The sequence below is a fragment of the Liolophura sinensis genome, chromosome 6, assembly GCF_032854445.1.
Source record: "Liolophura sinensis isolate JHLJ2023 chromosome 6, CUHK_Ljap_v2, whole genome shotgun sequence".
Classification (NCBI taxonomy): domain Eukaryota; kingdom Metazoa; phylum Mollusca; class Polyplacophora; order Chitonida; family Chitonidae; genus Liolophura; species Liolophura sinensis.
Genome location: NC_088300.1, coordinates 33,163,479 through 33,307,657, shown reverse-complemented (window position 1 = coordinate 33,307,657; position 144,179 = coordinate 33,163,479). Strand labels below are relative to the sequence as shown.

General features: G+C 38.1%; 4 protein-coding genes across 9 annotated transcripts; 2 read left to right on the top strand and 2 right to left on the bottom strand.

The window, feature by feature from the left end:
- Window positions 1–8,295: 8,295 nt before the first annotated feature.
- On the bottom strand, window positions 8,296–55,517 carry LOC135467828 (rhotekin-like). 6 transcript variants are annotated; one of them, XM_064745708.1, is made up of 12 exons: window positions 54,610–55,517; window positions 18,411–18,607; window positions 17,628–17,680; window positions 16,902–17,076; window positions 16,468–16,627; window positions 15,834–15,868; window positions 14,434–14,531; window positions 13,836–13,939; window positions 12,370–12,519; window positions 11,602–11,767; window positions 10,861–10,971; window positions 8,296–10,408 (listed from the first exon to the last, which is right to left on the bottom strand). In XM_064745708.1, the coding sequence occupies exons 1-12, from the start codon at window positions 54,688–54,690 to the stop codon at window positions 10,260–10,262; spliced, it is 1,479 nt and encodes a 492-aa protein (XP_064601778.1). In that variant the 5' UTR covers window positions 54,691–55,517; the 3' UTR covers window positions 8,296–10,259. The 6 variants fall into 6 exon arrangements, with proteins under 6 accessions (XP_064601778.1, XP_064601782.1, XP_064601777.1 ...); XM_064745712.1 differs by lacking the exon at window positions 54,610–55,517 and adding an exon at window positions 37,993–38,216 and having other exon boundaries at window positions 12,370–12,495; XM_064745707.1 differs by lacking the exon at window positions 54,610–55,517 and adding an exon at window positions 37,993–38,215.
- A 13,568-nt stretch (window positions 55,518–69,085) lies between these two features.
- LOC135469255 (protein ZNF365-like) lies at window positions 69,086–76,355 on the top strand. The gene is made up of 5 exons (XM_064747853.1): window positions 69,086–69,134; window positions 72,134–72,237; window positions 74,051–74,841; window positions 75,703–75,855; window positions 76,282–76,355. The coding sequence occupies exons 3-4, from the start codon at window positions 74,165–74,167 to the stop codon at window positions 75,794–75,796; spliced, it is 771 nt and encodes a 256-aa protein (XP_064603923.1). The 5' UTR covers window positions 69,086–69,134; window positions 72,134–72,237; window positions 74,051–74,164; the 3' UTR covers window positions 75,797–75,855; window positions 76,282–76,355.
- A 2,873-nt stretch (window positions 76,356–79,228) lies between these two features.
- LOC135466844 (dentin sialophosphoprotein-like) lies at window positions 79,229–100,361 on the top strand. Its single transcript, XM_064744581.1, has 10 exons — window positions 79,229–80,937; window positions 83,677–83,879; window positions 85,104–85,158; window positions 91,590–91,650; window positions 92,935–93,033; window positions 93,608–93,757; window positions 94,645–94,763; window positions 95,191–95,349; window positions 95,863–95,978; window positions 96,736–100,361. Exons 1-10 carry the CDS (start codon window positions 79,362–79,364, stop codon window positions 96,817–96,819), a joined length of 2,622 nt encoding a protein of 873 aa, XP_064600651.1. The 5' UTR covers window positions 79,229–79,361; the 3' UTR covers window positions 96,820–100,361.
- Window positions 100,362–109,702: 9,341 nt separating this feature from the next.
- Window positions 109,703–143,563, bottom strand: LOC135467112 (uncharacterized). Its single transcript, XM_064744873.1, has 8 exons — window positions 143,407–143,563; window positions 142,255–142,812; window positions 118,651–118,813; window positions 118,028–118,230; window positions 117,276–117,524; window positions 111,583–111,681; window positions 111,216–111,267; window positions 109,703–110,940 (listed from the first exon to the last, which is right to left on the bottom strand). Exons 1-8 carry the CDS (start codon window positions 143,561–143,563, stop codon window positions 110,172–110,174), a joined length of 2,250 nt encoding a protein of 749 aa, XP_064600943.1. The 3' UTR covers window positions 109,703–110,171.
- Window positions 143,564–144,179: the final 616 nt, after the last annotated feature.

Genomic DNA, 144,179 nt, shown 5'->3' with positions numbered 1-144,179 from the left:
ACCTAAAGAAAAACAGGACTAGTTGGCCTGGTTTCAATATAGTGTGCCTGGGTGCGGTGAAATGTCTGGTGTCTTCGGCAGGGTACTTCTGCGGTGGCAAGCACGTTGCCTATATGCAAGCACGAAGACACTGCCAACGACTCTTCGTCGTAGTATGACTCAAAAATTGCTAAGTAAAACGTAAAACCACAAGCATACACACATACGAAATTATTCATAATAATGTAACTGTTCTGTATTGCAGGCGCCAATATGAAACGGCACCGTCATGTTAACAAAGACACCCCAGTCAGGTTATTAACAGGTGAACTTCATAAGGCATTTAAAAGGTTGGATCTGGATACATTGGAGAACTGGAAAATTTTTGCAGAGAAAGCTGGTAAGTATATGTCCCCCACACACTACAAACAACCCCAAAATATGATTGCACATTTCACCTGACAGTTTAAATGCACTGAATTTAAAACTAAGCGATTCTATAGAGAATATATAGAAAATCAATTTACATAAAATATGAATTATATGTTGTGTAACAACTCTCCAGGTGTATATTGTATTATCATCCACAGAAACCAATAACGTGTATATTTGTTTGTTTTTAGTATAGTCAGTATTACACTTTGAGCCCATTAAACTAATGGTGAAATTGATCGTGTAAAAGGCTATCACCTTACTGGGCGACAAATACATTTCAGGCAAATAGATCTTTTTAGATGTTTAAGGTTTGATAGAAATCCATGTCTTGTAATTGGAGGAAAATTTAGTTAATTAATTACACGGATAGTAAAAGACATATGTTGATGTATATGTGTCTATAGGTTTGGAAGGGTTTGCCTCAGATCGGACATATACAAGTACAAAAAAGCTTCTCGGTTTTCTCCTTGGGGCATAAAAATAATTAAGTTGCCTGCTGTGGTGACGTCCCCTATGTGTCGTTCACAGAATATATATATATATATATATATATATATATATATATTATGTCTTGAATTCATGACTTTTTAACAGGTTATTCTATGGACGAAATAAACCAATTTGAAAACGAGCAGTCCCCTTCTCTCGCGTTACTCCGAGATTGGGTGACAAAAGACGACGCGACGCTGGGCATATTGGTACAAAGACTTTCCGATATGGAGAGGGATGACATCTTGACAGACCTGGAAGAAGGCACGGCGGCAAAGAAATTTGTGCGCCGATATAGAGCGCGTCCTCAATCAGGCGGAGTGAAATCCACCGCAATTGCCCGGACTCACGGATGTAAGCGACCACCCGAAAGTGTGAGAGACAGGGTTGACTCCAGGCATCCAAGGAAGTTGTCCGAAGGCCGAAGACCGTCTGGTGTGTCTTCGAGACGACATCCAGCCACCAGCAATGACAAATCGAGAAAAGTTACTCAACCAATCACCAGAACTCACTCATCAAACACTGGTGGACAACCGCAAAATACCAACACACAGGAAAGATTCAGCACCTTGGACAAGGAGAATGAACGACTAGGCTTTACGGACAGTGAAAGGGAACTGTCATCGCTATTAACACAAGCGTCGGCATATAAAAACGTGTCGAGTTTTGGATCAGATACAGAAGTATCTATATCAGAGCATGTAGATGACAGATTTGAAAGTCAGTCTGTCGCGGTCATTAGTACACAGGATGATGCTTTGTCGTCTGTTCGATACCGTGAGGCCAACGTTGGGCTAAAACATTCCAAACGCAGCTCTACCGGGTTTGATTCAAATAACATTCGAATACAGAAACTTCTTACACAACATAGAGCGGAAAAGAATCCAGCACAGACATACCAGGATGTTGGGGTCAAAGAAATGCGCAAGTCATCGGGTGATGTGGAGGAAATCAGGCATGAGACAGATAAGGCCATCGGTGCACCTGTGGTGTCGCAACCATGTGTAGACTCGGCTTTCTTCAAAAACAAAAGACAATTTATTGATGAGATTGAACAGAAATTCAGCGACTCGGCGATAAAAAGTTTCCATTCTCAGTACATACGACCACAAGGCGCTTTGGGAACTAAGACTAGGGTCAGCGAAAATTTCGAAGGTGTCCCGGGCATACCTTTGCCGAAAATAGGCAATGCTGGGAGCTCCAGCTTCGTCGACATACAATACATTCGTTCACCTTCAACTGACTTGAACAAGGGCCCGATTACGTATGAAAGCACGAATTCGACTGATGTTAAGGAAATATCCACACTGCGGGTGGTGAATAACATAGACACTGCACCTAAAGAAGCATTTTGCCCACGAATTTTAGACTCTAGTAAACAACTGATGAAAGAGTTCGGACGAAATACTTCCCAAGCTTCAGTGTTCTTCGACAGTGAGGCATCTACGGTCGTTACCAATATGGAAACAAGCCAGACGAATGAGATAACCGGTGCCTGTGATCAGTCTCTTTCTTCCCCCAGCATCTCTTCTGCCAACACTGACGGAAGGTCATCTGTTATAAGACCACGGGCTTATTGTGCAGATACTGACGCAGAACGTAATAAAGTAATACAGGGGAATTCTTGCTCCTTGCCATCTTCTACTTTTGGCACAAAATATTTTGGCGACGATTTTTATAGAGATAGTAGTACGGATGTGGAACCATCTGTGGTTCCTAATAACTCGCATGAGACAATAAGACCTTGTGATCGTGACCTGCTGGATGAGAAACTTCTATCCCATGACTTTCCTGCAACATACCAGCGCTGTGAAGTCCCTGGTGAAGAAATTGTCTGTGGCTCAAATAATATACGAAATGGCCTGCTGACGATCGGAGCAGCCGTGGTTGGTGTCCTTGCAATTAAGGTTCTACAACATGTGTGAAAAAAATGTGTCCTGTATCTCACAATGCTAAGACACGAGCTCAACTTTAGCTCAGTACATTGCATATGCACAAAAACCACGAAAATCGACATGGAGCACAACTTTTGTTGTTTTCGCACAACACAGAAATGTGTTACCCAACTCAAACATGTGTTAAAAATGTGAAGTGCACATGCTTGTGTATCAAAATGATAAAGCACAAACTTGTGTTGAACCAAAATGATGCAATTTATGCATATCATTCGCAGTTGTGTCGGTACAACAAAACCTTGATTACAATATCCAACATGTCTTTTAACACAAGACCTGGCGTTACTTCAACACAAGACAGAGTTGTTCAAATATGACAGACTTTCTGTTAAATTTAACAGATTATTTTGTTGAGAATACATCGGTATTTAGCTCTCTTCCCACAGGTGCCTGTCCTTGCGACGTGATGTCTTCCCTATCGTAGCAGTGCAAAGTTCCTTTCCAGCAACGACACGTGTAACAAGATGGCCTACTCCCTTATCGGACTAAACAAAGACAGGCACTTGTAAAAGTGAAAGAGCAGAACGAAGTTCCATTATATAGTTCATAACGGACGAACTCAAGCCATCGGCCAAAAATGTATTACTTTATATAAGGCATTATCGTTTCTTGTTGAATCTGAAGTGATAAGCACAGCCACGTGCTTCAGTAGGGACGCGATTCTTATATATCTCGCTTGTCTGACGGCAGGATGACGTAGGATGTGATTTGATGCTGGGGCATTGTTGGTGGGGCATTGTTATATATTCATCTACTATCTGCATAATATGTAAATTGCCTTCGCAGAAGAAGAAGGGATTTACGCGCAAAGAAGGTTTATACATGTATCTGAGCACTGAGATGTATAAACCTGGACAGGCACTGTTATACTGTGATAACTCTATATTTAATATGAATTTTAACCCATTCAAAAACATGGTTCACTATATAGTTTGTTCTGCTGAGAGGACAGATGTCAATGAATGGTTTTAGTAACATTGCTCAATAAAATTGTGATATTGTTGCGAAGTTATGTGTATGTATAATTCTTCTTGTAGGAAGAGGAAAGCAGCTTTTATTTTGTTTAGTTGGTGTTTTACGCCGCACTTAAGAATATTTCGCTTACCGGTATACAACGGTATAAAGCGGGCAGGGCGCGTGGGTGAAATCCACGACCATCCGCAGGTCGCTGGAAGACCTTCCCACGTGCATGTACCACCCGAGAGGAAACCATAACGAACTGGGCTTCAACTCACGGCGAATGCATTGGTGTGAGGCTTCTGTGTCATTTTGCTGCGCTGGCACGCTAACCATGCACTTGGCCATGGAGGCCACAAAGAAAGCAACATGCATACACCTACGTGAACATTTGTGATATCGGTACTCGTTACTTTAATTCTTGTGATCGGATTAGACATAATTTATATGTATCATCCATTTATATTGATTTGACTCAGGTCAAAGGGCTTCGAGTACAAACGCTTTAACTGGGATGATCCGGAAATGGTCTCTGTCTATGTCGAAGTTAAGTCTGGCTGCAAAAATACCCAACAGACTCGATCTTCCAGAAATCGTGTATGAAAATTGCGATATTTTCTATATCTGATCGAACATGTGCTGCCAGTTCTGCCTTTTTGTCCCTCGTTGACTTTCTGGAGGCAAGTAAGCCACCCCGCCCGAGCCATTATACTGATATGGGTCAATCAGTTATTGTACATTCCCCTTCATGCTGAACGCCAAGCGAGGAAGTTACAACTTCCTCTTTTAAAGTCTTAGCTGTGACTCGACCCAGGACTGACCATGGATCTACTCCTCCCGAAGCGAACGCTCTACCAACTGTGCTATCGGGGCCCTTCGTTCAGTTTTGATGCTCCGTGTTTCATTGTTCGTGAATAGAATCTACACTTGTAAGACGATGTGTAAGACAATTTAATTAAGTTCCATTCAGAGCTTGATTTAATTGTTTTTCGATTTATTTCATTGATGTTTACGCCGTACTGAAGAGTATTTCACTCATACAATTAACCGTGTTCGTATGCCGCCTTCATAAGAATTGTCTAAGATTATAGACATGTAAAGGGTTGACAACAGTTCTAGTGTCGATCGTTATTTGCCTTTCACCTCAATGACATCCACAATGAGCCCAAATCGGTCTGTGTAGTTTGGTGATTTACTCGGTTTTCCTCCGCCCATGTATGGTCAACGTAAAATATTTCTGAGACTACCTGCATATTCATATATTCGTATTACAGATGTAAGAATCCTTCTTGCCATAGGAGAAAACACCTGTGGGTTAGCCTCATGTATCGTTAAGATGTGACACCATTACCCTTCGAGTCCTCATGGTATTCAACACGAACTGCATTCAATATCGTCATCTTTTTAGTCATGGGGAACTTCTTGGTTTGTTTTGTTTACTCGAGGTCTAGTTAATTGCCCCCAACTGATCGATCCCAATGTATATATAACGTTGCCTCCATGGAACATCAAACGTTGCCTCCATGGAACATCAAGCCCAAAACATCAGACATGGCATCTCACCCAGTCACAATATACTGGCCCACCAATCCATTGGAGTTAAATACTATTCCAAGGCTTTAGGAAGTACCTGGATTCTCAGTTTTAAAGAATTCTGTATATGAACCAACCTAAGCTTGAACCCCAGTGCCATGCCTACAAGAAAAGCATGTGTCATACAAATTATTTCAAAATGAACAAAGACAAATATATATATATTGGGAGTTCTAATTTTTATTTTGGTAAAATCTCCTCAGTTGACTGACATAACTGGGAGAATGGGGCTTGACTAGGCTGGCCTTACCAGAAAACAATGGCCCAATATATTCTATAGTATTACATGTATATACATAATTCTACATATACTTAAATACTGTCTGAAACCAAAGTTTGGAGACAATATACATGTACATGTGTAGAATTTCCCAAAGCGGAACCAAGCTTCATTAGCGAACTGTGGATGAAAACATAGGCTGACACACAATCTGATACATCCTCAACCCATCTTCCTGGTGTGTAACTGGACAATTTAAAACCTACACAGTGTAGATTTTTCTAAGTATATGTTTGCTTGTTTTCATATCCAAATGAAAGGCAATAACAAGGTGTCTGTATGACTGTATCCATTACAAAAACACTTGAATATGAGACTGAGCAAAGGTAACTGACATACAAGTGATTGTCAAAATCTTTGTTCCCCATGACCCATAAATAGCATTTCAAAAACACTAACCAATAATTTACATACAGAATTTCATAATCTGTTGAGCAATAACTGTGCGCCGATAAAAGTGGACCCATTTTTTTGTATGGTCCTTGAAATTGTTTACTGTACATATACATGTATCAGATTAGTACAGGAAAACTGGGTCAGATGCCTGACAAGGGTCAAACAGATTGGTGATGATGTCACGGTAACTAAGTTGTTCCATGTACATTTAACTTAAAACTGTTTTGTAGTTCTTGGCAATATTCCAAGACATGTGTACTTTGTTTGTAGAAGAAAAAAAAAAACAAAACATGAATATTTCTAGAGTGAAAGTAGGGACAAAATTCCAAGCAGACAAGGGTGACTTGCAAAATACAGCACTAGGCCCAGTTGTGCCAAAGTGTACAAAGACTTAAGTGTGATGTTAACTTAAAGTGTACTTGTACATATGCACTATAATTCACCTTGAAACTTCAACTCTCATATTTTTACTTTAACAGCCTTGAAAGTCGTCAATTCACATGAAAGAGACAACAATGTTGTCGGGTTGGGTCAACTTCAGTACATTAAAAAAAAAAAAAAAAACTTGATCAGCAAATGAAAAACTGATCAGAAAAATGGAATTTCTGGTTGTTCCACAGATGATGGAAGTTTAAACGTTGGTTTGAACAAGCATAAGAGAATTTCTACTGGCAATATTTCTACATGCTATTTGCTGGCTAACGAACACAGAAAAGTAGACAGTCCATGTACAATGTACATGTACATACCTTGAGAGTACAATTCTTTTCACATAGGTTTAATCTTTATTCTACTCTACTCACACCCACATAGAGGGTGCTCATTACAGTGCAACCTGTATAAATCTCTGCTTAAAAAATCACTTGAAAAGAACTGTGTTTATACTGGTACAACCTGATCTCATTTCATGCAGAAGTCTTTTGATGTAGATCTGGCTTGCTTAAAATAAGTACGTATAATGCAACTTATTTTATCACCATTTACTGTGACTACTAGTTGACATATTTTAAATGCTTGAAGGAGCGAATAAACTATGCCCTCTATTATTAAACCGGCTGGACATTGGCCATTCCTTTGGCTGGGGTACTGGACATGCGAGCTATACACTGTATGAACCTTGTACATCTACGTGTAACTTCCACAGGTTACAACATTGCCCACTGGCAATGTACTATAAGATTCTGAATGCTGGTTCATTTTCAAACTTATCCACATAAATAACAGCATTTTGATTTAGTTGGAAAGGATTTTTTTTAAAAAAATAAGAGGGATTAAGCATATGAATGTTTGATGATACATGTACATGGACTTTAAGTACAAGTTTGAGTCAGAGAAAAACTGTACTTCTGTGTACTGGCAGCCACATACATGTAGACTTCATTCTGTTTCTGTTTGAGGTGGATAAGACTCTTCACTGGTGCTGGCCTAGCTTAACGGTATTTTTGGTAGCAATCTGAAAACCTTCCATACAAACAAATATATTTAAAAAAAAATGTGAATTATAAACTTTCATCTTAACCACATTAATTCATATTGTACAGTAACATTATGCATGTAAGGCACATCCTATAACATAATACAAGTTTATGGGCACTTTGAATGAAAGACTACAAGTAAGCAGTTCAGCTTATAAAGCTGACCATGATGTTAGTTAATTCATAATTAAGAGGTTGAAAAACCCTGTCCCTAAGAAATTCCCACTAGTTTTATTTGTACCAAAATAAAATTCAGTGTTGGATAGAAGAACATGCATTGTATTCACTTTTCAATGCACAAATTTGTCCAAACATTGCTGGTACATGTAATTCAAAAAATTTCTGCAGTTTGAAAAACGAGCCAACCACTGTATCCTACTGATATATTTGGAAATTTTAAGGCTTTCAATAGAGCAACTGTTCACTGCATACTGGCAATGCACAGGAACAGGAGATGTCTTCTCAACAATTCAGGACATGCAGAGCTTTGATAACATGCAATGTAACCTCATTCTAAACAAATGATAGGTAGACTAAAAAGAGCTAAATTTATGTTGGGTGCAGTTCATAAAAATTCCCCCAAGATTTTGAACAAACATGAGATATGTCTTATAAATTCAGAAAGTAGGCCAAGATATCATAAAATGTATTACAGACCACTACGAAAAATGTGCCATTCATTAGACTCTCTGTGTGTCATAAATAGGCCAAAATTTATGAATATTTCTACATCTTGATGTAAAAATTGTGTTATCAGTTATAAGTATACAGCAACATGTAGACACTGGTAAACAAGAAATAGCTATATATATAGGGTATGTTCTTCATTTAAAAGAGACATTCTAAAAATACTATAATCGTCACCCAAAAGTTGGGGAAACCTGGGAAATCCCCTATGAGACAAATCCTTTCAGCAGCATCCTACAAATAGAGACTATGAGAGTTACTTCCCCTTTTTCTCTCCTGATGAAAATCTATTCTGAAAATGAGTCTAAAATGTTTGTGATGTCTGTGTATCTGTCAGCTGGATGTAGAAATCTGCCGTACATCTGAGGTGCTCAATGGGCTGTTCCCTTCAATCAATCAATCATCTTTCATAATTCACCGTACGAAGATGAATTTCTTAGTCAGGTGGTGTGTCTAGCCAAGAAAAGTCCTCAATGCATCTTAAGAGTACGAAGGTTTAGAAGACTAGATTTACATATACATGTATCAAAGATCAAGACTTACTGTCCTGAATTTCCCAGAGCTGTACAATAAAGAGCCCTGGTACCTTAATTTCCCAATCTTTTCACATATATGAATGATAAACTTTTAATGCAATTTTGCACATGTTGAATTAGATTTTGGAGGCAAAACTACATTGGTTGGATTGGCCAGTTTCAAATCTTCACAAAACGTATGATTTTATCAGTCAAAACAGAATAATGCTATCAGAATATGCTTGAATAAACACCCTGCAAACACGCAAAAAGGTTGAAAAATTCAAGTATCTGCATATAATTCACAACACCATGTATTTATAAGGATAAAACAAATTAGATGTAAACACATTTATTCATCCCATTAATATATATTTCAGAAAGACTTCATGGGAAAAAAGCAAACGTCCCGTTGCTTAGGAAATGTCTTCTACCTGTACATACTAATGAAGCCTTTGCCTGTATGAAGCCTTTGGAAACCCTAAAACGATGCTTTAAGCAGGTAAAAATCACAAATGGCTTCTTAATTTGGGTGTTGAAGAATTCTAAACAATAAGTATTATACCCTAATTCTTCACTAGTTGTAGTGCTAAAAGCAGAATATTATATTTCTTCCCAGCTTTTTCGAAAAGTAAAGATATGAGTATGTTTTTCATTAGATGGTCTAACCATGTGGGAAAAAAGAAATCAAATATTCCTGCTACAACAACATGAAAATTGGCCAAAAAAGTTTCCAGGTAAAGGACCAGGTTTCCCAAAAATTAAAAGAAACAGAGTCTTAAAATCAGAAATGGTTTCTTAGATTGGGTGGTTCTAAACAACAATGTAACTGTTGACAACATTACATGTCTGGATCAGCTTAGAGAAAAACACAACATTTATAACGCAGTGCAAATGAAGCTCATGCACAATAGGAATTTGAAAGCCAATCATTGCAGGAAGTTTGGGACACTTACAAAGTTTCATTCGGAGGGTTACCAGCTTAACTAAGAATGAATGACCAGTTTTTGTTTTCCCTGAATCTCCTCTATCCAATTAAATGACGTCTCATTGGTAAATGCCCTTACCAGCACATGTTCTGGTTATCATGTTTGAGATACATATCTCTTGGTACACAAAAAAAGTTTTACCCTGACACCAATGGGCATATTGTTGTTGTAGTTATTCTTAAAAATGCTTGAATGCACATATGTGAAAGGTCACCATGGTAACATACAGGTACAAAGTTGATACAATATTTATGAGGCGTGATATATAATAACCAAAACTGATTGTAACTGTACAAACCAGCACTTTCCCAAGCATGTAAATGACATACTCTGAAACATCCTTGATAACAGCTGATTAAGCACACAAGCAAGCCTGCAATATCATCACTGATGGGTTCCCTGGCCTTTACATATTCAGCACATGCTTGAATCTGGGTGTCCATCACTACAGAGTATGGGGGGTGATCTGCCTTTGCACACTCTCTAGATAACACAGTTCTCTCCCTTGTTCAGGTGCCTGTTGATGAACTGCTGGCTGTACTAGATGTATCGCCCCGTATTTCCTTTGCCTCTCCCATCAGCGTGTTTAACATCTGACTCAGTTGCTTCTCATCCATTTGAAGGTTGTCTATAACTTCTTCATTGTATGATGACCGGTCTGCGAAGGTAAATTTACATGTCAGTCGTGATGTACTCAATGAATATATCACACTGTTTAACAACTATTTCACACTCCAGGAAGCTTCTGTATCTCCATCCTGTTCTTTTCTTATTAAGTAAAATATACTAATAATTAAAACCCTTAATATACACTTCTGATTCACAAAGCTGTCAGTTTGGCCATTTATATATATGTAAATAACACAAAAACATGAAAAATGTTATCATCTGGGATCCCAAACTTCTCACACCCCAAGCCTTTGTGGCATGTTCAAAAAAGGCCAGGATCAGGCTCTGTAATACCAATCAGACTGTCTTGGGAAGCATTATACTGTTCCCGGATTGATTTCAGCACAGTCATACTGTACATGTACTGCCAGAACAACGACAGGCCAGCATTCAGATACAGACATGATTCTATCATTCTCAAAAGGTTACAGTTCTACTCACCATTTATAGGCGTATCTTCATAAAGAGAGCTCTTTCTCAAAAACAGAGGTAGTTTCCGTGGTGATGCTGATCGCATGTCTACTGGTTGTTCGCAGGCATGCTTCCAAAATACTGCCAAGGAACAACAAATAAAGAGCAACTTGAACAACATCAAATGGAAAAATTTAATAATATGACATCAATTACTTTATTATTCATATAGGTACACCTTATTTAAAATTTTAGTCTCTCGTATGTTTACATTATATATGTCAAATTACGTCATGCTCTACTCCATGTCCTCATGGCAACATCTAGAAACAAACTGAACGTTCTGATCCCAAAATTAAACCTGACCATGCAGTAAGAAATGTTATAAAATGCAACTCAAAATGCTGCTTTCTAAGAGCTTTCAATTCATGAATGGAAGAAATTTGCAAAAAGAAACTTTTTCACTGCTAAACCATCATATTTTTGTTACCATATCAGTGGAAAACAAATGATCATCACTGAAAACTAAACAGTGCCAAGAGGCCACATGAGTGCTGTTGACCTCTTATTGCCACCAAGTCCTCACCTGCACTGTATCTACAAATGTCATCTCCAAGGCCGGGACTGATCCCAAACCTTATGTGTCCTAGTGACTGATAGGCAAGCGCCCTTAAGCACCAGACCAATAGTTATACTGAACACATGTGCAGCTGTACAGCATAACCTGCATGAACTGCACAGTATTTGTGAATGTATGCTATCAAAACTCACCTTGGTCTAGTAAATGTTGTTGGAAGGCCTCCCACCATTTGTTGAGCTCCTCTTTGTTTTCGGCGGCCAGCGTGTGTTCTGATACAAACTCTCCCTGGACTGTCTTCAGATGGAATGTATGGGAGCGCTTACACGTACGAGGGTCAGCATCACTGATTTGTGTGTTCTGTAGACAACAAAAGAACAAGGGGCTATTATCTAGACTGTAGTAAACACTAACTGACAAAATACATAGCTATTTTGACATGACTTACATGCACATATAGCATTTTGTGTCCATCACTTCTAAGACTGTTTTAGGGTTTAGTGATATAGGGAAACCAGCAAAGTAAGAGTTTAAATAATCAGATTTGATCTATATACCACCCTTCTACTCACCTATGAGTAAAGCATATGAGCAAAGTAGGCGTTACATGCATATTTTCTTAAATATGAAAGTAAAAAGAAAATTAAAAAACACGTTATCAAACAGATGTTGTTAATGCCAGCCAACCATGTGCACCAGCCCAGATTTGGAATTTGACTGGGAGTATTGCAGAAATTATACTAGTTCTATCAATTAATCACTGAGGTTTTTCAAAGATGAAAACTCATGAGAATTTTTATGTCATTTTTACTACAGTAATCACACATAACTTCATATGATTTTTCACCACCTAAATAGCGTTCTGTATAACAGAGCCTACAGCAGGGTGATTCGCTGGAGAAAAATTCCATGCAATTATAGGCCACACGTTACCATATAGAAAAACAGAGAAATGCGGTTACCTTGGTGACTGGGATGGTGAAGAGCGGCTGTGTGACATCCACGTCTGTGGGCGATGACCAACACGCCATTTCTAAGTTCTTCAGCACACACCAATATTTCTTCCACTTTGAGAGATCATCATCTTCCTGTAAGGAAGCCTGGCTGTTAGCCTGACAAGAGAGTGGCATGCTTAGGTTAGGTCACATGCACCAACAGTTCAGGCAGGTTAGTTTTTAACAAAATCAATAATGCAAGGTTTCTAGTACACATACACCCTTGAAATCATGATTTAATAATGTAATATGCATAAGGCCTTTGGCAGCCCTATTTACTTCACCCTGATATGACAAAGAAGTAAAATGTTTTGTTTTTTTTTCATATTATTTAATACAGAATGTATCCAAGAGTTATACTGACTAAATTTTAAATATGTCAGCCACCGAATTGAATCTGAAGGCAAACAGATCCTTTAGACAAAAGTCTAAATATGTGGTTTAATCAAATTTGGTATGAAACAACAATTTTGTGCAGGTGTAGGTACTTGTTATTAATCTGTCAGGTAAAGTGCTTATTGGCTTTGAAATTCTTTGCAGATACGTGAGCACTTCAGTGCTAATAAAATAAACTTGTGCTACATTTTTGATTTCCTAATGACTGTACATCACAGATCTCAGCATCATGCATTTAGCATCCTAAGGACTCATTACAGACTGTTTGTCTTATGATACTGAGCTAGTTTTACATGCACACAGATACACATGCAAATCGCAACACACACGTTCACTATATTACACGGCAATAAGTATTTTAATTGGTGGTCATTTTGGAAAATGATCAAGCCTATCTGTTCAGTAATCCCTCCTGGTATGCAAGCACAACAAAATGTCTAGAATATTGGTTTTTGGGTTCTGGATTTCTCAATGAAGTACGTCTAATAACATGCTTAACATTACTATGCATTCTGATAAGGTTTGGTGACCATTTCACAACTCATGCAGATTTCTAAATGACATGACCATTAACTGAAAAAGAGACCTGTATCTAATTTAAAAATGCAGAGTATTACATGTAAGCATTCTGAACACATCAACACTAGCCTTATACAATTTGGTTATCCTGTATGCCATCAGAAGATGTATTTCCCAGAACTAACATTGAGAAAAATTCCCACATGGACTTTTGAGGAATTCCTCCTTTATTTAAAACTACTTAAAAACAATTACAGCCGTTTTTCACAAAACTGCGTACGTTTATTTTTTGTAACTTCTCTCATTAATTACATCACCTTTATATAGTCCAATTACCCAGATAAGATAAACTGCCAAAACGTTAACAGACATTTCATTCACATAGTTTTGTGAAAGTGGGCCTATGTCTTCATAAAGAGAGATATGATATATTATACTTGTAAACATTGCCAGAGGTCAATCTTAATCTACATGTAACTTCCACATAATACGAAGAATAACAATGAATCTTTATTCACCTGTAAATTAAGGAAGCCTGTCCCAGCTGGTTCCCTTAAACACTCTGGATGAGCAGAAAACTTGCAGCAGTAGTGACCAAACAAGGGGAGTTCACTCCCAGCCTCTGCAAAAGAAAAGGGGAGATTACTCATAAAAACAAATTGGGTGACTTCATTTTATACTAAGAGAAGATAAAGCAGTTATTTCTACTTAAATAATAAAGTACACTTTTCAAAATTAGCAATATTGAGTGTTACATTATTTTTTTTACTCCATACAAAAGAAATTGAGCAAAATTATCTTTTTTATAGCAGTATGTTTTTCTGAAATAAAAAAGTTTACTGGCAATGTTTTAATTCTGGTCTAAAGCATTAACAGATCTAACAACAATGATGTTGTGTTAGACTATAGGTGACATACAGTGACGGGAATAAGTTATGAATAAATCAGATATTCCAACCAATAATCTAATACTCAAGTGATCCTACCAGCAATACAGCACTTTTCGCATTTCAACATTAAATCTGACAGTTTTCAACTTCCTAAATTCCAAGACAAAGCCAACTGAAATCAGTACAGGTATTTAGATTGGGTAAGTGTTTTTAAGAAAAGCCATACCTGACACTGGTTCTAACTGGAGATCATACGTTCTAATACAATTGTCAACATCGGCTAACGTTAGGCTGCCTGTGGCCATCAACTCAAACCGTGGACCCCTGAAAAAACATTAAACACACATGTACGACTGTGAATATATTCACTACAAACAAAGACAATTGGCAAAATAATTAGTAAAGGGCTGAATGCTCATGGCTATTTGACTTTTCACTCATGTTTGGGTAGAGAAAACGTGTTGAGTTTGACTTTTAAGGTGCGTTCACACTAGCATGGAATTCGGTCCGGACAGCAAAGCAAATTTCATTACGATTTTGTGAGCAAATGGTTATTATAGTTAAAACATACATCCGTTCACATAACACCGGCACCAAATTCGTTCAGCACACCGAATTCAGATGAATGGCTAGCAGACCCATTTTTTTCATTCCTTGACCCATTTTTTCTTCTGTCCAATCAAAATCTACCGTTAAATTCACATTACAACAGACATGGTGACAGAAACGGAAAGAGTGGAGTTGTTGATTTTGGAGGTTGAAAAGAACCCCCTACTGTACGATCTAAAGAAGAAAAACTATAAAGATTTTCAAATGAAAGGGGATGTTTGGAGGGAAACTGCTGAGCGCATTCCACAGCAGTAATTTCACGTTTATATTTTGTGGTCTACCCTACTAAAACAGGCCATTCTATAATAACTACAGTAACAATTATTTTCAATGTCTCATTCAATTCTCTTTTTTTCTGTTTGATGTTGTGAACGTCTCTTACCTAGCCTAAACAGTGAATTCTACATTGTATGGACTTTCTTCAGACAATTTCAATTAAAACAATGCTGTCTTCGCTGCTATCATCCATTTCTTTGTAAGCGTTGATTGTTTCCGTGTTAAGAAGCAGCTGCAGTCGGCAACCATGTATTCTTCGCATGCGCAATTCTTGCACGGTTTTGATTGGTTACATTCGCCAAATAAAACGTGAAAATCTGAATTCGTGCACGAATTCATGCAGACGTGAATGCCATGCACTGAAAACGTTATCATCCCCGAATTCACTTTGCTGCCCGAACCGAATTCCGTGCTAGTGTGAATGTACCTTCAAACTGCCAATAGCATTAAACTATACGAACCTTTCTGCTACCAAAATAGCACATATAAATTCCAATACTGTGACTGTATGAAATACATAGTAGCTCTTGTATTGTTTAACACTGGTTGCAATATTTTGTTCTATACACAGAAACATTTTTATTCCAGGACATTCCATCATAAAACTTTTCTTTCCTACCAATTTATTACACAAACAATGACTTTGAAGTCAAAATATTCTGTTGTCGTCATATGACGAAGTATAACGTTAATCCCCAATAGTCTGTGGAACATTTTGGTGACAAAATATCAGATACTTACAAAACCATATTTCCAATAATGTCAGCATCATCTTTCTGGAAATCAAGGATCAAATAATGTATCCATGGTATCATTACATCACTACAAATATTCACTATTAAATTATATTTAAAGACTACATCATTTCATAGTTTCTGTCAAACCAAATACAAAGGCAGTGCATCACATGATGATGATCTGCTTCAAGAGAAATTGAGGAAAAGTAACCAGAGTAACCAGAGTAACCAGAATCACATGAAACCATAGAAATTTGAGACAATATGTAGGGGAAAAAATGGCAGATTTAATTGACTGATGTTTAAAGTGCTCATCACATACATGATGGCATTAAGGTTTCCAGGTGGAGGAAACAAGTGCTCTGAGTAAACCACTGATCCTCGCCAGGTACATGAGAACAACCTAACTTAACGACGCTGGCAAAGAAGAGAGAACCAGATACTGAGAGTCATCTCAGAGGGAGATATCACCTTAACCATCTAAGTCAGTGGGGTTGGCCATCACTATTCTTCTGTGAAAATGGTCTGTATTAAATAAACACAAAATTGGGGGCAAGGTTCAGGGTAGAAGCAATTGCACCTTGCGAAGTATGAAACAAGGCCCTTTATAAAAGTACATGAAATGTCACATGACTCACCAGCCCTGATAAGCGTTTCCCCACACTCCGTCCTACAGACCCCGACAAGTCATTCATCTTCTTCCGAAGTTTCTTTGAGGTGCTGGCAATCGTCAAATCCTCATGTAATTTGTGGCAGTAGATTTCTAATTTACACTCAAAGTCATGGGAAATATTATTGCTGGAAAATAAAAATAAAAAGAACACTGATGAAAAAATAAAAATATGAAGTCCTACAACTGCATCATTATAACTCTATGTAACATCAGAAAGTACATGATAATCTAAAGAACCGAAAATGATTATGTTTGTATCTCAAGTTATTAGCATAGTTTGAAGAATTCATAAAATCTAACTGTGAAAGGATGGCAGTAACGGTTTAGTATTTAAAGCTAATAACAGAGAAAAACATAACTCAATTACACTGTACAGGTACATGTACTACTGGTACTTACAAAGCTATAACATCATCAAAGGTAATATCTGTCATACTTCTGTCTACATTGTTAACCATGGATGTGTCGTAGATTTCTGTGCCAATTTTCAAAAGACAAAATACGACATAACGTCGGTGGTCTCCCTTGTTTTTAAAATGGTCTGTGTCCTTCCACATCAATGGAATTCTAATATCTGAAAAAGCAAACCAAACAATATGGGTTACACACAAATCATAGATGGTTAGAGACTAAATTATATCATTTACACTTTTCTAATGTTTGATCATCACCAGGAAAAAGACATTATAAAAGGATGCATGTAAACATGCTCCAATTCGCATAAGCTGTGACATTCTACAAAAAGTTGATGTCATCTTGCACTAAGGCCCAACATTGTGTGAATGGCCCTTGTTGCAAGATAGGATGACAAAAATCTGACCAACAAAAATAAAAAAAAATACTGATTATCACAGCTGGAGAGCTGGAAATGAGGAAACAAACATTATACTGCACAAATTGGGCAAATGTAAAAGCACCATCTGAATTTGAAACGTAAAAAGGTCACCAATCTATGGACAGGACAAAGTCTGAAAGAAAGTTTCGCAGGTAACTGACTACGAACCAGGCTTTTGTTGTGCCACAAGATTAAGTACATGCTGAGCTTAACATTAGCACATACTGTAAACTAATATTACTTTCTTGGGTAAATAACTCACAAGTATAACTGTAAATAAAAGTACGTACCTGAGACACAAACTTTGGCTTTACATGGAACCTGGTTCCCAGCCACAGAAGATCTGAAACAATGATAACAATACAATAATGACGATAACAGGATAATTTAACATCCTAATTTACACAATACTTAACATGTACAATTTGTTTGAGGTTGGGAAATATGGATGGATCTCACACGCTCAACGTCTCGTCACCCCTTTGTGTTAAGGTCATGTTACGTTTCATTCTGAGTAAAGGGAGTTGTGATGTAATGACGTCACAGTAAGACTGAATACACACAACCAATGTGTGGGACATGCAGTTGACCTACTTGAGCTAATACGGACTGTGATTGGTCAAATGCTTCTCCTTGATTGACAGTAATGAAAGGAGTATACATCAGAAGGAATGCATTCATTAAATATAGCCGATTAAATTTATACTACAGAACAACAGAATTAAGCATTATCAACTCAAGTTTATCTTCAAAATCAGTTTCTTTCTAGGTACAAATAACATCAAACCCTGTGCAGTATGAAAAAAATATATAAATAAAAAAAAAGGTTTGGTACTTTATTGGTTTCTTCAACCTTTTCTCATGTTGGCAAGGTGTTGGAAAGGTTTAGCATATTCCTTCAGCATTGTTCTATGTGTAGACTGATAAAATTACCCTCGTCATGAGGCCCTGAAATTGGCCAAATCAAACCCATGTAGTCCTGTCTCCAAAATCAACTTGACATGTGTATAAATTGCACTGGAAGTTGCTCTGTCATAAGTGAACAAGTTGAAGGTACATGTAGACAGACTTACGTTGAGTTCTTGCCCATGACCTCGGCTGTTTTGCGGCGCTGCAGCTCTGTCATGTAGGAGATGATGCGCGTGTTGGATGTGAGCAGATTCTTGGCTGCCTCCAGCATCTGAGCCGGGTGTTTGGAGGCTGCCAGCAGCTTGGCTGTTCCGTCGCGCATCTTAATCTCATGGTCAATCTTCTGCTGCAAATCATGGTCCTGAGGAAGACACAAGGGGAGACAACTCTGTTGATACATGTATATTTCTAAATTTATACAATGTAACCTTGTACATCTAAGTACGTAGCCAAACTTCTGCTACACGTACATGCATCTGTCCAGGATTTTACACCTTGGCTGGCTGCAGATAGCAACAGCTGCCTATTAATGTGCCATCTGCTTTTGTTTCTTGCACCTTTTGTGGGCCTCTATTTTATTTAAATAAAAGTACATGAATATTTATTTATTTATTGATTGGTGTTTTACGCCCTACTCAGTTATACGACAACAGCCAGCATTATTTATTTATCTGCTTGGTGGTCAAGAATATTTCAGTTATAAGATGCTGGCCTGCATTATGGTGGGAGGAAGTACATGTATATGCAATGCACAAAATAGAACACATGTATTGTATTTGATCTTAATTTCAATAATAATTTGTATTTTTAAGAGGTGGAAAGTTTTCTTCAACTAAAGACATTTGGAAAAATCTGCCATATATGGTCATGAAAAATCACATGCATGTACACATGTTGAGGTGTAAATCATGAACACACAATTGCACCTCATTATTCATGACCATAGGCACCTTGGCTTTATATTCTTACACCTGTTCATGAAGGCATGTTTACATAAGCAAAGGTTGATTAACATGATAATGTGCCATCTGAAGCCACCCAAGATGAGCATCTGGGTGCACACAATGTTGAAAACGCGAATAGCCAACACAGGGAAGTATTCATCTACGTGTACACCTGTATATAACAGAAGCCTTCCCCACGCTTATGTTCATGTACATGTATTTGAATGAATCATGCGCCTATCCATAACATGAGAAGTTTCACTTTAGTTTTCTCATAGCAACATAAATACATTTCCCTGACATCTACTGCATCAATGATATGGCATCTGTATATATAAATGGCAAAGTAAAGCTCCTAGTCTATTCTTCAGCATTGCAAGTTAGCCCTTTGGGAAAAATATACTGTACTGTGCCTTTACAGGAATAAATTCCCTTTAAGAAGGGAGGCTGTGAGTGGGATACATGTATAACTGTACAACTGAACAAAACAGGTCCATCCCACAATCCCAAGAATAACTTTTCTTATACATCAGAAGATTAATTAAATGGGCTATAATATATGTAGCTGTATGTATAGCATATGCACATGTACCTAATGAACTGTGCACTGTAACAAAATTTGGTCTTTAAAGTCTTGTGAACAATATCATTATATAATTACATAACCATGCAGACATTTACGTGTAAGTCTAATTAATAGAGAGCTAATTTACAGACATGTATAATCTTGTAAACAGGGGTAGAGATCACAAACAGTTTACTCCAACAAACACCCAATTGTAAAATGTGTTCTTAATATTTTTGATTGTTTTTAGGGGTCTTTCTTTTTCTTCTGCTTCAGCTGATAGTCTCTACAAAACTCTTGTGTTGTATAATGATAAAATATCCAATTATCCTGTCAGCATTTATTACACAACAACAGTTTAAACAGAACTACACAACATGTATAAGTAATGACTGCAATGACGTCACAGAAACTAGTTAATCTTCACATCATGTACACATGACGGCAGATTACCAATCAAGGTACATGAACATCTCCATTTAAAAGACTAAACATGCAACTCCAACCATTACAATCATCACCTTTTCTAACTGTCATTGACATTGTCAGAAACTTCTGACTGTGACTATACAGGCCATCTAGGTGGCTGATGATTGAATACATGTACATGTGTATGCCTTACTTGAGATGATTCCACTTACACAAGTCAGCAGCCAGGCTTACAGCTGATAAGATTTTACCATTTGCTACCAATTCAACTTTTAAAAAAGCTTTGGAATTAAAACTGCTTATCAACACAGTTACATATTTGTTTAAAGAGCTACGGACATATCTTACCTCATTGCCTCCTAAAATGGCAAACAGATTCCTAATGGTGTTTGTAGCGAGGGACAGCATGTTCTCAATGTATGACAGAATCTTGTCAGAATCCCACCTGAAGTTTGTCTGTCCTCACAGACACAAACCACAAAGCTGTTTACAGACAGCCTCTAATTCAATATCAACCCTTCACCCGCACAGCTTATTAAAATCGGGGAAAACTTGATAAACCACTCCTGAGTAATGACACAATTCTCCAGGACACCTGTCTATCCTGTCATTAATAAGCCACTGATTACTAAAACCACGGGTTGATCTGGGTGATATCCAATATGGTAGAGTGGAGTCTCTCCCGGGATGATGATGATAAACAACACTATTACACAGATGCTGCTTTCTCCGCTCCTGTTTACTTCACTTCTTTCAAACACTAAGACCTTTTAACCAACCAGTTTAAATTTCACAGCCTTGCTCATTTCTGTCCTTTGGAACAGTTAGCACATTTAACCGCCCAGATTGAAATGAAGGCGGATGCGATATATACCACTATACTGTGGAACTCCCTATTGGTAAGGTATGAGTAATGCTTCCTTAAGCGTCTTCCATGTGTGCAGGTCTATTCAGCACATGGATAATACATATACCATATCCTAGTTATCTTCACACATGCGAGTATTTTGTATCAACTCTTTCCAGATTTCACCCAGACTCCTTTTAAATACTCCCCACCAGAATATATATTTTTAGCTGTATTTACATCATAAAGCTTGAAGCGTCAGAGCGTTCCAGATCTTCTGTCAACAGTCACATCCCTGACAAAATACGCCTCCTTATAGGCCCATTCAAACACGAACACTTGCACACAACAGCCCCGGAACCCACCAGTATACTGTTTGAACACCGGCTGGCGTGTGACTTCACCCAGCTTTTCAAAAGGTGACGCTCGTCATAGCAAATTGTTTCTTTTCAACTGAACTCCTTATTTGTCACATTGCGAATTCCTGCACCAAATAATGTGGTATAAAATCCTATTGGTGTGGGTAAATGGAGGTAAGAAAGTGCAAGTACACTTTACAATGCTAAACTGAATTAAACCCTACCCTTAGTCAAAAATTGTATAAGCATGTGTAAGCCACAGTATACAAAAGCATGATTCACACAAATATCACGTTGCCATAATCATAGTCATACCTGAATGTTTGTTTACAGATCACAATTTTGACTAACAAAAGCCATTACATATGCTGCGGAATTTAGAAAATTTGGAATTTACTTAATTCACACGTATTAAATGGATTCATTAGAAACTTCTCTTTTTCATGTTCCCATTCACATTTCACACCCTCATGACCCACAAAATACACATACAATATGTCCATGTGCATGTACTCACACATATACCCTAAATGACTACATACATGTATTTCATCCATGACTAACTTGCCCATTTCTCCTAAGAGTTCTATTGATTTTAAAAAGGTGTTTTGAGGTTTGCTTGGAACATGGGATGATATTCCACTGAAAAAGTTGCAGCACCAAAACTAATATTGTGTGACAATTATTTACCCCTACAACAGGTCCTTTAGGGTACAAGAAAGCAAACATATTGTTACTCAGATTAATTGGTAATCTGTATGGGACAAGGTTTTACATACTGTTTAGGTTAATCAAGGTATTAACGTATCATACATATAAAAAAAATCGGAATTGTTCGTCATGGCTTTAACACCAAGAAAATGTGACTATTTTAGAGTGATAACGATGTTTTGTATGGTTACTACCTAACAGCCATACATACAATTATACCACCTTGAGGATATCTATATATACACGTACATTTCTGCCTGTTTCTCCTTTAACTTCCTTGTGTGTAGTTTTCAACCTAACAGGAAATGAGATGTGTCCTGATTACAGTGAGATGTAGACTGTAAACATTACCGCACAGCCCCAGTTTGTTTATCCCTGGGTACACTTACTTCAGGAACACCACAATAATGACGTGTCCTGCTACCATTATATTAGAGCTCAATACAGAAAACACAGCCAAGTTTCTTTCAGTTTCTCCGTTTTGTGAGCCCACAAGTGTGTTCCCACAAACAAACCTAAATTACATGTCCATACATGTATGTCATACACATACTGACTTTTGACAAATTTGAATCTAGGTGAAAATTTCATAGTTATTAAACTTAACCAAAACTTATAGACATTTATTTTCATATATTTTTTAATGTTCCATACAAAACTAGTTTTCATTACTGAGTTTGCTCAAATATTAACTCCTTGTAGTTCAGTTAGGTTAAAGTGAACATAAAGTCAGCCAATAAAGCTCAATTAATTAATAAAACAGTATTCCAGAAATGTTCTAAAAATTCTATACAGCTTATCAACAAAATAAATAACAAACAATCGTCAGTACCTAGCCACTTATTTGGTGACGCCATTTTGCCATGTTAACCCATCTAGAGTGACGTTGCAAAACCTAGGAGCTCTCCTGTACCATCTGTATTAAACAATGTGACAATGTGAAAATAGAAACAAACACGCCTTCTACCCAACCAAAGAGTAACACCTCTGTTCTGTGTTCAAAGGGCCGATGTTTCTTTTAGTTTGGCGATCGATCAGGGTGATGTTCGTGGACACAAATGTCATGTTTTGGCAGTTATGCTCATCCTTGTCATGTATGGGTGTAAGCATTTACCCTAGCTTTACCCTGGCAGTAACGACTTCAGGGAATGTAAACACAGCAGGACCTTCTTTTTAACAGAGTCTTTCATTCAGATTTTGGGAAGACTCTTTCGTAATAAATGTGACTTTGCTATGGAAAATAAGGCAAAGTCACAATATTTCAAGCAATGACTCTCCCGAGGTGGTTTTCTGGCCAGCTCACCCTGACAAGGTTCTGTAGTATCCTGACCAACATGTACACATTGTGACATGGGCAGCCATTCTCGGTTCCCTGCTCATAAATGTATGGTCCAAAATGCATTAGCTTAATACTTAAATTAACACCAAAATCCAATTTATTGCATCAATATCTGTCTATCCACTATAAGAAACGACACTGACAATCGAGCGCTAATAGGTTTTTTGACGTCACAGCCAATTATCACTTGCCACTTTCAGCACTAGTGATTGGTCAAGTCATGAGGGCTTCTACAACATGGCTACCCAGAGTAGATTGTCCGTCATTGCCATATTCCCAATGCTGAACTTCATCTTCTTGGCTTTCAAAACTTAACAGAAGTTTTTACATATTTTTCTGTAATAACTGTGTCCTATATCATTTTTTCTATGTATATATAGTTGCAGACTTTTATGTTCACTTTAAAGTAACTGAATTCAATACTTTCATGTTTCTGATACCAGGACAAAATCATGAATAGGTAAACTGCATATGTCTTTTCTACCTGATTATACCTGGATGCCCTAAATGTACAACAAAATGTTATTTTAATTAACAGCACTTACAAATCAGTATCTTAAATATTCCACTGCAGAAACGGATAAAATGTTAATGGGGAAACTATAACTGAGCAGTACGTAAAGTGCATTGAAGTTTTCCTTTAGATGTACATTCAGTAATAAGAGACAGTCAGTGTAAGAGCTGAATAACGTACCCGTCATCCACACAGAACACAGGTATGTCTACAGATAACCTGTCTGTCACTGACAGTGGGCGTCGGCAACAATTACACCACAATGATAATTAATGTGGGATGACACAATGGCAACAGTCACTACTATAACATACATGTATTATTATAGGACTTCATGAACATTACATGTATGTGAGCTTCAAATCATTGTTATAATGTACACTCATAATGCAGAATGCACATACATGTACATGAACTGATAACAAAAGTATCAAGCTGGAGTTGGAATATAGTCTGATGTGCTCTCACAAACATATTGTATATAGTGTACACTCCATAGGTGTCCATTATACATTGTAAATACATCACTACATACCCGAATTCCTCAATTTTCTGACACATTAAACACCAACTTTTAGTGCAAATCCTGCACATTTTTGGGTTTATTTGGGAGACAAAACTACATTGGTTTAATTAGCTAATTACACAACTTCACAAACAGTATAATTTTATCAGTTTACACCGAATAATGCATTGAATAAACACCTTGCAAACATGTGAAAAGGCTGAAGAATTTCAGTGTATGTGATATACATGTAAAGCCATTTCCTTGTTATATTTGTGTTTTATTTTTTCTTGGGGTGGGTGACGTGATCAAATTTCTGTAAGGCAAAATAGAATTACACGTATTTAAGGTTTGGCAAACCCAGGCAATTCACTGTGTACAAAAGAAACAGGTACTACTCTTTGTATATAAAATGAGGAAGAAAAGGAAAACATACTTTATTACATAACTTTCTCGTTATCAGTGTTGTCCTTGATCCACATTATAATTTATATTACATGTGGTGTACACATAAATGCATGAATCATTCACACTTTATATGAATTCACTACCGAGTGTCAACAAGGAATGAAAACCCAAACAGTGACGAAATACATCACAATGAATAGCGATCAAATGTCAATGACTGAGACTCAAAGCCTTTTTTCTGGAATATTCAGTTTATAATTTGTACATGTACATGTATGTGCCAGTACTAGAATGGACACATTCCGATGCAGAACATACGCTGTAAACACAAGTACATGTACATCAACAAGGTCTTTCACCTGAGTCAGCCCATGTACATTTACACTACCTTAAGCAATTAGGTGTGAATGTCACTGACCTTGTATACAGGATGTACAGCATATGCTAGTAAGTATACTATATATGGTGCATTCATCTAAAAAGATACATTGACTGAGCATTATAAAAGATATGTCATTTCATAGTTATTTGAAAATCCATTCACAATATTGATAAACAACTTAAAAATACATGTATGTACATGAATACCTGCAGGTGAAATATTTATTTACACGCATGTTACTAGATAAGCAACTAACTTGTTATCTGGACCTGTATTTAACGGGTAGTGTTTAAGAGCAGGTCACACCACAAGGGCACAGCACACAATCACAATACACAGCCTGCTATACACGGGTACATGTGAGGTCCAGGTCTAAAATTAAACACACTGCTCTGAGCTTAGAAACCTGGTGAACTTTTTTGGGGGTGAATTGTACTGGATGCCTGATGCAGCCAAAATCCTCCTGATCTGACAGGCGAGTGATGTACTGATCAAGATTGATAATCCTGATACCAGTGACGTCTGTCATTCAAGTACAATGTGCACAGTAAGGCACATATATGTACATCTCCATATTAAACACCATTTACAGTTACATTATCAAATCAACAGGTGCTCTAGCAGAGTCTTCACTTCCCATTGGAATACATGTACATGATTCAACTATACTCTGAAAATTTCACCACATGGAAAGTCAACACACATAAAGGAATGATACATGTTCCCTGTCGCTCTCCCCTTCCCCTATTTAATGAAAATATCACCAGGTTTTGCATAGTCACATGGATTATAAAAGAACTTCTGATTTATTAGCTTGTAGCTGTACTGTTTGATGTAGCTTATATTTCAATCAACATGTAGAATAAAACTGTTAACAACAAACATGAAAGTTAAAACAAGAGCTCATATATATATATACATATATATATACTTACAAGTAAGTTCCTAAACTCCTCTACAGTCCATTTATGATCTGGATTCATTTCTGTCAGATTTTCACAAATACAAGCCCAAGTCTAGTAAGATAGAATACATTCAAGCCCACACACCACAACCATCTGGCCTGTTCTAAGCAAGACAATTCACATAAACAGAACAGGACACACATTTAAAAATACACACCGGACATGTTTTCATGCATGACAACGTCAGTGGTCTCAGTCGTAACACTGACACATGTAGCACATATATATATGCACTCAGGGTGCATTTCCAATGTCTGAATAACATATACCTGGACACACATATATTTGATTACATATTCAGCCAGTCTATTCCACCCAAAACCATAGTGTGTATAAAGCAAACAGCTTACCGACAATAGCACTTCCATGCTGTGACACTTCAGTACACTTAGATGTGACCACTCCTGTCAGATATATCCACATCTACATGTATATACCTGGGGTATCTGTGCTCGTCTAGCAGATGTACACATATACCTGTATGAAGAGGCTCTTAATTCCCGTAGTTCTGTATCCCTGATACAGAAGACATTGCCTCAGGTGATATTACAAAACAGTCCCCCTGAGCCTAGAGATACATTCACACTACCTTCCTACATTAATTATACACAGCAAAGGCCTTATTACATGGCCGATCAATTAAATGTGCAGCACATGATCATTTGCATAACAAAATCTATTTATCCCTTCATGCTCTTACAGCAAACTGGCACTAATCCAAGTGATGATACAGGCTAATTTTCATCATCACCTAACATCATTTATTTTTGTGAAGATCATCTTTTTTTCCCCAATAAATAGTATGTACATATATCCTGTAAAGTGTACAGTGAGAACCAGCTTTGCTAACTGATATTGTATTCATAACCACAAACTCCATATGTCTGTAGATATGTAGGTTCGCTCTAGGGGCGTGATTTATTCAACATCTAGCTGCTAGATGTATGTGAGCATGGTTTGTTATTGCCATGATACTTTCAGTTTACAGGGAAGATCTGGTGAGCCAACAAATTTATAGTCTCATCTAGCTGCTACATGTATGTGAGCATGGTTTGTTATTGTCATAATACTTTCAGTTTGCAGGGAAGACCTGGTGAGCCAACAAATTTATAGTCTCATCTAGCTGCTACATGTATGTGAGCATGGTTTGTTATTGTCATAATACTTTCAGTTTGCAGGGAAGACCTGGTGAGCCAACAAATTTATAGTCTCATCTAGCTGCTACATGTATGTGAGCATGGTTTGTTATTGCCATAATACTTTCAGTTTACAGGGAAGACCTGGTGAGACAACAAATTTATAGTCTCATCTAGCTGCTACATGAATGTGAGCATGGTTTGTTATTGCCATAATACTTTCAGTTTACAGGGAAGACCTGGTGAGACAACAAATTTATAGTCTCATCTAGCTGCTACATGAATGTGAGCATGGTTTGTTATTGTCATAATACTTTCAGTTTACAGGGAAGACCTGGTGAGACAACAAATTTATAGTCTCATCTAGCTGCTACATGAATGTGAGCATGGTTTGTTATTGTCATAATACTTTCAGTTTGCAGGGAAGACCTGGTGAGCCAACAAATTTATAGTCTCATCTAGCTGCTACATGTATGTGAGCATGGTTTGTTATTGCCATAATACTTTCAGTTTGCAGGGAAGATCTGGTGAGCCAACAAATTTATAGTCTCATCTAGCTGCTACATGAATGTGAGCATGGTTTGTTATTGCCATAATACTTTCAGTTTGCAGGGAAGACCTGGTGAGCCAACAAATTTATAGTCTCATCTAACTGTTACATGTATGTGAGCATGGTTTGTTATTGTCATAATACTTTCAGTTTACAGGGAAGACCTGGTGAGACAACAAATTTATAGTCTCATCTAGCTGCTACATGAATGTGAGCATGGTTTGTTATTGCCATAATAGTTTCAGTTTGCAGGGAAGACCTGGTGAGCCAACAAATTTATAGTCTCATCTAACTGCTACATGTATGTGAGCATGGTTTGTTATTGCCATGATACTTTCAGTTTGCAGGGAAGACCTGGTGAGCCAACAAATTTATAGTCTCATCTAGCTGCTACATGTATGTGAGCATGGTTTGTTATTGTCATAATACTTTCAGTTTACAGGGAAGACCTGGTGAGCCAACAAATTTATAGTCTCATCTAGCTGCTACATGTATGTGAGCATGGTTTGTTATTGCCATAATACTTTCAGTTTGCAGGGAAGACCTGGTGAGCCAACAAATTTATAGTCTCATCTAGCTGCTACATGTATGTGAGCATGGTTTGTTATTGTCATAATACTTTCAGTTTGCAGGGTAGACCTGGTGAGACAACAAATTTATAGTCTCATCTAGCTGCTACATGTATGTGAGCATGGTTTGTTATTGTCATAATACTTTCAGTTTGCAGGGAAGACCTGGTGAGCCAACAAATTTATAGTCTCATTTACTGGCCCATCATATAATATACATATATGCTAAACTACACATCCATGGCCAAAAGACTGAGATTCTTACAACCAAGTTATAAACTGGTTTAAAGGAGAAATGTCACCACCAATTACAATCATTCCTTCAAATAGTAATCCATGAAGAGTGAGTGAGTGAGTGCTTGGGGTTTAACGTCATACTTAACAATTTTTCAGTCATATGACGACGAAGAAGTCCTTAGAGTGCATGTACATGTAATGTGCCTTGTTGCATGATGGATTTCCACTGCTCTTTTATCTAGTGCCGCTTGATCAAGACATTTTACCGGAGGCTAGTAAGCTGCATTTAGGTACACAAGTTGTGAGTACTTTTTACACAAACTATATACATGTACAAACTGTACAAAGTCCCTTTTTACCAGCACACCTAAAGCTGGCCCTATGCCAGCCACGCGTTAGGTATAAACAGTAAAACCCCACCAGTGGGAGCTAGCCTTTTCCTTAATCCCACCACAAACAGCCAGCAAATGTCAGCTAATGCTAATATTAGTTAATCATTGACTAGGCGCCTGCACAAAGCACCTGTGACCTTGGTATAGTCATTGACTAATGCTCTTCAGAGAGGCCAAGTGTGTAGTACTGTGTGCACCAACATACAAACACGAGCAGCAATCACTTATTGTGGCGCTTGTCACATAGGTGCATAGTGGGTAATATACACATACTGTATTTCTTCCACCTTTTCACATGTTTGCCAGGTGCTTATTCAAGCAAATTCTAACGGCATTATTCTGTGTAGATTGATAAAATTAATCCTTCTGTGAAGCCCTGAAACTGGCCAATTCAACCAATGTAGTTATGTTTCCAAATTCAAATTAAAAACATGCATAAATTGCACTGAAATTTGCTCTTTTATGCGCTAAAAGGTTGAGGAATTTGGGTAAATGTAGCCCTCCACAGAGCCATTTAAAAGCTTGGAAATTAAACAGCAGGACAAGGACAATGTCCTCTATACTATAGCATTTTGACCATGGCCACCAATTCAGCGGAACAGGACAATGTAATCTATTTAATACTATGAGGACACTATCATCTATTTAATACTGTGGAAATCAAGCTGGGAAATTTGCCATTCATGCCACACATGTACCAAATTAAAAACCATTTCCTGCTTTCCATTATACTGCACATTCAGCCTTACAACCAAAGACTTTTTTTCACAGGCCTTTTTGACAGCTGTTAAGCTAAATATACACATGTACCAGTTCATGTATTCATGTTTGACCTTTTTTAACGGAAATCTAAAAATTAACCCGTGTATTTCTAAACATTCAAGAAAGCAATTTTACGTTTATTTTATTTATTTATTTAATTAGTGCTTAATGCCTTACATACACTGAAGAGTGTTTCACTGATACAATAGCTGTTAGGCGCTTTGGTGAAAGAACCCAGGTTACCCAGCCTATATACGATTCTGTAAAATGGACAAAGAAACTTCATAAAATGGCCTACATACATGTACTTGTGTAAATGTGCATTATCATGACAATCAATTTGCTGGAGGCAAAAACCCTTTTGGCAATATTTGGTTAGTCCTGTCCAATATAATTAACATACCTACAATTCCTGCCAAATTTTCTGTGTCAAACAAAACTTAATTATCTTGGAGTGTAACAGTGTGGCGATCTACCACAAACAACAATGTCATGGAAGTAACCAGTTTATGTACTTGTAGCTGACAAATTGGGAGAATTCAGTCTGTATTGTATCAATTATTTTAAGTGTACTTTGCATGTACACGTATAGTACAATCAAAAGCATATGACTGCAAAATTCCAAAAAAGGAATTCTATACTATGGAGCACTCAGACACTTTGATTGCTAACAGATTACCTACATGTATGGTAAACATACTATGAGTATGAAACTAGATGTAGTGTGTTACATCACCTGAGCTGTTTGAATACACTTGTATATACATGTATACACAGTGCAAGCAGAGGTACACATTTCGGCAATCGGTGTCTAAAACTGAACTTTCGCCGCATTCATAATATCAAAGTCAGGTTAAAACTGCTGCGATAAAGTTGGGAAAGCCCTCAGGAATACCACACCTTGATAAATACATAAACAGGTATCCATCAAACTTTCTGATGATGAGCCCACGCCATGCCTCTATGCCTTGACCAAGATGATCACAGCTCAAAGGACCCTGAGTTCTGCGTGTCTGACTAAAGCTTTAGATCAGGAGATTTGTCAGGTGCATGAACTCCAGGTGAGGTGCAGTCGACTCTTTAGGCTCTGCCTAGTTTTCTCCAGAGAGCCATTATGAGTAACTTATGGAGATTCGCCAAACTGGACCAACACTCCCAGCAAACAATTTCATAGATGTATCTCATAATAAAATGATGACCAGAAGAGAATGAGTGAGTGAATGAGTGAGTGCTCAAGATTTAATGTAGAAACTAACCATGACGAAGAAGGAGTCCTCAGAGTGCATGCAATGTGCCTTCTTGTTGCAGGACGGATTTCCACTGATCTTTTACCTAGTACTGCCTCACTGAGACGACTTACCAAAGCCATTATAATGATACGAGTCAACCAGTGGTTGCACCAGAAGTTAAAACTTCGTCTTTTAAGGTCTTAAGGTGTGACCCGACTCAGGATTGACCCTGAATCTACTGCTTCTCAAAGCGAACGTTTTACCAACTGTGATATCGGGGTAAGTCTAGCAGAGGAGAAGACACATTTGCATAAATATGTACAAATTACTACTGTAATTCACAGCAACCAGAAGGCAAATATGTACAGGTCTATAAGTAAGTAGACCATAAATACCAAAATGTAAACATGATCACATGCAATATTACACCAGTAATTGTCATTGTTGCAAATATCCATTATGCCATCATATGACCTTTACCTTTTTGTCCAATGTCCTCAAGAACTTAGATGATCTGGAGTATTCTCGTGATTGTAAATCATCAGCCTCTAGTGTGTCAGAATCTGTGATCAGATAGACTGCATTAGCATTGCCCATTATGTAAGGTCTCGGTGAAGTCCTACATCCGAGTGGAGAGAAGTGACCATAGCCAACACTAAAGAACAGTTCCTATACTGTATATGTATCACTGACCACTGATGGCCACATAGCTATCTGATATATAACACACAATGTTCACCTGCTGATGTTACAGTGAATACGATAAGTATGTAAATTTGTCTCACAGCCTCCCAAGACAACATCCTCATTTACAATGGTAGAGATTGTTCCCTGGAAACTGGACAGTCCAAAAATATCAGGAAACGACTAATTTTAGCTGAATATTAGCATACAGACTATCTGGGCAGGTACATGTATGTCGTGAGGTGATTACAGGTGTCTTATTAACATCAATAAGTGGTAAATACTCTAATTCTGCAAACATGGGCAAATAAAAATGATGCATTTAGATCGTAATAAAAGCATAATTCCTCGATCTACATTTGAACTAAAATATTCAAATTTACCGATGTGAAACAGTTTACAGATTAACCTTTAACCAAGTAGACTACAACTGTACCTCTGTCCAAAACCGTAAAAGACTACAATCACAATTGTATACAAATTAAGGCAAAACAGTTGAAGAATTACAACACATTATCTTTTTCATTCATGTCAACATGCCCATGCTGAAATGCATGCATTGATCCCATATTATACAGACAAGGTTCAAGCTGATCCATTGACAGTAATTAATATTCTAATGATGCCTTTAAACAGAGGTTCTCATTCAAGACACCAATTACTAACAGGACTATATTAATGAGCCTGGATGAACTTGTAACAACCAGAGAAGGCTGGACATTCTGCACTACACTGACCCAATTATTTAGCAAACTGGACAGTTCAACCTTGCATGCTCGTAAAAGCATGATTAGAACTCATGCATGGCAAGTTCAGTCTATAAATCAGAACTCAAACACTGCAAGTTCAGTCTATAAATCAGGACTCACACATCGCAAGTTCAGTCTATAAATCAGAACTCACACATTGCAAGTTCAGTCTATAAATCAGAACTCAAACATTGTAAGTTCAGTCTATAAATCAGGACTCACACATCACAAGATCAGTCTATAAATCAGGACTCACACATAGCAAGTTCAGTCTATAAACCAGGACTCAAACATTGCAAGTTCAGTCTATAAATCAGGACTCACACAATGTAAGTTCAGTCTATAAATCAGAACTCACACATAGCAAGTTCAGTCTATAAATCAGAACTCAAACATCGCAAGTTTATATCGCACATGAGTCATCTGTCCATTGAACAAACGATGTTGGACAAATACAGGCTGGTTCTGAAGAAAAGTGAAGCCGCTTGATTAAATGCACTGAGCCTGATTATTAAACCTACATGTATCTTGGTTCTGCATACATTACACAAAGTGACAAACAAAAATGTTCACACTCAATAAGCCTATTATATTCACGACCCAGATTCATCTACTGGCCTCATTAGTTTATGTAACAAATTAATTGACTTGTAAATAGATATATCAGAAATACAAACATTTATCTTCATCTGGGTGAAGAGATTAATGACTGAAAATAGGGCTCTGTGGCCCATTACAAAGGGAAGCAAATCTTACAACTTACATAAAAACAGCCATGTACTCTAGCATGTGTGTATATGAATAACAACGAGAGTAAATTCAATGACATAACCAGTGATCATGAAAAATGATAGCTGGCACTGCTATTTGTGAAGATAAAGAACACAGGCGTTTTAAATACACGTAAGTTGAATGACTTGCTTCTCTTTTCAGAAGGCTGCAGAACTTCACTGGAGTTGCTTTACTTTACAATTACATGTACGGTAGCTCAGTTTTGTATCTGTATGTGAGCATAAATAGACAATTTCCTCATACAATCACACCAACGCCATATGTTCTAGACAAAAAATGGCACATCAAGCCTTGTTATATCAAGCATGACGTATAGACACAAATACATATCTATGTACAGCCACATGTCATCTACATCCATGATCAGCTTCCTAATCTATATTGGAATGAATGAATGAGGTTTACCATCGCTACCATTATTGGAGTATTTCAGCCAAGTCTTGGTGAAATCTTGATCTTACAAAGAGGGAATACGTCAATGCACATGTACATGTCATGTTCCCATGCTTGATGGTGCGAAATATTGTTCTAAACCAAGCTGATTTCACTGGATCTGGAGCACATGTGACTCTGTCCCAATTTACAATGAGATTAGGTTATAACATATTGATCTACATACTTATATATAGGTCGTAATCGTACACGTTAATTGCCTGAACCAATGTATATGGACTCCTACCTCATAACTACATGCGAAAGTCTGCATCATAATTAAGTCACAACTTTAAGCCATACAAATTCTTTTGTGATCTGCATATAACTATTAAAGCAGTCTTTACAATTTGAAGTCCTGAGTACACGTGAATAATCATGATCAAACTGATATATACATGTGCATGTATTCTAAGATTACAAAGGCCAGCACTCATAAGTAAGTTATATGGTAGAATGAATTAAAATGAGATCAACTGGATTTGAACTCTCACCTACAGGTCAGAGGTTTGGAGAGATCTGATGAAAAGGCTGTAAATTACTGTGTGGGTAGAGACACTATCAGCATACACATCTGACACTAACAAATGTTTAGTAACTTATGTGGAAGTGTGTCAAAGTCAGCTCTGACACAAACTCGCTAAACAAGCTATGCCTGTAAACAGTATGTACATACATATAAGGCAATGCCTGATTCAAATTCTAGAATTCAGTAACCATCAACCTTCTTGGAATAAACAATTATATCCAAGACTTCACCCTATAACTTTAACAGCTGCATTGCCAGGCAAAGCTGGAGATTAACAAATTCTAGCTTACGAACTGTACCCATTTGTCACTGCTACACAATCTTTTAACACTGAAAAGAAATCTGTATGTAGCTAGTGTGTACATATACATGAAACATCACCTCTTCACTGCTGCATATATATGAGATAAATACATGTATAGTACACACAAAGGCCAGCTGAATGATGCTTACTCAGCAGAAGTGGACACTACTTGTATTCATAAACGACAATACACACATGTACATGCCAATGAAATGCACGAACACACGCGGGTGAAAATAATTACCGAGAAATCACAAGTTTTTAATAATCATACAGGAGTCCAAAAAATTCCAGTTTATCCAAATTTACATTCTTTTCAATTTTCAATTCAGTTTATTTTCAGATTAATACATACAACTGAATCATGACCAATTTTCAAACTGCACTACTGGTGATAATGTTCTAGAGGTGCCCAGGCTGCAGGTTTCATTCAAACTTTACACGTCATGCATCTGTGTGCATGTACATATCTTTACAGACTGACATTACATGTAAGGTACATGTACTTTGGTATTTTGAAAACTACTGCACTGTACATGTACAAGCACCTGTACATGTATTCTAAAATGTGAATAACTGGGCTATGTACACTAGCTATAAAACCCCTCACATCTCTGATGAAGTACAGACTAGAGTAGAGCCATGCCTGGGGTCAGTGGCTACACAGCTGACCCTCCTACACCACATGGGGATTGTGGTCAGCCAAACATACATAAACAAACAGATCAGAGGGCACAGGCTACTGTTGCTACCAGGGCTGGGATTGAAACCTGCTGGGGGTGAAACTAATAGCCTCAACAAACCACCAGTGCCCTGTATGTCCAACACAAAAACCATGTACACTGAACTTTGTGGTGGGAGTTTATCAGCACTGTGTAAACCATTAACCCAGTATAGCATGGTCAACAGGGAGTTCAAAATTTCATGAAACTGAATGTATCAAAAATATTACTTATTTTTTTAAAAATGCAAACAGATGATGCATTAAAGATGTGCATGACAAACATACTATGTGCTATTGCATACCCAGTACCTGCATGTACATGTGTTTGACACACAAGTTGAAGGCCTAAATGTGTAGAAGTAAATCTGAGTGACCTTTGATGTTAATATTGTTTCTAACCATCTTTACAACACACATGCAAATGTATACTGATCAGTTAAAATTACAACGCTACTCCTGTACACTGAAGAATTAGTGTTTTTGTTACCTGTGTGCCTTTATACATGGACATGTACATATATGTGGACACACAGAACTAGATTTTCCCACGATAGAATAATAATGACATCTGTTGCACTGTAATATGACATGACGAAAACATCAGCACATGTACAGGATTTGTCCCTTTTTTTTTTGGGGTTACAATGAAATTCTGGTGAAGTCAGAAAAACATGTATTCCCCATACATAATAAATGACTGTTAATATACATCCATTATTCTCTCTAATTAAGACAGAGAAAAATGAAGTTAACAAAACACTTTACCTGCCGACATATAACAGCCCTTTGCTAATGCCCTGAACAAATGTGTTCATGTGTAGAATGTCTATTCAATCTTATGGCAATATAAATTTTCTTTAGCAAATGTATTACCTGTATACAAAAGAGCATATAAAGTAAAATTAAGTTCACATACCACACTAATATAGTGTGTGTGATTTACAGATCAGAAACCAAAATATATAATTTGCATACAGTTTTACAAACTTCTCACTTAAATATAACTCACTATTAACATAGTAGTATACATGTATAGATAAATTCATCTCTTTAAGGCTTTTTCTTTCACCTCACACACAGGTAGGAGTTATTTTGTTTTGAGAGGAAGCTGATGAATTATTCAGTGTCAGGCCACAGGTTAACAAAAATGTATATTTCAACACCTAACCCATAAAACCACATACATGTACATCAATGATTGACAAACATGTCAGATAAGGGGAAATCACTCAGACCTTAAATTCACTTGTTATCACTGTGTGTGTGCGTGTGTGTTTCTGAACACCTTCAGATCTCTTTTATAACATGTACACCTGTAGTGCTTCTGTCAAGGTTTTGCAAATCTATTAACCAACTGCATGTACAAGTTAAAAGTTTATGTTTGTAATCTGCAGCCAAAAATCAGTTAAAATACTGGACATTTATATTTTTCTCATCCAAGTTTATAACGATGAACTGTTTCCAATTACAATACATTTTGCAATTTTTTGCTTAGAGATCCAACAATTTGTGTACAGTGAGGGTAAATGTAAAATCTAACATACTTACCTCCAATTATTTCCTAATCAAAACAATGATATGTCTAACAATGTAAGTGTGATATGGTCAACTATAAAATAGAAACACCTTGCCTGTCCACGCATATATGAATTTGCATGACAATACTGGACTGGTCCAGCACTTCTACAAATGTGTGTACAAGTGTGTGTAGGATACAATGTACGATCTGATGCAGAAGTACCAGCATGCATACACGTAACTGTACCTGAAAACAACCATGTACATGTACAAGTTTCAATCCAGATGAACTCTGATCCTCAAACCTATTAATTATTTCTACTGGATAATTTTAGCTGCCTAGACGTCAGAAACACCTTCGTCTTTTTCCACATCATATCTATGCCGTTTAGCAGGTACCTGTATATGACTTATGTACCTGTATATATATATATATATATATATATATATATATATATATATATATATATATAGCACAAATCCAGGGTACATATACATGTATGTTTTCACAGGCCATGTAGTCAATGTTAGGACTGAAATTACCACACGTATAATACATACATTATTATATCTACGAGTAGAGAATGTTTTCTAGCTGAAAATTGTTCCATCCACCATAAGGTTTTCAAATTAATATGTAAACAATAATATTCTTACATTTTCCCCTCTTGAACAGGCATAACCCACAGAAAAAATTTAATCTGTTGCACAAGTTTATAAAGGATTCATTCCTCTCCAGACTGGGAAATGTTTATGCATCATCACCTATATATCTGTAATAACCAGATTCGACCACTAAATCATAGTGTTAATATCCTGAATACAGTGCACGAACCAGAAGAAACTGATATGCAAATACATGTGGTACCAATGGTTCTATGATTACACCAAATCCATGTATAGTACTAGACATGCAGAGTGTAAATTACATGGAAGAGGGCAGTATCTATACAACATCTGTTCTGTTAGGAGGAAGAAGCGACACACAAATCAAATGACACAAAATTTTCTTAAGTCACTAAACATCAAGATAAACCTTGCAAACCCTACCCCATTCTTATCCTCACCAAACAGTACATGAATCATACCATTAGTATTACTTGGCATGAGCCTCCACATTACAATACAGTAAGTGATTGTTAACTACACATGTACACTGTGGTGAACCTACCTGTAGACTAGTAGCCAGCTGACGGTAGTAAAACACACTCATGTCCTCCAGAATGATTGGGGTAGATTTGGTCTCTAAATCCACCGCCATGTTTACATGTGGTCACCAGACACAAGGGCTAAGGTCTGACAGTGTAAGGGAAATATAGGTGAATGGGCTAAGAACCCTTGTACTGTAACCCTTTCCAGAATCCCGCACACAGGCAGCCTGGCATGGGAAAAAGCGCAAAGTTACGCCTGCTTCACTTGTTGTTACATGCACATGTAGCCGAGCTATCCTAGATGCACCATACAACATATCAAATTAACTTCCCTGAGAAAGAGAGAGAGAGAGAGAGAGAAAAACAGCCCACTTCCACCAAATTATTTCTGCAGCTTGATTTCTCTTGGGGAAGACCTCCTGGACTGTTTCTCTGTGGAAAAAGCTGGTCCAGTTCCTACATGTAGTTTACATGTATGAAGTCCTGTCCAACCTGTGCTGTATAAGGTCTGACTGTTATCACTGGCCTGTACTCTTTAACACAATCAGGATGTTTAAAGAAGAAGAATTCTCGGAACAAATGCAGAGCCCCTGAATTTCTGGACCCAGCAGAATACAAGAGCGCCCAGTAAGAAATGGGTAAAGCTGTATCCTCCAGTAGTACATATACATGTAGTAGTAGACTCCCTTCTCATTTAGGCCAATCCACAAGGGGTATAAGCAAAGGAGTCCAAGGTGATTAAAAAGCTGCCAAGTCTGTCTACTGGCTGTGATGCTCAGCTTACCAGCTGTTGAGGCCAGGCTATTGGCCTATACAGTAAAGCAAGGGCAGTTTTCCCCCCATCTGATCTATGGGACACAGGTGTAGTAGCCAATGCTCTCAATGGGGAGGCATCCTCAGTATTTCCTATCCCCTAGATCCCCTTTCTAGATAGCTTCCTACATGTAGCCCAGCTCACAAAAACAGACCAGGTAAGAGGGCAAAAATGTGCCTGATTTACTTCCTACCGGCCCATGGCAGGCCTGAGACAAAGAGAGGTTTTACATGTACAAGCAGGAATTGATTTTGTCCTGTGCCTGGCTTTGTACCTTAGCTTGCTTTCAGGATAGGCTGTGTGTCCCAAGCTGTGTGTGCCTATCTCTCATTATCTACATGTACACATGGGACTATCACCAGAGATACGTCTGCACAATAGGTACTATCACATAATATCTGATTGACATTCACTTTTTAGCCCATAGCTTAATTCACAAAAAAAAGAAAAAAGAAAGTCTTGATATAACCTCAAACTGCTGTAACATTAGAGGCTACTATGTGGCTCTAATAATACCCACACACAGGTGTATGAATCATTTAACTGCAATCACCAGTGTGGGGCAAGCAATGAGCAATTAAGTTGCCTGTGGCTTACTGATAGAAACAATCTGCACAGCCAGCTAATATCAAACTAGGCCAGGAGTGGTCCAGAAAAACAGCTAGTCCTTTATCTTATCCACTCAGGCTTTCCAAAATACTGAAATGGCATAAATCTCTCTTCAAAAAATATATGTAAGTAACTGTATTCTCCAAAAACCTTATTCCTGTCTTGAAATTATTTGGAAGGTTTATCATCATAACAAGCCTTTAGAAAATGGACTACAGCTGAAGCCAGATATAACAAAATATACTAGTAAGCAATTATATCCTCCAAAACCTCCATTCCTGTCTCGATAATATTTGCAAAGTTTATCATCATCAGAAGCCTTGAGAAAACGAACTATAACAAGTGAGTTAACAAAGGCTTGAGATTAAAGCAAACGCCCCTCTTTCTTTACTATATAACATTACAGCCTCTCTCTTTGAGTATATAACATTACAGCCTGTGTCAACACTCCCTCTGACCTCCTTACTGATTCTCAATGGATCTCCTATAACGTATGGTCTCATATCTTAATCTATTCCCTCCATATTGAACTCGTTCTGTAACACCTTGGAGGCCCAGTTTACACTGGACAGTAAACTCAAATGACAGAAGACTAAATAGGGATTTTGCACCAGCTGTGTTTGTGTTGGAAAGAAATAACAGTATATCACAGAAAGGATGGTTAACCAATATATCCCTACTGCCATGTGGGGCTTTCACAGGTTTGCCATATGGGTGCAAAATCTGGTGTCTCACTTAAAATTCTTTGCATAGTGCCTGGCCCCTCAAGATGATGAATACAGCTAAAGTGCATACACTATAACTCCAGCTAAATATTCTCAGCAAAAAGCTAAAGAAAAGGAATTATAGCTTAAGTATTATCCCCAGATGCTAACAAACTTTATTAACAGGCAAAATGACTAGAATGCAATTCACACCCAGGGGTGTCAGTTTCTGATAACCTTTCACACAGTTGAGACGAAGCTATGTGAGATATCAGTATTTGATCTTTTTCTCACTGAAATGACTGTGACAAATCATCACACAGCCACAATGCAACGCAAGAAGCCTTCTTGTTGCATCTGGGTGAGGTTTTCGTGTACATAATGTACCACAACACAATTGCATGTGGCTTTAACCAGTTCACAGACATACCAAGAACCATTAATACTATCCATCCTTTCTTTTCACATGGTAGTCACACGTATGTTTTGATATTTTCCTTTAGGTATCTAACCACAGTACCAGTATGGCATTTTGCAACAAAATGCTAACTAAAGATAAAATACTATGATAACATACATGTACACTGTTTTATGTGGCCTTGTTAATTCATTTTTACAAGTATGAATCACACTTTCTGTGTAATGGCAAAACACAACTTTATACCTGTACTTTTGATAGGGAATTATGTGTTCCTGAAACTTCACATTAAAAAAGGGCCTTTCCAATTTGGTAAATATGTAAACTTATATCAGCCACTTTGCCATGAAAAGCAAACCAACAGAAATACCAAAAAAAAAGACATGCGAAAGAATGTACTAGTCCAGATGGATATATATCACAAGCCCAAGTACATGTACTTGTGCAGGTGCCTATAGTGTCTACCTTTGATTAATGAAATCTGAAAATGACAGTACATACGATCAACGAAATCTGAAAACGACAGTACATACGATCAACGAAATCTGAAAACTATAGTACATGTAGAAGTCAGGTATTACTAGATGTAAGTCAGCACATGTTATATAATAATAAGAGATGTAAGCTCTGCTTGTACATGTACCCCAAGGCTGCCTGTATTAAACAATTGCCTTAGGGGATGTAACACCCCAGCTCAAGAGTTACATGTATGTTACTGGGGTGGGGGTGGGGGGACCATTATACAATGCAAACTTTATAACAGTTTCCTTGGCCCTGTACAACAAGGACTATTGGCTCTAAATCAGTGTCACACTGCCTTTTGGTCAACTGAATGGGGCAGAAATCAATTAAGGCAAGCCAATAATCTCTGCAACCAGAAGACTTCACCGCTGGTCATTCAGTGCATGTACATAACCACCCACAAAGGCCTTCAGCTTAGAGAGTCAAAGACTTCCTTACACACTGATGTTATCCCAAAGCTAACCTTTATCTGAGGCTGCTCTGTTAGTGTATCACAAGGAACACATAGTATGTCTATTAACCTCTCTACCCCTAAACCTCCAGCTCTCTCTCTCTGTAAGTTAGCCTAGCTACTGACTCCCTCTTGCCCAGACACCTAGCGAACACATGGCTACCTCACCTGTTTATATATAGAACTAAGGGCCCTGTCAGGTAAACTAATTAAAATGAGCCACACAGGTGAGCTAAGATAGACTATCTCTTCGAGCATATGGTTCAACGTTCCAATTATTATGATGTCATCAGTAATAAGTCTGGTTTAACAGGTTACATGTACATGTAGGTGAACAATATATACATAGATGTAGGTAAAGTAGTATTTTGTTGTAAAATTTTGTGACCTGTCCAGTACATACCACTGAGCATTTCCTACAGTGCTAGAAATAAATGTATTTTTTTTACAATGTTCACACTGTTTTGACAGGAAAAAATTCATATTTGCATACACTACACCTGAACCAAAGGTATTTTAAAAAAAATGTTTCTGATTACAACATGATTCAGAATTAAATTAATTTGTTAAATCAGCAATCTGTGAATTTATTTCTGAACATAAATCAGGAATGGATGTACATGTATTTATCAAGGTCATGCTTTCATGTACAGGTATACCAGGTCTTTGCTAACCATATATACAATGTAGTCTCTGTAGATGTATGTACATGTACAGAGTAGACAGGAAAGTCTCAAGGTTTACTTGCAATGTTTATATCCAACAGTGACATTTGACTTGCTAGATGTACCCTACTTCTTCTAAAATTAGGGACATCTGTTTTTCTCACATGGTTAGACCATCTAATGAACAACACACTCATATCTTTACTTTTCCAAAAGGTAAAGAAATGTAGTATTCTACTTTCAACACTACTAATATCTGTCCCAAATTAAGGTACTATTTGCTGAGTTACAGAGTGTGTGTATGTGTCTCTAGAAATATTGGTGTCTTTAGCCATCTTGTCCTTCAAATACCACCACGTCTGAAGTCCATGATAGCCTGAAGCTCATGTACATAGGTACATTCTTATCAATAATCAACATTATTATTCAGACTGGACAAAGTTTTCACACGGTTGAATCTGACAGAGTCAAGTAAGAACTAAATTTGACCAAATACAAAGATAGGACATAAAAGCCACACAAATCCAACACAATATTCCAAGGTATATAGGTTTATATCTGGTTGTTGATGGACATTATGAACCCTAATAAGTATCTTATTACCTGGAACTACGTGTACTTAGCTGTCCTTGGAGAGCGCATGCACATGTACATGTATGTACAAAGGTATATACTTGTTTGATTTGTTAGGTTGTTGTTTTTTACGCCATACTGAAGAATATTTCATTTATTCATTATGGTGGTAGGAAACTGGGCAGAGCCGGGGAAAACCCCACAACCATCTGCAGGTTGCTGCCAGACCTTCCCGCATAGGAGATGAAATCAGCATAAGCAAAAAAATCTACTACAGTATGAAGACATATTTACAAAATCTGAAAGCTTTCTTCTGATAGGGTTGGATTACTGGCAACAAAGAATTTTTCAGCCTAAGCCAGACACCCTGTACAGAACATCTCCTTGCGCTCTTGCGGAAAGGCCCTAGGGAAATCTTTTGTTTGACATGAGTGACGAATATCCTTTAAGGATAACCCCCACCTGTTTACAATGACATCACTACACAAACACAGCACCTGTCCCAGTTGCCCCGAATACCCTACCTCAGATATCAGCCTTTATAAATGAATCAGCTTCCGCTAACTGTACAGGTACACAATGCTCTGTCGCTTGTCTCCTTTGACAATTGCTGTTCCCCCATACACACACACACACACACACACACACACACACACACACAAATGGACATTACATTCATTCTCTCTTACTTTCAAATCAAAATTTATACATGAATCAGCTTCTGCTAATTGTACAGGTACACCATGCTCTGTCGCTCGTCTCCTTTGACAATTGCTGTTCCCCCATACACACACACACACATGTGGACATTACATTCATTCTCTCTTACTTTCAAATCAAAATAAATGAATCAGCTTCTGCTAATTGTACAGGTACACCATGCTCTGTCGCTTGTCTCCTTTGACAATTGCTGTTCCCCCATACACACACACACACACACACACACATGTGGACATTACATTCATTCTCTCTTACTTTCAAATCAAAATAAATGAATCAGCTTCTGCTAATTGTACAGGTACACCATGCTCTGTCGCTTGTCTCCTTTGACAATTGCTGTTCCCCCATACACACACACACACACACACACACATGTGGACATTACATTCATTCTCTCTTACTTTCAAATCAAAATAAATGAATCAGCTTCTGCTAATTGTACAGGTACACAATGCTCTGTCGCTTGTCTCCTTTGACAATTGCTGTTCCCCCATACACACACACACACACACACACACACACACACACATGTGGACATTACATTCATTCTCTCTTACTTTCAAATCAAAATAAATGAATCAGCTTCTGCTAATTGTACAGGTACACCATGCTCTGTCGCTTGTCTCCTTTGACAATTGCTGTTCCCCCATACACACACACACACACACACACACACACACACACATGTGGACATTACATTCATTCTCTCTTACTTTCAAATCAAAATAAATGAATCAGCTTCTGCTAATTGTACAGGTACACCATGCTCTGTCGCTTGTCTCCTTTGACAATTGCTGTTCCCCCATACACACACACACACACACACACACAGGTGGACATTACATTCATTCTCTCTTACTTTCAAATCAAAATAAATGAATCAGCTTCTGCTAATTGTACAGGTACACCATGCTCTGTCGCTTGTCTCCTTTGACAATTGCTGTTCCCCCATACACACACACACACATGTGGACATTACATTCATTCTCTCTTACTTTCAAATCAAAATAAATGAATCAGCTTCTGCTAATTGTACAGGTACACAATGCTCTGTCGCTTGTCTCCTTTGACAATTGCTGTTCCCCCATACACACACACACACACACACACACACACACACACACACACACAGGTGGACATTACATTCATTCTCTCTTACTTTCAAACCAAAATAAATGAATCAGCTTCTGCTAATTGTACAGGTACACCATGCTCTGTCGCTTGTCTCCTTTGACAATTGCTGTTCGCCCATACACACACACACACATGTGGACATTACATTCATTCTCTCTTACTTTCAAATCAAAATAAATGAATCAGCTTCTGCTAATTGTACAGGTACACCATGCTCTGTCGCTTGTCTCCTTTGACAATTGCTGTTCGCCCATACACACACACACACAGGTGGACATAACATTCATTCTCTCTTACTTTCAAATCAAAATAAATGAATTAGCTTCTGCTAATTGTACAGGTACACCATGCTCTGTCGCTTGTCTCCTTTGACAATTGCTGTTCCCCCATACACACACACACACAGGTGGACATAACATTCATTCTCTCTTACTTTCAAATCAAAATAAATGAATTAGCTTCTGCTAATTGTACCGGTACACCATGCTCTGTCGCTTGTCTCCTTTGACAATTGCTGTTCCCCCATACACACACACACACACACACACACACACACACAGGTGGACATTACATTCATTCTCTCTTACTTTCAAATCAAAATTTATACATGAATCAGCTTCTGCTAATTGTACAGGTACACCATGCTCTGTCGCTTGTCTCCTTTGACAATTGCTGTTCGCCCATATATACACACACACACACACAGGCGGACATTACATTAATTCTCTCTCACCACGATATGGCTGAAATATTGCTGATGTGGCATCAAACCATAATCATTCATTCATTCATTCATTCTCTCTTACTTTCAAATCAAAATTCACAAAAACATACAATGTGGACACAATATTTTGTAATTTGGTAAAAGCATACAAGCTCCAAGTTTTGAAAATTCTTGTAGTCAATGTACAATGATAATTGTCACATGTTAAAGTGTGTCTCCTGGCTTCCTAGTGTGTTTTCCCCAGTACAAAATGCTATTTATACCCAAGGTTTATAATGTCAACTTCCAGATATAAATTTCTATAAAGAAATTTTAACATTTATTAAGCTTTCAGAGCCAGTGCTTGACATGTATGCATTTTCAGTTATCTGTAGATGTAAAATAAAAATGAAAGTGATCTCATTGTAAAATTGAGAATCTAGAAAGAAAGTCTTCAATACAAAGTGCACTGGCCTAGATATTTCACCACTCAAACATATCCTTGAAGCAGTAATGGGAAGAACACGTTACAATCTACCAGCTGTTGCCAGTTCCACAAAAAATGGATTAATCACTGATATATTCAACTATGACTCATTCTGTATTTCCGCACTCACCCACACACTGTTATGGAGCCCTGCTCTAACGTCAATGTGTACACGTGCACTTAGGTCACAGAATCGCCCATCTGTTTAAGCTTTAGCTTCCTTGACGTCATAGGCAACAATCTGTTTAGATTTTTAACTTCTTCAAAGAGTTTCATTCTTGCGAGATACAGAAAATCCTGTCCAGTATTATCAGATTGATGAAGACTTAAGTACTCCTGTACTTTATTATTGAAAGACACATATTTTTACATCTGCAAAGAGGGGATAGTTTACATGAAACATACTGCATGCTTGCATGTCATATACCAAATGCAGGACTATACTGAAATCAACTATTTGTTGAAAAGACTTCATAAACACAGGTATATATGTTGACTTTCATTATTCATGTACTGAATGGTTTTTTTTTGTCATGTTTTTGTCTCCTTATATCAAAAGGTTATTTCCCTTCAAACTTATGGTGTGAAGAATTACCTCCCCTGAATGTATTTCTAAGAAAGCTTCTCCCATTTATCTACTTATATTAATTATCTATCAATAATAAAAAGCATACATATATCTTATTTACCACAGAGTTCAGTTTTATTGATGGTATAAAAAAACAGCCATGCAACTGCACTGTCTATATGGAAAACATATACTTTATTTTTTTAGATTTTTGTGATAAGAGTTAAAGGCGTTCAAACATTTGAATTCTAAGGTAGGTTTTATGGACCATATTACTAGAGTTCAATGACTGTTGTCACAGGAAGTTTTTCGAAGTCTAATCACACTGAATGTTAGAAAAACTCTTTCTACCCAGAAGTAAAAGATTACTGAAATAAAGTCCCCAAAAATTCAATCCTTCTGGTGGACATGAGGGGAAAGAAGGTGATGTTTCTAGATACTGTCAGTATGGCTCATAAAGCCCACCATAGTATTCAAATATTTGAATGCCTTTCAACACTTATAAAAAGTCTGAAAACTTTTAAGCATAGTTTTCAGTTGTCTGTATGATGACCCTTACTTCACATTTAAGGTTTCTTTTACATTAACACTCCTGTTATAAGTGCATGTAGCCCAAAAGCCTGAAGGTAGATAGTGAGCTGAAAAATAGCTCGTCTTTACTCATCAGTCTATTTAAGGTTATCATGACGTATATGTATGATGTACATGAGAGTGAACATCAAATTTATTTCATAAAAGAGAGCTCGTTTTCAAAATCATCATCAACATACACATGCGCTTGTTTACATATCTTAAAAAAGTCAACATTAGTTGACTTACTGTGATGGCCTAACAGCTAGGGATTTGAACCAACGACCTCTGGGTTTGGAGCCCACGCTTTGACTACTAGACTAAAGGGAATTTCCCTCCAGCCAAGAAATAGACGGCACTTATATATCACTCTGTTACATTACATATACATGTACACTGTGGGTTTCAAGATATACCCAGTGCCCAAATGAGCTTAAATCTATATAAATGTCACCAGCTAGTTCAGTGGATATCAAATATGAAGGTAAACACAATAATAATGGAATTTTTCATAAGTTTTATTTATACATGTACCATGTATACATGTACATTTGTGGCATTTAATGATGTTTGCCATATGCCAGTGAGGTTTATGGCTTTCCATTTGTAAAAACAGTTCCTAAAATAATGTACTATACTATCATTGATATGACCACTTTAGCTCTAATCCATGCATACTTTTGGCAATTATCAAATGCCATGCGAGAGGGTACGCATGGTATTAACATGAACCTTATCTACTCTTGCATACATGTTCTTATTAGGCCGATCATCCATACGGTCAACTGTAGGGTTGATGATATTTTGAAAATATTTCACTTGTAGGTCTGTATTCTATTACGGAAACAGCTGGATTGCATTCTTCATACATACATTTGTTTCCTTATACAATCTTTCAAAAACACATTCATTCACAGCTATTTTTCACATCAAAACAAGGCTCAACTGCAGCTTTTTTTAAAAATAGTTCATTAATCAGTATTTCATGAATCAGCATTTATTTGGCTCTAAAGAGCTTCAGTTGTGTGCAGGTTCATATAATATTCATGTACACATATGAATACATACACAGACTTGCACATGTCACACACAGAACATGTGATTATGCTCTTTGACCTTTATAATCCCCTTGGGTGCTAGACTAATAAGAGGCAATCTGAGAGGGCGGACCAGACCCAGTGTTACACCAATTACAACAGGCCCTCATAATGAACTGGCAGGATATGCTGGCTAGGGGGACAAGAACAGGGTGAAGGGCCACATCAGTGGTTTCCTGTCTGCTCGTACATCATAGCCTGTTTCCATATATATGTTTGTGATATAACAGTCAGCTTCAGAAACAGCTGTTGTTACACTCTTTACACAAGTATTTATAATGTGCCCGTAAGCTTGCGTACACAAACAGAAGCAGAAATAAGGTCATGACATCATTGATTCCTGATGATCAAACATGTAATGGCTTCATCTGATATTGCTTAAAGCAGCAAAGTACATCTCTGAAAGTTATAATTTTATCCTGCATTAAAAATGCAATGCAGTGATACGTCCTTCGGGTGCAACATATAAATACAGCTCACCTACACAAAAACACATGTTCTTCAAATACACCGAGATCAGCAAAATCAGCGCAATGGTTAACAGACCACATAAAGGGCAAAACTGAAAATAAATACATGTATATGATTTAACTCCTGCAATTTTTTTTTATTATTATTACTAATAATTCTGAACTTCCAATACATGTGAGACTGAGTAAAAGGCCCCTTACTGTCACTTACATGTTAATGCAGGGGCCATGAACAATAGGAGCAGATGAGGCTTGGAATTCCCTAACCAACACTGGAACAGAACCCTCACCTTGAGCACCAGCAGTTTATAGTTGCATATCTTACCACTGAGCCATAGGCTCCCTCCATACTAAGCTTTCACTAATAAACTTGAGTATGTATCATAGAATACCGTCACCTAGTAACTGTATGCATGTAGTAAAAGCAAAAGATGATTCCATTTTTGCTTTCAGACACCATGAACCTCTGATGTGAGGATCGAACCATCAAAATCACAGAAAGAGATCACAACAATACCAGCCTGTACAAAATATCATTTGTGCAAAATCAGAACATGAGACCGAGCGTGATGCCATTAGGCCAGAGGGGAAAGCTGAACTGGGACAAATTGAGTGATGTTTTCCTGAACAAAAGATGTCCCAGATATGCCAGGCTAAGTCCCCACCCCCCACCCCACCCCATGCTCTGTGTGTGTGTGTGTACAGTATAGCAGACCATAGTGATCAATACATCCTGAAATACCCGAAGGCGTTCTGGCTGACTAACAAACCTGGGCATGTTTCCCCATTTCTGTTGATACAATGGGAAGAGAGAATTGATCTTGGATTGTATTGATGAGAACACTAAACAACAGCACAAATGTGGTTTGTAAGATAAAATATAGTCATCACTACAAACAGACACATACAAATTCACTGAACATCTATATCGTACATGGACAGGAGGATTGCATAAAAAATAATTTAAAAAAAAGATGCATTTATTTTTTTTTTTTGGTGGGTGTGTGTGTGTTGGGGGTGGGGTGGGGTGGGGGGGAGAGACAGTCGACAGACAAAAAGTGGGTTCTATCAGAATGATTCCAGTGTGAAGTTTATATCACTGGATTCTTAAGAAACGGAAACATCACGACAGCAGTAAATTTCTGCCACATCCTTTTGATTTTGCCACCTTAATTTTTTTGGAAGAATTTGTTTGAAGGACATGAGGAGAGCCTGGTTAGAACACTGGCATGAATAGAATGGGTGTGAGCTCAAATCCAGTTCTTGTACAGTCTGGTTTGGCTCTGTGTTGTGAGATATCTCAAGTGCTTGGCAATGCAGAGTTGTTTCCTTTCTAAAATAAATTCTACATAGCTATCCTAATGTGATATGATACACATATAATCAGATTTTAAATATCAAAAACATCTATGCACCAACATGATACTGTGCAGTTTATAGCCGTCATACGTCAGGCGCCACAGAAGCAATTTGAAAGTGGTACAGCCATCGATTGACTATCCCAGCAAAAAAGGTGAAGGTCCACAGGACATCTAGGCCCTGGAAGCTTTGGGATGCTAGATGGCTGGAAATGCCCTGAAATTGTTTTATGGGATTTTTGTATTTCACATAGATCCATTGTAGTGTTCTGTGCTTAACAGTCCACAGTGCACATGTGTGTGCATCAAGTGCCTTCATTTTGTTGGTGGCCATTAAATTTGTTTAACTTTACTTTTGATTTATTTATTTCTCCCTTTTTGGGGGGGGGGGGGGTGAAAAGTGATACAATCATGGTCGTACTGCTTCTGATGCCACTAAATCTATAGTATGACAGACACACAGCATGAGCACCCAAGAGAGTCAGAGAAATTAATGAATTCATGAAACTAAATCTTTAATGTGTTTTTTGTTTGTTTTTTTTTTTTAATTTTTTATGCTGCAGAGCAGTCCAATAATCTAACTAATGTGGAAAGTAAACATTCCAGATTTATGCAAGTGATGATCTTACATTTTTTGGTTTAGAGTTTCCCGGTTCACATTCTCTAATAAACACTGACATGGCAATCAAAATGTTCCTATCCACAGACCAATGTGATGATACTAGTTGAGGAAACAAACAGAGGCTTGTGATTTTAACCCATATGCTACTAAGCACACCAAAAAGCGATATGTACAGTAAATGGTGGGATTGTTCTTACAATAATGTTATTTTGGCTAGGATCAGTGTAAAATTACCTCTGTATCAACTTTAATTGTTTTCAGTTCACCAGCATTGTTTTTTATACGTTATCAAAAAAAACAAAAAAAAACCACATGGAATTTTAAATGCTAACAGTGAAAGTTTGGGTAGAGCAAATACATGTGGACTGATCTTTATATTAGTTACTATTGTGCGTGTACATGCATCTGGCACAAATAATTTATTATTCTTTATAAAGGACATGCTCATATGTAACTCTATGTATACTTAATTACAAATGTACATTATGTACTACACTTGCATGTTTTTTTTCTGCTCTAAACTAAGATGGCTTTATCATCATTAAAACAACATTTACATGTCTATCCTTAGAAATTTAGCTGATTCAAATAGATAGTGAAATACAAACAGAAAGAAACACACAGCCAAAGGAGAAATGTGCATGCATATATAAATATATATACATACATGTACACATGAATACCTAACCAACAGGTATAGACTGCTGCAGCCCACACAAATAGCTATTCAAGAGACTGAGTTCAAATCCTGTCCTTGTTGGCTTTGGATCCAGCTGTGGAATGGCATATTGAGATTTCTCTGTTACTTGGAAATGTGGGTAGCCTTCCTTTCACTAATAAACTTGAGTATGTTAGTGAAGTGCTCTTGAGTAAGGCACAAAAAGAAAATCCTATCACCACCAGCTTTTTATTCCCAGGAAGAAGTGCCTTGGTAGAATAACAGGAGAATAACATACATGTAGGTGAGGTTTTGATCTTTGTTTGGAAGGCTGCCATCAGGTGGTTGCCTGATGATTGTTTTAAGTAGTTGCCCTGTAGACACTAAGACTATGAATAGCTCATCACTGAGATGCAATTATGTTTTAAAAGAGGCTTGCTTGGCAGGAAAAAATCTGCAGGGGATTTACATGTATCATAACCTAAATATGAGCAAAAAGCATGAAAGTGTAAAGTAAACCTTAGAAGACAGATGTTTTCTTGACTTGAAGAAAATGTTAATAATCATATGTGTAAAGGTATACTTACGTGTATTGAAATAATATTTATTTATTAATTTGATTGGTGCTTTACGCCATACTCAAGAATATTTCATGTATACATCGGCGACCAGCATTATGGTGGGAGGAAACCATGCAGAGGGCGGGGGAAACCCATGATCATACACAGGTAGCTGGCAAACCTTCCAACATACGGCCTGAGAGGAAGTCAGCATGAACTGGACTTGAACTCATAGGACCGCATTGGTGAGAGGCTCTCGGATCATTATCTTCAAAATCTTCACTGTTTGTACCACTGCCTTATGTGGCAACAGATCAAGACAACATATAGCAAAGGACATGTTTTGGTCCTTACATTGTATAGTTGTATCTCAACAGTACAAAGATGGCAAAGACACATAAACCACATGTACAACCTGTCAACCTTTTTTTCAATCTTTTCAGAATTATATCCAAATGTTCATCACATAGAGCAAACGACTACTAACAGCTCATTCCACAATTAATTTAGCAAATAACTTCTTCAACGGACCACGAAAAACTTTGCATAATAAGTTTGTTTGCATTCACGCAATTAGGAAGATCAAACAACCCAAGGGGTCAAGCAGTGCTTCAGATAATTTTCAACGATAGTGCAGCACTCCCTACTTTTCCAAGAGAGGGACTGCAAGTATATATATGTACATGTCGATTTCCCAGAATTACGACTTGCCACATTCTTTATTTTACCATTTTGGTGACTAAAAAGGCACTCAATTGTTGTAAGGTAGGCCTAAATATTATTAGGAGCTGTTAAATACATGAATGCAGGCCACCTTACATAAAACTTTTCGCTACATACTCTACCAAGGGCAAACAAGGTACTAACTAGTATGTGACAATTACTCGTACCTAAAAAAAGAGCAAGCGCATTTGATAACCTTTTATGATATGAAACTAAACGAATAGAAAATGAAAGCACAACTCCAAACATCATTAAAATTTTTGCTCAATGCATAACATACATGTATAAATCCCAACAATACAATGAAGTAAACATCACGAAACAAAGCTAATATTTGACCACAGCACAGTCTATTTTGTAAGGCACCCCGGCACATCGTACTTCAGTGGAACTACTTCAGGCAATTTCTTCACATTTTTTTCTCACCAATAGACAAATAAAAATCACATCCAATCACTTACTGTGGTTTACCAGAACTATATGTGCTGTATTTCACCTAAAATTTAGCATTTTCGAAGTGAAACAGTTTGTTTCATTCTCATGGATTCATTCAGCGCGTAGCGTCATTTAAGAGTTTTCCATGAAGTTTTATTAAATTCTTATCATAATAACATACGTACTGACATCAAAAGTATCTATTTAATGCCTTTACGTGCTTTTGAAAGTGCACTATTTACACATATCAAAACTTACATGTAGGTAAAAACTCAGTTTTTCTCTTTGTTGCAACATAAACATTCAATAGCCATTTTTCCTTTCACTACAGGCAGGGTGTCATACATGACTAGGATATTTTGTAAAATACACCACTTTATCCATAAAATTGCTAGTATACATGTCCATGTAACAAACCATACAATGTTTCAGTCTGTGTGCCAAAAACCCTGAGATTTGGTCAAATGATAAAAGGCAATATCTGAGCTTTGCATCTCCACAGCCAGATGTCAACAACATCAATATGTAATGCAGCAAAGTGGATGTGAGCACACAGCCACACACCATTGAGTAGCCAATGGCTCCTACAGGATGTCCCACCTGGCTCACATGGCCATCCGCCTAACATTAAAAACATGTACTTCCACAGTAAAGGCTGTCCACATTAGCTGGTCTCATCCCAAAACCAAAACCACACTGACTCCATCTAGAGCTATATATATTTATTTAGTGTTTGACATCGTACTCAAGAATATCTAGAGCTATATAATCCCAACTGGAGTTATACACATGTATATGTATACAGATCTATACATACACCAGTATACTATATGTACAGTACGTGACCTATACTAACTTCATGAGGGACTGTAAGGAACTAGGGTAATGCCTGTCGCAGATGCAGATGTAGATATACCCCAAATGACCATCAATTTCGTCCATGATTAACTCGCTCATTTTTTCTGATTGTAAAAGTTTGACTTATAATAGACATATGCTTTAAGGTTTGTTTGTTTGGTAAGATTATGCCCTACTGGAAAAATGTAGATTTCAACACCAAAAATAATATTCTGTGACATTTATTTGCCCACAAAAATGCACTTTTGTGTTGGGAAAGACCAAGGAAGTCTGATTAATAATGAAATAAAAAGAAAACACATAACACTTTCATATAAGAGTATACATGAGTATATATTAACAGGGTAATGTGGATGATTTTCACCGCTGAGTCTCAAATATGATATTTGTATTTAAGGTCAGTGTTTCTGTACAAATTAAAGGCCCAGTTTCAAAATAACTGATAATTTATTTTGGTGCTTGAATGAATGCATAATAGCATGCCACACGTCAAGTTTTAACATATCTTGCTTGTTCACGATATGAGCATGAACAACCAGAACAAACCAGATCACAGCTGTTGGCTTTAAAAAGCTTTGTGCAATATTTACCCCAACTGTCAATATCCACATCTGTGTTTAAACTGATTGTGGACATTAAGATGTATACACATGACAACAGTTTATGAAGAATCAAAGTAAATTCAAAGGTCTGTATCAGAGTAACCATAATTTATCACACATCAAACATAATGGAAGTCACCATAGTAGGGCAGGCTTGCTGCTGCATTAATATCAAGCATGGAGGCGAGCCCAGGTTCGTCAGCAGCATTGACGCAGGCAGAACAGGCTTTACAAGGACACTGGTTGACAACGGAGGCTGTTAGAGCCAACAAGAGGACAATGGTGCTGAACAGCCATAGTATTAGTCATACATTACCTTTGTGCCAGCCAGGCTCTTTAATATCATGTTGTCATCACTGATGCCAGTCATTGTTCTCGTCTCCCCTTTGCCTTTCATATGTAGAGAGCTGAGAAACGTAATACTGTCAAAGGGGACTCCAGAGCTGTTTGAACCAGAAATTTCATCTGGGCAAAGCTATACTGTGCATGTCAGGGTTGCCAGAGAATATCGGAACCAGGGTTAAGAACTAATTCAAGCAAAGCTTGGTCCACCGCTCCCTGAAGAATGCCCAGGCACTGAATAGTGGCTGGTCAGTTGTGGTCAATTCTTGCATGAACACACACACATGATCTGAAGGCTGATGATATTCCTTGATTAACAGACGTGGTCACCATCAGCACAACAATCGCCTCAGATTATGTATTACAACTGAATCCACCAGCGAAACACACACACAAAACACAGAAAATTAAGCATACACCAGGATAAGCTTTCCCCACCTTTGGATTGGGTGACAAGGAATGAATTATCCACAGACGTAAATATCGGAAGATCCGGTTGGCATAAATCTATGTGCATGTACCTAGATCCAAAAACCAAGACATACATGAAACACTGCAGAATGACAAGCTTTCTGGGTTGAACAGGATAATGACTGCCTGAGAGGATAAAGCTGTAGCTAAATCTCTGCCCACCAGCCTCTGTTTAAAAACAGAAGCTAGAAAATATCAGCTCAAATTATTGGCCCCATACAAGAGTCAGGAGGGGGGACAGGACCCTCTTGGGAAATGATCAGCTGGGGTTCTTTGAGGGGGTTTGGCACAAAATCACCCTCAGCAGTGGTGAAGTCCTCTATGCACAGCCTGGCCTAAGTTCCGCCACTCCTTACATATGCCTCAGCCAGCAGTCATTAATGAGCTCTGGAATCAGTGAGTACCAGGCAGTGCAGTACTAAGGATAAAGGGTGGCTGGCTCCTGACCATGCTCTCTCTAACCATAAGGAAGTATCCACTTTCTAGTCAGAGGGCTGCTGAAATCTACTCCTCTCCACAGCCACTACTGTGATAATAGGCCTATGTGACAAGAGCTGCCAAGCTCCACTGAAGCTGTCCACTGTGTCAATGGGAGGTGACTGGGGCAAACCTTCAGCCATGTAGTAATACATTTACCCAGTGCAGTAGGAGGCTAAGGGAACAGCCAGGCTACTCTGTCTAATCCCCTCCCTAGAGACTTCAACAGCCAGACAGATTGGACTTCTGTTAAATACAGCTGAGCAAAGCACTGGGACTTCCCCAAAATCAATATCCAGACTCCTGCTCACAGGCCAAGTCTCACACTCTCCTTACATTTCTCCCACTATTAAAAAAAAAGTCAATCTTAACAGAAATCCTTCTTAAGGGCAAATTTCCTTGACATATAATCCTAGTGATTTTTGGCTTTAGATAGTTTTAACCGAGTGCTTGGCAAAGCTTTTTCTGATGAATCAACGTTTTGTGAACACTGACATCCAATGTAGAGTACAAACTCACTGATGTTTACCTGTGAAAGTAATATCTGTTAATTTACTCTACAAGCAAGGCAGAGTGAGTCACTGCCAATAACACTGGAGGATAGCTATGCACATTACAACTGTAATATTTACTCCTTAGAATGCCTCGCACTGTAAATATGCCCACTGTAAATATTTTGTTTTGAAATAAGCTCATATACAACTTTACCACATTTCCTTGTCAATTTACTTGACAATCCATAATGCTAAATTCTAAACCTACACAGCTTACAATACCAGTGAAATATGTATAAATACATGCTTGCAAGACCTTTAGTACGAAAATTGTTAATGACACTAATAAGCGTACCCAACAAACCGTCCAAAGCAAACTTTCACGTTATCCTTATGACATAGTCAGCAATACATGTAGCATTTTTAAATTCATAGAACTTATCACCATAAAATATCATTTTTCAAGGCTTCTTAAATTTTCATATTTAGGTGGATGGCCAGACATCATAATCAAACACATATATTTTTCAGCATTTACTGGAAATTTCCCCACTTCAAACCTTGTTTTTGAAAAGCCCAAACACTCAAAAGAGAATTTGACAGGGTACTACAAGTAGGCAACATACCCTGAACAAGTCCAAACATAAAATTTTCCTTACAATTTAAAATTAAATACCTTAACAAGAACCAGATATATATATATATATATATCCATTCATGTATCATACCAGTGTTTAGCAAATTTATCTCAACTGATACCCTTTACATGCATGTATCTCACCCAAAGAACTTAAGACTCACTGAAGAGTGCCTGAAACCAATTTCCAACTTTTTCACTAACCAATTTCTAACCTCTGTAACACTAACCACAACTAATAGGCATTATACTGACCTCCAACCACTTTTTAACTTCCATAGTGATTACCACTGGTACTTTATATTTGGTGATCAAAGCTTTCACAGCACAGGTACACATACCATGGTATGACAATGCAAATGAACACATGTTCACGTACATCATGTACACATATAGATCCTCACACTTCCTTACAAGTGTACAGGGAATTAACCTACTAAATATTGATACATGTCACCTTGATCAAAAACACAAACTTCTCTGTTTTTCTCACCGAAAATCTATATGCTCTTAACACTGTCGCAGGTGCGTGATAATTTATACTGGTCATACCAGCTTATAACAAAAGAAGGGTGAATGTTTCAGTATAAAGATTAGCAGATATAACCACTATCAATTTCCTAGCTGGCCTTTACTCCCCTACGAACTATACACTGATGAACGAATGAAACCTTTATTTAAGTAGGCAATGAGGGCATGTACTCCTTGATCAGTCCCACCACACATAACTGAAACTGAACAAAGAAGTTAGAATTAACACCAAATAACTTAAGCCTTTCCACTGTCAAAAAAAAAAAATGGCAATCATGAATATATATTTAGTACTGATTAGTTTCCTAATCAAATTCATATACATTTGTAATCTGCTCCAAATATCACTCTATATGTACATGTAGCTCACTGCCACACCCACTGATCTTGGATGTACATTGTACCACTAGGGTGCAAAGTTTCATTTTCTTGAGTACAAGTATTTTTGTGAGTAGGATGCCCTTAAATGAATACAATATTGCCCACATAGAGGTTTTTATTTCATTCTGCTGTTTCTTACTTCTGAAGTACATGGGCATCTACTGGTTACATCAATGTTGTGAAAATTTCAATTTCAGTTCTGATGTATGTGTGCATTTTGGCAATGTTGTAAATCTACAATAGTGTACACACATGATGTATACATGTACATGTGAGCACTGAGCCAATGTACAAGTACAATAACCACTTTCAAATTCAAACAGTGGTTCTGCTAAATGTCATTGGTCCTCAGCCTACCCCTTGATCAAGTAAGACCTGTAAACACTACCACATGGCACATTTTCTTATCTACAGCTATCTCTTCCTAATCTAGAGCTTAGGGGACCCTCAGGCAGGCTGTTGAAAGATTGGGGGCCAAGGGTACAGGAAGGGCATTTCCAATGAGGAGACATACATGCAGATTCAGTAAACAGTGGTAATTTGACACATCCTAGTAATTTCCTCAACAGGTTGCCATGGCGACCAGACATCTTGTTTCCCAATTTCAAGACTGTTTTGCAGACTGGTGCCAAAGAAAGAATGTGTGGTGACAGATGGGATTGAATATCAACAGCAGTTTAAGACATACTCCTGATGTCCCACTGGCAGTGGTATGGTGGATAGCTCTTGTTACATGTACACATAGTCCATGCACATGTACACCTACAGGCTTAAGTAGTATGCATGGTGTACAGCCTATCTAAGAGCATGGTGAATCAGCTGAGTGCTGAAGGTGCCTGAGGTAGTTTCAGCTGTCCTTCATCAGCTTAAGATATGAGGCTGTCACAGATGTCACATAGGGCATGCATCTTAATCTGACAAGAGCCAGACAACCACTTGACCCCAAGAGAACTTATACTCAATTCTAGTTTTACATGTACACATTTCATATTCCCAGAAATGCTGTAACTACAAGTATCATTTTTTTTTTCTGCATCGGTATCCATTACAGTATTTTATTTCCTCACATTAAAACAAAATCACAGGATTACATGGACTGTAGTCCACAAGCTTCTGTACATGAATGCACTTATGGAGATCCCATCATTTATCATTATCATTTATACATGGCATCTTCACAGATTATCATTTACACATGGCATCTTCACAGATTATCATTTACACATCACAGATGATCATTTACGGATTATCATTTACACATGGCATCTTCACAGATTATCATTTACACATGGCATCTTCACAGATTATCATTTACACATGGCATCTTCACAGATTATCACTTACACATGGCATCTTCACAGATTATCATTTACACATGGCATCTTCACAGACTATCATTTACACATGGCATCTTCACAGGCTATCATTTACATGGCATCTTCACAGATTATCATTTACACATGGCATCTTCACAGATTATCACTTACACATGGCATCTTCACAGATTATCACTTACACATGGCATCTTCACAGATTATCACTTACACATGGCATCTTCACAGATTATCATTTACACATGGCATCTTCACAGATTATCATTTACACATGGCATCTTCACAGATTATCACTTACATAGGGCATCTTCACAGATTATCATTTACACATGGCATCTTCACAGATTATCATTTGCACATGGCACCTTCACAGGACTGAACTATGAGAAGTTTTACCTACATTTTATAGGATGATGCAACAGAAAGTTTACTTATTTATTTGACTGGTGTATAATGCCACACTCAGGAACATTGCACCTGGATGATGGCGTTCAGAATACAGGCAGAGTTAACTTGAGTGCCCCCAGTGATCCACGGCCCTCACCAGAAAACAGGACAAAACTGCTAAACATACAACCTCATTGGCCAGCCAGGACTTTAATTGTCCTCAGCCATGAAGGTCCCTGAGGCTGCAGTAATCATGTTACAAGTACATGCATTAGCTTTTTTGGGGAACAATAGACTTTTTTTTTATTTACTTTTATTTCAATAGTTCTGTCATCAACCAAGAAAGTGATGTTTTGTGTCACAGAATGACATAGAAGATCCCTTCTGCCTGGTCTATCACTGTAAGAGGTACATGTAATGTTCATGTAAATAGCAGAATAAATTTCCTATGGGATGCAATAGGGTTGACTGCTAATCTGATAAATAAACAAACATTCACAGGGTGAAAAACAGCCGTGTAACTTCATCATAAGTGTACACATGTATTATCAGATCAGGAAGAATTAGAAACTAAAGATTTTCCACATATATCTACATTACCAGAAGAAGATTTAAGAAACGATCAAACTTGTTTTGGTTATAGGAAGTCTGAGCAGGCTAGACCTGTACAGATACATCTTAAACTTCTGAAGCACTGTATCCTGAGAAGCTGATCTACCAGCTTTTCACTATTCCAAGCAGGTGTTCATAACAATGATATACAAACATGTACTTCCTTTCCTGAATTAAAAACTAGGGATCCTTGGCCATTCATGTAAAATACCAGACAGTGCAGCAATGGGAGTGGAGGAGGAAAGGGGTGTGGCTACATTGACATTTGATTTTAGGACCCTATAATCAGATCTGCCTATGTGTTACAGTACATGTATACCTTTCCACCCTAGAAAGTGTTTCACTAGCCTCCTTAATAATGTTACACCACCAAGCCTTTGTAAATTATACAAAATTATAGTTTTGGGGCCATGCACTGCATGATTCACGTCAATGCCCTGCTGGGATTATAGGGTTAGGGTGTGTTTGATGCTTCTAAAAGGAAGAGCTCTGATGAATAATGGTACAACCAAACTTTCCATCTTATTAATGACATTTTTTAAAAACATATACAGGGAATTCAACTATGGTTTATTGCCTAACCATGATAATTTAATTCCACTATACATACAGCCTTATCAAAAGCAATTTCCACAATACATAAATGTCCTACTCTTCGTGAGCACAATTTCCTTCCTGCTCGCAGTACACTGTAATTGATGTCTTGATAAAGTGACCCCAGAAGAACATGTCATGAAGTACTGATGACATGTACATGTACCTGTAATTGTGAGCGACAAGTGTCATACAGTTCCACTCAATATCCACATACAGCGCTCTGAACACATGTATCAACTAATGAGGTTTTGACATGCAACATTTTGCCACAAAGCTGAAAATCTGACACATTTAAATTTATTTATTTGATTGCTGCATCAAAATTTTGTCACTTATACACATATGTTATATGTTGGCAGTAAGTTTTATGGGTGGAAAAAGGACAGATGCCTGACGGGTGAAAAACCACCAACCTCTGGATTGTTACTGACAAACTTTTTTCATGGGTAACATTTAGATACACGTACAGCATGCATATCTGTGAAACCACTGTACTAGCGAACAGTAGGACTGTCCATCTGAGGGTCTTTGACCGCTTACTGACACCAAAGTTTCAAACAGCGAGAATGGGGGTAAGCCTCAAAATCCCTGTCCAAGGCCAAACTTGGATCTGCACCTTGTGTTCTTTTATCATGTAAAAGCAAGCACCATAATCACTATTTCTGCCATGTCATGACGTGAGAGATTCATACATGTGTGTGATTTGTGCTCTGATTCTGATAAGACATCGTATCATTAAAGAGTTATAACTAATTAGCTTATGCCACTGATTTCTTCTACATGTACATTTGTTTTCGTTAATCATCTAAAAATACCCTCAACATATTAACAAGTTTAGGCAATATTATTATCCAGAACTTTTTTAGTTCTGGAAAATGACTGAATGCGGCAAAAACAATGAAAGTAAATGGACAATAGTTTAACAATGATAGTTTAACAATTTAAAGCTTGATGTTGACATTAATTTCTTCCATTCAGGGCATCATTTCAGTTCGCAATGTAGAAAATTCAGGTTGAGTTTACAATCAAAACATTCAATTTTTTCAATACAGGACACCTGTAACCAAGCGAATCAAGGGAGGTTACTGCTCACTTAAACTGTCCCTCTCACATACTTACAAATTTGAGTTTGTTACCTCCCTTGATCATTATTTTATATTTTGGTAACGGTACATAGAGTATAACTTGTATAAAGCGATAAGAGAAAACTGTCAGTCTGGATAGGTGTATGCAGTATCATCAGAATTCTCTTTATGCTAAATGACAAACAAACTAATGATGATTGCTATTTGCAATCAAGACAAATGTAGAAGAAATTAATGTACATGTAGAGTTTTGACGAAGAATACTGGTCTAAAAGTTTACAGGTCACAAGTTTATTCAGGGATCCAGTATACTCAGCTGTATCTTAAGCATACTATGCGTCCAATTTTGCCAAAAAAATATCAGAGACATCCATTATCATAATGAATTATGCTGCTTTTTTTTTTGCATTATCATTCTGATTAGGTGAGACGATTTTATCTCGTGTTTTATGGGCATGCAGACATCAAAAAATCCTAAAATGGATTAAAACTAAAACTGAAAATCTACCTTTCCATTTTGTTCAATCTTGACGATTTTAGGATATGCATGTTTTTCAAGGCTTTCAGATCAAGTAAATACGTCTCAAACTGGAAAAAATGCTGCAATAGTCTACATTACCTTCGACTTAAATGATTATTCAATGTTTATTCTATTACCTAAAAAATAAGATTTATTCTTCCCTTAAAACAACAATTTAAATTGGTGTGGCCTTAATGACAAGGCGATTTAAAGAAATTAACATTGGAAGAAAAGATGCTTGTTTCAAAGATCAATATTAAATCTTAAGAGTAGGACCCTTCTCAGGAATGTCAGATATAAAACAAAAAAAAACCCCTCATATTTTTATTGATGGTCCTGAATAGTTAATGTGGCTGCAGGTGAACAGGAAAGGGGAATAGCTCTTACCTTCAGATCAGGGACGCTCCTCTGTGGAGACCCCATGCTGTCTTTTCCACCCTCACTTAGATTCTTAAGACTGTTCTCACTCAAGGCTCGCAGGACGTTACCCGAAGGATTCACGGGAAGTGAGTAGTCAGTCAGATTCTTCAGTTTCTGACGACGGATGCTGTGTGAGACCTTCTTTCTGATAGTCTGTTTCCACCTCTTTGAAGGGGTTGTAAAAAATGAAGTAGAATTCTAAAACAAACAAAAAAAAAACAAAGAAACAAATAAATGAGCATGCACGACATTATATGCATGGTTGTGAAGGAGGACTAGCATTTTTGGGGGGGGGGGGGGTGTCTCATTTCTCTTTTTCTTTCATTTATTTAGTTCCTTATTTCATTGGCGTCTGATGAAAAACCCAATAATTTTTCACTGGTTGAGGTTCATCAGCGGGAGAAACAGAAGTGTCCATGGACTAAGTCAGAAAAATAACATGACTTTTATTAATTGTAAATTTAAAAACTGCATTCAACTTCTAGACCTGTTTATTTTTCTTTCCATTTGAAAATGAAAAGCTGATAAATACAACAGGACAGTGACCATACATTACAAAAGAGCATATTATCCATTATTCGAGATCAAGGACAACAATTTGCCATTTTATTTGCCTTAAATACTGATGCATGCACAAACATGAAAGTGTTTTCTGAACAACATGGAATTTATTACCAAACTTCATTTCACAACAAAATAAAACCAAAACTATATTTCTTGAAGGCCACACTTCAAATAATCTGTGCACACTATTTTGGTATCATATAAGATACTATAATTTCAGGATATTGTAATGCACAGTTCACAAAATATTATCCACTGTCGTTCATTTCAAAATACCCTTCCCATGTTACTTTTCACTTCGTCTTCCGCTAGCCAGGCTAGTAAAGTATGTGGATGTGGGCAATCTCGAATACATAAAGTACGCTAATGATGCCGCATTTATCTACATTATCACCTGTTGGGATGGTGGTAATGTGACCTACATGTACATTATGTCACAATTGCTTCCAATTGCACACCATTAGGTTTGAACACCTTCTCGATTACTACATGAACTATAGCTCAATTGAATAAAACGCCGAGGTCAAATTTTTAACTGAACTAAATGCACTACCAGTACCAGTATAGCATAGGAGAACAAAATATAGTGCATTTAAGTAATGAAGCATATAGTCCCGAGATTACTCTGACGTTTGGTTCTGATCAGCCATGGATGGGTCCCAAATCATGCAGCTGCCATGACAGTTTATCATGATGGCTGAAAACAAAATGGCCACCCCCTGCTGAAGCATAGGGAGAAAACAATATCAACATCAGCCCAAGCATTAGAAAGTGTAGAGACGAGCACTAGGGAACAAAAGCAAAAGAATACTGCAGCGGTGCAACGGTAATGACATGACAATCAACCTTGTTAAAACAAGATGCATGACAGCTGGTTTGTGGCAGTGCATAGCTAAGTTGGAGAGAAAACTCCACTTAGAAATTGATGGAAAAGAAACTGAAATGTTAAGTATACAAAGCTTCTAGGTGTAACAACCGCTGATGCGTTGACCTGAGAGAAATAAACTGAGAATCAGTATGAACTTATATCACCAAAGCTTACATTGTTACAGGAGATCAACAAATATTTACACCAATTTTGTTTTAAAATGCTTACAGAATTTACAACCATAGCTGAATTAATGTTGCACAACATGGGGCAATGGTTCTAAAGAGTCACTGAATGTTTGTCATGCCTCCAGAAACATGCAGCACGGATTACTTTAAATGCACAATATATGACACCAAGTCAAGAACTGTTTAAAACCAAAATGGATGACAATATTTGAAAGAATCACAAAGCTGTACTAATGCTTAAATGCCTTAAAGGTTTGACTCCAGCTACCTTTTCAGCCGGTTTACCTACGCTGCAACTGTCCTATCAAACTAACCTTCCATCTACAACCTGTCCTCCATGAACCTCATCCCCCCAAAACCTAGAATCAATGCCATTAAAATTTGTTTTAGATTTTCTGGGGTGACATTGTGGAAACTGACTACCTATACATGTTACTTACACCTAAAAATCAGAGAATGTCAGTGCTTTCAAAGAGAAATGGAAATGTTTATCATGTCAAAATAGGCCTCTGCTGATTAAGTGTGAAACTGTCTATGATTCACTACACTGTATATAGTATGATCATCTCAAATCAGATTCACCTATAATTTATATATACTGTATAGATCTTGTAAATAACCTTTTGTGTGAATGTGTGTATGCATGAGGAACTCAAGGAAAATTGGTTTTGTAAACTAATTGATCTCCCTCAAAAAATAAAGTATTATTATTATTATTATAAAGGTCTATGATTTCCACTGCATGAGTAAGCCTATCTGTACAAGAAGACATCACGTAAGCTCTACAGAAATACTCGGGATTATGACTGGAAATCTAAAAATTATACAAATCCAATGAATACACTATGGCTGACAGTGACTGAAAAATAGCCATTTTCCTATGATATAACATTACGAGGACAATATTTCACCCATGCCGTCTGTTACTATGGAGATTTTGTGGTCTCTAGTTTCTTACAGAATACAACAAGCATACATCACTGCCAAAGTTAGCGAAAGGTAGGGAGCGACGCATGCGCTGTTGAGGAGTATGTACAAAAAGATCCAAACACCAGCTGGTCTCAGTCACAGCTTCGAGCTGCCATTTGGTGTGGCAGAAAAGTCGCACTCACTGTTCAGCTATTTCCCTTGTTGTTAATGTAAACATCGAACCTGATATTAGGGTTATTAAAAAACATCACGGAGTAACAATATTAAAGTGAAGATTCCTATATATATATATATATATATATATATATATATATATATATATATATATATATATGTACATGTATAATTGTTCCATTACAGTGGTCAATGCTCTATTCTGAGCACTCCTTTTCCTCCATCTCTGGCCCTGGCCAACATCATATCAGTGAAAAATTCTTAAACACAGTGTTAACCACCACTGGAATAAACAAATAATCTAAAAAGCATATTAAGTTGTCTCGTTTCATTGACTTTCAATGTATTGACCCAAATATCCTGAATATAAAAATGCACATCAACACATTACTACAGTATAAACCATGGAAAAGTTTTGCATACCTGTTGCATAAACACTGAAACAGACATTTAGGCAAATGACTCCACATTTTGGTTGAGTGTAGCAAATGTACTAAATGTATCACAAGTTGAAATAATACATGGGACATATACCATGTCTCTAATATATCGAACATGTATATTGAATATCAAAGATCAATGTTATGTAGGCGTTATCTGTTCACTGGAACAGTCATCATCTCACTTTATTTTCATATCATGCAACTTGAAACATGCTGAATATACCATCCTCCTTGGTGTTTAATAACGTTGTCCCAGATGTTATCCCTGTTGTTACGTTGAAAGGAAAGCTTCCAATCCGAAATTCATTTTTTTCTGACAAGGACATTGCTGAATACATTTGCAACAACAGCGATACATTTTACAGTACCGGTAACAAACATTTGGTAAATTCAGGTTCAGTTGACAAACTAGAAGTGTCTCACAAAATGAGAAATTAACCCTTCCTATTATCACAAGCACGCCACACACCATCAATTAGTCCAAGGTGAGATACATATGTCTCATGAAATGGTTACAGGCCATTTGCTGTTTGTGTGAATTACAGAAAACACCATTTGAAATTTGGTAAATGAGCCCTCTTTTTCAGAGATTGCTAGTTCAAAAATTACTGAATACAGTCTAGGTATTTTTTAGCTGTAAAATAATAGTACAAAAAGTTCAGTATGTCATCTGGAATGCAATCCTTCGTCAGTGTTCGGAAATAGTCTGACCAGTCTATTTAAATACATGTATGTTGAGTCTATTCTAATATACATATATGTATGTACATGAAAGTGTCCTTACAGATGTAAAACATATATATATATATATATATATATATATATATATATATATATATGTATATACATAACACATATGGAATGTTACTTTTCGTACCAGTCTGTTTATGAAACTGTTATTGTACATGTCATTTCACAACTTTAAAACACACGATAGAAGATCCGAGTAAACTCTTTTTCGTTTTTCAGTTATGCTCAAGCTATTTAGATTTGGGTTATGGTTTTTGAATGGTTCAAGTTTAAATGGAGCAATACTATGGTGCCTTGAAGGTGACAGCCGATGATCAAATAATTTCATTTATATAGTAAAATGAATACGGTATGTTTCACACTGAAGCCAGGCAATGTTCTTTTGGCAACAGGGATGGATATTGATTTAGGTATGTTCAATTTATTAGTCCTTTGAAAGTGCCACGTGGCCCATGTGGTTAAGTGGTCAAACATTGCAATGGCAAAAAGCAGTGTATCATTTGACTTGTTGAACTATAGTTGGTCTGATCCCGTTCTACGATGAATCATGCAAAAGTTATGGTTTTTACGGGAAATTTGTGCAAGTACAAAGTCAGGTTAACACTATCTTAGTGTGAGTCGTTCATATTGATTCAATTTTTTCCTATGTAAACATCCAAGCATCAGCAAATTTGTTCACATTTTAATTTCCACATCCATGGGAAGGTCTGTCAGCAACCTGTGGATTGTCGTAGGTTTCCTCCAGCCCGGCCTCCTCGCACCATAATGCTGGCCGCCGTCGTACAAGTGAAATATTCCCGAGTACAGTGTGAAACACCAAGCAAATAAACAAATAAATAATTTCCGCATCCATATAAAAATTAGAGAAGAGGGGTCCATACAGCAAATAAAAAGGGTATATACTTTCCATCATTTTTGTAATATAAACACACAATCACTAGCTTGACATAACAAAGCACGCATGACTTCCATTGCAAGACAACATCAACACCTGTTTGCTCTTATGATTTGTGGGTTTCAAATTTCAAACACCACTTCCTGTGCCAAAACCTGCAGACCGTCTTGATCCAATCACAAAATACTTACTTTCACGGGCATGCGAGCATTGTTTGCTTCAGTCAGAGCACATCGCGTTCTTTTCGCTGAGACACCACATCCAACAACGGTTGGACTGTTCAGGAAACAATCGTCATCGCCTTGAATTTCCCGCTTTCGTTTACGTGTCGCTGTTGGCCCCTCCATTTTGCCACTACACTGTGACCTTGCCCTTTGTGACCCGTTCGGCTCTTTCCGGTGATTTCCGATCAAACTCCTTTCAGCGTGTAATACTGCTCGCAAAACTCTGCTTCTACCCTGGGTAAAACTTGGGATCACCAAAATATTTATTTGTCTAATGAGCATATAAAACGCCTTTATACAAGCAAAATTTTACCTGACACTTCTTAAGGTATATGCACTACTATATTTACACTAGATATTAGACATGTATAGAATTTAATTTACTACCACCAATTTAATTAATTTGCTAAATTTCAAAAAATCATCACTGGAATAAAAAAAAATTATATCAAATAAAGTGTGGGTACCGGTTTCATTAAACCACTTTTTTGTCAAACGTGAGTACAAAATGCCTTACAGTGTAAATTGGAATTGATGAAGCCTGCTGTGCAGACAGAAAATTTTCTGATAAATTAAGCTAAAGATTTTTCGAATTTCCACAAATACATGTGACAATATACCACTGCTTAATGCAAGGCAAATAAATCCTTACATCTGCACAAAATTAGTTGTTAATTCTGAAGAATTGATTTATTTGGGTTTTGGAAGTACATAGTAATTTTCAGCTTGTCAAAACGCTTTACTCTAGTCTATCAGTGCTGAAAGGTGTTGAACTGTATGGCATTCCCTGCTTATTTGTTACATTAGCTATTTTTTGTTTTTGATTTTAGAAGTCGATATAACTTATAAGAGGGAATAAAAGGCTACTACTTACAAGTCTTAAGAAAATAAACAAACATATCTATAACTTTGTGTTAAGATTTTCTTTAAATATAAACATGTCTTGCTGTGACATCAGTCAGCATGTTGAAAGGTACAACTGCATGGCAGCAGAGCTTGTTGACAGTTTTCCACGGTTTGCTCGTGTAAGCAGACTGCAGACCATTGATAACGATGCATCAGCCGGGGACGTATGAAGTTTGTGTTGTGGCGGCTTGACTTGAGTAATGCATGATTTTTGCCTCACTTTTTTAAGGTGAACACGGAAATTCATTGTAGTGATGCAATTCCCGCACGGATTATAATCCCTGATTTCAGTTGTCAAGTTTGAAATAATTTCACTGAAACTGCCATGTTGAATTTGTAACGATCATAGTAACGAAAATTGGTCAACTGCTAATGTGCATGAGTCACTAACATCAGTCCCATGAGAGATTTTATACTGTTTTATTTGATTGGTGTTTTATGTTGTACTAAACAACATTTCACCTACACTACAGCGGCCAGACTTATGGTAGGAGGAAACCTGGCCGAGCCCAGGGGAAACCCACGACCCTCAGCAGGTTGATGCCAGACCTTCCCATGTACTGCCATGAAAGCCAGATTGAGCTGGACTTGAACTCACAGCAACTGCATAGGTGAGAGGCTCCTTGGTCATTGTGATATGCTGCCACACTAACCACCTCGGCCATGAAGGTCCCGAGATTTTATACTTGTATAATTCAAACTTTGCACAGTATGGCTACCGCTTAGTGGTTCGTGGAAAATTCTCCCTCTAATGATATCAGGTGACAGTGACATTTAAAAGGCTCTTTTTGTTTTCATTGATGCAAGTTCCGCCTTCTTTTGTCTTTCTACTGTGAGTCATCATACTGTCACAGACGATTAATCATCAAACTCTTTATTTGCGCATATACAGGGAAGTCTACCTCCCTGGTAATACTCAAAAACAACTGCATGAACCATGTTTTTGCCCCCAACATTTACTATATCCCAAACAAAACTTTGATCTCATAATCTTGGGAAAAGACAAAGAACTGACTGTTTCAAAATGTACAACCTGACACGACGGTTGGCTATTAGGGATTGATGCCATAGTTATTTGGTTGTGCTCTTACATCAGATTTCTGTGTATAGTGTTTCAGAGGGTGATTGTTGTTGCTTAGAAACTGTTAGTCTTTGAAGCTTATGCAAGCGGCCGGAATAAGACTTGCTGTGTCGTACCAGAACTGTACGACCTATGAAAGCGGTATTCAGTTGTAAAGGACAAGTATTACAGTCGTTCTTTTTTTGTTGTTGTTTTTTGTATTTTTTTTTAATTTCTTTCAATTAGAAAATTCAATGACAGGAGTGAAAAAGCATTTCTGCTGACATTGGAAGAAATTGGTCTTTTCTTATTAGATTTGCTACCACATGTATGCACAATGTATTTGTACATGTGTGTAACATGATTTATCATGGTGTTCTGGGCTCAGTCTCACATGACTTCTGAGGACTGTGCTTTTATTCAGGCTGAAAATGTATTGGGGGACCTCCGTGGTTAGAATACCAGCACCTCACAATGACCCAGGAGCCTACCACCAGTGCGGTCGCTGTGAGTTCAAGTCCAGCTCATGCTGTCTTCCTCTCTGGCTGAGCGTGGGAAGCTCTGCCAGGAACCTGCGGATGGTAGTGTTTTTTTCCCCCCGGGCAGAGCCCAGCTTCCTCCCACCATAATGCTGGGCCCGATCAGGCATCATACAAGTGATATATTCTTGAGTACGATAAAAAAACCCAATCAAATAAATAAGCAAAGAAAATGTATCATCTGTGTGTGAAAATGTTCTTTGTACCAGTAAACTTTCATAATTCTAGTGAAATATCTTCAAGCACAGTGCGCTACCAGTATGTAATATCTGGGACTAGTTTATTTATTTATTTATTTGATTTGATTGGTGTTTCACACTGTACTCAAGAATATCTCACTAATACGACAACGGCCAGCATTATGCTGGGAGGAAACCCATGACCATCCGCAGGTTTCTGGCAGGCCTTCCCACGTACGGCCGGAGAGGAAGCCAGCATGAACTGGACTTGAACTCACAGCGAGGGACTAGTATATAATAGTCCGAGGAAATATACACAAATCACCCAAAATGAAAGACCAAAGACTTTAAAAATGGTAATTGTTGCTGCCTTGCTTGGCGCTCAACACTGGGAGGCTCGAGAAAGAAAACAGGACTGGTTGGCCTGGTGTCGGTATAGTGTGACTGGGTGGGGTGTCTTTTGTTTTCGGCATGACAAGAGGACCCAGTGACCTAATAACTCTTCATTGTAATTTGACTGAAAAATATGAAGTACGGCATAAAACCCAAAACAAGCACACACAGAAATAAACCAAACAAAGGAATTCATTGGTAAAAGAGAATCGGTTTTCTTTAAACACAGCACAGTCTGCACTACTGCTGAATACAGGGTAATAATGTGCAAGTATTTGATACTTATATGTAACTGAGGGACCCTACTGTCATGAGCTGAAAGGTTTTGATTTAGCACAGGTTCGTGTTGTGTTTTTACATACTAACTTTGCATGTCTAGGAAAGTAAATTTACACATATACATGGATTTGAGATACCCATACCTCCAAAGGTATGGGGCCTTGGTGGCAAAAAATGGTCAACAGCACCTGTCAGCCATTTGTATAAAAAATAAAAATGTACAGTTTACGTGTAGGTGGCCTTAATTGGGCATTCCAGTCCAAAGCTTTCTGGCAGGGCTGTGGCGTTAAGACAGGAGGATGAGCCCTGTGTCTTGCACTGAATATAAACCTGATCGCCATTGTACAAGTGCAGCCGTTCATTAAGCCAGAGTAATTTAACAATGTTAATCTCCAGACTCTTCCTGGCTTCCATCAGTATGGCGTAGAACACCAATTAGATAAATAAATAAATGAACAATATTAAAACTTCTTTAACTGCACCAGATTCCTGGCAGTGTTTAGGAGCCTCCTCCGTTTGCCCCACCTGCAAAGCTGACTTCGCTCTCTAAAGTGTACAAAGTGAGGTATTTTTAAGGTGAATAAATGCATATATTGTTCGTATTTGTGAATAAAACATGTAACAAACTGATATCTTTACCTCTGGGTCAAAGAGATAAAAATAAACCATTCAATGTAGAGGAATTTTCAGACTATATATATTTGTCCTTAAAACAGGATCAAATTCCTCCTGTTGCCTGCACCTCATGAATAAACATGACATGCTAATTTGCTATCATCCTGATCCTAATCAAGTTTATTGAAACTGGAGTGAATTGTCAGTGGTGATAGATCAATATTCCCCCTGGTAGTAAACTCTGCCTGAATGCATGCACGTACATGTATATCAGCAGAGTTGAGAGGGTAGGGGGGGCAGAATGCATATGCCGTCATCCCATGTGGGTAGATGCTGCTTACATGTACATCTAGTTGGCTAGGTGTTTTAACAAGAGTGTGTCATCACCATATGGTGTCAGCATTGTCACCCACTTCACTTGTAGTAACTCAGACGATAGGCGCCATGGGCAGACCAGTAGCTCAAGAGTGTATGTATATAGATGTACATGTGGTAAAGCTCCACACCTGTTACTCTGTACCGCTATTCGCTATGTGTTTTCATAGGGCCCTGCCGTAGCCTGAACCAGTTGGTTATGCGTTCATACATACCACCGGTACATGTACAGCAGCCAGCGTTAGCCATGGATTTACCTGTACTGCATTTTCAGGTAAGCCGTTTACATGATGTGAGATTGACCGATCAAAATTTTGAAGACATCATTGTGAAGGTCATCAAACAGGTACATTCAACTGTACGTCTATTTGTTGTAATAATTACCAGGTATCACAAGTTTGCAGTACCTATGGGAAAAGTTAAACTAGATTTTTTTTATTGAAATTTTGTAAGTGTTTAACACTAATTGTTAACTCCTTCAGGTAGTTTGTATGTGTATCCAGGTATAGAAAAGTGACAGTGCATTTTTAGAATTTTCCAAAAGTATTTTTCCTTTAAAGAAAATCAATGACCCTTGCTAGCTTAAAAGTTGAATCAGCAGTTCACAAACCTCACCAGTCTGTCTTTTAACTGCCTTCGTTTGCAAGTGAACCCAACTTATCTTCCCTATTAACCTGCATGAACTTGTGAGATCTCAGAAATACTGTTTTGGCCTATAAGGTTCCAGCGTTGTTAGTTTGGCTACGATTTTAAGCTTGAAATTTTGACAGGTACCTGGCTAGGTGACCCCAAACCCCTTTTTACTTCTTCTTCTTTTTATCAGTTCTTGCAGTGCATTATTCATTTATTTGATTGGTGTTGTACTCAAAAGTGTTTCACTTAAATGGTGGGGGTTGGGGGGGCTGGGGAATCCCACGACCATCCACAGGTTACTGGCAGACTTTCCCATTTATAGCCGGAGAGGAAACCAGCAAGAGCTGGGCTTGAACTCATAGTGGCTGCATTTGTGAGAGGCCCCTGGGTCATTGCGCCACGCTGGCAAGCTAACCACTGTCGCATTATTGTTTTAAGCTATAGCATTGATGCTTATAATACAGTTGTATTAAGTCCATTGATTAATAAATTTCTGGTCTGTCTGCAACCTGCGGACGGCCTTGGGTCCCCCCCGGGCTCTGCCATATTTTCTCCCACCATAATCCTGGCCCCTGTCATATAAGTGAAATATTCTTCAGTATGGCGTTAAACACCAAGGAAATAAATAAATAAATAGTATTCTGCAGATATGTTTGGTGTTTTTTTTGACACCTTGAGTAACTGTTCTGGCCATGTACAAATACACTAGGAAAAATGGATTAATTGCAGATCATAGTTGTAAAAGTTCTTGTTGACAGGTTGACAATGTGTATTGGACAACATGTACATATATGAGGCAGATATTATTGATCACACTTCTGCACACCCCTCCCACCTCCCCCGCCCCCCTCCCGCCTCCCCCACCCCAACCTAATAGTGAGAAGTGACCCAAAAGTATCAGGTGAACAGTATGCATGGACATTGTTCTTGTAGTTTACATTATTACCAATGTGATCAATAATGGATCGATACACTGAACTGTCACTGGATTCAGCTGTGTAATCAGTTGATGCATGGTGCTCTTGTTTAAGTGTACTAGATATGACATGTTATTAAACACTGACTAATGCTCTCTGTAGCAGATCAATATAAACTGAGCGAGATCAATATAAACTGAGCACTTGCTCTTGAACATGTCAGTTTGAACTTGTAATCAGTACAGGTAAAATTTCATTTGATCAGTCTGTTGTGTTGGAGTTTTTTGTTGGTTTGAAAAGGTAGGGCATTGGTAGGTTGCAACAACAGTGTGACCTACACATATACAGATCTACCTACGTGTATATTAAGCCAACAACAGATCATTTGTATTCACTGTAGCATGGATCCCAGTTTTTCTTCTTTGACACCTCCATGAATAGAAGAGTTACTCTATTTACATGTACATGAAGCAAAATTTGGCTAATTTCTAATCAGTGATTATTTTCTGTTTTTTTTTTTTTTTTTTTTGTCTTCAGTCAGATGTCGCAAAATGAAATAACTAAAACGCAATGGAGAAGAGTTGATCGTGTGTAGTTTGAGACTAGTTTGAGATGGTTGCATGGTGAGGATTTAATTGTAAACCAAGCACTATGTCGTACATAAGCAAAGTACCGTATCGCTGCCCAAAGTGCGGAGACTTGAAAAGTTTTCCATCTTTGCGGGAGCTGAAGATGCACCTGGATGAGGAACACTCTTTCAGGAGCATGCAGGAGCGTCAGAGGAGTAGAGTGTTCACACCACTCTCTAAGCAGAAGTACGCGTCGCGTCGCAATCACTCGGGAAGACTGTCACCACTTTCTCTCAGCCTCAGCGAAGACGCACGGGCATTGGAGGAGCGCTTGAAGAGGGCCAAAGAGGCAGAGAGCGCACACAGATTAGGCCACAGCGTGAAGCCAAATGGGCACAATCATCTGAACGACACTATCACAATGCTAAGTCGGGACGTCATGCAGGCGCGGCAGAACCAGTGGAACACGGCAGACGCCCTGTATCACAGCCAAGACGTTCTGGAAGGGTTACAGTTGTCTGCAGACCAACAGAGCAAGCAGCAGACGGAAAATGTGGCGAAGCTCAAAAATGACCTGGAACAGAAAGAGCGGAACCTGTCCAAAGTGAACAAGGACCTGGAGAACGTGACGCGAGAGAGGATAAAACTGGAGGCAGAGAAACTGGCGCTGGCGCAGCGTATGGAAGAGAGTTCAGGCAAAGTGACTAACCTTGAGTCACAGATGAGGGAGAAGACAGAGATGCTTAAACAGAAAGACAGGTGTGTGTTTGAGCAAAATTGCGCATTTTTGTTGTTGTTGAGTTCTCACAGATGGTTCCGTTCAATTTTCAGTGGGGTGTACCCACTATAGGCATGTCAGGGAAATGGGTTCTCTTCAGAGGAAACTTACTATTGGTCGGTGAAATTCTTTGCTCAATTCTATTCCTGGGGCCAATTCAACAAAGCCATTTCTGACAAAGCCAAATTTTCTACTTCTAGTATTAAAATATATACATTATGACAAGATTTTAAGTTCTGACGTTAGTCACAAATGTGGAATTGGCCCAGGGCTGACTTGGTTACAGATTTATTTTGTAAGGTATAGTGGTTTCCTTAGTGCTCAGCTCTGATTCCTTCACCAATAAACCTCAATCACAGTGATCTAGGCCTGAGTAATACTGTATTTCACCTAGTATGATGTGTAAATATGTAAAAACGTACTTTCAGAAGCACAGTAAGGCCTTAAAATGATACTTTTGGTGCCAGGACTATACGTAAGAATGAATCAAACATGAGAAAAAATATTAAGTGGCTCTATATTGGGGGTGAATAAATCTGAATCAAGCAAAATGTGTGAATTCAGAAACAGCTAAACTTTACGTGAAATACTTGTACAGCCGTGTTGGGTGCAGCATAAAACAATGATGTATAATTAAATGAATAAATAAATGAAAACAAGCGAGGAATTCACTGAAGGAGAAATGCAGTAACATGTTATAAAACTGGGAAAAATTACATTTTTACAACTGAATTTGTTTTGGTTTTTTTTTTGGGGGGGGGGGGGTTGATTTTTTAAAATGTACTAAAATTCAACAATATCTATTCATGTACTCTGATGTATTTTATTTAATATTTTTCTAGAGAGCACAAGGAGCTGATGAAATTTCTAGAAGGGGCTGCTAGAAAGGAGTCTGTGGCCAGAGAAAAACTGAAGATTTCATTAATGGCATTTTAGATAGAGCGGAGAAAGCAGAACAAGAGCTACATCAAATTAAGAACCAAATGAATGCCCCGGTATAGTAAAGTGTTTTTATATTTTGAGAAACTTAAAAAACAAAAAAAAAAAATACATGTAGTTACACTTCTTCAAGTTTTGCAGTGTACATTGATTGTTAAGAATCATTATTGGTGCTATTAAGCCAACTGCATGTGCAGCATTGATTTCCTGTAATGAGTAACAGGCACTGTATGTATACTATATAAAAACTTTAGTTTAGATCAAATTTGCTTCACTTTAAGTGCGAAAAGTTTCGAAAAGTCAGTGATCTATTTGGGAATGAATATCCTTCAGAATAATCAATTTTTCATGCAAGTTGTGAAAAAGGCTTTAAGAGTACAAAAAAAATTAATATATCATGTTTAGTTATTTTTCGATGTGTACAGTGTAATTGAAAATAAGTCGTAACTAATACATGCTATATTATTGTAAATGTTTTGCAGCCAGTCCCCAAGGATGTCTTGAACTACCTTGCTCACACACGACCTAGCAAACAAGCACAGCCTCTACCTCAAAGGTAAGTACATCTATGTTCAGCACTTCCAAGTGGCTGAATGAGCCATGTGTGCTGAGAGAAGTTTCCATATATGCAGCAGCAGGTCTACATATAATTCTATTGGATGCAAAACCACTGCTACTTTTCTCTGATTGGCTGTAATTACTCTAACCTGATTAACTCTTTCTTTTTTTTTTTTACTGCTGCCTGCATCTCTGATTGGTTACATTTCTGCTGCCCTGATTGGCTGTACACGCATGTCTGATCTCTGAATCTCAGCTAAATCCCTGCTAATCCATTCCTGCATTGGTTTATACAATGTAACTGCATTTAATGTCATTATATAACAGTAGGGGCCTTCGAGGTTAGTTTTCCAGAGCAGTGCACTGACCAAGGGAACCACTCACCAATGCAGTCGTTGTGAGTTCAAGTCCGAGTTCAAGTGAACTCATGCTGGCTTCCTGTCCTAGCCGTACGTGGGAAGGTTTGCTAGTAACCTGCGGATGGTCTTAGGTTTCCCCTGGGGCTCTGCCCGTTTTCCTCTTATCATAATGCTGGCCGGCATGGTATAAGTGAAATACAATGTATTCTTGAGTACCGCGTAAAACACAACTCAAATAAAGAAGTTATATACCAGCACTTGTTTTCATCAATTAATTTCAGTCCTGTCCCCCCAAAGAGCCCATCCAGTGCCTGCAGAGCCTACCTATGCCGTTTATAAATGCTAAGTATGACTCACCCACAGTTCCCCCACAAGGATTACCAGTAGAGTACAACAAGGTACCAGTGCATAGGTAAACCTAGACAACCAAACAAGGTAAATGCATGTGCCATGATATCAGCAGTACAGAGTGTGTGCTGTGATCATAACACTTTTTTTCACACACATTGGAACAGACATGATATCAGCAGTACAGTGTCTGCTGTGATCATAACACATTCTTGACACACATTGAACAGACATGATATCAGCAGTACAGTGTCTGCTATGATCATAACACATTCTTGACACACTTTGAACACCAGCTTGAGTGCGTGACTTAGAGCAGTATAAGGTGTGCATGTCACATCTACCCTAATTCTTTGAACTTTTCACCACCACTGCCACAATATTTTGAAACATTTTGAGAGAACTATGGGGTGAAGAGAAATAATTCGCACAGTTTTATGAAGCATTCACCTTTAATTACACAAACAAATCATTTTTTTTTTTCGCATCTTTTTCTTAATAATTGTAATGCATTAATTCCACTGAAGAAAGTATTTTAAAGGTAAAAAAGGTTGAAGATTGGACATGCAATTTACAAAAATTTCATGTATTTTGAATCTTCGTGACACCTGAAGCTTTATAGGGACTCAAGCATAGTTTCTAGTCAAATACTGAGAAAAATACAGAGGAAAAAAAAACAGAAATTCTATAAAACAGCTTTTGACTTCCAGATATGTTCCGCCACATGTTAAAAATACGAACAAATCAGTGAACAGCCATACAGTAAAGAAGATTATATTAAGTCTGTGAAAAACAATGCTAGAGTTAACGCTAGCCCTTCCAGTTATTGTACTGTATGACCCATTCTGTACATGCGATCTGATGCACAATTCTCACTTTGACAAGGCTTGATATTGTCAAACCTTTTGCTTTTATTGGTCTAGTGCTTTCCTCATGTATGGACAGTATGCCTACTGGTAGATTACACTAGTACCATTTGTTAGAGTAAGCATTTATCACAGGCGTTTATGCCTTCTTCCTTCTTAGAACTTTGTGGCTTAAACGCTGCATACCAGTAGCTTAAGACACGATTCAGCTTAACTGGAGTTGGCCTCAATCTCTGATAACCACGTGACTTTCTGATTGAACATCTGATGAGTCCATTTGTATTACGTATACATAGTTAATTTCAAAATAACAAAACTATGTTCTTGCTACTTTACACAATTATTTCTATGTACATGTTACAAGCCACATGTACATGTACAAATGAAGTTTGAAATTTTATGTAAGAGTCTTATTTTTCTTTGTTTTTCACAGAGAGATGAAGCTATGGTTAGTCAGCTTAGTCTGCTGATATAAAATTGTTATGTTTTTGTCAGGTAAATGCTCAGCACTTGGTCTGGATCGCATACATTTACATGTACACTTTGGAATTTCTTTGGAGAATTCAGATATTTTTAAGTACTCCACTTTAGGAAAACACTGAGCACTTTTTTATAGTACAGTTTATGGTTTCTCTGGTTATGCAAAGGTTTGGGTGTTATGTTGTTTTTTTTTTCTTTCAGTTTTTTTTTTTTTTCAGTTTTTTTTTTTTTTTTTTTCCTCAGGCTCTGCCGTTCTGGCAGAAAAAAATGTCCTGGAAAAGTATGAAATAATTATTAAATACTGGACTCTGCCTCATAGTTTTCTCTGGCACCAAATGGTGTATATGACCCAAAATTATGATGTCAGTAAGAATGTCTGTTATTTACTCATTCATTAATAATAAATAATATTATTTATTATTAATGATTAATGGTTATCATTATAACATAATTGAGAACCACAGCACCACTTTGTGTGGGGTAATTTCACATGCACAAGCACAGCTATTATCATAATGCTGTTTAAATATAGCGTACAAAGCACATGAGTGTCTGTTGACAAAAATCATTTGTCATAACTAATGTAGCATTCGGTAAATTATGCCATGACTTCGTATCTCTCTGTGAAATAAATCTTTATGTAGTGATAAATCCATGCTAGAATTTACATGACACTTGGTGCCCATGATAAAGATTGCGGGTGCTAATCCAAATCTTACTAGTTTTAGTCAGGTAACTGGCGAAAGGCGGTGGTTTACTAGGGACAATTCCTCTTTCCTTCACCCATAAAACTGACTTCCACTTTACAACTGAACACTGATAAAGTAAATAGGTAAATGTAAGACAAATTGTCTTAGTACATTTCTTTGAACAGAATATATTTCTTAACATATTTCAGAATCAAGTTTTAGAGTTAAACTGTGCTAGGGTGGATTTTTAAAATTGATTTGCATGCAAATCTGTGCTGAAATATCCCTACGGCCAGATTTATGTCAAAGGATTTTCCTTTCCTGTTCTCAGGCTTCCCCATCACAGTCAATACGTAGCCGAGACAGTGGAATTCCAGAGGATGTGGTACAGGCGGAAAAGTACAAAGCTGTATCCCATACCCCTCTTCAGAAACCAGCGAGGAGGACTTATTACGGTTACGAGGATGAGTCTGATTATGAGGATTACAGACCCACGGATGCATTTGATAATGAGGATTACAGCGTTAGCCAATCAGATGCTCCGAATCTTGCTATGCTCGGAAACGAATCTGACTCACCGAATGAGTTTTATCATAGCAGTGACGAAGGTATCCCAGATTATTATTTAGACAGTGACGGCATTCTGTGGGATGAGACTGTTTTATCCAGCGGGAAAGCCCTAACGGAACGTGCGGGACTCCATCGTACGAGTCCCTCAGGCAGCGAGTCAGGGGGACAGGTAATTCAGACGAACACTCCGGCGGACATATACGCCAACACAATCAAGGCTCGGACATCTTTTTCCACCACTCAGAAACCGCCCTTTCCACATCAGTCCAGTTCAAGAAGAAATTCTATAAATCAGCCTTCGCCTTCCAAGTATGCATCACCAACGGGATCAGGTGGTAAAAATGCAAACAAATCAGTGTCTTCCAAAAATGAACAGCCATACAATAAAGAAGATTATATTAAGTCTGTGAAAAACAATGCTAGAGTTAACGCTAGCCCTTCCAGCACAGATGCCACTGCCAGTGCAACGCGTGCAAAATCAAAAGACAAACGTGATATTAAATCTGATCATGGCAAAAAGTCCAAGTCAAGACAAAATAGTTCTTCTTCTGGGGATAATGCGACCCCCAAATCTAAATCATCACTAAATAGTGGTAATGTTTTCGTAGCAATAGCCGACGTTCATGTGAACGCTACTCTCAGTGACTCTGATACAGCGGAAACTCTGAAACGCCCCATTCCTGCCAAAAGGGGGAAGAAATCTGAAGCTCATGCCATCCCCGAGGAAGATGGTTCCAAGGGGGGAACAAGAAACCATGGGAGCTTTCCGCGCGATCGTGAAAAGTCTGAACACCTCCTGCAGGTTAAGGAGGAATCGCCTCAGTTCAATTCACTTCCTTCGCGAAATGTTCAGAAACATTTGTCAAACTCTTCCGACACTCCTTTAACTAGCGAGTCGACAGACATCAGTTTTGAAACAGTCAAACAAAAATCAATCAAAAAGCAACCTTCAATTGGAAAAATCAACAGCACGGATCGGCCTCCGAAACCATTACGCCAGTCATCCACGGGATCAACAACAAGCCATGACAACAGCCAGACTCTATCAGACAAGGCCAAGGCCTCGCCTGCTCCTGTGAACACTGGGGTGAAGACACCTGATGAAGCAGCCAGTCCTAAACGTGGTCAGCTCCAGCCCAAACTGTCCCGTGACCTCAGTGTTAACATTCCTGAGGACTCCATCCACAGTGTGTCCCCGATCCGCATCCAGATGGAAGACTTACAGATGATGACAGACGTGGAAGAGGACCCAACGCTACATGATGCAGGTATGGAAAACCTTGTGTAATCATACAGGTTGTTCATGTTAACGCATTGACCTCAGCCAAGTGGTTAAAGTTAAAAATTCTGGTGTGAGGCATTAAATGACAATGAAAAAAATTAATAAATTAAATGTGAATGAAAAGCCAATAAGCAGTCCAAGCCAAATAAAAGCAATGTTTGCCTGTGTCAGGGTGTCAGGAGGATATATAGTGAAGCAACACCATACATATACATACAGTAGAAGTGAACCTCGTAGTCATGGTGATAAAGATGCTTTTCTTTCAGTCATTAGGTCAAGGGTTGAAACAGTTTACAGGGTGTCAGGAGGATATATAGTGAAGCAACACCATACATATACATACAGTAGAAGTGAACCTCGTAGTCATGGTGATAAAGATGCTTGTCTTTCAGTCATTAGGTCAAGGGTTGAAACAGTTTACAGGTTGTCAGGAGGATATATAGTGAAGCAACACCATACATATACATACAGTAGAAGTGAACCTCGTAGTCATGGTGATAAAGATGCTTGTCTTTCAGTCATTAGGTCAAGGGTTGAAACAGTTTACAGGTTGTCAGGAGGATATATAGTGAAGCAACATCATATGTATATATACAGTAGAAGTGAACCTCGTAGTCATGGTGATAAAGATGCTTGTCTTTCAGTCATTAGGTCAAGGGTTGAAACAGTTTACAGGTTGTCAGGAGGATATATAGTGAAGCAACACCATACGTATACATACAGTAGAAGTGAACCTCGTGGTCATGGTGATAAAGATGCTTGTCTTTCAGTCATTAGGTCAAGGGTTGAAACAGTTTACAGGTTGTCAGGAGGATATATAGTGAAGCAACACCATACGTATACATACAGTAGAAGTGAACCTCGTGGTCATGGTGATAAAGATGCTTGTCTTTCAGTCATAAGGACAAGCGTTAAAATGGTTTACAGGAGTCAAAATGCTAGATCAAGAGCTCAAAATAAAAACTGAGCCCAATTCATCAGACAATCATTCAGATATTCATAATTTGAGACACACTTGTAAATAATGGTTTGGTGTATTTCACTCATTTCCATGTTACTTTTTAGAATGTCGCTAAATTGAATCTAATACATATGCAGTTCTCACAAATAAATCATTTTGGTTGATCTGTTGTCAAGGTCATGACTGTGATGAGCTTGAATCATCAAGTATTTAGACCCCTTGGTCAGTGGGTTCAACTCCAATGTAAAGACATGGAAATACTTACCTCAACTTTTTTACAAGGTGTTCATACAAGTATATTCTGAAGGCATTATTCTGTGTAGACTAATGAAATTACACTCTTTGTGATGCCCTGAAGTTCACCAACTCAACTAATGTACATGTAGTTTTGTCTCCAAAATCAACATTAAAATGTTCACAAATCGCACTGAAGGTTGCTCTTTCATATGCGAAATGCTAAGTGATGCAATCATATGGACAAAAACAAACGAAACTTTCAAAGCATAGAATTTTCGATTTATTTACATGGTTAATTTTGCATCTTCTGTGTGTAAAAATTCTCAGCTTTGGAGTTTTACTCACCTTGTGAACATAAAAAAAAATGTCTACTGTCTACATGTATATTTAATTTTCTTGTTATACTGATTGTCGTGTTTGGAAGCATTGATTTTCATACATATAGATGGGATGGGTAAAATGATGCAAGTAACATGTGGTAGGTGGATCAATTCTTCACTCAGCATATGCAATTACAGGCTGTGAGTCATTGTCACTAATTTGTGCGTCTATTCCAAATGTTATGAAAATTTAAAACTTCCCCACACTGAACTGAGTTTGTAGGCCAGTCACCTATTGCATGGTAGGTAGGTAATCAGCCCCCATTTCACTCGTCATCTAACAGATTCCGGATACATTTTAGCTGAAAATAAGGATATCATCATGTGGAAAGTGATGTCAGTACTGTCATAAGTTTATATGATTATACTTTTTGGGTATGGCACTCCAAGAGAAGAAAGTTGGTCCAGACCTAACGGGTTACAAACTCAGATTTTGGCACATATTCACTGGGGTTACTATTAAAATGTCTAAGATATGAAAGTTGTTCAGACCTGACCAGTAACCAAACTCGGATGATTTGTGTTTATTGGCAGGTGTTAGGTAAATTTTGATACACACAAAATATAACGAAGTAAAAACATGTCTGTTCTTCTTGCCTGGCTTCCTGGATGGATTTTTTCTTTTTATTTTAGTAAAATTTTGAGTCGTTTTTATTTATTTATTTCATTGGTGCTGAGCCATGGAGGCCCCCAATTTTGAGTCATATTGCATTGTAACATATGCATACAAATGCTTTTAAGGTCTTGAAAAAAATGCTAAAAAGACAACATACTTGTATATATAATTCAGATGGGGCACATTTTTAATCCTGAAGGTTTGCTGATTAATGTGACTTGAATGGAAGAACAGTAATAAATTTCGAATTTCATTAACATAACTGTATCAGGGTCAAATATGAAGAATGTTTTCAGGTGACAAAATACAACACACCCTAAAACCTGATAAAATCAATATAAATGTTTGAAAAAGTTTTACTGTATGAAGATTTTATGTGCAATTTTGACAATGAAATTCAGGTTTCTTAATACTGGTATCTGAAAATATTTTAGGCTAGATAAGACTAACGAAAGGGTCCCCAAATTAAAAAGCTATATTTGGCCTTGTGTATGCCACTGCTGTAATGAATCTTTCCTCTACCCTGCACAGGTGTGGGTCCGTCAGGCCCGCAGCCCTCTGCCCGTGTGGAGGAGATTAAACGGCGCCGCCTCACCCTGATGTGTGTATTCCTGTACCTGGACACCAAGACCCTCAGTCAACTATCCTTGGTGTGTAAGGAGTGGAAAGTGGTCAGCCGACACCCGGCACTCTGGAGAAGGGTCAGACTGAGGAACGCACGCATAGGATCTAAGGTAAGAGTATACCTCTGAATGAACCAGCCATCGTATAAGTATGAAGTAAGTATTCAGAACACCTCGGGTGTTCCTGTAGCTTTGTGACTGGATGTCATAGTACCACTCATCACTCATTTTAAAATAACTAGGTAGTTTTTTTTTACTAACTGTAGGTTGTTGTTAAGTTACATGTACAATGTTAAAACAAGGAAGTGGGGTGTCCATTTGTTCCTGACACATAGTTTTTTATGGTTTGGAAGGGATACCAACCTACACTATGCACACAAATACATTGATCTTTTATGTATGAAAGACCTGGCTTCCTCTCCGGTTGCAAGTGGGAAAGTCCGACAGCAGCCAGCGGGTGGTTGTGGGTTTCTCCCAAGCTCTGCCCGGTCCCTCCCACCATGATGCTGGCTGCCATCGTATAATTGAAGTATTCTTGACTACGGCATAAAACACCAATCAAATAGATATACTAAAGACAAAATACTAACAGAATTTCAGCATGTTTGCATTTTTAAAACATCCTTTTTCTCTGATTATATAAATGTTATAAATAATCATGTTATAAATTAATGCTCTCACATCATCTTAAGGCTTTAATCTTTAATCTTCAGCACCATTTCTATAGAATTCTGTGATAGTTGTCCATTTTTTTTTTTGTAGAAATTCTAATCAGTCAAGTTGTCTGATAAAAGAACTATGTAAAGGTGAATGTAAGGAATTCCAAATGCCATTACTTGTACATTAAATGTGAAATTACTCCATGACCTGAATTCAAAACTAGTTGTTACTGACCATAGTGGTATACGTATGTAGTGTTGAATGACATGTACCATACCTTTTCAATAATTACAGACACTCGCTAATTGAGACACACTGAAAGTAAGTGGGAAGATCACTGTAATCTCCCGCTAAGCCCTCACAGTGGGTGATATGGGCATGCCAACTGGCCTAGCTTGAGTATAGGCCTACCCTTGCCTATATAGACAGGATAATGAAGGGCATCTCATGCTGTCATTTTTCAGTATACACATTTGTTTAAAAACAGAAGACAAAAAACATACCAGAACATCAACCTAGTGAAAATATCTCTTTCCCATTTCCCTTTCCCAAAAAGATCACCATTTTGTTTTCCAGGTAGCTTCAATAGCTGAATTAGCACCAAGGTATTGTACACGTGTATTTGCATACATGTATTAAAGCAGCAGTTTAACGTGTATCTGTGTTCTGTTGCAGTATCTAATGACAATATCAAAATGGTGTGTTCAGCTGGAGTCTCTAACATTAGAGGGTGAGTAATTATATAGTTGGTCTGTTGACTGGCAGGACGTGTGTTATCCAAGTTAAGATCAAAATGTGATACATTGGGCATGGGTTTGACTGGTTCAGGATAGCCTCCTTCCTTGCATTGTTTTATGCATCTCCTGGTGCATATCCTATTCCCATGTTAAAATTTTATATAAATAGTGTCTGCTCTGTTCATCAGTTTGTTTGGTGATTGTTGGCATTTTTGATTTTACATACCACTCTGTTATATGTAACTGCACCCATCATAAAGGTACATGTACATGATTTTGGGTTCCTGGTCTGAACAGTATCACACTATGTACAAGAGCTCAGTTGGTTGTTCTCTGTGATATCACACCGTGTACAAGAGCTCAGTGTATTGCTCTCTGTGATATCACATTGTGTTCAAGAGCTCCTCTTCTTGTTCTCTGTAACATCAGGCTCTGTATACAAGACCTCAGCTACTTGTTCTCGGTGATATCACACTGTGTTCAAGAGCTCAGCTGTTTTTCTCTGTGATATCTCTCTGTACAAGAGCTCAGCCTATTGTTCTCAATGATTTCACATAGAACAAGAGCTCAGCTGCTTGTTCTTTGATATATTACAATGTCTACAAGAGCTCAACTACATTTGTCCTTGATATCAAACTGTGTACAAGAGCTCAGCCTATTGTTCCCAATGATAACACACTGTGTACAAGAGCTCAGCTGCTTGTTCTCTGTGATATTGCACTGTGTACAATGTGTCAGCTGCTTGTTCTCCGTGATATCACACTGTGTACGAGAGCTCAGGTACATGATCGTAGTAATATCTCGTATATGTACTATACCAGAGTGCAGATACTCCTTCTCGGTGATGTATAGAGATACACATGTATAGCAGCTGCTGCACTGAGCATTTACACTTAGTATTGATCATTGCATTGCATTTTATGATGGGTCAATTTTTACTGTTGATTCAGGTGAAATGGTAGGATGAGATTAAAGTTTTCTTGAAATTTTGTGACCACAGGTATATGATGCAAAAGGGAATATGTGTGCATGTATACATGTAGATGTAAATCAGTTTGGATTTGCCTGTCAGTATTTAAAACATATAAGGGACACTTTGAGGAAGGAATAATACTTCAGCTTTCTGTTTCAAGACCATGTTACAAGGCATAGAGCACTTATGTCACGCTGTTTGGGACTGTCGAGATGGCTTTCTGAAACCATGCAGGTGTATGGTAAAGCTGGTTGGTTACACCATATAAAATCTGTGCTTTTTATGTGCTTCAATATGCATGTAAGCATATGTCAAAGTAAACATGTGTTATATAAACATATATGTCAATATTAACATTTGTTATATAAACATATATGTCAATATTAACATTTGTTATATAAACATTTGTTATATAAACATACATGTATGTCCTCATAAACATCAGTATAAAAATTCACCATTTTTGTCCAGTTCTTGATGAGTAATGCAATATCTGCTATCCATACACACCTTTACTTCAGGTCTAATGTTTCAGTGCTGCTAACAATACAGAAACCTGTGAGATATTTGCACAGCTTGTTCTCAGCATGTACATCTACTTCAAAAGGCTGCCATTTCCACAGCAAACATGGCTGTAGAATAACACTGCTCTAAGAGTGACCCACATTTGAACACATGAACAATGATACGAGATCAATTTTTGACTGCAGCATGCAACAGGTTGAAATTTAAAACCTGTATTATATGAACGGCTTGTGACGTTAAAATTCCTGTGCACATGGATGCACAAATTGGTGTAGGCACTGTATACGTATAGATATGTGCAGCAGTTGTTACCAACAGCTGCTATGTGTGATATACCCTAAATAACCATAAATTTCATCCAGGACTTACTTACCCCTTTTTAGCTCACCTGTATAGTACAAGCATAGCTTATGTTGTACCCTGAGCATTTGGGTTGGTGTCCAATAATACAGAGAGCAATGCTAAAAAAAAATATCTTAAAAAGTACTGCAGGTATTGAGCGCGGGATTTGCATAAATGTAGAGCACAACAGCACAAGGGAGATATCCCATCATTGATGGGATGTGTGCATATTTAGTACCGTAAAGTACTGAATTCCTGAAGTAGTGGATTGTGTATAAGAATCTGTGTTAAACAAAGTGTTAAGGGTGGTTACTCAAAAAGTCCTGCATGTATGGAGCTCAGGGCTTGCACACATGTAGAGTAGAATAGCACAAGGGTCATATTCCATCATTGATTCAGTATACACATATTAAGTACCTTAAATTACTGAATTCCTGACGTAATGTGTTGTGTTCTAGAGCTGACGTTAAACAAAGAGTTAGGGGGTGGTATCTCAAGAAGTACAGCATGTAGCATGAGCTCAGGGTCTTGTAACACATCGTTGATTGGGTGTTAGCATATTAAATACTGTAAATTACTGAATTCCTTGCTTAGTGAATGATGTATTAGAATCATGGATAAACAAATCGTTAGAGTGGGTATCATAAAAAGTGTGTATTGAACTGAAGTTTTGTGTGCTTACAAAGCACAATGACAAAATGGGGATATTCCATACCTGATGCTCTTTGAGCATATTAATTACCATACATTACCAGATTTACGATTTCAGTTTTTAATGCATTGAGCTGAAGTTTTGCATTCATGTGTCACATACAGGTGGGCTCATTGGTAGCCTATCTACCAGTTCTAAGATCTTTATTCTGAGAGTTATATTGATTTTAAAAAGATGTTTTGAGGTTTGCTTGGAACATGAGATGATATTCTACTGGAAAATTGTAAGATTCAGCACCAAAAATAATATTTTGTGACATTTATTTGCCTCTAAAAATGCACTTTTATGGGCGAAATTTTAGCTCATGTGGGGTAGATATATGCACAGGTATATGTATATGGCTCACAAGTGTGATAAGATGGTCAATTTAACACATCAGCCTTAAAGATCAGCCCTGTTAGATCTGAGATCATTTGCATTATGCCAGGCTTAGCTCAGAACTCAGTCTTTTTGAATGTGCTAACTTTAAAATGTCAAAGCTGTATGCTACAAAAACATGTTGTCTTTAATCCTGCATTAATTCTAACTTCATATAATGTTACTTCTGAATGATAGTTCTCATAACATTACAATTAATACAATTGTACCTGTCACGCCAAAAGCAAGCTAAACTTTGCTACGTTCCATTTTCGATACGAGTCACCAGCATTTGGCATCGTCCCGTGGAATGGTTAGATGGAAACAAAGAAAGTTTACACCTTTAGAAGGTCAACTGATTACTTGTTTAAAATGTCTAATTTTAATTTTTGGATAGTAAGGAACTATTAACAACTGTTGCCGCATGATTTTTTTTTTTTTTTTTTGATTGGTGTTTTACGCCGTACTCAAGAATATTTCACTTATACGACGGCGGCCAGCATTAAGATGGGTGGAAACCGGGCAGAACCCTGGGGAAACACATGACCATCCGCAGGTAGCTGACAGACCTTCCCACATACGGCCGGAGAGGAAGCCAGCATGAGCTGGACTTGAACTCACAGCGACCGCATTGGTGAGAGACTTGAGGGTCATTACGCTGCGCTAGCGCGCTAACCAACTGAGCCACGGATGCCCCTTGTTTGCCACATGAAGGAATTTTCAGAAGAGTGTGCCCTGGCAGTGGAGGCACGTGATTTGAAAATGGTGGTTTGCTAAATTTGTGTTAATTCTGAGGCTAAGGCCATTATTATTTTCACATAAAGAAGTGATATGATCTCAGAACTACGTTTTAAGATCACATTTTTGTGCATGTAATGATTTAGGGCAGTTAATATGGAAGCTAAGGTGTGAACTTGGACAACTGATCTCAGAGCTATTGTACATGCACGTGTATGGAAAATCATTTGCATGTATGTATGCAACTAGCAGTATTGTTACATTTGTATGTAGGTACACTGAGATATACTAAAATTTGTTACATCAGAAGTACAAGAAAAATAACAAACAACAACCAGCCCCAAAAAAAGAAAAGAGATTGAAGAATTAGGGTATTAATATGATAACATTAGCGTTAAGGAGTGTGATGTGAGATTTTTGCTTTTGCTTTTATTTGTTTATTTTTATTTGAAAACCTGGTCACTGGTATATAATGTAAATATAAAGGCATATGTGCACCCACAAAAAGAGTTTTGATCGTGTATACCAGAACATGTCATTATTCGCCATTACAGTGTGTGGGCAAGTCACAGGTGCACTATGGGTATTGCATGGTTTCAGTTTGGGGTAAGCTTGGCCAAAAACTTTTTCCCTTCTATGTTTGTGTTTGCACTGTACTTATTGATTACTAGAAATTGTCATTGAATACATTTTGGTGCATTTTACTTTGTGTATTGTGTTGTTGTTGTTTGTTTTTGGTTTTTTTTTTGGTTGTTTTTTTTTTTCAAATTTGATACAATTTGCGAGATTAAAACATCTTGCATAAGTAAATGAAGACCATTGGAAATATATTTACAAGTACTCGCGCAGTCAGATGAGACTCAAAAGGTTAAGCCGTGAAAACTAAGCAGTGTGCACTGCAAAAAGAAACAAAATTCAGAATTTACATCTCGCTTTATCAGGACATACAATGAGTTGTTTTGTTCTCGAAAATTTCATCAAAATCTGTTGTTGCAGTGTTTTAATGATGTATGCATATTCATGTGGTTGTGTCTTGGGTGGTTGAATACTCACAAATTTCCTTCTCCTTTACTGTCTCACTCTTGTGAATTCCCCCTGTTGCATACATGGTGCCAGTTGATACATGTATACCCTGTACAGACTTTGATCTGGCTTACTCAGGACTCCATATGTACTACCAGGCTGAAAAACAACAACGGTGACCCTGTCCGTCTGGCTGATCAATACATGTTCTTGAGCTCAGACATTGATTTGGCTTGGATTTGTCTTACATGGTATGAGTCAGCCTGTAATTACTCCGTACGTCGAAACTCAAGCCAGCCCTCTGTGTTTTTATGAGTGTGTATGTCTTTGTTGCGTGTTCTTTTCTTCATTAATATATTAACTGTGTTAGCGATTTCATTTTTAATGGCTTCCTTATCTTACTGATGGTAATGTAACGTAGCCTAATTATTTGTTCTTGTGCTCTGTTTCTGGATGTATTGGATGACCATCTGTTCTAGGGCATTTAAAATGTATGTGTGTACCGCAGCATCATTTGTTGTCTTAAACGTGTGTAGTGTCTCAGTGGTGAAACAGCTATCTAACATTTACAAATTTGTCCTAGTCATTGATGGACAATGTCAGAATGATGAACAAGGCAATGGATGGTATGGGCAGACCCATATGGCTCATCTGGAGCATACATGGCAATGACATTCTTGTAAGAGGCCAATCTGATTACATTTCCTGTATCTACATAGAGTAACAATAAGGTTATGATACAAAGATATTGATCCATATCCCCATCTGTCAGCCATCATCTGCGCATCTGTCAGCCATCATCTGCCCATCCGTCAGCCATCATCTGCCCATCCTGCAGCCATCATCTGCCCATCCTTCAGCCATCATCTGCCCATCTGCACCATATGCCAATCCTTCAGCCATCACATATGCCCATCTTTCAGCCGTTATCTGTACATCCCTCAGCCTTCTTCGGCATATTCTTCAGCCATCATCTGCCCATCCATCAGGCATCGTCTGCTCGTCAGCCAGCCATCATCTGCCCATCCTTCAGCCATCATCTGCCCATCCTTCAGCCATTATCTGCCCATCCTTCAACCATCATCTGCCCATCCTTCAACCATCATCTGCTCATCCTTCAACCATCGTCTGCCCATCTGCACAGTGTGCCAATCCTTCAACGTTCACATGTCACCCTCAGCCTTCTTCGGCATATTCTTCAGCCATTATCTGCCCATCCATGCCCATCCGTCAGGCATGATCTGCCAATTCGTCAGGCATCATTTGCTCATCCTTCAACCATCATTTACCCATCATATGCCAATCCTTCACCCATTGTATGCCAATCCTTCAGCCATCATCTGCCCATCCTTCAGCCATCATCTGCCCATCCTTCAGCCATCATCTGCCCATCCATCAGGCATGATCTGCCCATCCTTCAACCATCATCTGTCTATCCTTCACCCATCATCTGCACCATATGCCAATCCTTCAGCCATCGTATGCCCTTCCTTTGGCCATCATATGCCCTTCTTTCAGCCATCATATGCCCTTCCTTCAGCCATCATCTGCTCGCCTTTCAGTCATCATCTTTTTTTTTTTTTCAGACACCTTATGCCCATCCTTCAGCCATCATCTGCCTATCTTTCAGCCATCATCTGCCTATCCTAATACTATGATGAAAGTCCATTTGTGTATGCTGTAAAATGATTACAAAGTTGGATGAGATTTTCTTGCCCAAAATAAATTATGCTCCTTGTATTTTCTGTATTCAGCATTAAAACCTCGTAGAAAACGCAAGGATGAGACAGATGAAGATTATGCCAAAAATACCAGGTAATGTGCCATCAGAGATGGTTGAGTGCATCAAGCTGTACATAAACCCCCAGTTAAGTGGGTAGTCAGTCAGCTCAAGTGCTCCTAATTCAAGACAAACTGACACGTAATGTAGCAAGAGATACTTTTCAAATTCTTACATCAGTATATTAAACTCCGATGAGAACATGTTTGCACTGTCATCGTATAAGTGAAATGTTCTTGAGAAAACACCAATCAAATAAATAAATATGTTAAAAAAATTTAAATTATTATTTGGCTCTCGATACATGTACAGTGTGATGATTTGGGGTTAAGGTAAATCCAGTTTTGAATATTATTCTTAGTGTTTGTAAAATCACATTATTAATGTTGCTCCTTAGCACTGGTCAACCTTGTGTCAGTATTCATTGACTGGGTTGGATGTCTTAAGCATAGCATTTCAGTGAGGCAGCACAGCCTATATATATATATATATATATATATATATATATATATATATATATATATATATATATAGATGTGTCAACATTGGAAACATCAGCCCTGTGTTGGATTGGGTTGGGTGTCATGGTTCATGTCTACAACATAGCATTTCAGTGAGGCAGCACAGTGTATATATAAATGTGTCAACATTAGAAACATCAGCCCAGCGTTGGATTGGGTTGGGTGTCATGGTTCATGTCTGCCATACAGCCTTTTGAGTGAGGCAGCATTACCTACATGGGGGCCTCCATGGCTCAGTCGGTTAGCGCGCTAGCGCAGCGTAATGACCCAGGAGCCTCTCACCAATGCAGTCGCTGTGAGCTCATGCTGGCTTCCTCTCCGGCCGTATGTAGCCTGCGGATGGTCGTGCGTTTCCCCCAGGCTGTGCCAGGTTTCCACCCACCATAATGCTGGCCGCCGTCGTATAAGTGAAATATTCTTGAGTACGGCATAAAACACCAATCAAATAAATAAATAAATTACCTACATGTATATAGTTATGGCAGTATTATCCCTAGCCTGCTTCAAGACTATGATGAAAATATTATCAAAACTTTTTTACTCATTGCAGACAAATAAGTGAAGTGCCCTGTGCATGTGGTATATGTCTAAATTGCAGTACTGATGCAGTGTCTCTTTAGTTACAGAGGATACCTTAAGAGTTGTGTAAGTGTGCTGTGCATATGGTACATGCCTATGTTGCAGTACTGATGCAGTGTCTCTTTACTTATAGAGGGTGCCTTGAGAGTTGTGTAAGTGTGCTGTGCATATGGTACATGCCTATGTTGCAGTACTGATGCAGTGTCTCTTTACTTACAGAGGGTGCCTTGAGCAAGGACTGGAAACATTACTGATGGTGTCCCAGAACTCTCTGCTGTCCTTGAGAATTGCCAGCTGTGACAACATCATCACAGAAAAGTACTGTTATTCTCTATATTTTTTTTGTAATGAGCAGCACATGAACAGTCTACACATACAGTAATTCTATTTCAATGATGATAATTAATATTTTAGTGTTAATCTATGCCCTCTTTGCAAGAAGGCTGTGGAGAAATAAATTTATCGATTTAATCGTTGTTGTATCTGTCAAGGGGAGATAACTGTCTTGTGAAGGTTCATTGCATTTGACAATTGATCGTGAATTCATATATACATAATCAAAATAAATGTTTTAAGGTCACTAAGCAGGTGCATTGTGAATACATGTACATGCAGCTTAATAGTCCAACACATTGCTACTATCAGTTAAGCTTTTTACTGCATACAGGGAACACTTTGCTTCTCAATGTAAAATCATGTCCAAAGTTGTTTTCTATGGATTGTAAGAACAAGAACATTAAACTCATGCTCTGACTTCACAAAAACAGTATCAGCAACAGTCATACTTTATAGAAAACCCTGTGATTTCTAGAATGCTTGATATAATTTATGTATGTATAATAAAGACACATGTTAATATGTAACCGTAATGTTTTGCTTTCTTCTCGTTCAGGTGTCTCTGGGAGGTGAGTTGTTACAGTCGTTTGTTACAACGCCTCTGTTACATCAGTAGTATGGATCCCTTGGGACCTGAAGTCATGTGGAACATGGGAGCTGGTTGTCGTGATATCGTCACGCTCATCATACCCCCTGGGGTGCCCAAGTGAGTGTGGTACCATGGCCAGGTGATGTTCTCATCATGCCATACCCTACTCTCAAACTTTGTGCATTGCAGTTTCCTATGTGATATTTAATATTTTCTATGAATGCTGATTTGTCTTATTTAGGCAATCATAATAATGACATTTGATCTTCACACATTCATTTTTATGAGCTCGCCTTACAAAATAAGGAGAGGTATTGTGAGAGAGGGATCAGATGCTGGCAGTAGCAATAGGGGCGGTGTCTAGTTTGGTTTTAGTTTTTGACCAATCATAGGGTTGCAGTGGCCACCCATAGTACACAGATAGCCAGTCGTTTGCATATCAAAGATGGGGGAAGTTTTCTTAACTCATAGCTCAACATCCTCAGGTATTCACAGGGTTGTGGTTGCCACCCATAGAACTTGGATTGCCAGAAGCAGTTTGCTATTTGCATACCAAAGACCTCTGTGTGCACAAACTCCTTGCAGTGTTTTTTACGACAGCAATGATTTGTAACTCCATGACGTACAAAGTGATTGTTTTCCAATCCTTATGCATGCAATAAAACAGTCATAGTTGTGACAGTATAATAATTTTGCCTTAGCACTATCTAATTAGAGAATAATTTGTGTGTATCATAGTGTCAATCATTCTACTTATTTTGCTTTAGAGTTCAATATTTGAACGTATCAGATGACTTGAGAATTACTAGTTTTACGAACTGCTCAATCAGGTGAGCTACCGGTATTATCTGAATAACTTATTGTCATATGACTGTCCTATATATCTATATAGTTCCCTTCTATCATGTATATTCTAAAAAGAATCATTAAATTAATTTGTTTGACACTTTGTTCTGTTCAAAATTAACATTGTCTTAAATGTTGTGCTCTTCTCTCACCCACAGTAAAAAGCCTGGTCGCTTCAACAATAAATGTGTGCAGCTGATAGGTCAGTTTTACCCTGAACTAAAAGTGCTTTCTATTGGTGGAGCAGAGGTGGACGAGAGAGGTCTTCTTGCACTTGGTGAGGAAAAATTGAGTATTCAATTGTTCATGTCAGCTAAGTTGTATTTTTATTGTAACAATGCTTTATTTTCATGATAACATCATTGGTTTCAATGAAGTGGCATTACCACAGCAACAGTGTTGACTTTTGTTGTATTTTTATTGTAACAATGCTTTATTTTCATGGTAACATTTTTGGTTTCAGTGAAGTGGTATCACCACAGCAACAGTGTTGACTTTTGTTGTATTTTTATAGTAAAAATGCTTTATTTTCATGATAACATTTTTGGTTTCACTGAAGTGGTAATACCACTTAAACATTTTTGATTTAGTTCAATTCTCATGGTAGCATTGTATTTTCCTGGTAAGCTTGTTGTATTTTCATGGTAAGCTTGTTGTATTTTCCTGGTAACATTGTGTTTTCATGGTAGCGTTGTTGGTTTCAGCAAAGCAGTGTCAGCGTCTACAGGTGCTGGAGTTTGACCACATGAAGGAGATCACAGAGGAAGTAGCACAGACTCTGTGTGATGCAGGACTGAAGGATTTGCAGACCCTCGAGTTCACAAACACACCTGTCACTCCAAAGGCTGTCCACCTGTTCTCAAGTAAGTTGAGAACAGAGATTAATAATTCAAGCATTGTGGCTAAGGGAATATTTGCCAATGGTGCAACCAACTTTTCGAGTACTTTACTTTGAAACCAGAAATCTTATGCAACAAAAATGACATCTCACTGGCTCAAATACTTAAAGTGCTGACTCGCTGTAACTGTCAATGAAGTTTGGAGTTCAAATCCAGCCCTCAGTTTTTCAGCTGCAGTTTTAAGTCACAAAATTGGAAAGGAATGTGGTAAAAGGCAGTGGTTTATTTGGGGTACTCCATTTGTCTCCACCCACAGAATTCAACAACACTGTGTTCAACACCAGTCAAATATGTCGGTACAAAATTCAGGGAATTCTTCCGTCAGATTGATAGGCCACAAGCTATTAAATTTTACTGGCTACGTTTTTGGGTAGGTGTTCCATATTTAATGACTTTTCATGTGAATTAAATCTTTAATGTGTTTTACTTCTGAATTTGAAAAAAAAAATTTTTTAATTATAATTTTTGCATTTTCAGAGAATTGCCGTCGTCTGCGCCGTATCAATGTCCGGGTGGCTATATCAGACTATTTTGAAGACACACTACTGAAAGAAAATGTTGATCACTTCAAGAATGTAGTGGAAAAATTCAATGTGAGCTTCTCCTTATATATATATATATATATATTTATAGTGTAGTATTTTCAAGATTTGAAGAAGGAATTTTCAGTTTTGAATTCTTTTGTTATGCTTGAAATTTTTGTGCTGGTTTTAAAGTGTACAGTAATGGGAAGACTTGCAAAAGTTTAAGGAAGGATTTATTTCTTCTCGCTGAAGTGGGAATAACCAGTGGAAGTGAATACAGTTTTGACGGAAAAATGTGAAACTTTAGAGAGTTTTGTTGATATCTATTCTTAATTGATGGGGAGATCAAAGATAATTTCAGGGCGCTTAAAATTATTGCTTTCATCGAACATTGTGTAAAACCTTTCAGAAGCTGGCACTTAGCCATATGAAGGCATTTGAAGCTTCAATCAAAAGACTAAATTGAAACATTTGTGGAAACTGAAATCATCCAGTTTTGTATGAAAATGACACAATTAATGATCAGTATTATTTAATTTTTCAGCATTTATTTATTTATTTGATTGGTGCTTTACGCCGTACTCAAGAAAATTTCACTTATACGACGGCGACCAGCATTATGGTGGGAGGAAACTGGGAAACCCACGACCATCGGCTTTTTTCAACCAGGTTTTTTCAGCATTTGAATGGCATAATGTCATGCCTGCATATAGTAAAATAAAGTGTGATTTTTTTATGTCAGTGCACCCATCTATATCTCTGAGGAACATTCTTTTCTTTCTATCTTTATTTTTAAATAATAGATCCCATTATTTTGTCATTTCAGTCTCTTAAGAAGAGGTCAAATTTATCAAGCGTTTTAAGAATAAAGACCGATGCAGAAGGCAAGCAAAGACTGAGGTCAACCTAACAGTAATCACCATCAATCAACTGGTCACCTCTCACTATTCAGGATGGCTCAGGACTAACTAATGATGAAGGCAAAGAGAAGAGTGATGCCAAACTAACAGAGGCTCGTCATCAGCCATCGGCCCTTCAGGATGGTTCTGGACAGACTGACAACAGAGGCAATGAAAGCTTGAAAACAACATTCTACAGAGGTTCACAATTATTCATCTGCTCTGCATCAAGTGTCCAAGATGGTTCAGGACTTCTTGTCAAGCTGACAGTAGAGGCAAGGAAAGCTTAAAAACAACACCATGTTTCATCTGCTCATCACAAAGTATTCAGGATGGTTAAGGGCAGACTAATTATCAAAACAAAACAGAGATTAAGATTAACCTAGCAGAGGATTTGCAGACAGACAGACAGGAGTGGAGACAAAGCAAGACGAAGCTGACAAAGGAATAACATCATCTGGTTATCATCAAGTATTCAGGGTTGTGGAGGAATGACTGACAGTGGAGGCAAGGACAGATGAAACTGACAAAGGAATAACATCATTCATCTGCTCATCATCAAGTATTCAAGGTTGTGGAGGAAAGACTGACAGTGGAGGCAAGGACAGATGAAACTGACAAAGGAATAACATCTGCTCATCATCAAGTATTCAGGATTGTTGAGGGATGACTGACAGTGGAGGCAAGGACCGATGAAACTGACAAAGGAATAACATCTGCTCATCATCAAGTATTCAGGATTGTTGAGGAATGACTGACAGTGGAGGCAAGGACAGATGAAACTGATAAAGGAATAACATCATTCATCTGCTCATCATTAAGTATTCAGGGTTGTGGAGGACTAACTGATAATGGAGGCAAGGACAGATGAAACTGACAAAGGAACAACATCATCTGGTCGTCATCAAGTATTCAGGATTGTTGAGGAATGACTGACAGTGGAGGCAAGGACAGATGAAACTGACAAAGGAATAACATCATTCATCTGCTCATCATCAAGTATTCAGGATTGTTGAGGGATGACTGACAGTGGAGGCAAGGGCAGATGAAACTGACAAAGGAACAACATCATCTGGTTATCATCAAGTATTCAGGGTAGTTTATGAATGACTGACAGTGGAGGCAAGGACAGATGAAACTGACAAAGGAATAACATGATCTGCTTATCATAAGGTATTCAGGATTGTTGAGGAATGACTGACAGTGGAGGCAAGGACAGATGAAACTGACAAAGGAATAAAATCATTCATCTGCTCATCACCAAGTATTCAGGAAGGTTGAGGACAAACTGGTAACGGAGAAGAATGACAAATGAAACTGACAAAGGAATAGCATCATTCATGTGCTCGTCATCATCAAGTGCGCAAGATTGTTGAGGACTGAGTGGCAGTGGAGACAAGGAAAAATGAAACTTAGAAAGGAATAACATTCATCATTCATCTGCTTACCATCAAGTATTCAGGACTTACTGACAGTGCCAGACTGCACTCCTGGAAGAATACTGAAATGCTGGATAATGAAAGAAAATGGTCAGGACTTCTAATGAAGGCAAGGAAAGACCAGTATAATGCAATGTCAGTATTGTGCTTTGACCACAAATACATGTGTGGGAAATGTCAAATCTATGTATACATTTTATTCAAACAACCAGTCTTACCACTGAAGGGTCTTCCATTTCTGATGTATACATTTACGTCTACATGTATACATGTATACCAACTGTGAAGGAATTCATCTCTATTTTTTCAACAAGGAACGTGTAGTGTTCAGTGTTCTTGAACTGTACCTTGTTTGTGAATTGTGGCAGGTCCATGTTGCTTCTTATTGTTGTTTTGTTGGAGGTTTGAATGTTAAAGAATCTAAGACATGACTTTACATACACACATTTTAGGTTAGGTAAATTTGTGAAGAGTTGATTGCTGTGTTCGGTTCATACATGTGACAAACAAGTATTTTATTCAAATTTAAAAAACAAACATGTATACCATAGTTTGGTCAAATATTGTGTTGTTGTCTTCTAAGTATGTTAATTAGCCTAAACCAAAGAATACATTGATCTTTTTGTGAGGAGTGAAATGTATTTGGTATTATTTGATACAGTAAGGACTTGTAACAGTCATTTGGTTTTGAAATGTGTAAACCTCCTGTGTGTAGTAATTTAAAGTAAAGAAGAAACACTACATTGTCAAGGCTAAGCATGGATGTAGAAAAGTTGGTTCTCAAAGAATGCTGGACATTCTGTATGTTACTGTATATTTTTTATTCTGGAACAAATGACTTTAAAAACACGTGTAAAATTATCATATTGAGCATGCTAAGTAATTCAAATTATAGCAAACATTTTGCAAAATTAATATTTTTTGGTAAAATATTTTTGTACAGCTGTGGTAATTTTTCACTATTAGAGGAAATTGGGATGACTAAAAACTGAGTTAGGGCCATGTAATGGATTTGCGCAGCTGTCAAGCTCATTTATTCGAATGGTGTGTATTAAAATGAATTGACATGCATGCAAGCAGATATTACAGTTTGGTTTGAGAAATTGATAGATTTCCTTTATCTTGTCATTTTATCAACGATACATTAGGCAATCAGGAAGTTAATCACACAGTAGAAGTACTTTTTTTGTTTAACACTATTTTCTCATCCGGTTGGATTTTTGAAAGCGAGGCAAACATTTTAATGTTATAGCAAATAAACTTATTAATAAGTTTATTTTAATTTGCAATACTATAATGTCTAGCTATCTCATTCACTATTCAGGTGGAAGATACTGTGCAGTATTACCCTATATTGTTTAAGCTGACATAGGTGTATATACATATCATATCATAAACATCCATGCTGATAACAAAGGGCTAATTAATTTCTGTACTTTATTGAGTTGGTTCATACTAAAGCTGCCCCTCAGTCTCAGTACATGTACTTCTTTAAAACTTACATAAGGAAGACAAGTGGTGAATATATATGGAGTCTTCATGTTGAGCTGTCCCACAATATTTTCCTACTTTTGTAGTAAAAGAAAGCTAAAGAATGAGTGTACATTATGCACTTCTATGTCTTTCAATAATTTGTCACTGCTTTCTCCAAGTTTTTTCTCTGGGAATTTCTTCAGCATTATGCACTGATTTTACACTGATTAATATGGGTATATGTTCAACTTTTTGAAACCATTCTGTTTTAAGAACCTGATCATTTAGATCTGTAATGTTTTTGGTTAAGGACATTTTGTGCCAGTACAGTGAAATAATGTATCATTTATTTATTTTAATCTGTTATGTTTGTCTGTCAGTTTTTGATAGCGAGCCAAAGTTTATTGTGTATGTGTTATATGGTTTGCTTTAATTCAGCGTTTTTGTTTTTTTTCACCTTTGTCTAGATTTTCATTTTTCTCGTTTTGCTTTGTTAAAAAAATGTTCAGGTTCTAGCATAATTCCATTCTAGTCTTCCTTTATAAGGGTGTATTTGCAATATTTTTTGTTACGTGACCTCGATGACGGATGTGGTATTTATTTACATTATTAGGCAATAAAAGAGCTTTTCTCTAGGGAATTACGTTAAACATATGTTCAGTAAACATTTACTCAGTTATTTATTTATTTTATTTTAGCTGTTAATTTTTTGATGTAGGATCAAACACATTACTAGAAAATAGTTCATCTGCACATCGCTATTGGTGAAAGAAACTGGAATGCCTGGAGAAAACTACAACCCTCCACCATGTCAATGTACTTTGCACACAAATACCTTCGAACTTTAAAGATGCAGGGGGCCTTCGTGGCACAGTTGGTTAGCGCGCTAGCGCGGCATAGTGACCCAGGAGCCTCTCACCACTGGGGTCGCTGTGAGTTCAAGACCAGCTCATGCTGGCTTCTTCTCCGGCCGTAGGTGGGAAGGTCTTCCAGCAACCTGTGGATGGTCATGGGTTTCCCCCAGGCTCTGCCCGGTTTCCTCCCTCCCATATAAGTGAAATAATCTTGAGTACGGCGTAAAACAACAATCAAGTAAATAAACAAAATTAAAGGATGCAGCCGATCAAATGCTTGATTAGAGCCAACACCTTCATATAGTTTGGCAGAGGTTTGGTCATACCAAAGACTTTAAGAATGGTACTTTTTGCTGCCCCGCTTGGCGCTCGGCACTGAGGGATTACAGCAAGGAAACAGGAATGGTTGTAGCGGTGTCAGTTTAAGGTGTATAAACTACCTGAGAGGGGTGTCATGTCTGGTGTCTTCGGCAGCATGATACTTCACAGACCATGGGCGGCATGAACTCGCCCTGCTGCAAGTAGGCACAATACAAGTACGTGTATACACATCTAATATGAACACGCATTCGTCTTAGATTGAAGATTGTCTTTGTCTTGGAGAGTGTTGTATATTTCGTGTACAGTACTTAAACTGAACTAAGTAGATCATTATTTGGTCAGTCAAGTTATAGCACAATCATGGAGAATTGTACCTATATATGTTTTAAATATAATCCGACCATTTATCTCGTACCTCAAACAAATCTTGATTAATTACATTATATAGAGCATTCAAGAGGGCCCAAATCACATGCGGGCATTTATAACCAGTATTGAAACTACAGGACGCATGTTTGAAATCTTTTAACATCGCACTTGATAATTAAAGCACAGAAACACGAGCGTGTAACCTACTAATTTGTACCATTGTCTGTTATTTGAGAAAATAAAAACAGCATGATAATAAACTGTTTGACCCCTGCAGATCCGGCAGAAGGCGCGAGAAGACATGGATTAAGAAGCGAGATCGGGTATCGGCCTGTGGATGAAGCGGGGTGGGGTGGTGGGGGGAGTGGTTTAGGGTTGGTAAAAGGTCTCGAGAACCGTAGATTGCGGAAATGAAGAATCGCGTTGACGATATTTCTATTTGAAAGAGAAATCTGTCATCATTTATTATTTTCTTGAACACCATTGTCTGTATTTTCTCTGTTTTTCCAAATCACGGTGTTTAGATTCGAATAAGTAGCCTAACCCAGAATTTAGAATTTCCAGTTTAAAATGCATCTTTAACAATGTTAGCAATTGTCATTTAATACACTGTCCAGCATTTGAACATCTACTCATAAATCCTCAAAAACAAAACTGAAGGTTGGCCGGTAAAGTTTCGCGATAGAGTGCCTGTCAGAGAGAAATTGGCCACATATACACGTTTGAAGCACAGCATTCCTCTGATGATCAGGAAGTTCCCAATCGTCGTATAGGCCGAATATACTCTGATGTCCGAGGAATAAAAAACAGATAAAAATAAACATGTACCGGGGTACATTAAATTATTAGCATGTATATATCTGTGTACATTTCTTGCGTGAAAAAAAAACAAAACAATATTTCAAAATTCCAAGCTCCTATTTCTCATTCTGCCTTGCTTATGCAGTTACTAATTAGAGTTGCCCAAACCCGTATTCTAGATTTTCACTCAAATATCTAATAATTAAGCGGTCTCGGGGCGAATGATTTTGAGGATAGCTTAATAAACTGGAAAATCTGAAAGTTGGTACTGTACTTAACAAGTTTGACGCACAGTAATATAGTGCCGCTTCAGTTCCATATACATTTAATGTATTATAAATTGTGGAATGTGTGAAGATAGTTGAGTTTGGCAGAAAAACTGTAATATCGTTAATGAGAGGCTTGAATGCTCTATTACAATATAAAATCTTGAACGTGTATACAGGCAGTAGCCTTTGATTGATACCATTCTTGTCTATTTTGTGTGTAGAACGTCGATGGGAGTTTGTCGTAGTTGTGGTCAGTGTGAGCACAATGAGGGAAGTTTTAGCCCTTTGTTTGTTATGTAATCCTGCCATCCAAATGTGCGATTCGGGACTGTGGTGTACATTTTGCATTATACACAACTACATCATATAGATAGTAAAACCAGAGCGGTAACGACAGTGTAATAGTTGGCAAATGATCACACGTAACCGGTGAAAGAAAACATTTTGCCAGTTTACAAAACATTTTGCCAGTGTTTGATTTACTTCTAAATGTTCTTGTAAATGGTTAAATTTACTAAGAAGTTACACGCTCCCCTAGCATCGTGGTTTAAACAGAACTACGTACAAAAAAATCTGAAGTGATGTTAATTGCAATAGATGTCACTGGTCTAGAATGACTCAAAATGCTGTATTACCATCACAGTAATACATAAACATACAAACCTTTCATAATAGCAGGCCTGTGGATAAAATGGTGGAATTACCGGATGTTTAGTTGACTTTAAATCTTAAAGAAATAAATAGGAAGGCAATACGTGATAAATAAAGGTGTGGTACCAAGTGCGTGTAAGCTACTAATTAGTCCCATTATCTAGTGTTTGTGGAAAACAAAAAAAGTGTGATTAACATTAAACCTAGGGTTTAAGGGTTGACCCCTGAGGCAATGGGAAAAGGGACACTAATGGATGGGTGGGTTAGAATGAGAGAGAGGAAGGGTTGCTAAAGTGCCGTAGATTGTGGAAATGAAACATCAAATCCATGACAATTTCTAGGTAGAGTGTATATGCAAGTCATTTTTTTTTTTTCAGATTTTCTGGATCGTTTGTATTATGGGGTTTTTCTCGGTTTATCCAAATTACATGGTATAAAAATTGGAATTCAGAATCAAGACTTTAGTGCATTAGAGTTACCTGAAAACATAACTGTTACATATACAACTTCAGCTAGCATGTAGACCAACCGCTTTGAAATTTGAAGTTTACAAATACAAATTTCTACATGAACTTCTCTCTTGGGCACATTTTCATGTAGTTTAGTTGTTCGATTTTCCAAGGATTTCAAGCAGCTGTGCGTGTACATGCACACCCAGCAAATTACACACCTATGCATGACTAAAATGAGGGGGCTCAGTTGGTTAGCTCGCTAGCGCAGCGTAATGACCCAGCAGCCTCTCACCAATGCGGTCGGTGTGAGTTCAAGTCCATTTCATACTGGCTTCCTCTCCGGCCGTACGTGGGAAGGTCTTCCAGCAATCTGCAGATGGCCGTGGGTTTCCCCCAGGCTCTGCCCGGTTTCCTCCCACCATAATGCTGGCCGCCGTCGTATATTCTTGAGTACGGCGTAAAACACCAATCGTTACACAAGTCAGTGTAGCGTAAGATCAACATTCGTGCGGCTAACACCTTATAATCCTGCAAGTGGACTGCACAATAACCAGGCCCTGTTTAAACCCACGGGTTCTAGCTCAATAATATATACAAAGATACATGAGGATAACGTATACTCATCTTGTGCTTCCATCGCTATCTACAAATACATGACAAATGAACCCAGCACGCACGCTAAAGCTGTGAAATACAGGCCTGATAAATGTCATTAATTTCACACCATGGAGAAGGTTTAAAGAAATAAAGAGAAATATATTTATTCATCTAAACGGCAAAGTTTGTTCATGTTTGGTGTAACACAGTGTTAGCTTGTTTCAGGGAATGATTTCACACACGGTACACTGTTACCTATTTCACACGGCTAACATGTTTTAACACTGTTTCACTATGTATGTCTGCATCGGCCTAACACGAGCTTCACACCGAACTATACGATATTTGTACCGCACATTGTTTGCCTTGTATCGTACTAACAATGACATGTAAATCATCAGGCATTTCACACCTGAAAACAAAAGTACCTAATCTTCTAATTTATGACATTGCATGGGGTTTGGAGAACAAGGTTGTTAAAGTTAATCCCTCGTAATAAACATGTGCATTCGCGGCCCCCTCCCTTACCCACGGGGTTTGAGGCTTAGGAAGGGTTAGGGGGAAGGTGTGCACAAAATAAAGGGAAGCTAATTTACACATATTATCTCAGGTAATTTAGGGCTAAGCCTTTAAAGTAAGCTTAAAACTGAGCAGCATTTTCTGGACATGATCGGGTAGGGAAAGCTTTCTTTCCTACCGGTCTAGGCGTATATATAAGCTCTCTACCATTCTTGTAAATTATTCACTTCCCCAGAGCCGAGCTGGGATTACGTTGTAGATAGCAGCCATGGAACTTCACGCGAATGGTAAGTCTCTGATTTCAAACCGTATCACCAAAAATTCCTTATATTTAAGATAACACTCAGCTTACCATTTGCATGTAGAATGGAAGGTGCACAGTGCTTTTGGAGATATGACCAAACCATTTGCTGATTATGCATGTATGCCTAAACCGTGCAAAAGAAGTATCTCCGTTACTGTTCACATAAACAAGAAATAACCATCGATTGAGACATCAGTTTGGTAACTGAAGTAAATTGACAAGAGGCCGTATATCACCGGTTACGTGTGACCATTTGCCAGCTATCACACTATGGTCGCTGCTCTGGTTTTTCTCTCTGTGGTTTACGTCTTAATTATATTATATTCTTGCGTGAACCAGGATTCTGCAGGTGGACTAAGAATCCGCGAGCCCTGGTCCCTTTCCATTGTTTTAATGTGATTGCATGCTAAGTGTGATGATAAAACAGCATTTTGAGCAATTCTAGACCAATGACGTCTAATAAATTGGCACTTAACATCGCTGCATTTTTTAAACCCAATTTTGCTTAAGCCATGGTGATTGGGGGCGTGTAATGTGCTACTATTTATGCATTTACATGAATAGTTAGAACAAAACCCTAATTGAGGCAAATTGACAAGATGCCTTGTTTCACCGGCAACGTGTGACCATTTGCCAACTATCACACTGTCGTCGCTGCTTTGGTTTTTCTCTGTATGCCGTACGTCTTTACCGGCAACGTGTGACAATTGGCCAACTATCACACTGTCGTCGCTGCTTTGGTTTTTCTCTGTATGCCGTACGTCTTTACCGGCAACGTGTGACCATTTGCCAACTATCACACTGTCGTCGCTGCTTTGGTTTTTCTCTGTATTCTGTACGTCTTAATTATATTCTGTATTTTTGAATGGACACTGTAAACATACTGGTACATGGAATTTTTTTTTTTCAATATTTATTGTTAAACGAGTGTCAGATTTGTGACTAACATCATGTAATGTTCTACAGCAGATGCATAATGTAGACTACAGTTTTCTCAGACAACATACTGATTTGTACATTTGTATTATACCATGGTGAACTTTTAGCCGTAAAACTTGCTAACCTATCATCCAGGTCGAAACACCTAGCAAATAAATGATAAGTTAACGAAGAAATCTTTCAGAACGCTTACCCCGTTTGAAATGTTCACACTCTTTCCTTTTAATTAATCAAGAGAGTGTGTTTAGTTTACTCTTAATGCTGTACGTCTTTAGTTATATTAGATTCTGTCTTTCAAGACTGAGTACGAGTAGGCTCAAGGCTTCGTAACAATAACAAATAATATTAGATACATTGGATATATGGTACGAAACTTTCACTTTTGGGCATCTTTCTTATATATGGCCTCGCTTTCTACTGTGTTTTAGATGAAAAGCCAAAGATGTTCTGGAAGACACTTGGTCAACATTTAAAGACGTATCGAATGCGATCAGAGCGATGCCGCCCCCTTGATAATGTACGAGGTCATTTTGCCCTCACAGATATCCGCGGTGCCAAGTTTCCTGGTCTCCAGACTGCCGCTACATCGCTGTGTGCCCTTCTTCAGGCCACGACCTTGTGTCCTTCTTCCTGGTCAGCTGAGGTCATCGACAGACTTCTGTTGCAGGGAGATAATCTTCACAGCACACGGGTGCGTCATATGACGGGACGGAATCCCGAGCCAGAAAACGGAACATTGGCACCAGAACAGCTCCCTACCAAGTTTTCGTCCAAACACACGGAGTACTTTCTGACGTTGACAGAGCTTGCTTCAGCGAGCACCGAAACAGGAGCATGGAAGTTGAAGACGGATGGACACCGCTTGCAGGAGATTTTGCGCATCGCCATGGGCGGTAATAAAGATGGCGTTTTACTGACTTCTGGTGGAGCAACAATTGCTGTCAAGGCCGACAGCACGTACTGTTATGTTTTCGATGCTTGTCCACGCCATGCAAACTCTTTCTTTTCAAATGGAGATCAAGCTGTGCTAATGAAATTCAGGGACCTGGAACATCTAACATATTTCCTAAAGAAAAAATGGTTTAGGACGGAGACTACCTTTAGTGTCATAGTGGTGAAGATTGGTATCAAGTCGGACGCTTGGGAAGAAGTGTCATTTTCATCCACTGCTTCAACCATTTGACATTCTCTGGTATTTGTGTTTACCAAAACTTAACAGAAACTCTTCATTTATATCTAACTGTGCTTTTATGCGATGTGCTATCCTTATCATTAGTGCCTTATTCATCTTAGTGCTTGTATTGTGCGTTGATATAGATTATTTTTTACACTTAGTGAAATTAAAAAAAAATTAAACCAGACTTATGTTTTAATGTCGGTTTGAAAAGTATATAATTGATTATATGCTGGGGATCTTTGATTCTTGTTCTGTTCATCAAGTAGGTCCTGATTGGGCATAAACGCTATCAATAAAGAAGTTTAAATTTACGTCATGGTTTTGGGTTTCGTTTGTTACTATTGCAAGTGCTTCATCCGAAGTAATATGTTGTCTTTTTGCTAGTTTCTAACAACGATCATCTGGTTAAAGCAATGCTATAACTTAGTCACTTAATTAATGGTTGAATGAATAGACCAATCTGATGTGACATTGGTATACCAGCCGTCAACCAACAAAGACGTTCCCAATCAATAATCACAAGGCCAATTCCCAAAACGACATATACATCAAACAACCCAAAAAACTAAGAAAGTATGTAAAGTACCAAAATAGGACGGAATCATAAAAAAAGAAGCAGTCAACAGTTTTCAATGGTTTAAGGTATGTTCTACGGAACAGAGTGAAATCAGTACCGTGTTCAAATCGTTTGTCATGCTAGAATATAAGTATAAGTAATACCAAACTATGTATCTCAGTTGTGCTTTGATTCCAACTGTTCATATATCCTGCCTGGCGTTCTAATTCAACATGACGAATATAATGGCTCTAGCCCCGGATTAATCGGAATCGGACACAATCATGAAACAGAGCGCCACAGATTATGGACGCACTGTCCATATTTACTTACAAGATAATTATACACATTGTTAAAGGAACTTGGAGTGAAGGCGTTTGATGGAACAGCAGCAGGGCTTAAAGAAGCGCCTATACAGCAGTCATTACTTCTACGTTCTACGTTCAGATCCCTCAAAGAGACCACGCTGGCTGCGCCCAATGTCCCTCACAGTTATCTGCCTCATGAGATTACATGCATAATGACTACAGTGTGAGTCACCACTTTTTTTCGACTAAGTATATAAATTAGTATGCGATTGTTTGTATAAGGTCTCTAACTGACTCCAGTTCTAATCATGTAGTGATAAAATTCTGTCCCATTCAATGATTATTTATGTACTTATTTATTTGATTGGTGTTATACGCTGTTCTCCGGAATATTTCACTTACAAGACGGTAGTCAGCATTATAAGTGGGAGGAAACCGGACGGAACCCGGGCTAAACTCACGACCACCCGCAGGCTAAATTCCGACTTGGAAGCCGGTATGAGCTGGATGAACTCACAGGAACCGCATAGATGTTCCCCGGCAACGTCAATCAAGCAATACAACTTTCTGTGGGTCGATAAGACGACATTTTACGTTTGGAGAATGGATAACACAAACTTAGCTCCCAACCTTAAGGAACGCTTTCAGCACCCCCTCCCTCTCTTTTCTTTCGTACAATTGTTCATTGCACATGGGTAATGAATTGGCACCACAAGTTAAGGTTTACTACAATTTTGATATATTGCCCTTACCACACGCATGGTTTCATTTAAGTCACTCAGATCTACATCATAAAGCAAAACACAATGTGCTATAATTTTGTAATCATTGACGTGCATAGCAGTAAAACATATGGGCTTGTAGTTACAATTTTGAAATGATTTAGAAAGCATTTTGCCCATCATCTAACCTGACTTAACTAACGAAGGGCGTAATCAAGAAGAAACATAAGAATTAAATGCAACAAAAGTGCGCAGAAAAAAAAATTCAAAGCAGTTGATCAAAAAATCTTTTGAATCAGTATAGTGAACACAGTAATAAACACTTGCATATATTAAGGTAAAGATATATTAATTGCGAATAAAGTCGGACTGCGACTGTGCGTACGTGAAGCAGTCATAACTATAACCCTGTCTCACTGAAACACCGAATCGCATACATCGCGCAAGTATGACATTCACACCACCACAACACACTAAAGCAGGTGTTTCGTTTTCAAACACATTTCCGTTCCAGTTTAGAAACGCGTCCTAGTGTTTGTTCGCAATAACTACGTTTAGTTACTAAATATATGTATTAATTATACCAAGCAAGTCAGATGTTTACATATTAATGTGGTGGATATTTTCAAGAAACATAAATAGTTCAGTAAGCATGACTTTCTGTGTATATTAAGTGTAAAAGCATGTAGATGCATTTACTGTAATAAACATGACATGTTTACATGGTAAATATGTGACATTTATCATGTGACTTGTAACAGAAATATGTTTAATAACGAAACACTTACTTTTAGTGTGTATCTCCTGACGCACTAGCACCTCATCTTTTGTCCATTCCAGTGATTTTGGACAAAGCTTGATTCCAGCGGGAACTGTGTGATCTCTGATGTGGGTCGGCGTTCGTCACATTATAATCTTGGCCCAGTACTAGGCTGCAGAACACAGACATTCACTATACACAAGATAAAACTCAAGCATTTCTTTCGCTGGTTCGAACAATACTAATATTCTGAATAATAGTTTCCTGTAGAATTTTATCCATTTTTCATTCAAATGGACTACGGTGAATATGGCGTTTTCTGCTTATACATCACATGAAAGCAATAACACCAAATAACAAAAAGAAAACAAACACTGGTGCATGAAAAAGTTTATATTAGATATCAAACACATTCGACAAAGACCCATAAAAAAGCTATTTATGCAGCTCTATGCGTCCATTCGCTCTAAATGCTATATAACATTTATGGGCAAACAAATTTATAACCAATCATATATTGCCACTGTCACTGCACTATCGTCTGTCTCCCACATCTGGCTCTTCATATGTTCTTGAATGTCTTTCATTCAAGAACATGGGGCATTTTCTTGTTCGAAGCATTTTGCCAAGTAACCATTTAATAACCCAAAGACTACGTGACTGCGTGAAACTTACCAAACGGCAAAGATCATTGTGTAAGAAATCTTGCCCATATACGCCATGTTTTGGACAAATAATTGATAAATAATCAGTATATGTACGACCCGCCTGTTACGTACTCCACGAAACAAAGAGAGATTATAGAATGATTGCATACTAGCACGCGTAATTTGTGTTCAAAATTATGATCGGTTAGTCTTCTGAGTTCACATTTTTATCATTTTCAGCCCCGATGTCGTTGAAGTCCCCCTTCATGGCAGGAGAGTTTACACCACGAGATGACGCCAACGACAGGACGCTGGAAGGATCCTCGTAATGGTTCTCCGTGCTCCTACTTCCGGAGAATGAATACGCGCGCTCGCCTAGCGACGGCTGACTGAGCATCCGGGGCACTCGAGGAGAGCTGAAGACTTCCGATGTGGGCAGATCGTAATCCGGTTCCGGTTCGGAATTTTTCTCCATCGGTTCGACAAATTCGGTTTCTTTGTTCTCAATATATATATCCGACTCCTTTTGGCCTTTCATGTCTCTGTTGTAACCTTGCTTATCAAAAGTAAGCACGACTTTCGTCGGCTTATGGCGATGACGTCGTGCTCTTAAGTTCCGTTTTAGGATTTTTAAATCTCGGAACAAAGACCCGAGGTCTAAGACAATGACCAGACCAAGAACCCCAAACATGATGATTCCGGCCACGTAACCCACAGTGGTGGCCGATGGCCGTTCGTCGGGCGTGCTCACTTTCGTTTTCCGACGAGCGTTCTCTTTAACCACTTGTAATGTCTTTTCTAGTTGAACAATTGCTTTCTGTACGGGCGCAAGGGTCGTCGTTACCAACATGCCCATTGACGTGCTGGTGGGGTAAATAGAGCTCGAGAAGAAATTGTTCGGATCGTACTCTGTACATATGATCAGTTTTGAGGTGGAAAAATCCCATATTGCTGTAAAAAAAAAATTATATTTAATTTCAGTGGGTATTTTAAAAAATGCACATCAAAGAATTTAGAACTATCACATGTAATCGAATTGTATATATATGAGGTTTCTGTAATGAAAAGAAATAGTAACCCTTGTCTATGTCGTGGGCTAACTTGATAGACATCAACAATTTTGTTTCATGTCCTATCATTTAAAATACACCTATACCAATTTGTTTAAGAGAACCAATAAAATATTCATCCAGTTTCAGCTTTTAATGTAAAACTAAAGGGCTACTTTTAAGACGTGTTGGCCTATTACCCTAATTCTTCAACCTTTTCAATCACCTCTGCAACCATTAGTTTGAAGCATTCTGAGAGAAACATGGAGTGTACAGAATAATTTACACAATTTTATGAAGCTTGCATCTTTAGAGACACACGAATCATTTCTAACGTAATTTTCATAATTACTGCATGCATAAATCCCAATGAAAATAGTGCTTTAGTGGTTGAAGATGTTGAAGAGTTTACAGCATATTTCGGAATGCTATTGGATAGGAAATGCCAGTATGTATTCTGTCTGATTATAACTGTAACAAAACTTATACACATAACTATTTAAAACAGAATATTCACAATGTTAAACATAATTTAGAGAAAAAGGCAAAATCTTGAACTGCACGAACGTGTGGGTGTGATGAAGAACGTGCTGGGTTCTTCGTATGAATAGAAACTTGTCTCTAGTGGGGTAGGGCTCGGTGATGGTGAACTTGACGGCAGGAATGCTGGAAATAGAGAAAATGATTGAAGTCTGCATGTAAAGAAAAAGAGCACCAGGGAAGATAAACTTCACAAGAGTCATTACGATGTTGATTTACCTTCTCTTGATTATATCTTTGGCATTTGTTGTTAAATCGTTCTAAAATTTCTTTTCTTCTTTCTGCTGTCCGTTTCCAGAACAATTTAAAATTGTCTTTTTCCTACACCCATGTATTCCTTATTTCGGGTGATTTTTTTCTTTCATCGAAAAAAAAAATTGTACTTTGAGCTGGTCCGAGATTCCTAATAGACTGCCAGTACAGACTTTATCCGAGCCGTCATTAAAGTCGATCTTCGTGTTTCACTTCTGCTTTGAATTTTGAGAAGGTATTGAAAAATCCTTACTTGGAAAAAACAATGATAATCTATTTTCTTTTTCCGTTTACGTGATTTATGATTTGAACTTACACGATGTTGGATAAATCATTGAGCTGGATTCCAACTGATACATCACGCCTGAAAATAAGAGACAAAATGTTTATATGTGCCCTGACGAATCCTTAACAAATCACTTCAGTGGTTCTTGGTCATGCATTATCTTTCCCTTAGGTTCAGGTGTGATGAATGATAGTGTTTATGTTGCCATCATCATCAGTGTCTCCGTATCCTTGGTTTTTGTGAATCGCAGCGATCGTTTTGGGCACACTGACTATGAAAGGGTTAAATGCACGAACATGTTCTATATGTTGAAGGAGTATGTATGCATATACATGCCTGGATTGTTGAACAAGATCCGTGTAGTAAGCAATATTGCTACAATGAGTAACCTTAATTTTAATATACAATGGTGACTCTAAATGGACCATTGTGCTGTAGCAATGGCTGAGTAACACTTTATCAGTTTGCCCGCAAAACGCCATCGCAAAGACAGGAATAAACAACAGACTGAACAACTTCGGTGTCGAATTACCAGTATTACTTTAGGCGGGAAAGGTACACAATTCTACAAGAAAGGTTCTGATTGAAGTAAAATCTTACTTTAAATTAAACAAACCGGTAATTTGGGAATAAACCATCACCCTTTAGCAGGTATCTGACATGCCTTCCGGTCATGCCTTAAGCACAAGAGGCCTTATTTCACCGGTTAAGTGTGATCATTTGACAATTATCACACTGTCATCGCTTTTCTGGTATTACTCTCCGTATTCTAAGTACTGATCACTCAATTTAATTGTTGTTTTAATGACAGATAGACCTATTAATTTGTAAATAACTGTTTGAAAACATCTCCCCATACAGAATGCAGAAAGTAGAAATGGACACAGTCATGGAAATGCGTTGTCTTCAATATAACTCTAAATGCAGTTGGAACATATTTACTTTTTTGGACGCACCTGACCGTATATCGTGGCTATGCACATTATTAAATGAAAACCAAATTGTTTAGAAAACGCTCGACTATAGCTCTATATATCCACAATGTCTCTACTAAGCATACATATAAAGGCTGCGCCTGTAACGTAAGTGTATGTCTATAATATACAGGCTTGCCACTTAAGCACGAATCCGAGTCAGCCAAACAGTGGTCTAACTACAGTTAATCAGGTTTAACAGTTCTTGGCTGATCTCAAATTATCCTCGTTATTCAAACGATCACGCCTGAGGCTGACATAACGTTATCACGACCTTGTCATATAAAAAAAAACAGGAAATTGATATTGATATCTATTAATCGACTTTAAGGCACCTATGCACCAACTGGTAGGCGCCGGGTGTATGTATAAACTCGGTTGGCTCACACAGTGACATCTTCATTACAAGAACCCGTTTAACTTGTTTTAATAGTCGCTTGCAGCTTTCATGCTTAATACCCAAGGAATGTGTGGTGTACTACCATCGACTGATTTAGTGTAAAGATAAAATTACCGATTTATTTATTTGTTTGTTTATTTGATTGGGGCATCACGCTGTACGCAAATATTTCACTTTATATATAACATGAAAGCGGTCAGGATTATGGGCCTAGGAAATCGGAGTGAGCCACTCATTGTCTTTCGCTACGTACTTGACAAAAGTGAAACCTCCTGACTTAAGGCTGCAGCCCAATCAGCGAGAGCTGGATTCGAATGCACGACATCACTGGTCAAGGGACTGAAAGTCACAGCAAGCCATAGCTTAAAGCGTCTCAGTCAGCGAGGGGCCCCAGACGAGTATTAAGTTATTGGGTTTGACTTGTGTTCTACTCCGTACTCAAGAATATTTCACTTAATCGACCACGGCTAAAATTATGATGGGATTAAACCGGGCAAGTGCCCGGTTTCACTGACAAACACAACACTCAAGCATTACTGACTTAGGCCTATATGACGGAGGGTAATAGATACCAAGTAAAAATACTTGTTTATATCATGGTACCTAACAGAGCCTATACCAAGATATTCGATTAGGTATAAATTACCCGAACTCAATTTTAATGTAAGCAAAAAAAAGAATCAACCTGCCAATACAAGCCCATGCGACTTTTTGGCGTTTCAGGAAATCCCCGCTTGTATTTGCAGTATAGGATACAGGCAACGGCAGGACCTTGTTAATGACAATGAACCGTGAATCTTTGAAGTTGGACAGTCCATATAGATCCGGGGTAACAGATCGCGAATGTTCTTTTATTCTTTGACGGTGCTGGTTATTGGATATCAATGTGTACAACAGCGACATTTCGGGATATTGTATACTAATGTATGTAATACCGATGCAATAGTATTGATGACCACCCGTCAAACGTGAGTGCAATCCGAAAGCATACGCGTACGTGCTGAATGCGGGTTGAGTTTGAAAGATCCAAAGAACGGTTCTCCTTTTAATGAAGTCGGCGTTTGTGAACATAATGTGATTTCATGTGAAGATAAAGGAATTTTCCATCTGATTATATAGAGATTATCTTAAGTGTGCACTCTCCTGTAATTTGTTGTAACAGTACATCTTTTAAGTGCAGTAGGTATCAGGCCAGTTGACAAATGTTGCAGGGTCGAGTCATTCAATACTTTAGTGGTGGCAGGACTTTGGCAGCATGGACTCGCCCTGCCACAAGAAGACGTAGCAGAACGATCGAACGATCATTAGCACCACGCTGAGAAACAGATCAATGCAAAAAAAAAAATCGGAAAAAATTCGTCTCCGTTTTCCAGTGACTAGAAATTCAAACATGGGCATAGGGTATGATAATTAAACCGAATTGCAGAACAGAAAGAAACACAAAAAATGTACGGTTGAATGCGCCTTTTCATAATTTCATTCTTCAAAACCTCAAGTAAACAACATGCTCTTGAAATAATGGCATTTGCATGCTTCTTACCTGCCTTCGTATACATGTACTACAATACTAAAAGTTCAGTAATATACTATCCAAAAAAAGAAACGCATAACCCGGTTTTTTGCGGAGGTGATGCAGTCTTTTCAATTATGCATAACTAAATAAGAATTGCTATTCTGCAAATATTTTTTTACACAGATTAAGGAAGGGTCCATATCTAGACAACAAGGCCATCAACTTGAGGTAAGACACTCACAATGAGTCTCCCACTTGAGTGGAATGTCAGTATCTGTTGTGACCACCACGGGCACGAATAACAGTTCTGACACGCCTTGTCATGGACTGGATGAGACGCTGGATAGAGGCCTGGGGAATGTTCTGCCACTCCTCCTGCAAACATGCAACTTGCTCTTGAAGCGTTTGGGGTTGAGGTTGACGTTGGCGTAGACGTCGATCAAGTTCATCCCACAGATGTTCAATTGGGTTAAGATCCAGGGAACGGGATGGCCAGGGTAGCACATTTACATTGTTTTCGGCGAGGAAGTCCCTTGTGACACGTGCCGTGTGCGGTCTGGCGTTGTCCTGCTGGAACAACTCCCGCTGAACGTCAATGACAGGTAAGAGGTGTGGCTGCAGGATGGTGTCTCGGTAGCGTACGGCCGTAAGATTTCCCTGAACGTGGACAAGATTTGTACGACCAGTATACGATATTGCTGCCCACATCATCACACTCCCTCCACCAAATCTGTCCACTTGGCGTACGCAGTTAGGGGTATAACGTTCGTGAGCACGTCTGTAAACCCGGTTTCTACCATCACTTCACTGCAATAGGAATCTGGACTCATCACTGAACCAAATGCGTCGCCAGTTGCGTAGATTCCATGCAGTCACGTTGTTACACCATCGGAGGCGATTGGCGCGATGGTGAGGGCGCAGCACGATCCCAACATAGGGCCTCCTGGCTCTCAGTCCATGTTCCCTCAGCCTGTTCCGCACTGTCTGACCTGATATCCTCCTCAGTCCCGGTATGCTGGCTGCTGTACTTTCAGCTGTAGCACAACGGTCACGCAAATGGAGGACCCGTATGTAGCGATCTTGGGCTGCTGTAGTGACACGTGGTCGACCTGAACGCCGACGGTCAGTTGTTGTCCCAGTATTGTTGTAGCGGGCAGCAAGCCGTGAAATCGTGCTCTGGCTGACGTGTAGACGCCTAGAAATGGACGATTGGGACTCTCCAGCTTGAAGTCTTCCAATGGCAATATTTCTTGTGACAGTGTCAAGACGTGGCATGTTGAATCAGCTTGAAAACACCACTTGAAAGCCGATTTCCGGCCCGAAGTTGCGGTTTTATAGTCACACACTGCATGCTTTCCATGCGTAAGTTCGGCGTGTAAGACTGCACGTGATGCAGTGTGGTGCTGTATTTTTTACTTCTTCCAAAAACGGCCTCCAAACTCAACATTTTCAACCAAGAAATGTTTTGAGGAATAAAATGTGTGCTAACTGTGACTATTAACAATATTAAAACACATTTTGCTCATGAAATGAAGACAAAATGTATTTATTTCATTTTAAAATAAAACAAAACACCTATGCGTTTCTTTTTTTGGATAGTATAGTACAGATCTCGTTTGTGGTTGTATGGCTTATCATTATACAAAATGTGTCATCATCATACAAAATGTGTTTTCACACAGCAGGTGTTATCATCATACAACATGTGTTATTATCATGCCACATGTGCTTTCACACAGCAGGTGTTATCATCATACAACATGTACCATCATCATACAACATGTGTTATCATGACACAACATGTGTTATCACCATGCACCATGTGTTATCATCACACAACATGTGTTATCATCATGCAACATGTGTTATCATCATACAACGTGTGTTATCATCACGCAACATGTGTTATCATCAGGCAACATGTGTTATCATGATACCACAGCAGATAGGAATATGGTGTCTCGGAGCTTAGACAACGTGTATGCTGGTATATAAAAAGATATTCTATAAGTGGTGACCTTTTGAATGTTTTTATATGTCCCTTCACTCAAACAGTTGTTCTGTTAAATTTAACAGACCGAGTGATGCAAGAATGTATTCTATTAATTCAACATAACCACTCTGTTAAACTAACAGCAAATTATGTTGAATGTGACAAAAAATTTTGTTATAATTACGGACTACATTCTAGCATCACTGAAACAACTGACATTCTGTTAAATTTAACAGATTAATGATTTGATTGGAATCTTGTATTAAATTTCATATATACGATTTTATGTGATAGTCACAAACCTTTGTTACAGCTGCGATGATAAAGGTTATGTGACGGGTCGTTGACGTCTAGGTATCCCTCAAGCGTCCAACGGTTGCCAGAACTGAGCTGACAGTAGCGTAATCGGGTGTGAAACTCGAACGACCTGCAGATGAAGTCGGACATTTCCGAACAAATCTTCTTGCACTCTTCTGGCGTCTTGTCGAATACCATCCTGTTGTTGTGACCGATTATGCTACTCTTCGGCAACATGGTGTAGTTACATGTACCTGCCAGCAACAACAACTAATCAGGGATTGTGTTAAGTGCATGAAGGCATGCATGAAACGACATACACTGGATGCCTGAAGAACCAGAAATTTTAAACCTGTAGATGTCTTACGTTTCGGTATTGGCACTGCATGAGTTACGTGTCAAACAAAATGGCACGAGGTGCGGGCTCAAACCGGGCCTTGGACACGGATTTTGCTCTCATTATTCTTAGGGGTTTGGTAACAGTCTTCGTTGAAGACCACTATCCTCCCCAGGCACTGCACCTTTCAATAACCACAAAACTACCCGCCATCTTATCAGTGAAAAATTCACCAAGAGTGCGTTGAACAACAATCAAATAAATAAATCAATCAAACAGCAGGGATTTCACCCGAGCCACCCATCTACTTGTGTTGCATTGCCCTGGTTTTATCGAATATTACCACAATAACAAAGTTTAACCAAGAGAATTATCAAATTCAACAGAGCTTACAGACAATAACATGTTAAATTCTTGTACCCGTTTGATATTCGCATACAAAAGGGAAAAGGTAGCTGCATTCCTCTTTCACCCAGTAGTACCGATACACCAACGAGGCTGTACCGCAGCCCCCAGACCCTGGACCGGAAGGTGCCCAGTTACTCCAACCCATAGGAGATCCATCCTGCCAGCTCCACGTACCGCTCTCGTCAGCCGATAACCCAGTCCAAAACTTCACATTGCTGCAAACAATATTACTGGTAATAATATCCATTAGGTCGACTGTTTGGTTCGGAAATGTAAGCATCCTGCATTTTTTTTTAAATTATAAGTATCCTGGACACTGGGCAAGACACCCTACTCAGTCATATTATACTGACACCGAGCCAACCAGTCCTCTTTCCAAGCGATGTAGCAACAAGTATCATGTTTTTAAAGTCTTCTGAATGCGGACTGCTCTACCCACAGAATATTAAACCTAGAACTGCTTGTCGCAACTAAAAACCATTACCGGTTTGGACAATACGTCACACTATGCCACAAAGATAAAAAAAATATATATATTATCAAATTTGAAATACTGCAAGATTTTCAGCAACTTCCTTTTCCAGAGGTGAATCTCCAAAACATGCCAGGGTTTGATTTATCATAAGCGTACTTACGAAACTGGTTCTTTGTCAAACTGTAGTTCGGGGATTGTGCCAATGTCATGTATCGTGGCCAGCACCCCGCCTCGGCTTCGGCACACTTTGGCAGCTTCCGGCCACGTGAGAAATCCCGTGTGAAACTCAAACAGGCGAGGAAGCAAAGCACAGGAGACAAAGCCTGGTTAAAAAGACAGAAAGGAGAATTTTTTATATATATTTTACTTCTTGTAGGATTAGGCCTACTTACGAACGCCTTTATTGACTTAAAATATGTTAGGCTTATTTCAGACAAATATTTCCATACAAAATACACCATATATTAATAAACTCAAGTAACTCAGTACGTTTGTATTATCTGTAAACCTGCAGAATTTTTAATCCCACAATAAGGATTCTGTTGAGGATTATACTATAGACTGCTCCATACATGACACATCAGATAAACTGAAAATATAATGACATTTTTTACATGAGGTGTCTTGTTGTCTTCGGACTACAAACAAAGAATACACAAGCACCATTTTGAACCTTTGATAATCTCCAGAAAGTAATAACTGCACGATACAGTTTTGAAGGACTACTATAGAATGTATACCTTCTGTGTATCCCGGTACACTGAAACTATAAGAGCAGTGAGTATTTTGGGCGTAGGAAATCGTTGATTCAAGAAACAGTAGGCCTACTGTCTTACTACTTACTGAAGCTGTGATGGCCGTTGCTATACCAAAACAATATTGCTGCATAATCTGACTGATTTAGTAACGATTTTGCGGTAATACTAAATCATAGATTACTTTGGTATAACACGGAAACCATAAATCCGCAGTTGACTTTAAGCGGATTATTTCCTATTATACCACACCTAAAATCAATGTGATGCTTATTATTATGGACTGATTTATGGCTAACACGTAATGAAATTTTCGTCCATTGTGGGATGCAAAAGGATAATAGACTATAAGACTCATTTTTTATATTATACTTCATAACCTAGAATATAGAACTCATTTTATTTATCTTATACTTCATAAGCTTCATTCACTGACTTTAAAATCACCATTTTACTTTAAAGCAGAAGAATTAGTCATTTTCACTGAAATCCAAAACGCCGATGACAGAAAATTTACAGTCACCTAATCGCGAAAATTGATGCAATTCTTTTTCTGGAGATTCACTTTTTAGAGACATTGTAAGCGATGTTTACTGTTATCAATACGGAACGTCCAATTTTGTTTTGATGGCTGTTATTTGAACGTTAGGTGGGACACTGAGTTTCTCCAATTCTATATCTAGCCACTCATTTTGAAGGTAAACTGTCTCTGCATCAACAAAAGGAATCTTAACCCGTTAATTCATAACCACTATCAACTGGCGCCGTTCGGGCCGGACAGCTCGTTAACCACACCTCCCCTTCCCATCCCAATGCGCCTTTTACAGTACAGTTCAAAACCTATCTGTTCTTCTGTTCCTTCCTCCAACTGCCTGTCTGCTAACAGAACATTTAGTACACAAGCACATTTTGTTACAGCGGCAAGTTTTTTCTGCAATTTGGAACGTCAATTTTCCCCGGTGGGACTTTTACAATCCAAATTGGTCGTCAATAGCTATTTACTGAACAAACTAGCTACCGTCAAACAAACAAAAAGCGGAGCTCTTAAGACACACAATAAAAGCTCAAGTCAATATAAACTCTTAAGACTTCTTTGTTTTTGCAGATAAACTAAGCCACAAATTTGGGTTCATTTCAATTCTAAGCACGGATCAAACTGATGTCCATCCAGGAAGCTAGAGAGGCATACTTGTCCAAACGGATTTGGGTGTGTACAGCGCCAAGTAGGGTCGATATTTGTTGTTTTCATCTTGGGGTACTTATTTGATTGTTTTCTGTATTACGGCGTCTAATTAACCGAAGAACGACTGGCTGTAAAGAACAACAGTGCTGTACAGCGATGCTAGAGATACATTATTAATTTGCACTTATATGACCCACCTAACCATCTGTCAGTGTGCTTTTATGTTTTAGGGCATTATAGGAGTGTAACTCACCTGTGTTAATCGTGACCAAAAAAAGCACGAAAGTTACTTCAGCTTTAATCTCCTGCAATGGAGAGAAGAAAAGTTGCATGATATACCGGGTAACGTTCCTGAAGATCTTAGTATCAGGGGTGAAACAGTATTCAAGCAGTTTTACAAGTGTATATCACAGCACCGAGTTGCCTGACGCTACTCTGGCAGACAATATATATTACAGGCATGCGCTTTAAAATTTATCAGTGTTTTAATACCAGGTAAGATATAATGAACAATGTAAAATATCAAACAGTTACTTTAAAACATTTTTGAACAAGAGTGTTTTCAAGAGGGATATTTCTTCTTTGCGAACACTCCTGTATAATATGATATAGGCAAAGCCTAAGACCGAACGTAGTGTGTAGGTTTACATATACATTGTACATCTGCAAGGCAAATTAATAACTACGTGTAATATATTACCTACATTTAGGCCATTTGATTTATATAGAAGCTTAAAGACTAAGCAAAATTTGTCAAATGTAAATTTGTGTTGTTACATGTGGTGAATTTCTTCATTATATGTACTTTAAATGCTGTCTGACTACGTATAATCTTGTAATTGGCTGTTCCATCTGTCCCACGCCCTCTTACGAGAGGAATAATTAACATGGGGCAGACTGGGGAAAATATTAATTTGAGAATAAAAATAAATTATTGATCAGTATAGGCTGCTAGACTTCTAGTACATGTAAGGCATAAATGAAATAAATCAGTGAGCACATAAGTCCTATAGGGCCTATCATAATTCGATAACAAAATTTATTCCAGGCTGTGAACTGATGCTAACTTACCACCTCGTACAGAAATCAGATCTACAATGTATCTATGGCCTTATGTCTTAAGCTATTTTGGCTGACACTCTTTTCTGAGTTATATGTTTAACACCATCAGTGATTACTGTCCGTGTTTGTAGCTGCCAGAAAAATGCGATACCCTTTGTACATTAGTGTTCATAATACGATACAGAGGGTATACATGTTGAAATAGTTCAGTTAACCCCAGGGCTCTGCCTTGTTTCCTCCCACCGTAATGCTGGCCACCGTCCTATTGGTGAAACATACTTCAGAACGTCATAAAACACCAGTAAAATAAATAAATCAAATATCGTTGTTCAATTAAATTAAGCGTTGGGGTCTGCTTTCAACTAGATCTCAAGGTTTAGTTTAATTTTACTAATGTTGAATGTATTGTGAATAAAACTGAAGAACATGCTGCGCAAAGCCTCTAAAATATAGTTTTCTGATGGACTTGATCGATGGATAACAGAAAACTGTAATTCACAGTACAAATTGTCAGATAGGCTACCTGGGGAGGTATGATGCATGTCTTTCCAGGTTATGTCTGGTTTGGAATTGACAGACATCATGTAAGTGAAAAATGTTCTAGTATAGCATAAGAAACAATTGAATAAGTTACAAAAGAGCTTTAACAAAGGTACCATATAAATTAGCTCTATGTGCAAAATATATGCATTTAACAGAAATCTGAAGAGTGTATAATGAGAATGTTGCAATGTCTGACCATGCTGACAATGTGGTATATACATCAGATATACATGTATATATACATCAGAAAGATTTTATTATCTAAGGTATCGCTTGTACTCTATAATTATTTCATTTCAAAATTTGTCATATATATGGCTAATAAAACTAAAATTAAAGAAGAAAGCATGATGTACAAGATGAAAACAACAGTTTGTTAGAAAATAAAAAACATGTATTAATAGTGACCTCACCTGTGATGTAATTTAAAAAATAAAGATTTTGCTACTGAGACATAAGCTAGGTTATTGAAAAAACTTCGTAGTAAAAGGGAAAACCCTCCCCATTCGAAAAAAAATGCACGTCAATTTACTTTCACCTGAGTCATATGAAAAGTCCGTTGAAGCTAACATACAGCATGGGCCGATCGCTGATTTGCGCGTGACTCCTAGGATACCTAAAGGCTGAATTTCTTCGAGAATTCGTCTTCGGGCTCTTATGCCAACTACGGCTAAGAGTCACGGAGAAAGAAAACGTCGTTCAAAAGATTAATGGTAATTATGTGTCATAAAATCAAAAACGTTCAGGGCAGCCAAATATTACAGTTTGGAGCTGTTGACACTTTGGTATTTTTCCCACCATGCTTTCAACATGGCAGCCAACATAGAAAGCGGAATCTCCCCGGCCATATTTACCGTATCTTACGAATATGACTAGTAAATGAATTAAACTTACACGATATCTATAGGCCTGTCTTTGCTCGGATCGGCCTTCGGGCTCGCCTCACTACATTTGGTATAATAGTACGGTCAAATAAAATCCGTACTTTTGTTCAGCGTGCCTGGAAATTTTCCACCACGCATGCAGAGTTAAGTATTCGTGATCTGAACATCCAAAACCACCATCGTCATTTCTTTATTTATTTAATTGGCCGTTTACACCGTACTCAACCATATTTCATCTATACGACGGCGGGCCTCCAGTTTTGTGGTAGGAGGAAATCATGCAGGACCCGCCGAGGAAACTCATCCGCAATTTCGTCATATTACAACGCTGTCTACTTGCATACACAAGCGCTGTCATATTTATCACGCAGCCTCACTGAAGCGCCGTTCAAAAATATCAAACAAGTCACACAATCCAGAAATACCAACCCGTATTTGGGCTATCCTAATATATTATGTTTAGCGCCAAACAAGAAAATACCAGGAAGACCAGTTTTAAAATCATGGATACTACGCCTACCCGAATTGTGATTTGATTTTTTCTGTTTAAAACCGATTCGTGATCTCATCAAGTTTCTTGTTTCACTCTTGTTCTTTATTTATTTTATCATAAAATTATTCGACTCGCGTTTTACCCCGTCATCAAGAATGCTTCACACATGACGGTGTTCACATTTGTGCATGGCTGAATCTTGCGAAACCCTAACAGAATTCCTAACATAAAGCGGTAGCCGAACTACAGCAGTACATGGATTCGAACTTACGATCACACTGATCAAATGTTGGTCGTTTTTCGGTTTGTCTTTACATGGCCACTTCAAATTGAGGGTAGCCTATCATGCACGTAGCGTTCTTGGGCTGTCTGAGCGTGTATTTAAGAACTCATATGCGAAAGAACGGATTTACAAAAGCAGAATATCGTTATTTACCTTCATCCCGTCTTCTTTCTGGTTAACCATATGTCGATGCTGGCGTTTGTGAATGCACCTTCATTGTGGGCTCTGTATTACAGCACGACGGAATCCGACTCCGTTGTATCCGTAAACACGCTGTAACCCTGCTGTAGGTTTGTTTTGTCTCCCAAGGATAGTCGACTCACCACCGGTATGTCTCTGAAGAATCAATTTGAATCAAAAGTCAGTGTCATGATATCAGTTGCAGCTTGGAGGTACAGTGGTATGTACGCATAGATCTAGAGTACTGGGCTCCAAATTTTGTTTTTCGATATCAAACGCAACGTGACTAGAAAGGCATTTAAGTTAAGAAGGCTTTTGTTTTTTTGACAACAACACAGGCACATATTTGCTAATAATGTAGACATACGGGCCGACCTACGGGTCGTTTTCTTACGTTTACTCAAAATGTACTTTGTCTGGTTATAAGTAAACTGAAGATGGAAAAAAAGAATGCATTAAAATAGGAAAAATGGATAGCTTCGTTGAAATTCGCATGTCATCTATATATATACATGACTGCAAGTCCAAAAAACTAAAGTATGTTCGTCTAAACATATGGGAACTAGCATAAAAGAAGTCTTCACCGAAAACTGTGTCCAAAGTTCAAAAATATGGTAAATAGGGAAGTTTCGAGTTCGAACTCTTTTATCGCTAAAGGTAAAAGAAAATCCATCTGTAGCTGTCAGAAATATTCGGCAACTGTTTGTGATTTCGTATACTATAACATGGGCGTCTTAAAAAATTTCACAAAATGTTAATTAGAGTGAGCGACCGATGCATACATTTGAGGAGCTAAGCGTTTGTGAACTAAAGGAAAGAGCTCTCATTTGTGCCTCTAGAACATGGTGAGATTAGTGATCGGTAAACTGATGTCAGCAAAAGTTGTCTAAAAACAAGTTTTTGACAAGTCACTTCTTCCAAAGGACTTAGCGACACAGGAGTTCGAACTCGAACTTATTCCTTTGAAATGAGGGGCCGTATAGATTCATCATGGATAAAGTGGAAAAGAGCGTATATACAATAAAACTTTTAGTAATCTGTTGGTATATCGGCCAATATGTCATCATAGCATTAGGCCAAACAGAAAAGTAAGTCTAAACAATGTGGCTTGTTCTGTTGGTTTATCAGCCACTATAGAATCCCATATAGGAATGGTTATTGATTGTATTAATCTGTAAAAATTGCAGCTTTCGAGCGTAATTATTTTGTATCTTCAGGGGGGAATACAGCGCAGAATATCCGACTGACCGCGCTGTGGGTTTAACGTCAAGCAATTTAAGATAATTAGTCGATGGAGATAGTGGAAAAGCTGATATTAGCTGCACCGTTACCTTCTGTGTATCTATACAAGACAACATCCGGACATGTGGCGTGCTTAACTTGGGTGCTTTGGTTAGGGACAAGGCCATACATTGTGGCATGGTTGCTCGGCGAACAGGCGCCTTTTCACAAACCAGCTTGTAAGGTCACTTTTTCTTCACATCGATTTGACATGTTTGGCTTAAGCCCAGGCTAATTAATGAACCATCTCCACGATGAACAGTGATAAATTAAAACCAATATATGTATACATATATATAATAAATGTTTTTAAAACGATGTCAACGACTTTTTGTGACAACGACATTGTTCAGATTTAAAAGTAAATCACTGTCTGTGGATTGCATTTATGCCATTGTTGTTTTAACATAAAGGACGTTATTCAGCAATCTTCGGATGGTCGTGGGTTTCCCCGAGGTCTGTCCGGTTTCCTACCACCATCATATCGATGAAATATCCTTGAGTATAAGACGTAAAACACCAATCCAATAAATAAATTAATTAAAGAATGTTATACATATAGACGATGGCTGTCCGAGTTATGAGTGGAGGAATAAGTCGAAAACAACCAGGCTTTGGCAAGTGACATGTATAACGAAAACCCCTAGCACACATACACACTCATTATTGAACACACTGTCATAGTGTTGTGGATACCAGCGACTTGTGTGCATCTATAGTGATAAATGTGTATACAACGTATACATGTTTACATTTATGGCTAAACACAACAATAAAATAAATTAAAGCTGTTATCCAACATCGTTGCCGGGGTCCACACGACTAGACTTTTACCACTTCTTGTAGCCTGGTGTCTATAAACTTCATAATAGTGGTAAAAAAAACACACGAAAAAATGTAAAGGAATGTACTGGATTTGAACCCTATACTGCCTGGCATCATTTACAACTGTCCAAGTACTGAAGACTAGATTAGAGATTAGGCAGTTTTGATCTTCTGCTGACGCCAGAGGACAAAAGACAGAATGAATACATTGTTGTGAAGTTTGTGCCCGAGAGCAGAAGACAGAAATAATACATTGTCGCAGAGCTGCTAGGATTGGTAGTCTCTTGCCTGACAATTTCATGGTAATTGAAGAAAAAAAAGAACAAAGATTGGCAGTAATCAACTGGATTTGAACCGGTGACTGCTAGGGGCGATTTTCATTAGGGCTATGGTGAAAGGCAGTGAAAAGGAGAAAAAACATTGCACTCAAATGGCAGCTTAAATGTGCAGTCTAGCAATAAGCTTCCGTGTTTTTTGAATGAGAGGTCCTGTCAATTTTTGTACGTATGTATGCTGGGAGTGGGAGGGGGATTATTACTTCAAATTGTTGATTGTCTCTTTTTTGTCGTAACCTGAAAACTATACCAAGTACTAAAATAATTCTTACAGATTTGTAATCCTGACGTCAAGCAATACTAGGCAGTGTGTTTATTTAAATATTTTCAGCACTTTTTAGACTTGTAAGCTAATTTCATTGGTCAGTTACAGCACACCTTACATACCAAACAAAACGTTTTTGTACAATATACGTACGGCGATCCACCCAAAATCTGTACGTGAAATTTCCAGTAAAGATCATCAGCCGATTTACGGGAAAAGAATGTTTAAGCTTACCACTAAAAGTTCAAAATGGCTGCCAAATAAAGTGAATGGTCAAATAGCACAAAACGTCAAAAGCTTGCTTCATAGGTTCGCTATCAAAAATGTCCAGGTTTTTTTTTACCTTTACCGGTGTTGGAGATATTGCAAGTTTACGAGCTGACTGTGAATAAAAATAACAAGGTTTTAAACGCATTTCAATGGCAAAAGTATCAGTCTTAGCTCTTACAGTCAGAAATGAAGATATGTAGTTGATCTATCTACTGACCAATTTTCAGCTTCATAGCTATTGACGGTCACGTGACATTTGAAAAATGACACTAGAATGAGCTATAACTGCAATTTAAAGAAAAAACTATACGTCGTAGGAAACAATTAAAACCACAGTTGTCTTCGGCAGGCCAAACTACATCTAACTGTTATCTTGTTTCTTCAAATTCAACCACAGGTCATCACGTGACTAAAACAACCAATAGCGAGCTTCCACATTTCTCGACCGATTTGCGCAATATTTTTGAATCCTGACAGGTAGCCCAAGCGATTTGGTAATGCATGTGTAGAAAATTAACAGCTGTGACTCGCAGTTTTCTCACAAAATACAAAAACAGTTGTCAGAGAAGAAGAAAAATAATCTGAGCAGGAACAATAGCCTAATAATTTGAACGAGAACAAAAGTCTTCCAAGCGAAGTGAAGCTTGAAAGCCTGGAAGCCTAATAATCCGAACAATTTCAAGAGGTGTCCACTAGGATAGTAGCGTGGACCCCTAATAATCTGAACGACTTCAAAAAGCGTCCGGCTGGGACACTAGGGTGGACCCCTAATAATCCGAACAATTTCAAGAGGTGTCCGCTAGGATAGTAGCGTGGACCCCTAATAATCTGAACGACTTCAAGAAGCGTCCCGCTGGGATACGAGCATGGACCCCTAATGATAATCCGAAACATTTCAAGGGGTGTCCTGCTAGGATACTATGGTGGGCCTTTAATTAATATGAATATTTTAAAGGAAGTTCATTCGGCTACACTGACCTGAAGTATATCACGTACATGTATGTAGAGGACCGTAGATTGGGCTTTAAAATGGCAAATACGGCGGCCCAATGCTGATGTTCGTATAAACTGGTATCAAAATCGACCAGGCAGCTCTGTGAAAAATTAGCCTCCAAGAAGGCAATTACTAGCGTGAATAGATCTGAATAAGTTCAAAATATTACAGCGATGTATATAGTTAATCGATGCCCTGTTATTTACACTGTACTGCCATCTAGCCCATGGAAATACATACACTGAGCGCACAACTAAAGTTGCCGGGATGAAAGCCAGGTAATCGATGGCAACGTTAAGTGATTTCACGGATTCCCGCAATCAAGGCCGGTGTAGATTTTGCTCCTAGAGGGCCTGAAGGATTTAGAATTCGACTACACAAGGCTAACAGCTACTAAGGTATTAATATTCTGTCGTTGTCGAAAAAAAAGGGAACAGAATTACGGGATGGTGTTATTTTAAAGCGAACAACTTTACCCTTCCGGCATATTCACGTCCGAACAAAATGTTAATGGAGCTTAATGGATTTCAAAAATGTCACCGTTATGGAATTCTTTGTCTGGAAGTGCATTAAAAAAATGCAAAAAGTAAGGCATAAAAATTTAATGAATCTATACAGATTCTTATGGAAATGCGCTTTTATTTGCTTTACTTCCAAAGACAGGACTTAATTAACAGTGGTTACAATGTAGTTACAATGTACAATAGCTTAATTGAAGTTTATGTTCCACAACTGTAAAGACATGGGATAAAGCCTTTGCGGGATTTCGCCTCAGTTGACGAAAATCTATAAGAACATATTTAATCATATCTTAAAATTAATTTAGTTATTTTATTGGTGGAGGAAACCAGGCAGAGCGTGGGGAAAACCTACGAACATCCGTAGGTTAATGCAGACATGTAGGCCTTCCCACGTAGGGCCGAGAACAGAGCCACTATGTGATAAAATTACTTGATTGCATGAAAGTATTTAACTAAAATAAATTTAACGTGAAGGGCTGAATTATACTGAATACACACTGATAAGTTATATTAATCATACATCTATAAACAATGGAGATCAGAGAATCTATATACGATGTGAAGTGAAGTGAGTGAGTGAGTAGTTTGAATAAGTTTGAACAAGTCGTTCCTACACGCCAGAACTGTTGATATCAGTAAAATACCAAAAAATAAATTCAGAAAACTTTACCGTGATGGCTGTTCCATATTTGTCATGTGAGCTAGCTGCCTCACATATATAAATGCTTGACTCTACTCCGGCTGCAAGTATTAGTTACCTCTAATTGCGTTTTATTATACTTATTAATTTTACACCTAATTAAGTTGTATGCTTGGAATCAGTAGTAAACACCCCGAATAGGAAATCGCCAGCGCTTAGAACTGCATTACTTTTACTCACTCATTAAACTCCATGGATATATAAATATTTTCTTCCAGTATCTCTTTCTGGTCAAGCGACACACTAGTCAACATTATCTTACACCTACAGTTAAAACATATCAGAATTGTTGTCTCCTTTGGGTTAAAACTGAAAACTCTTTTGCCCATTTCTAACCACTCAACCAGGAGGTTACCAAGGTGACATCCAGCAAGCGCCGTTAAGAAAATGTGGTGCATGCCAGGTCGATTTTTTTTAGATGTTGTAGAGAAAAATGCTTCATGTGATGACTTGGCATGGTATCACACGCAATTAGGAAAATATATGTTTTGGGGGTAGAAGTTGACGACATAAACTGTATGAAAGTCAATGCGCCCATGTAGCCTTGACGCAAGAAATGCTAAGATGGCGAGAAGCATTTGTTTACATTACATTTCGGGAGGTCAATCTATATATATTGTCCGCTCTTATTAACTTTCTCCATCTATTTAAGAAATTATAAAGTGACCTGCGTTATATTTTTACAAACTCAATTACCATTTTAACAATATACATCGCACATTGATAAGATTAGTGTTTCAACGGATTATAACTTTTCTTATTATAAGGACAAATAAGGACAATTTCATTTGCTCATCGCTTACCACTTTCTGCCTCACAATCGATGGACGAACCTCGCCAGAAAACGTGTTTTAGTATAACGAGGGCAGTCGGGAGTGGATAGGGTGCTTGCCATTCCATCGCTATAGGGCACACGGGGTGTGGGTTCAGAACCAGCCTTGGAAAGGGGATTCGTACAATTCCCGCTCTCTCAGTATGTGAGGGCTTGATTAGAGTAAGTGGTTATTGACGCTTTGACGCTCAGTCTAACGTTTGATGAACGTTATATTTTTGCCTTACACAAATATGGCGTGCACATCTGTACGTCAGGCGTGACAAAATTCGTCAGTAGCTTACCAAAACTTTGGTGGTTTATCCCTGGTACTAGACCCATAAAATTGATCGATATCTGTAACCGATTTTAGTGAACGATGTTTGAGTGTGTCGTTACATAACAATCAATGAATGGATATCACTTAGTTAAACTGTTAAGGAGAGACTTTAATTGAAATTTTGTACAGCCGCACATAATATACTACATCACAAAAGGTTATATCTAGTATGTATGACCGCAATGTACCTGCTTTTACCCATTAATCAGCATTAATAATTAATAAATAGAGCAGACCTAATTGGCGATAGGCTTTCATTTGTTACATCAGTGTTATTAAACATCACGGATTACAATACGCTACATAACTGGAAAGAACAATGTACTTGCGGAATCCGATGTTGACACAATTAACATGCTAAATTAGTGTTAGAATCACTTTTCTGAGTTGGCGGAAGAGGTTGTTTTTTTCTGTACATTACTGTTATTCCTCACGGTGGAAAACCAGCGTTCAAAATGTCGGTAGTATTAAGATACTTTCTTTTAAATTTTTATACATTTGCAGTGGGAACCTGACACCTAAGAAAACCTTTGATTCATATGTCAATATAGGATTGAAGGTTTCCAGACTAAAAGAGAATTAACTATGGGTATAGTGTATTGATCAAGACTTGGAGGAATAATTCATTCTTGCAAATTTACAGCTAGGACTAATGTATATTATCTTCTTATATCGGCAGCGTCAACAGTGGGTCTACTTTTTCCTGAGTGACATATTGCCCAGTGTATAGTAGAGCACTCTATAAGAAAAGTGGAATGCACGAAGAATCTCAACAAAACCCAAGGCTATAACTTGGGCTCTTATGTCCTTGTGGACGTTATCTTATGTAAACCCTGTTAAATCTAATGTATCGCATGCTTCCATTTATGTTAATTGTTGATAATCTGGCAACCTCAGACTTTCCGAGTAAAGACCATAGCCAGTAACCGTGTGAACAAGTACCATAGTTTACCAATGAGGTTGAAAGTACATGTAAAGCTTTTCCATAAGTTCTTGTGGATATAACTGATGTAAAAAAAACCATTAAAATCAAGTATATGTCGGACGAAAAACCATGACAACTGTCAAAGTGAAGGTTTTTTTTTTTGAAACATTGCATTTCAGGATGCCCTTTTCTCAACATATAGCGACAAATGAGGTCACATCGATCAGGTTTATGGTGCTTAACATATACACGATAGCACCCCATGGTTTAAAAGTAGGCCTATTCTGCTGGGTTTGAAAATTTTTTAGAAAAATGATCTGTACCGTTGATGAGCGTCCAATGATCTTTCATCTGACATATACTTTATTATAACCTTTCCTTGGCTTTTAAGTTTCCCACAAATATTTCTTGGACAGTTTCATGATAACAATTGTTTTCTTTTGGGGTGGGGGGAGAGAGTGAGTTGTTGTACTTAACAATTTTTCAGTCGTATGACGATAAGGAATCCTTAGAGTTCATGTAATGTGCCTCCTTGATTTACACCGCTCTTGTATCTAGTGAAGCTTCACTGAGACGCCTTAGAGAAGGCAAGTAAGTCAGCCCGCCCGAGCCATTATACTGATGCAGGTTAACTAGTCGTTGCACTATCCCCTTCATGCTGAAGGCCATGCGAGGAAGTTACAACTTCCTCTTTTAAGATCTCGGGATTAACTGGACTCAGGATTGACCCTGGGTCTATCGCTCCCGAAGCGGACGCTCTACCAACTGTGACATCGGGGCTGGTTTTAGGGGGGAAGAGGAGTGAGTATAAGTTATCTGTGACAAGCGATTTATCTACAGTTGTAGGAAGTCATCCAAGGGAAACTTGTAACCTACAACAGTATCTTGTTTACTGTCCCATTATTTATTACGGCTAGCCAATATTCCACACGCAAAGGCTGATGATGTATAAATAATATATGCTCTATAGACTGGGTATATATCGCAGATATAGGATACCAGCTGGCATATGTATGCTATAACTAAATCTCTTCTATTGTAAGGGCCGCCAAACGGATTGTTCATCACGTAACTGTAATAGCTGCTCTCGCTGATCGGGTGATTTTAAATGCTGCACATTTATTGTACCATTAGCAACCGAGTGATAAGATTGTATTCTTAAAATCTGGCTGATATCTGACGTCAAGGAGATTGTCTGATACAATGGTACCGGGAATGCCCAGGTTTCTGTACTGCACATCTGCCGTCTTGTGTTGTAGAATCAATGCATAAACCAATATAGATGGTTTGCAATGGCAGCCATCTTTGAGGTAAGTTTGGGTATACTGCATATTGTATGCCCTTACCAGCCAAGGGCCTCTACCCAGCTTATGATACCTTTAACAACAGACACATAGTTGGCTATACACAAACTTACCTCAAATATGACTGGCATTGCAAAACATCTATTGTTGACCGCGACCATGCAAGTTTAATTCACTTAACGGAGCAGACCTCATTTAAATAAAGTACGCATCAACTTCATTCCACTCATTCTGTTAAAGAGGGAAGTAAAACTATTATATATGTGTTGATATTAAAATGATGAAGTCTTGCAAGAGCCATGATCGATATAGCCCAACTAAATATGAAACTTGCCGCATAAAAAGCAGATCTATGTTAAACTGTCTAACAATAATTCTCCATTTAACTCGCTCAACTTAATTTATTTATTTATTTATTTATTTATTTAATTGGTGTTTTACGCCGTACTCTCAAGTTAATTAACTTAGCAACTTAATTCGCTACGTTAATACTGAAATAAAGGCATTACGTTTTGAGTCATCTGAGTGAAGCATTCTTTCTTCTAATAATAACGATAACATTTTAACACTCTAACAATAATCTGAGCTAAAGTGAAGAACAAAATTCCAAGAACTGTCTAAATGCAAACAACAACTCCTTGGATAATGTATATAATAGTGGATTTAAAGGCAATAAACAGTTACATTTTACATACAGAAGGACTATATATATACCACCTATCATCATAATGCTGGCCACCGTCGTATAAGTGAAATATTCGTGAGTACAACGTAAAACACCAATCAAATATAAAAAAAAATAATTCTTTTTCTGGAACAAAAGTAATCGGCAATAACTTGGAGAATTATTAAAGAAAATCTCGTCAGACGATATAGTAAAGGTAAAAATGTTGATACCAATGACTTGCGCAGCGATGAGCATTATTGTCAAATTATTGTCTTACTCGTTATAACTGAGTGAGTGCGTGCTTGAGGTCTAACGTCGTACATAACAATTTTTCAGTCATATGACGACGAAGGAATTCTTAGAGTCGTTATAACTGAAAAGAATGATTGATGACCTGACTAATAAATAATAATAATAAAGTAACTAATCATAAAACGATGATGAACAAACGAAACCATACCTGTTCTCTCAACCATAAAGTCGTTTTGTTTCCACTCCCGTATATGATCTCAAAAAGGTAGAAAGTCCTCAAGACGTTGAAATTCTATGTTGGGCATATCCAGCTCATCATGCTCTGATCACTAAAGATTTAAACAATCACCTCTGATAAGACCATTGTTTTGGGGTGCATGGTATATATGGTGCAGCATAAACTGAGAATACCCTGTGTCATACTTTCACCATGCAGCCACCCACGACGGTATTGAGCGACAGTTGGAGTTAACTTACTGATCAGTTTAAGTACAGGATTTATCGAATACCCCAATGGGGCTTATTGTCTAGGTGTACCAGTTCGATTAACATCCCACATCACTGGTGGAGACAAACACACACCTATTAACAGTTAATATATAGTGGGTTCCAGTCAAACATGTTCCGAAGTGATCATCTGAAGCCTCAAGCAATCCATGCTATCGGATAGAGGTCAGGTCTGAGAAGCAACTTCCGTTATAAGCTTACGTCATGCAGCCTGGGAGACCAATATCTAATCTGTCGTAGGGTTCATACCTTGCTCAGTTACCGCTTCTCTGGGCAGACGTCCGATGCACTAGGCGTTACCCAATGTAAAGTCAATCTGTTGAAGCGGTTACTCCAAAAGTGTAATCAAATCAATTTCGCATATACTATTAATAGGGTCTGCCCTGTAATTTTCTTTCCTCGTACCGCGGTGCCTTGCTAAGTCACGTGGTCCAGTGCAAAAGCCTATAGCCGGTTTCGCACACGGACGCCGATTATCTCGAAGTTCCCCGAAAATCGGATTTCCGGGCAAAAAATGTCGGAGCAACGGGTAGCATTTATCAGTTTTTCTCTGTATTATTGTGTGCTTTTTAATTAACAACTGGGCTGAAACGTGCTAATTCTCCATACACACCTTAATATATCATTAAAAAAATTTATATTACACGGATGCGGATCCTTTTCTTTTCATAATAATTATAGACAGGTTTTGAACCAGACCTGGACTTATGGTTGACTCCTTTCCACCTGTGAAAATTCGATTGATGTAAAACCTATTATTCAGAAATATAATTACTAAGGCATTGTTGTTGGTAGTTAGAACAGTACATCGATTTTCAACTGGCAGGACACACGAGGTGCGGGTTCAAAACCCGTGGACGTGGCTTTTATAGAATCCCCCGCGGTCGTGTCGCCGTTTCGGCTGTCCTATGTCCGTTGAAAACAACTTGTCTTCCACCAGTAATGTGTGCATGTCTCTATGTGGGAAAAGTTCGTCAGTAGCTTGTAACAGACACTCTGCTTTTCTCTATCAATAAAACTGACCACCATTGTGTATGTGAAAACTTCTCGAGTACTAGTACATGGTGAAGCAACAATCAAATAAATGTACATGTATGAACAAATATATCGTCATCAAGCCTGTACGGAAAAATAACACATGGAAATTCCAATTAATGAGGAGGATTTCTGCCCCAAATTTGTTTCACTGAATCAAGTTTATGACTTTATTATGATTCAGCACGGTTAAGTATTGAAAAACGAGTTTGACCGAACTAATATGTTTTTAACTTGGTCAACTGGACAACCATTATATGCAAATCTTTGTTTATGTTTCACAACTTAAAGTAAGCCAATGTTGTGTGTACTGCTGTAATATTAAGCAGAAGAAGTATAGAAAAAAAGTAAATAACACAAAGGACTGTATATTCATCGTGTTGAATTATATCACCACGCTGGATACATGAACAGATGTACTCAAAGCGTAACTGAGATACATATTTTGTTATATTCTATGGTACAGGATTTGAATCCTGATGTCACTCAGTTGCCTAGAACGTAACTTGCATCTATCCAACATCATTGAAAACTGATAGCTGCTTTTCATGATTAGCTCTTATTTTCGTACTTTCCTAGCTCTTTGGTGGTTTGCCATAGGCTCCACGTCGTTTTGGGAATTGGCTTTGAAATTCGTGACCTGAGAGGTCCATTTTGGTTGGCGGTTTGTATACGAATGTCTTTTTCCACGCATAGATTTGTTCTAAAACCTTAATCTTTAACAGTTAAACATGCACACATACATGCTAGAAACTTAGACACAAATATTGCTGAATTTCTGTTTCCTAGTTTTGATATTTTATTTTGTTTTGGCAAAATAGTATTGTGTCTACTGGTATAAAAATTAAACGGCGAAAATATAGAAATACATCATAAATAATAGAAATCTACGCGCCGAAAGAGACAATCCTTCAACCGAGATGGACGTTCCAGGTCAACAATCGCAACCACATTTCCCAATGCGACTTTTAACGGAAACCACCAAAGAAAGTACAAAATAGGACGGAACTGTGCAAAGAAAAGCAGCCAATAATTTTCAGTGATGTTGGAAAGGCGCAATGTATGTTTTAGGCAAATAAGTCATATCAGAATTCAAATAAACATGCGCCCATGCCAGAAACTTAGACACCCATGTTGGTAGAATTCTGTTTCCATGTTTCGACAAGACTTATTGTTGATTTCGCCCAATCGAAATCCACTCGGTGCCCTCTGGTAGCGTATTCTAGAATGCTTACATAAAAGTTATTCGCTTTAACAACAACATTACTCATGTGAATTCTAGATCGATGTCGTATAAGAAAGTACGCCACAGAGACCTGAAGTACATATCGGACAACACGGAGCAAAGAGACGGATCAGGGCTGTGCGCCACGTGCTAGATCGCGTATCCCGATACCACACGGAATAAACATAGTTGACCCGTTTGCATTGGGTTAAATGGATACAGTGATATTTGCTTACTTTGGCAGTTTAAGAAATTAATGATGTATGCTGTGCTAAAGATCATTTCCCTGCAGGTTGAGATTACACTCATGTTCGATTATATTGCTGTACACATATATTGATGAAAACAAAGCAAATTTGGAGTATGGATCCAATTCGTATATAAAAGCAAATGTATCTAACTTGCTTTACGCTTCTACCACCAAAAGCTTGACCTTTGTGAATGTACGAAGCACATAGACTTGTTTAAGCTTAGACTCACTACTGGTGCCCTCGATCTTCGTAACTTCCTATTGGTAAACCAAAACTATACTTTTCAAGGAATTTCCATCACATAAAGTGCTATTAAAATTTGGCTAACCCGAAAGTCGCAATGTTCCCAACAAGCTTTTAACTACTTTGTTGCGATTCGAGACCGAAGATCTGAGACAAGTATTAAATGAAAAAGTATGTCACCAGCCGTACAAAATCTTGTCACTGATACTTTGAACTTTTAGGACCGCTTACGACGTCTGATATTCTCACGTGGTTTTTCAAAGAGCTTCAAGTAATTACTACTACATATTGTTCTTAACACGTGATTAATTTGACTCTTTTCTCTTATTTATTTATCTATTTATTTGTTGGTTTTTACGCCGTACTCAATAATATTTAACTTACACGACGGCGGTCAGCATTATGGTGGAAGAAAACGAGGTAGAGCTCGAAGATAACCCGCCGCCATATGAGGGTTACTGTTATTCTTTCGCTACATGCAAGTATATATAGCATACAACAGTATTTTTATTTGTTTTATCGGTTAGTCTATACGCCACACGGGGTGATGTTTGCCAGTAAACAACCAGTAATCTGTCGGTGGTTTACCCCAGGTGGGCTGGTTTTCTCCACCGATGAAACTGATCACCATTGTGTATGTGAAAAAAATTCTTGAATATGACTTCAAACAGCAGAAGTTAAACAATCGCATAAACCAATCAATCAAATGCCTAAAGAAGCAGAATTCTTTTTGTTATCAAATATAAACATATACCTGGTGATTATTGCCGGGGGATAGTTAAAGGGCGTAAAGTTCTTTAAAGAATATTAGTAAATGAAGTTTTATCTTGCAAAATTGTTTTAGTGTATTTGTATTTAAGGAGACCATTTTTAGCCAGTGTCATGCTGGAGGCTCTCTCTAGACATGCGCGTTTCCACAATCATTTGGCTATAGATTTATGCCGTCAAATTTATGGTATTTAAAGAGTAAACAATGGCGCGTAAACGGTAGCAGATAAACAAATACCTAAGTAAACAACAAAATCTAAAAATAAACATGTCAGAGTTTAAATCAGATTATCAGATCAAAGGTATAGAAAACATAAAAATTAAGTAAATTTCAGATGAAACAGTTAGTTGTAAATATGGCCTTAACAGTTTTTTCGATTTCTCTTTAAAGTGAAAAAGACATTTGAAAATAATTTTTGTATGGTGGGTGTTTGGGACCACTTCGTTGTATATATATTTATTCAATTATCTTATTGGTGTTCCACACCGTACTCAAGAATATTTCACTTATACGACGGTGGCCAGCATTATGATGATAGGTGGTATATATATATAGTCCTTCTGTATCAATGTTATGAATGAGTCTCTAACACATGTTTCATAAATATATTTGCTATAGAATTTTGTCTTTTCATCTAACAAATGTGTTCAACCTAGATTGCCATCATATTGTGATCAACATTATTATGCAGCTTCGATAAATAGCAAAACGTTGTCTCAAAGGCTCCGTGGAGACTATTTTGTCTTATCTGCCAACAAGAGACCCGGTTGAACTTTCTTGAAGCGAATGGTAAAATTCCGTTCTTCGGCCCGGGATGTTCTGACCCGTGTGCTGTCAAGATTCCTTCCCCACCCCACCCCCACCCCCACCACTCCCACCCCACCCCCACTGTCCATGACCTCAGCTGACCAGGAAAATTGACGCAAGGTCGTGGCCTAGAGAAGGGCACACAAAGATGTTGCGGCAGGCTGGTGACCAGGTAACTTGGCACCACGGATTTCAGTCAGGGAGAAATGACCTCGGACTATGAGGATGGGGTGTCGTTGTTGTTTACCTAACTGCGATGCCCTGAATTGTCGGAGTCTTATTTCTAACAGCTTCTTTTTACGATCAGTTCATGTAGAAAATAAGACAAATCACATGTTAAACAAGACATATTTCTTTTTTTTTAAAATTCTTACTTCATCAATAAGAAATGATGTCTCCAGCAAAGGTCTCTCTGTCGGAAATTGTCTGTAATCACATCTTGACAGAGTAGGCCTTCAATGGAATTCATCTGACATATTTACAAGACAGTGAGACAAACCGGCATTTATCATACCTTTGAGAAGTGCGTCCAATATTGCTAGAGAAAAAGATAGCATAAAACTGTTGCTCGCTGGTTGATTACATTGGAATTGATACCAGCAAGACGTGGATGTCTTACATAGGACTACTTCTCCAAACTTGGATGTCATGTGAGTGGAGAAATTCCTACATCAGCGCCCGTCAGGAGATAACCCCCGTGCTGGATTAATGTTTGATTAACTTGTATATACCGTGGATTTGGCAGAGTAATACGGCGACCCTTGTGCTCAGTGGCATCGTGGGAACAGTGAGCTCAAGCCCTACTTACAGGAAACCCACCTCCCTCTATCTCTTCATGAGGTATCGAAACCCAAAGGGCGTAATCAGCACTTTGTAAGTTTTACCTCACACGTCACAATGTGGAGCTCTGTTGAGATGATCGCCTACACGACACAGGGCAGCATACTTCCCCGCTGTCTAGGGGCGGGGTAATACGCTAAATCGACATTCTCTCCGACTCGGGCTGATGTGTAACTCTTCATGTCAATAATGAACTTAACAAAAACATCTGGGAACCCTGATATTGAAAACGAGAATCCCACAAACGATGCCGACGAATGGCTGAATTAGCGATATGTGTGTGGGAAAATTGCAGGGATTTGACTTCGGACTAGTTGTTAATGTCTTTTCTTCCATAACATGTAATTCTTGTATATTGTTTTGTTGTTCAGATCAAAGTATATGTATAAGTAGATTGAATAACCATTTGCTCGTATATGTACTTTTGATGGTAGCATTTAGCTGTTTGCTAAACAATCGTGGGATCTTTTCTTCATCAGAAAATGGTATTATTATCTAAGCCAGCATGCTCTCAAGTCTGTGTGAATCAGAAAAATCAGTTGAATTGTACGCATGCGTATGTAAAGGCTAAACACGTGTATCAGTGTGATTTAAATTAATTTGATGAAAATATAAAAAAGCGATAATATATTTGTTCAAACATTTATTGCGGAGTTATGCCATTCAACTGGCGAAGGTCGCTCTTTTCAAGGGTTTCTTTTCTGTTTTCATATATAAAGGACCACCATCCACACACCCACACAAAAACCTAACTGATGCCAAACGTGTGAATAAAGCTCTTGAGAACAGCATTAAAACACCAATAAATCAATAAATCACTCAATCGCCAATCATTGGGTAATTTACCAAAAAAATGAAGTTTTCGGTGTATTTATATAACATAACAAATATTTTAGATAATTATTCAATTTTCTGATGAAGAAAAGATCCCACGATTGTTTAATCTCCTGATCAAAGTTAACAGATCATACACGGAAATCGAAGGTGAAAAGCGGTACACCTGACTGCTTGTCTGTGTTGAAGAATGAACACTTATCGTTTCAACTTTAGTACATAGACTGCCGAAGGAAGGACTAGAAAAAAGCAACAACATGGAATGGGTGTAGCTGTCAGCTGGAAGGAACATAAACCCAACCTATCACCTGAGAAGATTGTCTTACTTAATCAGATTCGTTTTATACTAATCAATGCCAATCCATGTAAAAATACAACTGAGCCTTAATTACAAAGCCCAAAGGGAGCTATTGGATGGTTTTCCTTTCCTTGTTTATTTATAATAACACGTGTTTACTTTAACAGTGTATATTGGCTGTTTACATTGTGTTAATGGCATTTTCATTTAGCATACATTGTTATTAGGCATATACAATTAAAGTGTTTAACACGGAATGGTTGCTTGCAAACATAGAGTTCAGTCCAGCACGTGTTCCCAGGGGACGAACTCCTCTCAGCAGTGGTTGTCAGGGAATTTTCGGCAACCAGGTAATCTCAACCATGCCGTCTGTTAGAAAACTTTATGTCAACCTAATTTTGGGAAAGACGAATGCTACAAACAGTACCGAGAAAGAAAGGAATTAGAAGTGAAGGTGTGGGAAGGGCAACCTGAGAGAAGAATTCATGCAGACCTGTTGTTAACTTGGTCAGCAGGTGGCTGAAGAAGAGTAGTCAAATAGGCGTATGAAAGAACTCCCGTAGCTATCAGGTTCATGTGTGTGGGTATCTGCTTATTTTTCACTCTCAGCATACATACTTGTGACTTTCTGATCAGCTTTCTGTTTTTACAATATAAGAAACTCTTCTCGCTTTCTTATATTCTTCCTTCTTACCTGTGGGACGTCCATATGGTTGTCTTCAATTAGACAGCCTGGGTCGAGTCACACCTAAGACTTTAAAAGAGGCAGTTGTAACTTTCTCGCTTGGCGTTCAGCATGAAGGGGATAGTGCAACGACTGGTTGACCCATATCAGTATAATGGCTCGGGTGGGGCAGCTTAATTGCCTTCGGTAAGTCGTCTCAGTGAAGCAGCACTAGATAAAAGAGCGGTGGAAATCCGTTTTGAGACAAGGAGGCACATTACCTACACCCTAAGGATTTCTTCGCCGTCATATGACTGAAAAAATGTTAAGTACGACGTTACACGCCAAGCACTCACTCACTCAATTACACAGTACTTTTTAGCTACATTTTAATATAAAGTTATCTCAAATATTAACACCGTTAATTTTTTGATATAAAAGGAGTTCAGTGGTTTCAAGAAATCTATTTGACACGATAGATCAAATGGCCATGCACGGCCTGTTCATATATGAGGGTTAACGTGCGTGTTGTAATCTAAAACTTTAGGGTATTTTTAACAACCCTTGGTCACCCTTTAGCTGATAAAACTTATTTTTTAAGTTTTATTATGTGAGGATAAAAATCTTCTTGAAACAGTCCGTGTTCGTATTTATAAGTGGCCATCGCTTTGCTTCTTATTGTTTAATATCTTTTTAAAACTTTATTACTTACTATCACGTGGATCACGTGGTGAATTGACAGTTTTGCTGTATTCGTTCAGCATTAAAACTCGGACACGCATCGATGACATCTATATACAGAACACTTCCACCAGAGCATACTAAACAGATACGGTCTTTAATCTTTTATATGGCACTGCTGCTCTTCTACTATACATAGATAGTATATATCCACAAGGTTGCAAACACATGTAGCAACCACCAGAATATAGGAAATGAGAATTCGAAACCGGAGAGAAAACTTTAAAAAGGGCTGATTTCGTCCTTTCCACACGACGAATTCTATTTTGCTTTATCTTATTTCTGCGAACCACACAAACAGAAACACTGCGTATCCATTTTTATGTATTTAAATAGAAAAAAGAGCGGTGACGTCTAAGATAGAAAATATACAAAAGTGTCATATATCTAAAAGGCACTATTTTATTTTTACTAAATATCGCACTATATTCAAGCATACTCAAAGCAAAAACAACATGCAACAAAATGAAGGAAGACCTTTAGCAGACCTTCCTTGACAATGTTAAGTGGGTCCATTTGTCCAATTCCGTCACTATGTCTACAACCGTCAGTTCATATGTGACATTCTCTGGTACAATCTTACTGCAAACGTAACCACACATATGCTCCAGATCCCGGAATTTCATTAACAAAGATTCCTGAGTCAAATTTGAAAATCTTTTTTTGGACATACATACACGGGTGAAACAAATAGTAGTGGTTGCTAGCAGACGACATGACGAATGTGATGTCATTAGCTGTCATCAGAACTCCCCTATGACCGTCCGTCAGCCAACGCCGTAACTCTTTCTGTAAACAATGGGACTGAGTCTGAAAACTTTGCTGCGTGGTGACAATTTTGACTTCATCTGCCAATAAGAGGCCTGTTGGAGCCTTCTTAAAGCGAATGGTAAAATCCGTTCTCCCGGAGTTAAAGTTAGTAGGCAGCTGTTCCGGTTTCAGAATTCCGTTTTCAGGTCCGGCCAGATGACGGATCCTTGTACTGTGAAGATTGTCCCCCTGTAGCAGGAGTCTGTCGATGACCTCAGCTGACCAGGAAGACGGGCACAAAGTCGTGGCCTGGAGAAGGGCACACAGAGATGTAGCGGCGGTCTGGCGACCAGGGAACTTGGCACCGCGGATCTCCGTCAGGGAGAAATGACCTCGAACTGTGTGGATGGGGCGTCGTTGTTGTTTATCTGACTGCGATACCCTGAATGGTCGAAGTATTACTTCTACCAGCTTCCTTTTGCGATCTGTAGAAAATAAGACAAGTCACATGTTAAACAAGGCATTGTTCCTTTTCCTTTTTATGCTTCATCAGTAAAAAATGATGTCTACCGCAAAGGTCTGTCTGACACAAATTGTGTATCTTCACATCTTGATATTGTAGGCGTACAATGAGATTCATTGGAGATGTTTACGAGGCCATGTAACAACCTACATTTATCCCACCTTTGCGAAGTGTGTCCATATTGCTAGAGAGAGAGAAATCATAAATCCAGCCACAAGTTAACAGTTGTTGCTCAGTGATTGATCACATTGGAAATAATACCAGCAAGCCGTGGATGCCTTATATAGGACAACTGCTCCAAGCAAGGATGTCAACGTGAGTGAGACAGGAGGTACTCCTTACGCCCCCCCCCCCCCACCCCCTGCTCGATTTACGTTTGGTTGACTTTTGTATACTGTGGTTTTAGCAGAGTAATACACCGACCCTTCTGCTCAGTGGCATTGCGGGAGCAGTCCCGTGAGATCAAGCCCTCTTACAGGACATCCCCGACCTGAATCTCTTTGGACAGGTATCGAAACCCTGGGGCGTAATAAGCACTATGTAAGTTTCACCTCACACGTCCCAGTTTGAAGCTCTGTTGAGAAAACGCGAACAACGCAGGGCGAAATCTGTCTGTCTCCCGTTGGGTGAACCATTGTGGATGGCTGTTTCTGAGTGGGGCATTCAGCTAAGCCGGCATTCTCCCTGACTCGAGCTGATGTGTAACTCTTCATGTCAATATGGAACTTAACAAAGAGCTGAAGTACATGTACATTTGCGCACTCACTTATAGAAAAGCGGTAATCCCACAAACGATATCAATGAATGGCCGAATTAGCGGTATCTGTGTGGGAAAGCTGCAGGGAGTTGACTTCTGAGTAGTAGTTAATTTCTTCTTCCCAAATCATGTAAACCTTGTTAGCTGTGCGTTGTTCAGATCAAAGAACATGTATAAGAAGATAGCATGTACTCGCACTTGACACTTTTCATGGTGTCTAGTTTTAGCTACTTGTAATGTTCAACTCTTAGCCATCATGCTCTCAAAAGATGTGTGTTAAATCGGTATATGCTGTGGCGTTTGGCGTAGATTATTTGATTGGCTTTATGTTAACAAGGTCTTGTCGCTTGACTTAAATCAAAAACCTTCATCTTTTATAATTAATAACCAGATAAACCATTGATGAATGTGGACAGCTCAAATCCATGATCTCAATACATGTTTGCGAATCGTACATTACATGCCAAAGATCAGAATCTGGCACAAAGACATTGTCTCTGCATTGTGATAGGTATAGAGGATTCCTGCACATGTAAGAAACGGAAGGTGAAAAAATGATACACATGTGATAC

What these genes read in the sequence shown, in the direction of transcription:
- LOC135469255 (XM_064747853.1), top strand. Translation starts at nt 74,165, where the DNA reads ATGTCGTACATAAGCAAAGTACCGTATCGCTGCCCAAAGTGCGGAGAC. An exon ending in ATGCTTAAACAGAAAGACAG is followed by an intron (nt 74,842 to 75,702) that starts GTGTGTGTTTGA and finishes ATATTTTTCTAG; the next exon opens with AGAGCACAAGGAGCTGATGA.
- LOC135466844 (XM_064744581.1), top strand. Translation starts at nt 79,362, where the DNA reads ATGCAAATCTGTGCTGAAATATCCCTACGGCCAGATTTATGTCAAAGG. An exon ending in ATACCCCCTGGGGTGCCCAA is followed by an intron (nt 93,758 to 94,644) that starts GTGAGTGTGGTA and finishes TCTCACCCACAG; the next exon opens with TAAAAAGCCTGGTCGCTTCA. An exon ending in ATGTAGTGGAAAAATTCAAT is followed by an intron (nt 95,979 to 96,735) that starts GTGAGCTTCTCC and finishes TTGTCATTTCAG; the next exon opens with TCTCTTAAGAAGAGGTCAAA.
- LOC135467828 (XM_064745707.1), bottom strand. Translation starts at nt 38,082, where the DNA reads ATGGCGGTGGATTTAGAGACCAAATCTACCCCAATCATTCTGGAGGAC. An exon ending in GGAAACGCTTATCAGGGCTG is followed by an intron (nt 15,869 to 16,467) that starts GTGAGTCATGTG and finishes CTTGATTTCCAG; the next exon opens with AAAGATGATGCTGACATTAT. An exon ending in TCACCATCCCAGTCACCAAG is followed by an intron (nt 11,768 to 12,369) that starts GTAACCGCATTT and finishes TGTTGTCTACAG; the next exon opens with AACACACAAATCAGTGATGC.
- LOC135467112 (XM_064744873.1), bottom strand. Translation starts at nt 143,563, where the DNA reads ATGAAGAGTTACACATCAGCTCGAGTCAGGGAGAATGCCGGCTTAGCT. An exon ending in AGAGCTTCAAACTGGGACGT is followed by an intron (nt 142,813 to 143,406) that starts GTGAGGTGAAAC and finishes TATTTTCTACAG; the next exon opens with ATCGCAAAAGGAAGCTGGTA. An exon ending in TCATCGCAGCTGTAACAAAG is followed by an intron (nt 111,682 to 117,275) that starts GTTTGTGACTAT and finishes CTCTATTTCCAG; the next exon opens with CATTCCTGCCGTCAAGTTCA.